Here is a 130,253-nt window from a genome sequence, read left to right as displayed (position 1 = left end):
CTCAGGTCCAAGCTCTGCCTTGCCCGACCCTTGGGTCCGCGCGCCTGCTCGACCCAGGTCCACGCTCCGCCTCGCCCGACCTCGGATCCAAGCTTTGCCTCGCCCGACCCTTGGGTCCGTGCTCCGCCTCGCCCGACCTGAGAGGGCTGGTTTCACCTCGCCCAAACTCTGAGGGCCCGACCCTTGGCTCCGTGCTCCAGATCGCCAGACCCTTGGGTCCGCGCTCCGCCTCGCTCGACCCATGGGTTTGGGCTCCACCTCGCCCGAGCCTTAGGATTACGCTCTGCCTCGCCTGACCCTAAGGCCAGAGGCTCCGTCTCCCCCGATGAAGACCCATAACGTCGCCAACCACTCTAGGTCCAAGCGTATGGGTCTAGATCAAAGCTCTGACGCTAGGGAAGTGACCGACATGCCCTGATATAACTCGTGGTCGTGACGGGCTATACCTGGGGACTCATATCAGGAACAGCGTCGGGCATATCGGTATTGTTCTGCCTAACCCTCGTATGAACACTGACAGACGCATCAGTTCACCATGATGTCCACGCAAGACGGAGTGGAGCGCCATGATCGGGAGACGACGCCTACACATGGCACCAGTGACGGACAGGGCCATGACGTGGAGTTGTCCCTGTTGACGTCTACAGGGTTGGTGGGACCCACATGAAGGAAAAGAAGGACCCATCGATCCTGGAGGACTTCTTCTCCTTCTCATTCCCCTCTTTTCCCTTCGTTGTAACCCCTACTTTCCCTTGGCTTATAAAAGGGAAAGCAGGGCGTCCCATTAAGGGGACCGATCCCGCATCGAACCAAGCATCGAACTTGACTCGACTCGAACCGATTAGAACACTCAAGCACACAGCAGTGAAGCGACCGAGTTCTCGGTGCCCGTTTGCTCCTCTCACCAGAGACTTGGAACTTATCCCTCTCTCAACCGTTTGTAACCCCTACTATGAACTTTTAGTGCCAGTAACACGAGCAACAGCAATAAACTAGACGTAGGGATATTTTGCTCGAACCAGTATAAACCTCATGTCCTCTTAGCACACCATCCGAGCCAAAAGCGCAATATTAGAAATTTACTTGTTGGTGGCAACTCGAAACACCAACAGTTGGTGCACCCGGTAGGGTCCTTTGCGCGTCTCGACATCCACACCAGGCCTCGGATGGCTAGTCATGACCTCAGCTGGGTCCCAGGCGCACACGTACGCCTCGAGGATCTGGACTTCATCGTCACGACGGAGGAAGAGCTGGTGCGGGCTCCCGCCAACCGTCCAACCTCTCCACTCCACCAGCCTCGGCGCGATCGTCGAGGCGCTAGAGGAGCTGCAGCTACACGCGTCGAAGGCCCATGCCTTCGGGAGCGACCAACCCCCTAGGCTTCGACTATGGGAGGTTAGAGCGCTAGCTCAGCGTCTTCCTAGGAGCCCAACCATCCTAGGAGGACCTACGCCGCCTCATCTTTTCTTTTGCCAACGTCATGATGTAGCTCGCTGGAGGAGAGCCGCTCTCTTTGGAATATCTCATCCGGGGCGCCCCGGCAGCGTTCCCGTGCAGGCCGCGCACCGTGGTTCTGGTGCATGAGCATCTTAGCCCCCACCATGATGCACGCGACACCCTTGATGCCCGTAGGCGTAACGCGCCCTCAGAACAACCCGACGAGGACATGTCGGTTCACTAGGCGTAGTAAGGCGGCAGGCCTTGCACCACAGTTTTGGTGCATGAGCGTCTTGGCCTCCACTGCGACGCACGCGATGCCCGTAGGTGTACCTGCGGTGATGTGAGGGAGGGGGCTAGCCGTGTCTACCACCCACATCGTGGTGAACGCTACAACATCTGCGAGGACCGATACCCGAGCCCTAACTTACTAGGACCTTAGGCCTTTGGCCGACGCACCCTCATGGGCAAGGCGAAGTGGGACGAGGACATCGGCGAAGGCGCCTCCAACCGTCCCAACAAGAAAAAGAACAAACGGTGGTGCGAGGGCTTCCTCGTAGCCCCGGCCGACCGTAAGGGAGGCCAGAAGCCCATTGAGGGTACCCTGAACCACTTCGCGAGGTTGCTCGAAGAGCCATGCCCGAACCATGCTTTACCCGTCGAGCACCTATACAAGGACTGCGACCCTCTTAAAGTGGTTCTTGTCCAGGGGCTTCAACAAGGGAGAGCATATGAAGGAGACTGGCTAGATGAAGCGCGCAATGTTGCCCTCCTCCGCTCGGCCAAGTACCAGCAAGCGTTACACCGGTACCACAGCCATTGAGTGTGGGGTCAGGCCTTCAACGTCGGGGACCTGCTGCTCCGCTTCATCTAGAGCAACAAGAACCGCCACCAGTTCTCTCCACCATGGGAGAGACCACACGTTGTTGCGGGGGGTACTCTGACCAGACGCCTACAAGCTCAAGGCCATCAACGGCAAAGTTTTCATCAATGCCTAGAACATCGAGCAGCTATGTCACTTTTACCCTTAATATACGCATACTTTCTCTTATCAGTTTCGCTATCAAACTCCCTGATCTTTGGGTGACGTCCGACCCTAGCAACGGCAAAGGGTCGGGCCTCACTCAGGGGCTAATAAGAGCGTATCTATCCGATAGATAGTCTCTACGCCCGACCCTTTCTCACGTTAAGACCTAGAAGCAAAGTTTGTGGAAACAAATGCTGAGTAAAACTAGTCGAACTGCGAGAAACCTACGCCTTGGCCGCTATGGCATCTTTGCTCACCAGCGTGATCAGAGTTTTTTTCCATACCCTGGGCTTTTTGGCCTTAGCCACGGAAAGGGTCGGTACGTGTTTAAGAGTATGTCCGCCTAGCAAACACTGAGTATAACTGGTCGAATTGTGAGAGACCTACGCCTCAGCGGCTACGGCGTCTTTGCTCACCAACATAATCAGAATTTGCTCACCCGTCCCCAAGCTTTATGACCTTAACGACGGAAAGGGTCGGAATGCACTAACCTTTTATACAAAAAAGGGGAGAAGGGCTAAAAAGCTATTTTGCTATAACGAAATTTAAGAGCTTGTCCATTTATTATAAGTTCTTCGCCTAGCTTATTTGTCTAACTAAATTCTTGCGCGGGATGTTCTCATCCTCTATCTTCGTAGGTAAGTCTTGTCTCGGCGGGTAACATAAGTCGATCGGACAGCTTGGCCACTGCCGAGAAACCGGTAGGGAGCAGCAAGATGCCCCACGCGGGTTATGTCGATCTCGTCATGAACGACGGACCCGAATCCCGCTCGATCATATCCGGTAAGAGCTCCCCAAACCCATCACTCTTACCATCAAGGTAAATCCTATGCCCAGGTCGATCGAACGTCTCAAAGCCACTGCCAAAAGATGGACCACCCTTACTTTACGCGCATTAATTTCGCTACCGAGCCTCCGACCCCAGCAATGGTAGGGGGTCAAGCATCGCTCAGGGGCTGGCAAGAGTGTCTATTCGGTAGACATTCTCGATGCCTAACCCCTCCTCACGTTAAAGAACTGGACATAATGTGTGCAGAGACAAACACTGAGTAAAGCTGGTCGGACTACGATACACCTATGCCCTGACAGCTACTGCGTCTTTGCTCACCAGCCTGATCAGAGTGTTTGTCCCCGCACCCTGAGCTTTAGCCCCCACCTTCTTGGGAAGGGTTTGGAGGGGCCCACCTACGGAATCTCCATCGAGGAGAGACCGGCTGGTCACCCAGGTCAGTCGGATGGCTCGAACCGCTGTCGAGTGACGGGTATAGAAAAGTGGGATGCCCCATGTAGGTTATGCCAGCTCTATCACAAACGTTGGACCCGGACCCCACACGGACATATCCGATAAGAGCTCCCCGAACCCGTCACTTAAGCCATCGAGGTAACTTTTCTGATTCCCACTTTACTTTTCAAGTACATGAGCATTTATTCATCCATTCTCATGCATGTGTTCATACATTCATCTCATACATCCAGGCATTGCATATGTATTCATACATTCATTCATACATTCGTCTCATACCTCCAAGCACTGCATATGCATTCATACGTTCATTCATATATTCATTCATACATTCATTCATACATGCATCTCTTGCATCCAAGCATTGCATATGCAATTATTGCATCACAATGCTTCGCGTCGCATCACAAAGCGATAGTCATCTCATTCGACATGAGCGGCAACCGACAAAGGTTCGAAGGTTGACCCACGAAGGGCTCAAGGCCGCCTCACGTCAAACAAAGCCAAGGGAGAAAAACTTAGATGAGCCCTAGTGACCTTGCCCGACCCCGCTCAGAAGCGGACAGGGACATCTCGACCTTTCTCATTCGATCCTAACCTCGAGCCATGCCCACAGAATCTCCATCGAGGAGAGGCCAATGGGCCACCTGAGCCCATCGAACGGCTCGGGCATCTGCCGAGAGGTGGGTTAAGGAGTAGTGGAATGCCACATGAGTGCTATGCTGACCCTGTCAGTGGATGATGGACCCAGATTCCACTCGAACATGCCCGTTAGCGAGCTCACTAAGCGCGACACATGAGCCATCGAGGCAAGTGTCGTTAGCTCAACCCCTCCGGTTGCAGAAACTGAGGATGGGGTGACACATGAAACATGGCTAGCCCCTACCGAACCCCATGGGACTCGGGGGCTTGGGCCACCCAACCCTAAATCAGGAGATCGAGGTTCGAAGGCCGGCCCACGAAGGGCCCGAGGCCGCCTCATGTCGAACAGAGCCAGGGGAGAAAACATAGATGAGCCCCAGTGGCCTTCTTCTAACCCGCTTAGAAGCAGACATGGTCATCTCGACCTTCTCGTTCGATCCTAACCACGAGCCAAGCCCACAAAATCTCCATCAAGGAGAAGTCAGCAGGCCACCTAAGTCGCTCTCCGGAGCGACACGGGCATCTACCGGGAGGCGGATTAAGGAGTAGTGGAACGCCACATGAGGGCTGATGAGGACATCGCCACGCTGGACACACCGGCAAGCCGGATCGCCAACGTCGAGATCTCCACAAATCAAACTTATCGGCTACCTCTCGAAAGATCGGGCCTGTACTCATCAAGGGCTATGCCAACCCTATCACAAATGATGGACCTGGATTCCACTCGAACATGCCTATTAGCGAGCTCACCGAGCGCGCCACTCAAGCCATCGAGGCAAGTGATGTTAGCTTAACCCCTTCGGTTGCGAAAACCATGGAGGAGGCGATGACCACAAAGACGAGCTGACCCTCGACCGGAGCCCTGCTACGTGCGGGGGCTCGAGGAAAGTTGCACTCGTAAGGAGATGAAACGTACGGTCGTAGAACAGTGGCTCAAAACCTAGGGAGGGAGTACGTGCAAAAACAAGAGACATTTTCTCCTACTAATTTCGCTATCCTCTCCTCGATTTTTAGTGACACCCGACCCTAGCAACGGCAAGGGGCTAGATCTCACTCAGGGGCTGATAAGGGTATAAATACACCCTTTCTGAAATAGTCGCTGTGCCTGACCTCTTCCTCACATTAAACCAAGTGGCTAGGTCTGCGGAAATGAACGACTGAGCAAGGTTGGTCGGACTGCAAGAAACCTATGCCCCAGCGGCTATGGCACTCTTGCTTACCAGCGTGATCAGAGTTTCCCTCCAACACCTCGGGCCCTATGGTCTTAACAAATGGAAGGGTCGGAACACATGAACCCCTTTTCACACAATAAAAAAGGGGAAAACAAATTTGACCAAACAAAACAATATGATAAGTTTGTTCAGATAGTACAGAGGGGTCGGAGTTTGTCCGCTTGTTACATGAATGATTGCCTGACCTATTAGGCTAACTAACCCCTCCGAGGAAGAACTATGCTCGCTATTCTGTCCACCAGGTCCTGCGAAAGGGGAGCCACCGCCATCTTCATCTCCTCCAGCTCGTGGGATTCATAGCCAGGCGCGAAGCCGTGGCTCATCGCCTCTTGGTCGATGTTGTCCCTATAATGAGAACGAGCAATCGTGAAGGATTGATTAACCCCAGCGAGAAGTGCATTCCTCTCAAGCTGGCGCACTCGAGCTATGATCTCAACAGCACGGGCCATGAGCGAGCTGGTCCCCTCCGACCGCACCACCTCAAGGTTGTCGGAGACCACTTCAAGGGTGGTGCTTAGGATACCGAGCTCATCGCTCTCTGCCAGAAGATTCCTCCTCGCCTTAGCGAGGTCCATGGCTAGCCCGACAGAGATACTCTCAGCTTCCAGCCTCTAGGTCATCGCACTTCTGAGCTTGGCCTAGAGGGAGCTGACCTTCTGCTACGCATTGTTGCGCTCTTGGCAGGCCTGGTCACGCTCTTAGAGGTCCTGATCACGCGCCTCACAAGCAGCGCCATGCTCTGAGCGGAGCCTCTCTGCGGTTTGGAGCAGCTCATCCCGCTCTTTGAGCAGCTGGGCGACCGCCATGACATCCAGACTCGCCCTCTTCTCTAGGGCCACGAGCTTCTCCTCGACCCCCAGCTTCAGCTCCCTTTCCTTCTGAACCTCGGTCAGTAGGTCGAGGATCCGCTAGCGGGTCTTGGCATCCTTTTGGAGCAGCTCATCCCGCTCCTTCCTGACCTTGGTGACCTCCTTGTCGCCCCTCCATGATCTCACCAACAGGGCCTCGAACGCCCTCTCGGCCTCGTCAGCATGCCGACGAGCCTTGGCCACCTACGATCGAAGATTGTCTACCTTCTCAGTGAGGGGAGTCAGCTCAGCCACCCTCTGTTGGGCGGCAACATGCTAAGCGGACACCTCCCTACGCAGCCACTCCTCCTCGATGAGGTGGTCCTAGGTTTCCTTTTACTCTTGAAGGAACCAAGACTTCCCCAGGCTACGAGCGATAAGGGACTGAAAGGAGACGATGATTAGAATACAAAAATATATAGAGAAAGAAAAGGGTGAGAAGCAGGGTCAAGCGAATACCCGACCGGAGGGAACAACAATGTTGCACAAGGCACCTCGGGCATGGTCTAGGGCTTTGAGCACGGACGCGACTCACACATCGAGGCCCTCCTGCTCCATGTTCTCTATGGCGGCGTCGAGAGTGAAGAGCGGCGATGTTGGATCCTCCGGACTCACCCACCGGAGCAGGGGCTCGCCCTACATAGGTGAGTCGCTACCCACCGATGTCAGGGCTAGAGATGGCTCCCCGCCAGCTCTGATCACCATCGACCCTTCTTGTCGTGACATCCCCACTAGGACACTCCCTTCGGTGATGGAAGGGGTCAGCGGTATGAACACTGACTCCTCTCCCAGCACCACGACCTTCGGGGACCCCTCGGCCACATCCCCCTCCGTTCGGCCCACGCCAGATGTTGTCACCTAGGCGGCCGATGGTGTGGGTCATGTCGGTTCCTCAGGCGCCGCCATGATAGTGCCTGGCTATGACCTTCCTGTCACAGCCGCTGCCACCTCCGCCTACGTCAGTGGGCTCTAGGCCGGCTGCGCCGCGCCTGCCATGGTCGATGACACGTGCGCGGTCGGCAGCTGAAAGGTCCTAATGGCTAGAGAGGGGGTGAGTAGCCTAATAAAAATTTCTACAACAACACTTAACCAAATGGTTAGACAATTATGAGGCGAAGCGAGTGTTGCACTAGCCTACTTAAAATGCAAGCCACCTACCACAATTCTAGTTTAGATAGTGTCTATTCACACAATAGCAAAGACACTATCCTATGTTAGTGTGCTCTCAAAGACTAACTAAAAAGCCACACCAACCAAGCAAGCAAGCTCTCACAACTAGCTACACTAAAGAGCTTGTCAACTAGTTTGCGGTAAAGTAAAGAGAGTGGTTAGGATAGTTATACCGCCGTGTAGATGAAGAACCAATCAATCACAAAGATGAATAACAATGAAGACCAATCACCTCGGAATCAATGATGAAGACAATGATTTTTTACCGAGGTTCACTTGCTTGCCGGCAAGCTAGTCCTCGTTGTGGCGATTCACTCACTTGGAGGTTCACGCGCTAATTGGCTTCACACGCCAAACCCTCAATAGGGTGCCGCACAACCAACACAAGATGAGGATCACACAAGCCACGAGCAATCCACTAGAGTACCTTTTGGCGCTCCACCGGGGAAAGGTCAAGAACCCCTCACAATCACCACGATCGGAGCCGGAGACAATCACCACCTCCGCTCGACGATCCTCGCTGCTCCAAGCCGTCTAGGTGGCGGCAACCACCAAGAGTAACAAGCGAAATCCGCAGCGAAACACGATCACTAAGTGCCTCTAGATGCAATCACTCAAGCAATGCACTTGGATCACTCCTAATCTCACTATGATGATGAATCAATGATGTAGATGAGTGGGAGGGCTTTGGCTTAGCTCACAAGGTTGCTATGTCAATGAAAATGGCCAAAAATCTATCCCTTGAGCCAGCCATGGGGCTATAAATAGAGTCCCCATCAAATAGAGCCGTTATACCCCTTCACTGGGCAAAACGCGCTCTGACCGGACGCTCCGGTTAAACTGACCGGACGCTGGCCCTCAGCGTCCGGTCGCCCGATGGACGCCACGTGTCATCGCCTTCAAACGCTGTTCGTCAGATCCCAACGGTTATGACGCTGATCGGACGCTCCGGTCAAAACTGACCGGACGCTGAAGCCCCAGCGTCCGATCGTTTCCAGTAAGCTCCCCGAGGCATGTTTTTCCAACCGGACGCGTCCGGTCCACCTTGACCGGACACAACCAGCGTCCGATGCTCAACCCTAGCCTACTGTGCCGTCTAACAGCTCGACCGGACGCAGCCTTTCAGCGTCCGGTCGCTGAGTGACCCAGCGTCCGGTCAGAAGACCGACGCCAGCATCATTTCGACCAACTCCATTTCAACTCTAACTTCTTCACCCTTGCTCAAATGTGCCAATCACCAAGAATTTTGCATCCGGCGCAATAGAAAATAGACATTTCATTTTCCCGAAAGCGCCGAATCCCGCCTTGTGCACATGTGTTAGCATATTTTCACAAATATTATCAAGGGTGTTAGCACTCCACTAGATTCTAAATGCATATGCAATAAGTTAGAGCATCTAGTGGCACTTTGATGACCGTATTCCGATACGAGTTTCACCCCTCTTAATAGTACGGCTATCAAACCTAAATGTGATCACACTCTCTAAGTGTCTTGATCACCAAAACAAAATAGCTCCTATGGTTTATACCTTTGCCTTGAGCTTTTTGTTTTTCTCTTTCTTCATTTCAAGTTTAAGCCCTTGATCATCGCCATGCCATCATCATTGTCATGCTATGATCTTCATTAGCTTCTCTACTTGAAGTGTGCTACCTATGTCATGATCACTTGATAAACTAGGTTAGCACTTAGGGTTTCATCAATTCACCAAAACCAAACTAGGGCTTTCAAGCCCCGTCTGTCCTATCGTCGGTAGCGGTATTGCCGCCATCGCCGCCTACTCTGTGACCCTCGAAGGCATCCCTTGAGCTCCCATGTCCGCCCATCCCACCGAACGCACGGGTGCCACTGTGGGTAGCGCCTGACCGGTTGGTGATACAGTCACGCTGGCGCCGCTCCCACCCAAAATGGGCGCAACGACAGCCGATGGCTACTGCCTCGCTTGAAGGGTGAGGCTCTTCTTTGGCACCAGCGCCAAAGAGTTATGCTACCTCCAGACACTGCAAGAGATGAAAAGCATAAGTCACGACGAAATCCGACCAAAATAGGAAAAACAGAGGAGCTGATGACTCAACTCAGCGCCGTAGGGCGGCAGATATGTTTGGGGGGGGTGAACCCCCCAACCTCGGCTCTGCCTCATCGAGGTGAGGCCATTTTGAGCTCACCCCTGCTCCTAGGCAAAGGGGCTCGCTCCCCTTAGATTTTTGGGTGCGATGGCAGAGCCACCCGCCTCTGCTGGCACCTCGGGCATAGCGGTAGAGCCGTTCGCCCCTATTGGCTCCTAGGGTAGGCCAACGGTACGGTTTGTTTCCATCAGCTCCTCGGACGTGCCCTCCCCTCTGTGGAACGGGAAGGATCCCGACTCCTGCAAGGATGAACCAATACCTGTCAGCACATCCTCATTCTCCAGGTGTTGTCTCCATCATCATCATCACCATCGCTGTCAGTGTCCTCCCTTTGCTCCTGCGCCTGTAGCTTTCACTGCTTCTTCTTCCTCTTGTCCTCCTTCGCCTTCCTCAACCACTCGCCCTAGGTGCGATTCGCTGCCCTCATGGACGAATTCCTCAGCAATGGCACTAGGTGATCCATGAAGATGAGGGTCCTCGACTGGTCCCATCCCTCTCAAAGTTAGTATCAAGTGGTTAGGAATTTTTTTCTTGAACAACGCACGAGAGCTGCGTGTCATTTTATTAAGAGAGAAAAGATAGTACAAAAGTCCGGTTAAGGACTAAAACCCCAGCCAAGAACACACGCCCAGACTTCTACAAAAAGAGGCCTATATACGCGCCACAGACACAAACAAGAGGTCAGGACACAAACAAGAGGTCAGGAAATCGATTGAAGAAAAGATAGGAGAAGGGGAAACTTATGAAGACGATGTGACCTGGTTCTAGCCGCATCGGAGGATGTCTCGGCACCGAGAAGATGAAATCAAGGGGGGCACCCGCATCGTCCCGTGAGGGCTCCATGGCCTCCTTGATGCATTGCGTGATCTTGGAGTTTGGGAGCACCCCCTTGGTGAGTGTCGTTCCGTCGAACGATGTCTCGGGCGCCATCGTGTACAGCAGGAGCGCGCGTGTCATCAACGGCGCCACCCTCCTTGCATGGTAGGCCCCGATAATGCCTGACCCCTTTAGGCCGCTCTCCTTCAAGATGAGGATGGTGGCGATGTGGTCTCGGATCTTCTTCTTGTACTCCTTCGGAACTCCCCACTTCCTCCAGGACTTCGGGGCCTCTTCGATCAGGCGCCCGGTGAACTCCAACAGAGGGGCAATAGCATCATTCTTGAGGTAGAACCACTGTGAGTGCCACCCCTTGTAGGACATCGAGAGATGCATCGGCGGGTACTCACCAACCTGGTTGTTGTAGGGTTGGATGCCAACACACCCCATCGGCATGTGCAGCTCCTGCCTGCCGCTCTTCTCCCTCTTTTTCTAGAGGGTGATGGCAAAGAAGCACCTCCATAGATCGAAGTGGGGGCTGGTCCTTAGGAATCCCTCACATAGGGCGACGAACGCCGCCATGGGCATTATCTCATTGGGGTTGAGGTGCTGCAGCTCGATCTTGTAGTAATGCAGCAGCCCCCGGAGAAATCTGTGGGTAGGGGTAGCGAACCCACCCTCATGGAAGTGGGTGAACGACACTATGTAGCCATCGGGCGGCGATGGCAGGTCCTCCTCACCGGGCAGCAGCCACTCCTCGGCTGAGGTCCACGTGTTGAGAAGACCATGACGGACAAGGCCCTCCATACGCTAGAAGGTGATCTCAGAATGGCACCCCGGATCCATTGAAGGAAGGGACGGTTGGATGCAAGCTCGACGACAGCAGGGATGCAGAGATGGGGAACCCTAGGCGATTGGCGGTGGCGGTTGTGGCTACGGAGGCAAGGATGCAAGATATGGAACCTGGGGGGGTGAACCCTTTGGTTTTATAGGGGTGACAGGTGTGAGGAAACCAACCGCCCGCTTGGATCTCCACGCCTGCCACGATCAGCCACAACGTCTCATCGTGGGAAGGGTGCACGCAATCTTTGTCCATTCCCTCAGAAAACTCGCCGGACATTTTGCCTCTCTAGACGGGCCACGACTCGTCACAAGTAAGAGGAATGTGGATCAAAAAACATCTCTACGGCCTGCCTAGGCCTAGGAGTTCGAAGGTTGGCCTATGGACGGGTTCAACAACCGCTCTTGGCACCCTTAGAGTAAGGGATGGAAGGGGATGGGCCCACAAGCAGCCAGCACCTAGGCGTATGAACGCTATGGGCATCCCAACCCATGATCGAGTCTCGGTCGAGTATGATCCATGGTTTTTCCGTGGGGAAAGGCAGAGAGCCCTCAGGACCGATCGAACGGACCCGAGAACTACATGGATTGACTGTTGAGAATCTAAAGTCAGTCACCAAGCTGACCCTAGCCGGATCCCCATGAACGGGATGCCAGGACCCCACTCGAACTAGCCAGCTAACAAAACACCAAAGTCTCATGGCCATACCCACGAAGGGTCCAACCTCGACGAGAGGGAATCGGCGACCCTGGGACATGCCGTGGGCAACAAAAGAATGCTAGGGCCCTCAGAGTCCTCCCGTAAGAAAAAACCTCTGAAGGAGTTTTCTACTCCTCCACAGGCTCGAGGGCTACTGTCGGGGACCAATACCAGGGTACCCAAAGGGGAGGAGCTAATAACCATCAACGCTAATTCATCTGAGTAGTCAAGGGCGTGACTACAACTCTTGCCAACCCCTAGGTATGCAAGCTTCGCCTCGCCCGACCTCTGAGGGTCGGTTCCGCCTTGCCCGACCTCCGAGGGCTGGCTTCGCCTCGCCCGACCTCTGAGGGCAGGGCTCCACCATGCCCAACCCTTGGGTCCATGCTCCACCTTGCTCGACCCTCGGGTCCAAGCTCTGGTTTTCCCGACCCTTGGGTCTGCACTCCACCTCGCCCAAGCTCTGAGGGTCGGTTCCGCCATGCTCAACCTCCGAGGGCTGGCTTTGCCTCGCTCAACCTATGAGGGCAGGGCTCTGCCTCACCCGACCCTTGGGTCCACACTCCGCCTCGCCCGACCCTCGGGTCCACGCTCCGCCTCGCCCGACCCTCGGGTCCACGCTCCGCCTCGCCTGACCCTTGGGTCTGCGCTCTGCCTCGCCCGACCCTTGGGTTCGTGCTCTGCATCGCCCGACCCTTAGGTCCTTGCTCCGTCTCGCCCAACCTCCGAGGGCTATTTCGCCTCACCCGGCCTCTGAGGGCAGGGCTCCACCTTGCTCGACCCTTGGGTGCACGCTCTAGATCGCCCGACCCTTGGGTCCATGCTCCGCCTTGCCCGACCATGGGTTTGGGCTCCGCCTCGCCCGAGCCTTGGGATTGCGCTCCATCTCACCCGATGAAGACCCATACAGCCGCAAACCACTCTAGGTCCAAGCGTATGGGTCTGGGTCAAAACTTTGATGCCAGGGAAGTGACCGGCACGCCCCGATATAACCCGTGGCTGTGACGGGCCATACCTGGGGACTCACATTAGGAACAACGTCAGGCGTACCGGTATTGTTCTGCCTAACCCTCGTATGAACACTGACAGACGCGTCAATTCACCACGATGTTCGCCAGGACAGAGTGGAGCGCCACCACTAGGAGACGACGCCAGCACATGGCGCCAGTGACAGACAGGGCCACGACGTGGAGCTGTTCCTGTTGATGTCTATAGGGTCGGCGGGATCCACGTGAAGGAAAAGAAGGACCCGTCGATCCTGGAGGACTTCTTCTCCTTCTCATTCCCCTCTTTTCCCTTCGCTGTAACCTCTGCTTTCCCTTGACCTATAAAAGGAAAAGTAGGGCGTCCCATTAAGGGGAACAATCCCGCATCGAACTCGACCCGACTCGAACCGATTAGAACACTCAAGCACACAACAGTGAAGTGACCGAGCCCTCGGCACCCATTTGCTCCTCTCACCAGAGACTTGGGACATATCCCTCTCTCAACCGTTTGTAACCCCTACTATGAACTTTAAGCGCTAGTAACACGAGCAGCAGCAATGAACTGGACGTAGAGACATTCTGCTTGAACTAGTATAAACCTCATGTCCTCTTAGCACACCATCCGAGCCAGACGTGTAATATTAGAAATTTACTTGTTGGTGGTAACTCGAAACACCGATAATATGAATTGAGATGTTTGGAACGTAGGAATTGAGAACTATAGAATCAAATAAATTATAGAAATAATAAAACAAGCTTTAGTACTTAGGCCCTGTTTGGTTCCTACAGTCGCTCCAAAATTCATGTCACATCGAATGTTTAGACACATGCATGGAGTATTTAATATAGACTAATTATGAAACTAATTGCACAACTTGCGACTAATTTACGAGACAAATCTTTTCAGTCTAATTAGCCCATGATTTGACAACGTGGTGGTACAGTAAACATGTGCTAATAACAGATTAATTAGGCTTAAAAAATTGTCTCATAAATTAGCCTCCATCTATGTAATTGGTTTTATAATTAATCTATATTTAATGCTCCTTATTAGTATCTAAACATTCGATGTGACATGAATTTTAGGAGCGACTAAAGAACCAAACACCCCCTTATTCGGTGCAAGCTACAGAGCAGCAGAGATTGGACAGTGCGTGCACAAGGTAGCCAATGTCTAAACAACATGGTTGTCTCGTACTTCGTGAAGGAAGAGAAAACCTGAGCTCAGACTCGATTTTAAATGAGAAGACTGCAACAGTGTTCCATAGGAAAGGAACTGAGAATCCTTTGATCCAAACGCTATGCTCGAAAAACTTTCCCCCATTTTTGTTTCCTCTACTTTTCCTATGAAAATACTCCATTCCAAACAGGTCCTAAGCTTTTCTTTGTTCTGAAATCCTGTAGGATTTGAAGTGTTAGGACATTTTATTCTTATTTTTTCATATTCATGTGTTTTATAAACCTTTTGTTCTAATTTAAAGAGAGGCTTAATATTATTTTCTCAATCTCTTATTATATCACCATTTTATAAAAAGAGAATCCTCAGTCTAGTGAGGATGCTCTAATTATCCTTGCCAAGGTATTCGGTGGAGCTATACTAGTGTTATCACTATTGGTATAGTATAGCAACTACCAAAGAGTTGACGCGTTCAGTTGTGGCAATGCATGCTTTGCTTTTTTGTTTTGGTTTCACCAACGTCGAGGCAGATGCTCTGCGCTACTCCTAATCATCCCAAGATCTATTTTTTTTCTAATCTAATCTAAAGCGTCCGCAAGGAACACGTGGCTGCTTGGTATTGGTAGCACTACGTACTAGTGCTTCTGTATCATGCATGCATATGCACTGCGATCCGTGGCGGCGCGCCGGCGGCACATGCATGCCGACTCTGCTTACCACGCACGTCTCGTCACATGCCGTTTTGGGTCTTGAGCATGGTCGTCGCCTGCTCATATGCTTGATGACGAGAGTCACAGCCTCACAGGCACACAGCTTCCATGATTTCCTCCGAGCCGTCGTCGGCATCGCAACACAACACACCACACTGTCACTGATTTTATTAGTTTGCGCTGCGGTTCGCGATTCGTGTACTGTAAAGCTTTGCACACAGGTTCGCCGATTCTCCGGTCAAGAAAATGTTCAGTCCGTGACGTCTGACGACAACGAGGCATGACACGAAGAGTAGCCCATGCTACCCTGCACCTCTCCGGTCTACGGCGACGACTCCGGCACGCCACTGATATGCATGTTTATATAATACAAAACAGTTAAGTATCAATAACATTCGGCGTAATTTGGCGTAGAATATATATTTTGATTATAAACATTGCTCTTCTTTTATGAGTATAAGTTTAAATTTTTTTTTTCTGGAGCGCTGGTGGTAACACGCAAAGCCATGCCGTACTGCAAGGTTAGCATCCATCGCCTTGCAAGCTACTCCTAACTGTAAGGGTTTGTACAGCAAAAACAAATTCTGTACATGATTGCCTGGATATTTTTTTATATACTAGATATGTTCCCGTGCGTTGCACAGGAGCCATGATTTTTAATCCCCGTCTATTGCGAAGGATTTGATCATTTTTAGAGAATAATAAAAAAACTATTAAACGATTTTTCATTGGGAATCTAAAGTATTTCCAAATGTATTTATGCCTTTTTATCGTATTCGACATAATTCACGTCTTTGCCAATTCTTTTGTTTCAGATCAAGTACGGCCCTGACATCGAGGCTCTTCCGGTCCGCACACGTGGATTTTTATTCCTAACTTTGGATTTGATAATTTTCAGGCTTTTTAGACTGACTTTGGAGCAGATTGTCAATGGGTTGTACGTGCCCTCTGGCTTTCAAGATTTATATTTCACACGCAATGACAATGTTACACTCTCTAGTCGAAAGGAACTTGACAAAATTTGATTTACAATTTTTGGATTTGATATTGATTTTATATAGATTTTATAAGTTTCACTCAATTTGTGCATTGTTTTGAAAGTTCGACATAATTCACGCGTTTGCCAATTCTTTTGTTTCAGATCGAGTATGGCCCTGACATCGAGCCTCTTCCAGTCCACGCAAGCGGATTTTTATTCCTGACTTTGGATTTGATAATTTTCAGGCTATTCAGACTGACTTTGGAGCAGATTGTCAATGGGTTGTACATGCCCTTAGGTTTTTCACGATGTATATTTCACACGTAATAACAAGACTACACTCCCTATTCGAAAGGAACTTGACAAAATTTGACTTACAATTTTTGGATTTGTTTTTGATTCTGTATATATTTTATAAGTTTTAGTCAATTTGTGCATTGTTTGGAAAGAGACGAGAAGCTAACAAAACACTTTGTATTGGGAACCCTGAAGTCTATGTAAATCTTGAGATCAACTTTTACAATTTATTTCCTGTTTATATTTCTTTGCTTTTTTTATGTGAAAACCTCCACTTTTTACTACTCTTGCTATCGGGTCCTTGATGAATCAGATCTCTAACTCACGTACTCTCGCTCGGAACGGCCGTATCGTGGGCGAGGTTATGAGCGGGGCCGCAGACGATTACCTCCGCTATGTTTTAGGTGTAGAAGATATGTGTATACCATACAACAACAAAAAAGTGAGTGGCCGTGTATCAATCTGTCATCCCGACGACGGACGGAGCCGTGAGAATCAAACAAGCATGCTTCAAACCTACTCCTGTCGAGAGACGAGAGGGGATATAATGGAGAGGAGTAACAATAATTATGTTACTTATAGTAATGGATACCTTGCTTGCTTAATCATAGCCGACACTAATAACTTCGATTGCTATTAGCTGGTGCTAAGTAGAAACAGGTCACCACACGTCCACACTTGATGCACTCGCTTGGGTCCACGTCATATTATGGATGGCAAGAGCCAAGAGCAGACTAGTCATGCCATGCTCAGGTTCGAAACAAATTATATTTCTCAAAGTTAACTCGTATACTTTGTAGTATTCAGAATCATGGCAGCTTCAGATTTTACGAAATTATTGTAGAACTTATCCTGACTATTTTTTCTTTCAATTATTAAAGCACTTTTGTCATGGAAGCTGTACAGGAACAGGACCGAGGAAGAGCCAAATTGAAAGAGGGAGGATAGGATGAGGGAGCAAAAAGAGCCAAGTGGGCCAACGGTAGAGGTAGTCCGACAATGGCGTGGCCCATGGGCGCCCCCAATCCGCCCCCGTGCGACCGCACGCAACATAATCGTATAAAAGCTGATTCGCTGGGAAACTTTTAGGTTATATAAATATGCTTATTTTATACTAGCAAATATGCACGTGTGATACGCACGTGTTTCTAAAAACTATTTCAAATGCAATGCAAATGTTAATTGAATTGTCGATATACAATAAAGGTAGATGACAAGTGATTGATCGATTTGTTTGGGTTGTGTAGAACAATGTTCAAATCATTTGTTCGCTAGGATGTCTTAGCTGCATATATCGATACACTTTGACTTGTCACCTTTATAAACGTCACGTGTTATCCCTATCTTACCCTATTTCCATACTTCTATTGTAACGACACAAATTCACTACAACCACCCAGACCCTCAATCTTGGACAATCGGCAGAGTCCTTGCACGAATCGGACGAGCATGAAGTTAATAGTAGTCAACGCACTCACTAGGAAGCACGTTATCATAACCTAAGTTGTCATTGGTCAGGTTGCTAACCCTTGGAACAATGGAAGTAACCCTAATCGTCAAATCTTGAGTGCTTAGATCAAGTCCATGAGTTCAGAGACGTGATACCGGATCATCCGCCAGTTCAGAGGCCATCAACTCATCAAGGTCAAGCCATCCTTATCTCATGATCATGGTTAGCTTATGAGCTCTCATCTCTTTAGCTGAAGATTTCTCTCAAACCCTATTCTCAATCTCTCATGCATGTATGAATCATGGAGTGTGGTGACCTCTCATTCACCACTAAGGCAAGATGTGCTCAAGCCCTTATCAAGGAGTCTAGCATCTCAGGGATCCCTATCTTGGAGTAAGCTTTCTTACTCAATCTCATGTATTGGTCACAAGTGGATCATGGGAAGAGATTTAGCAAGCCACTAGATGCACTAGTTAGCCAAGAACTCAACTAACCTCACCCTAGCATATCCCTAAGATCATCCTAGATGTCTAGCACACATGCATGGATGTTAACCAACCCTAGGACATAGAGCATAGGTTCTGTCGCCTAGTTGGCAGAGTGTCCGCCGATGCGACAGAGTGTTCGATAAACCTCCCCAGAGGCACCTAGACTACTATGAGCGTGAACAATGGAAGGTTCGACTATCGATCGGAGTATCCGCTGAATTATAAAGACTCACAGCTAGAGAACCCGAGAGCACTTAGTTCCTACCGGATCGTCCGTCACACACTTCGGGGCATCCGAGTAATTATATACATGGAGTAACCTAGTAACCCGAGAGTGATGTCGACGAAATCTCACTACTGTAATGCCTAGCTTTGTCGTGTGTCCACGGCACACGGCGAAGCCCAAAAACAATCGGCAAAGCCTTTGCCAAGTGTTACACTCGGCAAACGGCACTCGGCGTTCACAGTGCCGGCAAAGGTTTCTTTGTCGAGTGTTTTCTATCGTGCACTCGGCAAAGACTTTGCCGAGCGCTAAAACCGACACTCGGCAATTTTTTTTGAAAAATATAAAAAAGCCGCCCATCCCGCACGCGGCTCGGCCGTGCCACCACCCGCCCGTGGCTCGCCACTGCCACCACGCCGCCCGCTGCCACTAGGACGCCACCACGCCACCACCAGCACGCCGCTGCCACCACCACGCCCGCCGCTGCCACCACGTCCGCCACCACCACGCCGCCACCACCACGCCGCTGCCACTACCACGCCCGCCGCCACCACCACGCTCGCCACCACGCCCGCCACCACCACACCGCCACCACCACCACGTCCACCCTCTCCCACCGGATCTGGCCTCCGGCCATCGGGATCCGCCCTCTCTCGCTAGGATCTAGCCTCCGGCGCGCGCGCGAGAGAGAGAGCTGCACCACAGTCGGAGAGCTGCACCATCTCACCATGTGGCAGTTTTGACTATCTAATACTGGTCCATTCCTTGCTTGGCTATGGGCTTATCCATTTTGCTGCCATGTGCTCTACGGAGTATAGGTATTGTGCCGGCGTGCCCAACCCCTTCAGGCCTTCAGCAGTCTCTGGTTATGGATTTGTGGCCCATCGGGGACCGCCACGCCTGTGCCTTCCCTACTCCTCGACGGCTCCGCTCGAAGAGGTCAGCTAACATATTCCCTACCACATGGATCAACGCCACCGGCGTCATCCCTCGGCGTCGCGCACCGTTCTCTACGTAGGAGCTACTACTCAGTGCTCGCCGTCGTGTCTCCCTCCTCTTTCACTGTCGCATCGTCCTCTTCGGCCTTCACCCTACCCTACCCAACCTTCTTGGTCTGGCCCCAAATCTGCTACCGCACGCCACCACCAAGGGGTCCCCCCCTCCTCAGACCTGTGATGCTGTGGTTGAGTTCAGGCCGCGTTGTCCACGCCTGGGTGGTTCCGTCGCTCTTGGTGTAGCAGATAGTGGCGTCCTACAGATTTCCCAAATGGATAGTGGCGTCCTACAGGTTTCCCCATCGTCGACTTCTCTCAGTCTATATACTTGCTACTCTATCAGAAATTTGTATGCCTGATTTGGGTGCCTACTATGATCTATGGTCATTTCTTAGTTTTTATTCGTATCCAGGATATCTGCAAGTTTGTTGATGTGGTAGAACCGCCTAATCTAATGCCTCCCAGGAGTGCTTGTCTTCCATTAGACGCTAAGCACTCGAAGGAGAACACTAAATTACTCGGTTCCGTCGGGCACACCGCAAGGGAGAACAAAAAAATCCATATTTTTTCATCAGGATCACAAATGAGAGAATAAAGCTTACAACATTCTTAACCATTTCTTACATCACTTTTAATACAAACATCAAAGTATAACATTTATTGTTATAGCAACGAAATGTAATCATATTATCAGAGTTATGAATAATTTAATTAAACAACGGAATATAAACATGTGATCAGGATTACAGCGGAAATAAACATCTATCCATGTCATGCTGAAGCATTGATAAATAAACCAGGATAACAGGTTGTAAAACTTTCATTTATAAAAATATTTAGTGAGAGTTATAAGTAAACACTACGATCGCAGCGTAAAGGAAATCCTCTCTGAGCCCACCAAGAGGAATCTACACACAACGGTCAACTCTAGCCTCCACCTGTCACCTGCAACAGGGAGAATAAAATCCTAAGTACTCAATTGTACTCAGCAAGACTTACCCGATAGAAGGAAGAAAAGACTCCAAGGATATGCAAGGCTATCTGGCTTGTGGGTTTATTGCATCTGCAGGAAGCATTACTAAGCGTGCGTCCTTATATTCGATTTTTATTAACAGACGCATTGGTTAATTAACTAACCATTCTACGTAAGCACATGTGCTACTTTCAAGCAGGTGGTAAGCAATCAAAGTTTATTTTTTCATCTTTCATCTTTCAGTTCTTACTACGGTGCTAGACCCAAAAACAAGTCGTACCGGATTGCCCGGTGATTCACGAATCAATGCCCCCAGCTGGGTACCCAAAAACACACGCCCTGCTTGTACTCAAGGCACAAGCAGAACCAACCCGCCACCCTCCTATCCTGGGGTCCTAGGTCCCCATCCAAACTTAGACTCCAAGCCCCCGCCCCTGAGTCTCGGACTCAGTACGGTGCAATGACCTCCTCCACCAAAAAGAAACCCTGACAGTCGGTCCGGAAAGAGCCAGAACCCATGACAAGAGAGCAACGAGTCTTTCAAGCGCCTATACATAAGTATGTGCTCAGGATAATAAATCTGTGACTTGCCTCGAGACTTATGCAACGGTCGGTCCTTAACCGACACAGACAGGGAAAGCAGTGTAACCAAGCCATGCCCCGCGTCCACAGCGACACAACCTCTTACACCCACCAATACCCAAACCATATCTCTGCCCGGTCACCATTTTCCTTTTCACCATTTATATTGTCCAAGTGATAATAATACAGTAATATATTTCCTATATCTCGCGAGTGACAGGCAATCACTCGACTTGTACCAGAGTCCTGTAGCATAGCATTCTACATGATCTTGTCATGTTAGTAAGACTCATAGGATAAAGATATATATATGCAAGCGGGTTTCATTCAACTCCTTAAAACTTAATGCACAAATATAATTTAAACTGCAGAAAAGTAGGGGTTATGCACCGGGGCTTGCCTCGGTAAAATATAACCAAAAGTTAGTATTTGCATCTTCAGATCATCCACCATCATTTGAATAGGAAGCTCATTGCATCATCTCCTGGAGAGAATATCATTATGCCATCTGCTGATTCACACTCATCCTTCACTTGATCCGTTGATCCATTATCGTACCTATATGATATGCATTGATGCAGATACATAGATGTAAATAATCGACGATAGCCAAAATGCTTAGAAATCCGATCACGCCTCACAAGCTAACGAGATAGTTCTAACGCGCTAGTCTACGTATCCATGTTGCCGAATCAGGCGTTACTTCCCAACCAACGTTTTAGTTATAGAAACCCAAGTTGTTTCTTTATCCCGTTCTATCAATTTAATCTTTATTCGAAATAGGACATCATTATCTATCTAGCAAACTAATTATCCTAGAGCTACAACAATTACAATGAGTACCTAATATTGCTAGGAACCTACTGTAGAAATTTCAGATTCAATACCATTACCAATTTACCATAGAAATTCCTACAAGTTCTCCTTTTAACAATATTAAGCATTTTAAAATAATTAGAGCAACCCTAAAAACATACCGAGTCTATGTGAACAAAATACACTACTAGGTAGATCATGATTTTAGGAACTCAATAAAACTGGTTTCATAATTTTTGGACTCCTAAATGATTTTATATTTAAATAACAAAACCAGCTCAGAATCTATTTTAGAAACCTTCACTAATTCGTTGGAAAAACTAAAAGAACACCGCGGCCTAAAAGGCCCATGGCGAGCCGTGGCTCCAGCACGACCCAAGACCGACAAGCGCGGCCTAGGCGCGAGCGCGGACGCGAGTGGCAGCAGGCCGGCCCAGCCAGAGCGCGACCCGCGACGGCGGAACGACGCGGACGGATCAGACGCGGGCGCACCTGGAGCAGTCAAGCCGCCCCGTGGTGTAGGCACGACGGCAGCAGGCCGGCCCAGGAGGGAAGACCTAGGGCGCAGGCACGTTTTGCAGAAAACCACTTATCCGTTTTGCTAATCGTCAAACCCTATTTGCACTATTCATTACTCTCACTGTCTTATCACAAAACCCCTTATACTCGTTTATATTTACAAACACTGGTCCACGAGGTACTCCAGAGCAGAGCAACGGTAGGGGGCGGTCCGCGTGGCGGCCAAACCGGTCGTGGCGAACTGACAGTCGGTGGATGCTTCCACGCGCACGAGTGCGCGACGGCACCGAGTGGTGACCACGGAACTAGGGCGACGGCGTCGGGTAAATGGGCAAGGTCGCACACGCCCGTCCGCGTGAAGACCGATGGCGACGGCCGTTCATCAGGGCGACGAGCTCGTTCCGGCGCAAGGATAAAGTACTAGAACCAAAACGCCATGCGATGAGCAATGGGGGCTTACCATAGTCCTAGTCGAGGAAAGTGGTCAAGCCCGGAAAGGCTGGAGCTGCGCTGGCCACGTGCGCAGCAGTGGTGGTGCTGGTGCACCGTGACGACAGCGTGGGGAGGTGCGGTTGGGAGACGCAGCGCGAGGTCTGGGCGCACCAGCACGCAACAACCGACGACGGGCAGGCCCTCTTCGGCACGGCAGGAGCCGTGGAGACGGGACCTCGCGACAGCAGCAGCACGGGCCGGGCTGACGACGGCAGAGGCGCGGTGGGGCCGGGGGTAGCGAATGAGCAGCGCGTGCGCTAGGGCGCCTCGGCGGCAGCGGGCCGAGAGGATTACGCGCGCAGCGCTTCCTCGCGAGGCGACCGCGACGGCGCTCCAGGACTTGGTGGTGCGGCGAGGAAAACGAGGCCAGAGATTGGAGGCTCGGGCGTTGCGAGTACGAGACTTCGGCTTTGCAAGGTGATGGGGCGCTGGTGCACGTGGTCGAGGTGCCGCTGTGAGAGAGCAAGCGAGCGGAACTGGGGATGCCTCCCTTCGGCAGCAGAGAAGAAAAAGAAAGAAAGAGTACACGACTGCAGCAACAGCTTGACCTCGGCACAGAGACAGACAACAACGGAGACAAGCAAGGCAGCCAAGACAAGCAAGGTAGGCAGCGGAGGCAAGACAGACAACAACGTTGATGGTGAACGCACGTCGGGAGGAGAGGAAATGAGGTAGGTCCAAGCGTACCAAACAGAGAGAGAGGGGGGAATGCAAGCAACGCAGGACACGGCAGCAGTAGCCCCGACACGGCAGCAGTAGCCCCGCACATGTTCCACGCGCTACAGCATGGCAATAGCGCCTCTGTGCGTGGCCTGTGCGTGAAACAGTAGCGGCACGGCTCTTTCTCAATAACGTGTGCCTGGGTACGTACGTGTGGGAACACGCTTTAAAATATAATTTCTGATTTTTACCGTTGACGCGAAAAGCTAGTTTTTAATTTTTTTTAATTCAAGAAAATTATTTCGTAATTTTTCTTAGGCCTAAATTACGGTGCTAAACAAGCTCGTAACACCAGAGATGTTACAGTTGAGGACCAAGGAGCCTGTCCTCCCAATCGAATGTACATGTGATTTCTTCAACTCTGATCTTCAAATATTTTTATCCTTCCTGTTACATTCATTTTTACTATAGTTTACAGAACTTTCAAGATATCACATAATGCCTACCGGTGCATCTACAAAATTATTGAGGCCATGCATTGTCCACACTCTTTTTTCCTATCAAAGTGTTTTAGAGAGTCAAAGTTTGTAATAGACAATATTTGAGTTTCTCTTGAGTATATATACACGACACTTAGTATATTGCCTCTACTGTGAAATAACTAGCCCAACCCTATTGCCAAAATATGATACATTAGGTTTTCTCAATGTTCAGATGAAACGGTTCATCTTTGCGGTTGTCGGTGTCTTATCTCTATAACTAAAATATTCATAGCTATTCCGTCAACAGTTGCGACACCAAAACCGCTCGCTCTATTCCGTGCACCCGTGTAAAAATTACGGAACGATCGTCTATACCCGGCTACCTTCGCTTCACCCGACGCGTGACTCCCCCGCCAATTCCTCACCGAACGGAAGGAAGGGGAAAAAATGGATCAGTTGCCTGACTCGCTCGTGTGTACGGAAGGAAACAAATCGATCATCTACGTGACTCGCTCGTGTATGGAAGGAAACAATCGCTGGGTCAGTGACCGCATAGAAGGAAAGGGGGCAATATCTCATCTCCACGTAAACCGAATCGTCGACCGATGCCAGGCCATCATCGATGCTCCCCTGCCGCCCTTCTCTCGCCGTCATCATCGACAACGCCGGACACCACGACGCCACCCCGCATTCCCCTGCGCGGACTGCTGCGAGGGCTGCGACGCCGCCGACGCGGCTCGCGTGCCGATCAAGGGCTTCTCAGGCTGCCCCTCGGGCCTCGGCGGCCGAGCTCGCCGCGTCATGTGGGCTCGACCTCCGCCGCGCGGCCATGGGCGAGGCGAAGGACTACGACGATGACAACGACGACCCCTTCCTCTCGGTGCTCGACTACTCCGTGCTGGGGATGGTCGACCCGGACCTGCGCGACCTCTGTGTGGACTCATCCCCTTGCCTCCTTAGGCCTCGCCGGGTTCCTTTGCCCCCTCCTTCCTTGTCCTTGGACCAATGGTTGGTGGCCACGGTAACAGCGGTAACCACGGGAGGTAATGGCTCTGCTTGCTCGGCGGCACAATCTGCACGCGTGGTGGCTTGATTCGCGGCCGCTTCGATCTGGCCGCATGGGTGCAGACCTCACAACCGAGCTATTGATGACGGGCGGCATCAGCAGGGGCCGAGGCGCCGAGCTATCCATGAAGTCAGTGACTGCGGTGAAGAGCGTGAGGCCCTGCACGTGTTCCTTAAAATGCTCCTGTGCTTTTCCTAAATCTGACGATGGGTTCTTGATGTAGTGGCTCACCTCCACGAAGAGAGTAGTTCCAAGGACGCCAATGTGCTGCCCGCCTGCCCGACCATCACGATGCGGAGGTGGATCTCTATGTCATCGGTGCGCGGACGGTAGCTCCGTCAACGGCAACCTCGTCACCGTTCAACTCCGTCTCTCCAAATACAGATGTGAGGAGGCTTACATGTCAAAGAAACCTCTGTTTAGTTCAGATTTGACCCTTCTTTTAATTCTATCATTCGAAATACATTCTGCCTTCTTTTTTACTTTTTTGTTCCTGCATATATAAAGCATTCTCGCTTATTTTTGTGATCCATGTGTGTGTCTGTGTGTCTGTGTGCGCAATACACCTGCTTGTCTTCTCTGGTTGGACAATAGGTGTTGTGCCCATGGTAAAAGCTTATGTTCTGAGTCTGCACTGTTTTGTACAATTACTAGATGAGACCTTTGAAAATGTGTTTTTTTCCTATCCATCTTGTGCTGCTTAGGTTCCTTTTTTTTATTAAAAAACGAATCTAGGTCCAACTTGATGGAATGGGTTCATTAGTATAAACAAGCTGATCAATTTTTGACTGATTTCGGATGATTCAATAGTGTTATGTGAGAGAGAATAAGCTGAAACAAGCTGAAACAAGCGGAGAGTGGAGCAGCCGAACGAGCTGTAAGAATTATCTGGGGCATATATTCTTTGTAGGGGGATGGGCAAAAGTGAGGATTTTCTGCATGTCCCTGACATTGCAGGTCAAGCCAAGCAAGTAGGTGCATGCATGTTTATTCTCAAAGCTCAATATTTTGCACTTTACACATTGCTTGCGCATTTAATTGCTTGAGTGGGAAATAGAGTAGGTACTGGATTAAGATGGACCTGCAAGCTATTCTTAAGGCCATATTTTCCTTTTACAATCCCATTTCTCAAACTGCAACACAATTGTTTAGAGGATCTTTAGGATAAACACATGGGTAACCATGGAATTGTCTTGCAGGTAATTCCCTATTTCGATATCTCTGATTTCGTTTTTTTCCATTATCTTGTGTTCTTCCATAGTTTTACCTCTCCCTGCATGCAACCTTTTCTCATCAAGGATGAATGTGTTGAGGTGCTAAACTTTACTTAAATGCAAACATTACAGGTTGCTCAAAGTTTGGATCCAGGTGAAATTAGCACAGCATTGGGTAGTAGGGATAGGTATTCCAAAAAGAATCCAGTTTATACATTGTCACTATAGTCATCTGGCATGTTAGTTTGGATAACATAAGACGAGAACCACCCAATATTTGGCAACATCAAATGGGTGATGTAAGCCATCAACAAACATGTGTCATGTGCTTTGTTGCTATTATTTGCTCTGCTCTTAATACAGAGCTGGGGTGTTGTTGTGCTGGTGGTTTTTTCACAAAGATGCCAAATTCCAAGACTTATCCAACCTCTTGAACTGAAAATTGTGCTATAGGACACTGCTTGCTATGCCTGTTCCAGGCTTACAGTGTGCCAATTGAACTGGAAATTATGGTAGTTGGGGCCTTTGGTTCTTTTTAGCTTCATATATACTAAATTGAGGTGCTAAATTAGCACTCATCTGCAGTAGTCATATAGTTTCTTATACTTAGACTTTTACCATGGGTGGTTTAAAAAAAACTGTATATGATCACTTCATCATGATTTATTTAGTATTTATGCAGCTTATATATAGATATGGTCTCTCTTGAATTTTTTCTTGGTTCAAGGTGCATTTGTCCTCCCATTACTTATGATGATATCTAATTTATAAAAGGGTACTATATGCTTATTTCAAATAGATTTACATTTATTTTTGTGCTGGGAGCTGTAATTGTTTTTTTCTCACATGACTAGCCATGGTCTCACTTTGCATCTTTGGAGATTGGAGCATTAATGCAATAATAATGGTGTGCCCAGCACATGTTTGTTGAATTTATGGTTTAGCCAAAATTTTCTAATTTGTTGCTAGCATGAAAAACACTATTAGAAATTTTGTTGGTGTTTTTTCATTCAGTTGGCAGAATATGTTTCCTTTAGTGTGTTGCTAGAATTCTTGGGAATGTTAGTTCCTTGTTCAACGTGTAGCCTAATAAATCTGGTAATAGAATCAAGTTGTAATCTTTGGATAGAAAATTGATTAACATTGGTGAATGATCTAATTAACCTCTCCTTTTCTTTAGTTAATGTGCTGCTGGAAATACTTAAGTTCCTTCGAATAAAGATGCTGTGATTTTTTGCCATTTGGCTTTTATGTACATGTATGACCATTGTTTTTTATACATTCATGTATGACATTTTTCTTCAAACCTTTGCAATGACCAAACCACCGTGAATGCCATAGGCTAATCCCAGATTTGTCTTGTTTAGTTTCCTAATCCATCCAAATGACAACAACAACTTCATCGATTACCTCGAACCTTACAATTTTTTGCAAAAAAAAAAACATTTTTGGCGTTCACAAATGTCTTGTTGTTGATTTGGAGGATTGCCATTGGAAGGAGTGATGTGGAGAAGGGAGGATGCGTCATTAAAATATATTTGTAGTCTGGGCACCTTTTTCCACTGAATCTTGCTGCTATCAAACTTCCTTGTTGATGTTGATGCAGCTGCATGCACTTGTCTACTAGGTTGGGTTCCCTTGTGCTGTTTATGGTAAAAATGGCTCTTGTTTCGGTAAGTTCCCTTCTCTTCTTGGCCTTCACACATTAAATGTGCATATATACTTTCTGTGTGTGGCATTATGCGAACTTACTAGATTTCAAAACAACAACAAGAAGTATACCTTCTTGCCTGTGATGCTCAGCAGGTTTGCGCATTCTAAAGTTTGAACTGTGCACTTTCCTGCAGAGACAATTTTGTCTCAACAACTAGGTGCATCATCATCTTTTTGGTGGATCCAGTATAGTTCAGCCGATGTATGTGCCATCCTGTGATGTTCAATCAAGCAGAAACTTATGCACAGGCCGCAGGTCGCATAGCTTCCACAATAGGCAATGGATCTAGTTGTTCTCTTGAAATGATCTTTGCACTTATAATATGTCTGTAATGTGAAATTTGAACTCGCAAATGGATGTTTGACTTTCATATGATCCTGTGCGGTTAGACATGAAGCGGGCTGAATGAAATGTACTGCATAGGTTGGGGTGTTTTGTAGTTCATAGGACAATGAAGGCGTAGATCTTAGGCCTACGGGATTAGTGCAGCTAATTTCTTTGTTCTTTTCTCACATACATTTGCAATTTGACTTTAATCTATCTTTCTGAGTATTTATGTAATATCGAATTTTAAATCTATATACTAGGAAGGTCTAGCCTATGGCTGTAACTGGTAGACTTCCTAGGGCGCTCGTCAGAGTGCGTTGTTTGTATGGTTAAACTATTCTTAATTACAATGATGCGCAAATCCTTTACGTATTTGAGAAAAAAAATCTATCTTTCTGAGTATGTTTTTTGCGCCGTGTAGGTGGCCTCATCGGGTTATCTATGTTTTATGCATTGTGTTTCCCAGATCTATGATTGTTGCTCCGCAGAACTTGTTTGAATATTCATACTTGCTTTTTAGGACTTCATCTGTTAGTTCATCTACAATCATATTTTCTCATTGGCGGAAGGTGGGCGGGAAGAGGATTTGGCGCAGCGATTGGAGGGTTTCGCATCTGTTTGGCAGTTGAGTTGTTACCACGAAGTTGGCAAGGATGATGGCGTGGAAGGCGCCCACGGAGTTGGCGAGGAGGCCGACGTGGGAGGTGGTGGCCAGCAAACCTGCGTTGCCGAGGTGACCTGCGTGGAGGCTTCTGACCGACAGCCGGTGGGCGTGTGGCACTTGTACCTCGATGAGACAGCTAGATTTACTGGAAGCTGCAGTGTGCACGCGTGGATCTTGGCGGGCAGGGTCGGCGAGCGCCTGAGGCAGCTCCTCTGGCGTCGGTTTGGTGGTTTTGCAGCGGCCTACGGCAGGTAGCCCTGCTTTGCAGTGGCTATTCCGGTGTGGGACAATGTCTTGAGAGATGGTGCAAGCGGAGCTGATTGCGGAGGGGCTACGCGGCTTGCAGCGGATTACAGTGGCTACCCCTGCTTAGCAGTTGGCTACTCGGTGTGGGACATCGTCGGCAACGACGACGCAAGCAGTGACGAGGGTGATTTCGTCTTGACGGCTTTGTCTTTCGGGGGATGGCGGTGCAGTGTAGTGACTAGTTCGCGGTGGTTGGGTGGCGGTGAAGCGTGTGTCTTTGTTGAGTTGTGGCTCGGGTCGATGTCCCAATCCGACTGGCCAGAGTTGTTTTTTCTTCTTTGAGTTGGTGTTCTCGGTGCGTGTTGATATTCCAATCCAACCGACTGAAGTTGTTTGTATTTATTTTTGCCCAAGTCTGGGCTTCATCCGCTTTTTAATATAATCTGCCTGATTCGTTTCCAAAAAAATATTTTCTCATTGTCATGGTACACCACATGTGCAAAGTTAAATTATCATGATCGCAATTTTGGCTTGACTATCGGTCATCTTATGATTTTTTTTGTTGTTCCCGTTGCATCGCACGGGCAATTACCTAGTTAGTTATTAATGGTACAACATGGTCTGCTAAATTTGTTTCTTGGTTCTGTCTTGCAATAGGGTTTGTGCATGTTCGTATTTCTTTTCCTACATAGATTCTTTTCGAACATGTTTCCTAACCCCCTAACCCCTGAAAGTATACACTCAGTTTATCACTTACTCCATTTCTTCGTTTCCTTTTTTCTGTATCAATGGCTACAACAGCAGGGGTCTGTTACCTATTCCAAAGTTGTTGACAAGGTACCTAGGCGCAGTCTCCTGGAAATCAAGGCCAAGAGGTACCTCTATCAGCATGTGAAATTGACTGATGATTTCACCTTTGTCCTACTTTCAAAGGATGCCATCATCAATTTTCCTATGTGCCTACCAGTATTACCAGGTTGCCGGTCTCACTGTCCAATCCACTTTGCCTGCCTACCTATATACTCAGCTAAATCATGGACAATGAAGGTCGTACAACCTTTCGTGCTTCCAGCACATGAAAAGGTAATTATTCTCCCTCTACCCAACTTGTTCTTAATCTTTGTCTCTTACCCAAGATAAATCAGGAACAACATATTAGCTACCTACTTCGCTATACCGTGATTTATTTGCCTGCATTATGTCATATCAATATCAACATGGTTATAGGAGAAGACTACTTTTTCAGATCCTTCGGTTTTCAGTGGCCTTTTCTTAGGTTTGCTTATCATGGCTCATGAGTCATGACTGTAATTGACTATAATATTATGTAGTACTTAGAAGATATTTGTTTTCAGTTTGTATCTTCTGCATTTGAAGGGCGGGCCTGGTGCAAGCGGTAGAGTCTTACCGCCTGTGATCGGAAGGTCCCGGGTTCGAGTCGTGGTCTCCTTGCATTGCACAGGCGAGGGTAAGGCTTGCCACTGACACCCTTCCCCAGACCCCGCACAGAGCGGGAGCTCTCTACACTAGGTACGTCCTTATTGTTTATGTCAATGTGCATTTGTCCAAAGGGCCTACAAATCATTCTTGCAAAGTGTTAGAAAAATGATTCTTGAAGGGGAGAAGGTCCCCCAATTTGAATTCCATATGTCCTCCTGATCAGTCAATGAGAAATGTTCTCTAATGGATTCCACAGTTTGCAACTGGTTAAAGGCTTATGTTGACAGGGGCAGATTGAAAAGATCATGGATTGATTGCTGATGGTAGACTGTATGCACTGAAATCCACCTGTTCTTTGCAAAGGAATATAGTTCAGGATAATCAAGTTTGAGAGGCTGCTGTATCCAGTTGTCTTGCCAAAAGAGGCAGGTCTGACTATTCTGCACATTCACCTTAGATAGATATTCGAAGGTATCAAGTAGATTTAAGATATCTTTCCACTAAAAGGACCCTTTTTCTTGTGTTTCTTGGTAATTTACCATTTGGATACTGTTTTTCCCACACCATTGTCACCCAAGGTATGTCCCTTCTGTTTAGAAATTTGTCTAGATTCTTCATCAGCAGTGCTTCATTTTGCTTTTGAAGATCCAAAACCTCTAAACCTCCCTCTTCTTTTGGTTTGCAGACTAATTCCCAAGCTGCTTTAGAAGGTTTTTTAGAATTTAAGTCCGATCCTCTCCAGAGACAATGTTTACTAAATTTGTCAATCTGTTTGAGCACACCTTTGGGTAAGACAAGGGCACAGAGATGGAAGGTGGGAAGGGCAGTGAGAACTGCATTTGTCAATTCAAGTTTCCCAGCCTGAGATAAGAAGGAAGAAGCACAAGCAAGTCTCCTCTCACATTTATTTACCATTGGAATGAAGTCTTCAACTTTTGGTTTGGTGAGACCTAGGGGTAACCCAAGGCAAGTAAAAGGAAAGGATCCTTTGGAACAGCCAAATGATTAAACTTGATTTCAGAGATGTTGATGGGGAGCATCAGAGATTTATTGTAGTTGACCTTTAGCCCTGTGGAGTCAGATTTGATTGCCATTTTTGCATCACCTAAATAAGACAGATAGAAATGTAGCCATTCAAACAAACACAGCTTGCACTACACCAAACAGATTGAGCAACCTAATATTCGAATACTGTACATAAAAATGATGCACCTTGAAATCCTGGCTCAGCCTCGTGCGATACCAATCAGCCCTAATAATCCTATACTCCCTCCGTACTAAAAAATAAAGTCGTTTTGAACGAGGCTTGAGTTAAACATTGGGAATATAAATCATGAATAACTTTTAAGTTGTTGAGTTTGGAAATGTGAAAGCCATATAAATAGATTTGTCTTGAAAAATACTTTCATAAAAATATACATATATCACTTTTTGATAAATATTTTTATAAAAACAAAGAGTTAAAGTAATACTTTGAAGACCGTGTCGCTATCAAAAATGATTTTTTTTGTATGGAGGGAGTATTGACTACCAGTGGAGATTCCAATACCATCCCCTTCCCCTCCTCCCCCACCTGCTGTCTCCAAGCTGTCCTAAAAACTCCTCAGGGCAACAACTCCAGCCAACATCTTATCCCATCCCTCATCTCATTTTGAGGGTTTAAAATGCAAAAAAAACTTCTCCAACCGGTCTCCTATCTGAACCCCGACGGATGAGGATCCCTTGTTCCTCTCTCCTCGTCCCCCACATTTGAGCGACTCTCATCCCGAGCCTCATCCACCGAGCGGGCCAACGACCGTCTTCCCGCGCCGCCGTGGAGATCTCCGAGCTGGTACGTCCCTGTTCCCCTCTTCTCGTTATTGTGGCATCCATGGCTGCTTTTCTCGGCTTCTAGATGGATGGGAGACGGGGATACGAAATATACCTCGTAGATTTGGGCGGCGTGTCCGCCACCGCTTGCCGGTCGCCTGTGCTGGGCCGCCTTGGGCTGCTGCTGCGCCCCTGATTCACGTCGCCCTCCGCTGGCCAACAAGGTCGCGCACCTGCTGTTGTGCGCTGCTCGTGGCCCTGTTGTGCCGCTGCTGCCGTGCACTGCTGTGCGGCCCTGTTGTGCCCTGCCGTGCGTTGGTGCTGTGGGTTGTAGAGTGAAGACGGAGAGAGAGGGAGCGCTGCACAGTGAAGACAGAGAGAGCGCGAGTGCTGTGAGCGAAAGATGTAGAGTGGTGGCATTATTTAATCAATTTTGGCTTGTGCTTGATTCTTTTTTTTAATGAAAAAGGTCGTGGTTAATTTGTTAATATAGTCAATTCCTATATCAGGAAGAACAAATGGAGAGTTGGGTTGATTTGCTCTCAGGCAATGGGGACAACAATGATCTGTGTTTTGATGACTTTCAAGTTGAAACACATGTTGAATAAGTTGCTGAACATTGTACTCCCCCTGAAACCAAGTAAGAAAAGGACTGGAAATTTCATTCCACAGGAAGACACTATGTTGATGAAAGCATGGCTAGAAATTAGCTTGATCCAGTTCAAGGCACTGATCAAACTCGTAGTACCTATTGGAAGCGAATTCATGATTATTATCATGAGCACAAGACTTTTGAGTCCGAGCGTAATATCAGTTCTCTCTCTCACCATTGGGGTATCATCCATAAAAGTGTTAATAGATTTTATGGATGGTATACTCAAGTTCAGAACAGAAGAGAAAGCGGGCTGACAGAGCAAGATAAGGTAAGTTATTTAATTATGTTAATTGATTGGAAATGTATATCTTTTGTGCATGGTAGCCAACACATGTTTTTTGTACAGATAGAACGGGCAAAGGAATTGTACCAGGAAAAAGATCCGGAGGGGAAACCATTTATTTTCATGCACTGCTGGAATAAGCTACAGCATGAGCAGAAGTGGGCTGATCTAGGTTGTGATACCTCTCAAAGCTCTTAGAAAAAACACAAGACTTCCTCAACCATAAGTCTAGGGTTATGTACACCTCAAACTCATGAAAGTAAGTATGTTGATGAAGAGGACAAACCAAGTCATACATCACCAAGGAAAGAAAGGCTAGATGGTAAGAAGAAGGAGAAAGCACGCAGAGGTAAAAATCCTAACTGTCAAGGAGAAGGCCTTTACATGGAGGCAATGAAAAAATTATGGACAAAGAGAGAAAAGGCCGAACAGATGAGGGAGATTAAGAAGAAAAAAACGTAATGATGAGAGGCTTGCGGTAGAGACTAGAAGGCTTGAAATCAAGCAACAAGTAGCGTATAGGAAGCTGGATTTAATGCAACGAGAAATAGAGTTGAAATAGAGAGAAGATGATGAGAAAATTATGAACATGAACTCCATAACTAAGCATAAAAATAGCTGCAGTAATCTTTTGCAAAGATGATAACCCGAGACGTCCAACTCTATCTCTTTTCTGCTCAAAGTAATTATCATGTTGCTCTATAGCTTGCACTATGCGAAGGTATAGCGTACGAGACATCCTAAACCCGAGGGACAAATCCAAACTAAGCAAACATGGACATAGGAATGTGGATAAAGAAGGTACACAATAATTAACAGGCTATTAGCAAACCTGCGCCGGAAGAAAGGTGGCCCGTAGGTTGGATTTTCGGAGAAATAGTCATCGTACAACCTCCAATGCCCACTTTCTCTGTCCCGATGAATGTACTGACGCCCAGGTACAAAACCACCCCATCGTGGAGCATGGAGAGCGTGATATTGAGTGTGTGCTTGGTGTAACGTAGTAAGGGTTTCCTCAAGAGCATCATCATCATCATCGGATGAAGAAGATGAATTTAGTCGAGAGAGACGACTCATTTTCAGTGGACAAGAAGCAGCGCAATGTCAGAATTGGTTCCAGAAAGGGAACGGCCATACATATATATAGATGGAAAAATATAACCGTTGCACATAGAGCGACCGTTTGATTTATAGCCATTGGAAGAGCGACCTTTTAATTTATAGCCATCAGAAGAGCGACCATTTGATTTATAGCCGTTGGAAGAGTGTCCTTCAAATATATAGCCGTTCTAAGACTGACAAATAAAAAAATATAGTTCTAAATTATTTGAAAAATAATTCCTTCAATATTTAGCCGTACAAAATTGTCATTAAGAAATATCCATTCCAATAATATTAACGCGGTTTAGATATAAAATGCTGGACTTGATAGTTACAAGTTAGGTGTTCGACAGAGGGAACTTGGTAAGCGTGGTGATTAGTGCTCCATAGATCAGCACTCTCTGAAAAGGGTAAAGTATACTTTAGGACCTCCAACTATCGTAGAAGTATGGATTTCAACCTCCAACTTCAAAACCGGATAACATTGGCCCTCCAACTCTCGAAAAAGTTCACTTTAGGACCCTGGCCGGTTTTCTAGGCGGTTTTGTATGGCACTGTAGCAGTGCTGACGTCAGCGATGACGTCAGCACTTCTTTTTAATTTGCAAAATTGATATCTTTTTATTCGGAGCTCCAAATATAGCAAATAATATATCAATTTTGATCGTCTCGACGAGCTCTTTGCAATGGTGTACTCCATTTTGTTGTTTGAGATAATTTTATTTCATGAAAAAATAAATATTTCTACAAAACAAGTTATGCAATTAAGTTGACGTATGCAAGTATTTTATATACTTTGTATATTTGTATATGTACAACACCAACGTAGTCAGTATATAAAACAGGGAGTTGGACGGTCAATCAGACCTGCCACGATCGTTTAGATATTTTTGAATTAACCTTCCCTAGCTGCGGTTAACTAATTGTCAACATATGACACGATCAAACGATATGTTTACTGCTCCTAGTGTAGTTTTTTTCTGTTTTTGTGGTGAAATTAAGTAGCTAGTGGTAGTAGTAGTAGTATTATATTTATCTTGTACCCAAATCCGATACAGTATACGATTCGTGTACACCTGTCCTTTTTCCTTTCCTACGGCTACTATTGCAGCACACATGAACTAGATGACCATTCGGCCGACCTGTACGTATCTGTTTCCTGGCTGGCATGGCATGAGTATGACCGCATGAAGTGGCAGTGGATAGCTAGATTGAATTGAGGGAGCAGGTAGCAGCAATAGTGAGTGGCTTACTCGTGGTCTAGAATCTTGTGCGGCATCGGTAAGTTGAGCGCGTGCCCCCGCGGGAAGGTCGTCCGGGCGAGGATCTCCGTGGCGTCGGCGTTGCGGTGCGCCTCGTCGCCCTCGCGCCCGCCCGACGCGAGGTGGCAGCACACGAAGCAGAATCTTGTGCGGCATCGGTAACTTGTTTTGTAGAAATATTTATTTTTTCATGAAATAAAATTATCTCAAACAACAAAACAGAGTACACCATTGCAAAGAGCTCGTCGAGACGATCAAAATTGATATATTATTTGCTATATTTGGAGCTCCGAATAAAAAGATATCAATTTTGCAAATTAAAAAGAAGTGCTGACGTCAGCACTGCTACAGTGCCATGCAAAACCGCCTGGAAAACCGGCCAGGTCCTAAAGTGAACTTTTTCAAGAGTTGGAGGACCAATGTTATCCGGTTTTGAAGTTGGAGGTTGAAATCCATACTTCTACGATAGTTGGCAAAGTACGGTAGGGAGCTCCCAGCACGACCGCCTCGTCTCCGCCGTCCGGCGTCTCGGACGGCCGCGGCCCCAGCACCTGCAGGGTCTAGGCTCACTGGAGGCGGATCTCGCGTGTGCCCCGGCTCCGGCGGCGGTTGGGCTTGGGATCCCGTCGCCGGCGCGGATCTCGCCCGGGATCGGCTGGCAGCTGCGGAGCTCGATTGGGCCGTGCTCGCGCCGATCTCGCTGGACCAGGCGGCGGCCCTTCACCAGCGCAGATCTCGCGCACGAGTGGTGGCTGCGGAGCTTGCTCGGGCTATGCTCGCTGAACCGGGCGGCCACGGCCTCCACGCCGAGGAGTCCGTCTGATGATGCGAGGCGGAGGACTACCCCGTGATGGTTTTGGTGTTGGCCGTCGAGGTCGACGTCTCAAGCCTGCGCCATCAATAAGACGGGCGCTGCTGCCATCCGAGGTGCCAATTGAGAAGGAAGATGAAGAAGATGTCGGACGGCGAGCTGCACAGGGCCGTGAGGAACTCTCCGAGATGGTGGCCACGATTGTTGCTGCTGCTCAAGGTCCAAAGCCGGTCCATGCAGTTCAAGACCGGGATTCAATTGATCAGCTCGGGCCGATCCAAACTAAGTTTTGGAATTGCTCCGATGATCAAGTTATTTCCGAGGACGACGAAGATCTTTCCACGACGGAGTTTATTCATCGAGCAAAGGAAGTCGGGTTCACGGTCGACGATTTACTGCGAGCGGATAAAGCACTAGCTTCAGGTATGGATCCCTATTCAGCAGACATCAAATTGACGCATACAATTTTAACAACAATGGTGAATCGTAAAGTCTCTGGGGCCATTGCCGTCACCCCATATCTCTCCTCCCAGAACTTTGGGGGATTGTTTGGCCAAGGCTTCATACCAGAATTTGCCTAGATCATCTTTGGCTAAGTTGATCGAAGGTGCAAAAATTGTTAATTCGTTGTTGCCGGAGGGGGGAAAACCGGCCAGTGTGTTGAAAAATTCAAAAGTTTTTGAAAGCATGGACAAGGAGACAGCCATGGAGTTCCCTCCGTTATTTCCTGAGTCAACTACGACTCCTCTCGTGTGTGGCAAAGGAGATATTTCGGGGGGCTCAAACACGTCAAAATTAGAAAGTTCAAAAAAGTTTGGAAACCCGGATTCACAGGGAACCAATCCTACTTTCTGTTCGCCCCCTGGGGCAGCGCCGTCGTCGCTTACACGCACGGTAGGGGAGGTGGAACGGAGTCATAAGGCTATCCCTGGATATCCGGATCGAATCCAAATCGGCCCAGGAAAATTCTTTCGGTCAACTAAGGGTTTGTGCGCCCTGTTTTCCCGTACTGGAACCGGGCGCTGTCCTCGTGTATCCCCGTACCAGCCGCCATCTCATGAAACAATACTTCGGCGCTCCTTTGCTGAAGTTGTTCGTGTGGGCAAGCCAATGGCGGCGCAAGGGGGAGGCAATGGAGGAGGGTTTGACGGGCGCGGTGGGGGCAGAGGTGGCGAGGGATACAATCTGGGCTTCAACCCGAGTTTTCATCCGGGATTTGGTGGACGTGGCCGTGGCTTCGGTGGTCACCAGCGAGGTCGTGCTCGTGGTTATGGATATGGAGGTGGCCGTGGCGGACGTGGAGGTTATGCCCCGTACGGGGGCTACAATGACTACGGCTATGGGTACCATGCCCCTGGACGTGGACATCGCCCTTATGGAGGAAGGTATGCTGGCCGTGGGCGTGGTGGGGGTTTTGGCGGGCAGCGTTTCCACCCAGAGACCGCGCCTGCAAATCATCCCGTCATAGCCAGCCAACACGCAGCACCGGCCATGGGGCAGGTCGGCCAGCCAGCCCAGCAGGCGCTCATCGGGGGCGCTCTTCCACAGCAAGGAGGTGTGGCGGCTTACCATGGCCACCAGCAGCCGCCATTCCATGCCGGACCAGATGCTGGTCACCAAGAGGGTGGCACAGTCGGCTCATCCTCTGCTGCACACCCGTCTCCTCTGGTGGAGGCCGGTACAGTGCATGGAGGGGGCGCTCCAGCAGCAAGTCAGCAAGCCACCGCGATGGTGCTGGATTCAGCGCCAATGAAGGCTCCAGAGCAACTCAAGGAGGCTGTCCCATCGGCTTCAGAGCCGAAAGGTAATATGTTAGAAATCCCAGAGTCGTCTGAGAAAGGGGCACAAAAAAATAAAGGCAAGCCATATTGCTATCGCTGTCGCACTAAAGGTCATACAATTCATGAGTGCACTGTTGTCCTTTGCTGTGAGATTTGTTATGGAGATCATACGACTAAATTGTGCCCGAATAGTAAAAAAACAAATACAAGTGCTATTCCTTGTGGTTATGCTGTGGAAGGCCTAGGATTCTATTTTATTCCGGTGGTTGAAAATGCAAAAGTAAATGTTCAGGAAAAGAAAGCTGTGGTACGTGTTTTGGAAGGTTCTTTTACTGTTGATCAATTGACAGTGGAACTAGAAAAGCTACTACCTGACAAGAAACATAAATGGGAAATTGAGACAAAAGGCACTGATGCTTTTATTATTAATTTTCCCTCGCCTGACCTATTGGAAACAGTGGTTAACTGGGGTCCTATGGATGCTAAGGCAGTTGAAGGAAAGATTCGCTTTGAAAAAGGAACTGACAATGAGGTTTATAAACGTGAAATTGAGAAAGTATGGGTGAAGTTCAGAGGACTACCTCAAGAGTTCAAAAAGTTTCCCATTATATGGGCGGTTGGAACTATCTTGGGTGTCCCTCAGGCTGTTGACACTATCTTTACTAAGAACACTGGCAGGGCAAGGATGAAAGTAGCAGTGCTAGACCCAAATCTTATCCCAGATTTTGTGGATGTGGTGATTGGGGACTATGTTTACGAGCTACAGTTTGCAGTTGAAGACAACACCCTCAATGGTGAGCCACAGCTCATCGACATGGACTCTACCAAAGAGGGTGACCCTAAGGAGGAGAATCCCAAGGAAGGAGATCCAAAAGAGGAAAATCTCAAAGGGGGAAACTCTAAGGAAAAAATGGATGCGGATGGAAAAATAGGAGATGCTGAGGCATCCGGCAATGGCAATGGTGACCTGCCACCTATGGTTGGCCAACACAGCGGCCCCAGTGGGGCGGCACAGCTGGAGGAAATAGGGGAGTCTACCATCACCCAGAGTAAGCATGTGAAGCCAAGTAAGAATCCAAGAGCTTTACTTTCTCAGTCTGGAGGGGATGCTTGGAAAGCTACTATGTTGCCACCTCAAATCGACTCTGGGAATCTGAATAATAAATTCAATAGTGGGACAGCTTCACCGGTGAGATCCAGCAAGAGGAATGCCTCAACTATGGATCAGGATTCCATAGAGAAGGCAGCTAAGCTTAAAGCGAAGACGAACCTGGAGTCTGAGCTTGATAAAGGTAAAATGCAGCAACCTCCTTCTTTTATTTCACGAGATGATTCCTCTTTAGTTAACTCAACAAGTTCTTTAGGGGTTGTTTTAGGTAGCAACGACCATGATATTTTTAATTCCCTTAAATGTTTAAAAGACATAGAGCACAATAGATTGTTGGAGAATGCTAAGCTAAGGGAGGAAAACTTTGTTTTAGTAGAAGATGCTTCAACTGTTTGTTCTAATGAAGATATCGTAGATCTTGAAGCGTTGAATCTTATTTGTTCGGAAATTGCAGAAGGGCTCGGTGATGGGGGTTGTGATCCTTTGATCTTACAAACCCCTGTATCACAAAAAATGAGAGGGCCACATCGTCAGAAGAAAAATCATAAAAAAAGGTAGTTCAAGATGAAAGGAATTTTCTGGAATTGTAATGGGTTTGCGGATGGTAAAAAATACAGATTTCTGTCAGACTTAACAAAGGAGAAAAGTCTAGATTTCATTGCCTTATCGAAAACTGGTAGAGCTAGTTTTCCACAAAACACTCTAAATACCATTTGTGCTGGTAGAGATTTTATCTGGCACTGTATGGCTCCACGTGGTAGATCCGGTGGCATGATCCTAGGCGTCGATTTGTTGTCCTTTGACATTGGGCAAATTGAGGAAGGGGATTTCTTTATTCGTTTTAAATTACGACACAAAGAAGATGATTTTAAGTTTAATCTAATATCAGTCTATGGCCCGGCACAAGCGGATCAAAAATCGAATTTCTTGTCTGAGATGGTACGGGTATGTTCAAAGGAAACCTTACCTATTATTATAGGTGGTGACTTTAATATTATTCGTAGACCAGATGAGAAAAACAATGATAACTACAGTGATAGATGGCCATTTATGTTCAATGCAGTAATTGATACCCTGAATCTTAGAGAAATAGATCTGACAGAAAGGAAGTTCACCTGGGCAAACAATTTGCCAAACTAAACTTTTGAAAAGTTAGACAGGGTTCTAGTATGCACAGATTTTGAGTCAAAATACACTCACACCATGGTCCATACCCTCACTAGAGAAATCTCTGATCATACACCTATGTTATTCTCTACTAATAATTCGTCCATAACTTATCAGGCTCAATTCAAATTTGAATTAGGCTGGTTGTTAAGAGAGGGGTTCTGTGACATGGTTTCAGAGGTTTGGCAGAATACTCTAGCTATAGGATCACCTATTGAGAGATGGCAAATGAAAATTAGAAGGCTTCGTCAGCATCTTAGAGGATGGGCAAAGCATGTGAGTGGTTGTATAAGAAAGAAAAAGCAATACTTTTAAACAAATTGGACGAACTAGATAAAAAGGCAGAACATACCTTGCTAAATGACTCTGAACGAGATCTAAAACATGTCTTAAATGAACGGCTCGCTGAGTTACTTAGAGAAGAGGAACTCAAGTGGTACCAAAGGGCTAAAGTGAAACACCTTTTAGAAGGAGACGCCAACACAAAATATTATCACTTGTTAGCCAATGGTAGGCATAGAAAAACTCGTATTTTCCAGCTTGAGGATGGTAATAGTATTATAACTGGTGATGCTCAGCTTAAAGAGCATATTACCAGTTATTACAGAAACCTGTTCGGTCCATCTGAAGATTCTCTAATTTCACTAGATGAATCTCAGACGGAGGACATACCTCAAGTTTCGGATCTGGAAAATGAGTTCTTGACTGAGCCCTTCACTCATGAGGAAGTCAGAGCGGCAATTTTCCAAATGGAACATAATAAAGCGCCTGGGCCGGATGGTTTTCCTTCGGAGTTTTATCAAGTTTTCTGGGGCTTAATTAAAGATGATTTGATGGCTCTGTTTTCTGATTTTTATCAGGGAACCTTACCTCTCAATCGTCTTAATTTTGGTAACATAATCTTGCTGCCCAAAAAGAAGGATGCAAGAGTTATTCAACAATACAGGCCTATCTTTTTGTTGAATGTCTCTTTCAAAATCTTCACAAAAGTGGCGACAAATAGATTATCTATGATTGCCCACAAATTAATAAGACCGACTCAGACGGCTTTTTTACCAGGAAGAAATATTATGGAGGGCGCAGTTATATTACATGAAACGCTTCACGAACTTCACACGAAAAAATGAAACGGTGTGATTTTTAAAATAGATTTCGAAAAAGCTTATGATAAAGTAAAATGGAGTTTTCTACAGCAAACATTAATGATGAAGGGATTTTCACAAAAGTGGTGTGAATGGGTGCAGAGTTTGACACAAGGAGGCAATGTAAATATTAAGGTTAATGACCAACTCGGATCTTACTTCCAGACAAAAAAAGGTTTAAGGCAAGGTGACCCCATGTCACCCATACTATTTAACATAGTGGTTGATATGTTGGCCATACTAATTGCCCGAGCAAAGGAAGCAGGGCAGATAGAAGGGGTTATTCCCCATCTAATTCAGGATGGCTTATCCATTCTTCAGTATGCGGATGACACGGTGATCTTCATGAGCCATGATGTTGAAAAAGCAGTTAATATGAAACTACTGCTAAGTACTTTTGAGCAACTATCTGGCCTAAAGATTAATTTCCACAAAAACGAAGTCTTTTGTTTTGGACAAGCTAAAGATCATGAAGAGTTTTATTCGCAGCTGTTTGGATGTGCCAGTGGTAAATACCCATTTCGCTACCTAGGTTTACCTATGCATTTTAGGAAACTATATAATAAAGACTGGAAGTGTATAGAAGAGAGAATCGAGAAAAGACTTAGTGGGTGGAAAGGGAAACTACTTACAGTCGGTGGTCGTTTGGTACTCATAAACTCGGTGCTATCCAGTTTACCGATGTTTATGATGTCATTTTTCGAACTACCGAAAGGGGTGGTGGAAAAAATTGATTGTTTTAGGTCTCGCTTTTACTGGCAAAATGACCAGCACAAAAGGAAATACAGGTTAGTCAAGTGGAAAGTTATGTGTCAGCCTAAGGACCAGGGAGGTCTAGGGATACAAAATTTAGAGATTCAAAATAAATGTTTGCTCAGTAAGTGGTTGTTTAAGTTATTAAATGAGGATGGACTGTGGCAAGAATTATTAAGAAATAAGTACATTAAAAATAAGACTCTTGGAAGCTGTGAAAAGAAACCAACGGACTCGCATTTCTGGAAAAGCCTTATGAATATTAAAGATAACTTCATGGAGTTAGGACATTTTAATGTCAAAGATGGGACACAAACCAGATTTTGGGTTGATACTTGGCTGGGCAACAAACCTCTCAAAGATAGATTTCCTGCGTTGTTTAATATTGTAAGAAGAAAACAAGACACTATAGCTACAGTCTTGAGTTCCCCGGTACTAAATATATCATTTCGGAGACATTTGGTGGGTGCGAACTTAACAAATTGACATCGAATTATAGCTTCTTTACAACAGATTAACTTACTACAGGAAAGAGATGTGTTTGTATGGAATTTAAATGCCTCTGGGGCTTTTACAGTCAAGTCTATGTATGCTGCATTAATTAACAATGGGGTGAGAGTGTCGCAAGATATTTGGCAAACGAAGCTGCCAATGAAAATAAAAGTTTTCATGTGGTATCTAAAAAGAAGAGTGATTCTAACCAAAGATAACTTGGCTAGGAGAAATTGGAATGGAGACAAAAGTTGTTGTTTCTGCCATTTTTCAGAGACAATTCACCATCTCTTTTTTGATTGCTTTTATGCCAAATTTTTGTGGCGCTCTATACATATACTTTTTGGGATATCACCTCCCACAAATATAGATGATTTGTTCTATCATTGGTCTAAATTGGAAAACAAAAAGTACAATACATTGTTATTAACAGCAGCTTCCGCACTTCTTTGGGCAATCTGGATAACAAGGAATGATGTGGTTTTTGACAAATGCAAACCAAAATCTCTTTTGCAGGTACTATTCCGAGGAACGCACTGGCTTCGTCATTGGGTAAACTTACAGCGGCATGAAGATCTTAAAGATCAAATGATCTCTGTGGCACAACACCTAGAGACGTCGGCTTTACATTTCTTTGGATTCAATGGTTGGCTTTCACAAAGGCACGTTGGTTTTGTTTAATCAAAAACTTTTTACCTATTCCGTTAGTCGTGTGTGTGGTTATAAGTTTTACTTCAGCCGAACTTTGTGCCCAGGTTGGAGTCTGTAATAATTGGTCTGATTCTATCATTGATAGATGAAGCCGGATATTTTATCCTTTATCTAAAAAAATAAAATATAGGTGAGAGAAAATAAAGAGCCCGAAATAAAAGTTCGGTTGAAAAGAGGGAGAAACGAGGGTTGGAATCTGGACGAGAGATCCTTATTTGTGGGAGCAGGGGGTTAAATTTTGAGGGGTTGGTTGAAGTTGTTCTCACCACGTCACCGCGAGAGAGGAAGAGAAGGCGGAGGAGCGGGGCATCGCAACACTCACCAAGGTAACGTACACACGCTTCCTTCCAGCTCGCTCTCCCTCTCTCGCCAGTCGCCACTGCTCCCAGCTGTTGCAGCCTCCGAACATCCAAAGCTCCTGCACTGCACCCCTGTCAGCTCCAGCCAAAAATCGTTGGCGTCGGCTGTCCGGTGCCTGCTCCTCCTGCTGCCCCCGCTCCTCGCACCTCCATCCACCTTCCGCGGCCTCCCACGCGACATGGTTGCATTGCGGGCTGCCGCGGAGCTCAGCTGTCTCCCCACGACGCCTTCGTCTCGCCCGCCTCTGCCTGCGCACAACCGAAAGAGCTAAACTCTAGTCTCTAGCCGCCCGCCTTCCTTCCCTTTGCTTCCGCGCGAAGATTTGGGCGTTTCTTCTTCCGATAAACTTGTATGTGGTTTGACACCCGTCGTCTCCAGATAGGTGGTTTGGTTCGTGACTTGTTTGCTCCTCTCCAGGTGCCAGGGTGACTGTTTCGAGGAGGAGCGTGGAGTGGCGCCATGGGGAAGAAGGGCAAGTGGTTCGGCGCCGTCAAGAAGGTCTTCAGCCCTGAATCCAAGGAAAAGAAGGAGGAGGTGATGCTCCACGGTTCCCCGGCCCCTTGGATTTCTCTTGTGTTTTGCGGGTTTCGTTTTGGAATTTTTGGGGGAGCATTTTCACTCGGATCTGATCGGGTTCGTGTTTCCCTCCGCCCAATTCCGAAGAATTCAGTAGTTTCAGTCCAAGTGTTTGTTCATTCATGGTAAAACCGGCATCTTGTTCGCCCTTTTCTAGACTTCTCAGCCGCCGTCCTCGTTTCGATTGGGCTTTCGTGTTTTACATATGGAAAAGAAAATATTGAATTTTTGGTTTGTCATTCTGTAGTTCCAACAGCATTGTTGTCAAGACGGCATTTCCTCCCCTTGCAGATCTGCGATCAAGGCGCCGCCTTTTTTTTCTTGCATTTGTTTTATCACTAAACTTCGACCTGAATTCTGATAATCACAAACCAAAACTTTGCACTTGAAATTAACAGAGACTAAGGAGGAAATCAGCAGCTAGCAACCCAACACCGCTAGATCTGACCCATCTACCTCCTTGGAAGTCAATGTTTCGGTGCCACCCCCTCCAGCTCCTCCTCCTCCAGTTGTTCACCAGGCCGAGGAGGTCAGGATCCCTGAAGCCGAGCAGGAGCAGAGCAAGCATGTCACCGTGGAGGAGGCCCCTGCTGCCCCAGCACAGGCGTCGGTGCTGCCACCTGGTGTGCCAACCGAAGAGCTCGCTGCAATCAAGATCCAGACCGCCTTCCGAGGTTACCTGGTAATGTGAAATCTCTTCCGAATTCACCTGTTCAGGTGCCATTTGGACCTGGTTTGGTTTTTTCCTGAGATATTTAGATAAGAACAATTGTGACAGTTGGAAATTGGTTTATATAGATACATGGTCGCATTACATAGCACATGGAAGTGTTTGTTTCTGGTAGCTGCTGATTAGGTCTTTGATGTTTTGGGGTTAGGAAGAGGTTTGTTTTTTTTCCTGATTTCGTTTCCGCATCGACATGACTGAGCATGCAAGCAAATGTCTGTTGGTGTTGGTGGCTACCCTGCATATTTTCTCTTTTCGTGTTCTAGCTTTTAGGTGTCGCAGCTCGCCAACCTTTGCAAGTGTTAGTTGGCCAGTTGCTGTTACTGTAATTTGGAGTGGTACCTCTTAGCATATTGTAGCTATTTACATGTCATGTTTTCATCTAACTACTTTGTGGGCTAAATGGGAATTTATGGCTAAAGAAGTAGATTTTATTGCTTTAGTTGAGCCTGGAGGAGCTGTTAATCTCTAGTTTAATTCCTCTCCTTCAGTTAGCTGTTTATTTTTTAGGTTTGTCTATTGTTTATGTCAATGAAGGGCAGGCCTGGTGCAAGCGGTAGAGTCTTACCGCCTGTGACCGGAAGGTCTCGGGTTCAAGTCATGGTCTCCTCGGCTCCTCGCATTGCACAGGCGAGGGTAAGGCTTGCCACTGACACCTTTCCCCAGACCCGCACAGAGCGGGAGTTCTCTGCACTGGGTACGCCCTTATTGTTTATGTCCATGTGCATTTGTCCAAAGGGCCTACAAATCATTCTTGCAAAGTGTTAGAAAAATGATTCTTGAACAACTGGCAGTTGGTGGCAGCCACCTTTCATCACTCATTTTGATGTTCTTTTCAATTATTTTTTGATACTGATAGTCTGTCTGTCTTGCTATTGAACTATCCTTGAGATAGCAGTTAGTGAACGCTAACTTCTGTTCCCTGGGAGAAGGGCGGGCCTGGTGCAAGCGGTAGAGTCTTACCGCCTGTGACCGGAAGGTCCCGGGTTCGAGTCGCGGTCTCCTCGCATTGCACAGGCGAGGGTAAGGCTTGCCACTAACACCCTTCCCCAGACCCCGCACAGAGCGGGAGCTCTCTGCACTGGGTACGCCCTTTTTTTTGTATCTTCTGCATTGCCTCATTTGGAGATGAATTATTACTGCAAGGTGCAAACATATAATAGCTGCACTTTTTGCTTTTTTGTTTCCAGATTTGCAGGCCTGCATTGATGGTTCCATTTCTGTTTATAGAAAAAACGATGTCACTAGGTGGTATGTCTGCTGACACATTCTGTTGAGGTGGATTAGCTGATTCTGGAGAGTCTGCACTCCAGTTTCATCTCCGAGAGTATCTTACAATTTACACAATGCTTTTGTGCTTCCTTTGCACTTATCCTTATTAGTCTGCATACCTGGGCTATAGCATTCGTAAATTATATCTTTGCATTTATGCTTTCATTAGATGCTTTATGTGTTTTGCGCCCTGGTTCAAATATAGGTCAGTGAATAAAACCTATCACTGATGTTCTGATGATTATTTATTTAAAAGGTAAATCCTCTTTGGTAGTAGACATGTGCAGCCCACGTCTCATGTATTGGTTTTCATGTCCACTGAACCTTCCTTCAAACGAGGATGTTATTTGTCTGTTTAAACTATAATGTTTAAACTATATAGTATCATGCCTTTCTCTAAAGTTAATATGTACGTTCATATTAGGCCAGCCACCAGCATACTCATCTAGGCTTATTGTTGTTTACCTCTTATGCTGTGTATCATGTGTTGCGGCTCTAAAAGTACAAAAATGGATAGCCTACGAAGAGATTACAAACGACAAGCTATAATCAATTTATCAGTTGGGTGTCTCTCTCTACGGTTCATGTTACATTCATATTTTCTGGAGTTTTGCCTACAGCCCTCATTTAGTGCATGAATTCTTTCAATCTGTTACCTTAACTGTACCTGATGCTGTTAATATATGGTGCCATGGTGTTGTAGCAATTTAGTTTTCCTCAACCTCTATGTAGATTTTCGGTTTCAGCCTGGGTTGCTCCTACAATATATTTTAGAGGACAAACAAAGTTCAGAGGTTCTGAGGACTCTTTTTTTTTTTTCATTTTCTTTGTGATCTGATTTGCTTGCTTAGATTTTTTTCCCACAAGGGATACATGTATGTAATCAAGATATTGTTTGTGTTAGTTGTGATGCTGATGAAAGAACCTTTTTTATTGGGTTTGATATAGCCTATAATGCGTTTGTTTAGATTAATTTATGCTTGATTAGTGATTACCACAGTGACTTGCACGAATAGAAAAACTAAGGATGCATGGAGTGAATAGCAGCAAAACCTGTACGGGCGCAGCGAAGCGCGCCTATCGTCCTAGTAGCATGCGATGCGCATGGATGCATGGCATGATGGAGCTGTCCCCTAGTGTGAACTTGCTTTCGATGGGGCGATTTTTTTCTTTTAAAAAAAAGAGCCTTTCGGCGCGGCGCCATTAACCAATGGTCCACCTACCAGTGGTCCACCTCGATCCGTGCCTCGTGGGAGACCGCGTCTGGTGTGGTGCGGAGGTGGGGTGGTGGCCATTGGCCGCTGGCGTTTGCGGTTCGTGGCCTGGTAGGTGACACGTCAAATTGACATGGTCCTACTCCCGACATGACATTTATAGTTTACCAATTCTTCTCTTTTTTTCCACGTTTTCCTAAACGGTTTTAAACGGCCGTCTAAACGCGTTTAGACGGTAAACGACAGGGTGCCGTGAAGTTTAGGGCCTGGGCGGACAGTTAAACGGCTTTCCCGTTTAGACGGTCAAAAACGGGAATAAACGTTGAAGACGGGCTAAACGGGACGGCAGGGAAACGGGAATGGACGCCTGGAACGGGAATAAACGGGCGTTTAGGTGATGGCCGCGGCCCAAATCGATGCGCGGGAGCAGCAGGCGGGAGGCGGGAAGGGAACCGGGCGGGAGGCGGGAAGAGGGAACGGGGCGGGAGCAGCAGGCGGGAAGAGTTGGCGCCTTGGCGAGCTCCTCGACAAGTTTTGGGCCGGGTACAAGTACCGGAGGCTAGGGTTGAGAGGAAATTTCCCCGTTCTGCTCAGCTCGTACGCACGCCGCCGCCAGCTCTCGCGCACGCGCGTCCCAGCGCGCCGGCGACGAGGCCGACCTGCAGCTGCGCTCGCGTCGCGGCTCCCTCCTCTGCACGCGCGTCGACCAACGCGCCGGCGACGAGGCCAACTTCCAGCTGCGTGGGCGTCGCGGCTCTGTCCTGCGCGCGTTGCGGCCCCGTCCTGCGCGCGTCGCGCCTCCGTCCTGCGCGCGTGACGCCGCCTCCGAGCAGCAGCTCCTCCAGCCGTGACGCCTCCTCAGAGCAGCAACAGCTCCAGCCTTGACGCCGCCTCCGAGCAGCAGCAGCTCCAGCCTTGACGCCTCCTCCGACCGAACTGCCTCCCAATCCCAGGTACTGCTCTGTCCGTTCTTCCATTTACTTCTTGTTCCTGATTAGCTCGATTAAGTACTTCAATCTTGCTCTCAATCTTGCTCTGTTATGCTTATGCTCTGATTCAATCTTGCTCTGATTCCCTGTTATGCATCAATCTTGCTCTGTTATGCTCTGTTATGCTCTGTTATGCATCAATCTTGCTCTGTTATGATTCAATCTTGCTCTGATTCCATTTACTTCGAATTAGCACCATGAATTGCATCAATCTTGCTCTGTTATGCTCTGATTGAAAGGTCGATGACATGCCATTTGCAGGATGTCATCTGCCGGATCGACTCGTGCATCTGTGGACCAGCCAGAGCCAGCTCGTGCCCCTGCTACAGTAACAAAACTGTTTAATCCGTTTAGACGCCGTCTAAACGGCGTCTACACAGTCTAAACGCTAAACGGAGGGTCACCGCCCGTTTACCGTTTACCGTCTAGGAAAACGTGGCTTTTTTTTGAAAGAAAAAGAAAAATGGCTCGGTGGACGATAAATGCGTGATGGACTCGGTGGACGATAATGCGCACGCAGCTGGCCGGCATCGGTCAGTCGGATGAGATGCGTGCACATTAAACCACGCCTGTCCTCCGGGATGCCCTCATATATTCTCTATCCTTCACCTCCCCTTCGCAACACAAAAAAGTCTTATGTTCAAGGTCTCGCCGAATTCCCAAGGACTCCTCTTGTTCATGTCCTATCGGATTCCCAAGGACTCCTCTTGTCCACGGAGTCCTCTTGTTCATGGTTGTCTCCTCGCGCCTCATCCTGTTCCCTCCTCGATCTGCCCCTGTTGGTGGTGTTCCATAGCGGACATAATCTCGTCGAGATGGTGTGAAGAGGACACGGAGTGCTCGTCCATGGCTTTTTGCAAGGGAGGAGAAGAAGCGTTGACCATGCTGGTTTCTTTGTGAAACATCTAGATCAGTGGTAAGATTCAGATACTTTGCTCTTCTACCTCGTATTTTGGGCGTTTACGGTTTGTAGGCATTGATGCAAAGTAATTTTGTTTCGAGTTGTTAAAAAAACATATGTAATACCTTAGATTTGGTTTTTACAAAGGTACATGACGTTCTTTCTCATGCTATATAAACCTATCATGGTTTTGTTAGAGCGCTAGTACTCCACGATACATCTCTCTCTCTCTCTCTTCTTTCCCTTCAAACAAATAAGTTCTTGCTTTCTTCAACAATTATACACCTCAATCCACGTGTTTGAGGTGGGTTTGGGTGGAATTTAGTTCTTAAGTTCCACTTCAATCCACCGCAACACACGCGGATTGATGCGAATCCGATTACATCCAAACAAAAAGAGTCTCTCCCTCCATTGAAACTGGTCATTTGGGTTCATGGAGGAAGTGTATTTTGTGTTTCTTGATTAATAATTTTAATTCACGAATTTGATCCAAACAAAAAAAGTCTCCCTCCATTGAAACTGGTCATTTGCGTTTCTGAAGAAAGTGCTTAGACCTATGTATTTTTGTGTTTCTTCATTAACAATTCCCGTGTTATGGTTGAAAAGATTTAACATTCTACACCGGATTATGCAGGGAGCCACGGGTCCATGGCCCGGGAAGCCGGGCGGATCTATTGCCAGCCAGCCCAGACCCAACGGCAGTCCGTCCCCGACCCCGACCCCGACATTGCTGCTAGAACCCTAGCCCCTCCCGACCGAGTCTCCCGCAGCGAGCAGCTGGGGAAGCGAGTGTCGCCGCACGCGGGCCGACGGCGAAGGGCCTCCGTGGACGCCGGCGCCCACAACGGCGAGTTCTTCCTCCTCCAGTGAGTCTTGCCTTCCCCATTCTCTGTTTCCTCACTTCCTCTCGCATCTTCCCCCATTCTCGATCTAATCCCTAAACCCTAAACTTCCAATTTTCCTTTGGTAGTAGCCGAGGGTCAAAACTGGGAGATAGATCCTGGGAGACCAGTTACGCAGTTATGTCTAAGTCTAGATTTTTTACTTGTGTCCCAGCCATGCCGCCGAAAAAGAATAAGCTGTCACAGAAGAAGACGCCACAGAAGCCGACGAAGGTGTACAAGGTACACGAGGTGCAATTCGCGGGGAAACCAGCATTGATTGTCTGCCCCAGCAAGGCCGGCGACGCGTTACCATGCCCACTTTTGGGTCTCTGCAGCCTACTCCTGAGGAATGCTGGTTCTAGTATTGCTGTTCTAGATACTGTTAAAAGGAGTGACGGAACAAGATCTGTGACCCCCCAAGAAGCTGCAAGCTTTTGTTTTTGACCTCCTTGCTCGTACACTAAATGGAAGTGTGAAGGCTGGCACTATGGCTGTTGAGGATCGAGATCAACGTCTGAAGGGTTACCAGGCTCATTTAGATGATTTGCACAGCCAAGCTGGAGTGTTCCCGATGCACAGCAGGTTCGTTTCGCTTCTACTGATCAGATCTTCTTTATTAATTCTCATTTGCTAAATGTCTTTAATGCTTTTCAATCTTAATCCATCATAGGACCAGCGAATTCACCATCACCACTGGAACAAGAATGTCGGAGTCCTTGTTCCATCCATTGGGTGTTACCCAGCGACATGCACTTATTCCTGATCGTGAGGTGTGTGGCCATATATACCTTTTCAAGCTTTCTCAAGTTACTAAAGTTTTCATGTCCTTATTTCAAACATTGGATGTGTAGTTGCAGCTTTGACTAATTTCCTCTAAATTCATTTTCAGGACACTCGTCTATGCAGTGTAACCAAAGATGTGTCTTCTTTTGAGTTGATTCTGGAATTCCAAGCATATGAGGATGGCTGTGAATCTGGGGTGCACTATGATGAATCGAAGCATGATAAGATGCGTGTGGTCAAAGAATTTCTCATTGAGGGTCCAGAGTTCATTAAATATGTGTATGTCTTAGAAAACTTCCATATACTGTAATTGTATATGCCTAAGTACTTTTTGTTCTGTAACTGTTGGTGTTTTAGAAGGTTGGGTCTCTTGCGCGAGGAAGCCACTGAAAATGAATTGTTCCTCTTCCATCTACACGAGGATTTCCATGTTGTCTACATGGTGAGCCATCTCTCCTAACCGTAGCCATTATTTTGGATTCGAATTAGCTTGTTCGATCCTGGTCATGCTAGATTGACCGTTAGTGTTTTGATGTGTAATGTTCAAGTTTAAATTGCTGGGTACACATGTCCATGACCTGTCGCCTTATCTTTTGCCATCACTAATTCCTTGGGAGATATTGTTAGCTTCAATATAAAAAGGGCGTACTCAATGCAGAGAGCTCCCGCTCTGTGCGGGGTCTAGGGAAGGGTGTCAGTGGCATGACCTTTGGCGCTTTAGGCACCTGTCTGTCTGTTCTCTGATTTTGTCCTGGTTTGTGGCTGTGCTGTGCTTGGTTGTCTTTTTTTTCCCATACTGTCTGCAGCTGCCAAAGTATGTTGAGTCTTGCTTCGGCATTATTTTGCACATGCTTACCACACCATTTGGTCTCTGCCAAAGTATGCGAGTCTGCATGCTGGCCTTGTTTTGCTGTGTTCTGAAAAGGGTGTCCTTTATTTTTTTTCATTGGCACGCACCTGGCTTGTTTTTTTCCACCAGATGCATGATATGTATGACCGTATGTACTTGTATTTATTCAGTGTTTAACTGCAAGTGATTGACCTGGCTAGGTAATTTTTTGCAAACAGTAAACTTGAGATTTTCACCAAGTGATTATTATGAACCTGCCAAAGTAAACATGAGTGCTGTAATTTAAACATCTCAAGTGACTAAGGGTATTGTTTTTCTTTTGTCTTACAGAAAGATGGAGAATTCTATTTCTTGGCTACTGAGGAAGATATGCGGTCTAAATATCCTGATATCATGTGGATAGGCTTAGATGAGAACTTCAATATTGGAAATGTTAGTGTTCCCTCTTCTCTAATTTGCTCCTTTTTAGCTTTTCATATCTTTGTTGTGCCGAAACAAAAAGAAAGCTGACAAGCTCCTGCAGTCCAGTAAATGAAAACTGGTCTTCAATCTCGAATCAATTTCTTGAAGAATTGGAAGAAGAAAAGAGAAGATCCGAGAGGAAAATTGAAACAATTGTGAGTCAAAAGGAGGCACCAGCAACTTGCCTTCCAACAAAAGAGGACACCTATGGCAAGGTCAAAACAGTACAGGAATCATGTGACAATGCCAAAGGTGCTGAAATGAAGCAATCAGAAATAGTAGTTGCTGAAATGAAGCAATCAGTACAGGAATCATGTGACAATGCCAAAGGTGCTGAAACGAAGCAATCAGAAATAGTAGTTGCCCGTCGATTTCTACGCTTTGTGCACAGGTTATAATCTGAAGTCTCACTTTTAATGATGTTTCTCATGTACATAATGTAACTTCATGTGTTATACTTGTTATTATGTCATGCAAGCGTATATGTTTTTGTACTGAATTTGTTATTTTATGTTTACTCTCATGTCATGCTAATCGATAAATCTGTGCAACTGGTAGAGTCTTACCTCCTGTGACCGGAAGGTCCCGGGTTCGAGTCGTAGTCTCCTCGCATTGCACAGGTGAGGGTAAAGCTTGCCATTAACACCCTTCCCTACCCCGCACAGAGTGGGAGCTCTCTGCATTGGGTACGCCCTTTTTAATTAGAGTTCCTTAAACATCTATTAATGTATTATAGGCGCATTGTGACATTCAAGGAATTCGTATCATCCTGTAGTATGTACAAGATTTATCATTATAAATTGTAGAAATTCAGTTCAACTTCTTATTCTGGTAGACTATTGGAAAAAGGCTTTCTGGTTTCATATTTAAAGTCCACAGATCTGGTTATTCTTGGAATAGAGACTTTAAGGAGGACATGTTTGTAGAGCTAACTTGGTTGATGGTGTTTTCGTTGGTGGAATCAACTTTTTTATTATATTACCACCGTTCAAAGGCTTCAACAAAGATTACGGAAAGGCAGATCTTCGAACATTTGTGAGGATCTTGTTTCCCCTCTATCTCCCGAATAAAAATTTCCAGCAACTTCCTTATTATTTTGTGAGTTTTGAAGGTGATATCGGAGAAATGCCAGACTTTGATGATCCACCCGAGAAACTGAAAAAATTCTATATGTACATGAGTGATCATTTTTTTGCAAAGGCCCCACTAGGGAGATCTACCCTCGTGAGTAGTGTATATGGTTTATGTGACTTCGAGATTTTCCATGCTGATCAAAGTAAGCCGAAGCCGGTATGGTCTCCTTGACGTCGAAGTGTCAGCGGCGAATAATTGTATTAGTCGGTGGATTATTCAGTTGTCTGACCCACTCAACAAAATTTATCTCGGGAGTCGAGTTGAAACCTATTTCATTGAATCTAACAGGGGGACCTGGACCTGCTGGGATCCAATTGAGTTGGGGAGGCATTCAAAACAGCATATGATGGATAATACACATGTATAGTTTCATTCACAGCATTGTTAAAATATGTCGACAGATAAGTTCCCCAAGAAAATATTACTAATTGATGTGCTTATTATATGTTTGAAGAAAAATGGAGTTCAGCAAATACAATATCCTATAATTATTGATTTAATAGTCGAGCAGGATTTGAGGGGTATCCTAATTAATGCTATTAAATTGATGATTCAAAAGACAAATTTCAAGGGTCCATTTGAATCAACATGAGAGCAGTTCTCTGGATCAGAGTGAGTAATGGCTTTTTTAAATTCAATGAATCCATGTCTAATTTTTTTTTTAAAAATCGCATGTCTAATATTGATGTATAATCTCTGCTGTTCTCTCTCTTGATTTGATAATTGATAAAAGTTTTAATTGCAATCTACTTGATCTTGGTATACAAAAGGTTTAGGGTTGTCCATCTTCAAATTCCATCTTCAATATTATGAAGTGTGATGGCTTTTATGTAACTTTTTGACTAACAAGGATTTTATTTATTTCTAGACCCAAAGATGATAGGGTCAGAATTCTATTTCTTTCTGTAGACATAGATGTGCATGTGGCAGTAAAGCCAGAAGCAGCCGCCATGCCGGTTGCAGAAACAGAAGCAGCTCCTATATAGGTGGCAGGAAGATTTATTGAGAGTGATTATTTTATAAAATTGACTGAGGAGGGCCTGAGAATTCTTGAAGGAGAAAAGTAGGTTTTTGATGAAGTCATTGACTTTGTCTATTCTAAGTTCTCATCACAATTCATATCCATGCAAGATTTCTTATTTTTCAGCCGAGTATTGCCCATCTTATGACAAATTTGCCAGCAGATTCTAATCCTTTACGTACAATAGATCCAGGCAACAATAATATACTGTTGTTTCCAGTGAACAATAGTGAGGAGGATGAGCGGGGAGACGGGAGCACCCATTGGAGTTTGATCGTGTTTCGTGTTGACAGGAGTCACAATCAATGTCGGTTTGTCCACCATGATTGTGACTCCTGTCAACACGAAGCACGGCCAAACTCCAATGGGTGCCTCCGTCTCCCCGCTCATGCTCCTCACTATTGTTCAGTGGAAACAACAGTAGATTGTTGTTATCTGGATCTAATGTACGTAAAGGATTAAAATCTGCTGGCAAGTTTGTCCTAAGATGGGCAATACTCGGCTGAGCAAATAAGAAATCTTGCATGGACATGAATTGTGATGAGAACTCAGAATAGACAAAGTCAATGACTTCATCAAAAACCCACTTTGCTCCTTCAAGACTTCTCAGGCCCTTCTCAGTCAACTTTATACCATAATCACTCTCAATAAATCTTGCTGCCACCTGTATGGGTGCTGCTTCTATTTCTGCAACTGTTTTTGCAACCGGCATGGCGGCTGCTTCTGGTTCTACTACCACATGCACATCTGTGTCTTCAGAAAGAAATGTAATTCTGACGCCATCATCTTTGGGTTTAGAAATAAATTAAATCCTTGTTAGTCAAAAAGTTATATAAAAGTCATCACACTGCATAGTATTGAAGATGGAATTTGAAGATAGACAAATCTAAACCTTTTGTATACCAAGATCAAATAAATTTCAATTAAAACTTTTATCAATTATTAAATTAAGAGAGAGAACAACAAAAATTATATCAATATTAGACATGCGATTTTCAAAATAAAAATATTAGACATGGATTCAGTGAATTTAAAAAAGACATTACTCACTCCGATTCAGAGAACTGCTCCCATGTTGATTCAAACGGACCCTTGAAATTTGTCTTCTGAATCATCAATTTAATAGCATCAGTTAGGATACCCCTTAGATCCTGCTCGACTATTAAATCAATAATTATAAGATATTTTATTTGCTGAACTTTATTTTTCTTTAAACATATAATAAGCACATCAATTAGTAATATTTTCTTGGGGAACTTATCTGTCGATATATTTTAACAATGCTGTGAATGAAAATATACCTGTGTATTATCCATCATATGCTGTTTTGAATGCCTCCCCAACTCAATTGCATCCCAGAAGGTCCACCTGTTAGATTCAGTGAAATGGGTTTTAACTCGACTCTCGAGATAAATTTTGTTGAGTGGGTCAGACAACTAAGTAATTCACTGACTAATGCAATTCTTCGCTGCTGGCACTTCGACGTCAAGGAGACCGTACCGAGGCTTCGGCTTACTTTGATCAGCATGGAAAATCTCGGAATCACACAAACCATATACACTGCTCACGAGGGTAGATCTCGCTAGTGGGGCCTTTGCAAAAAAAAAATGATCACTCATGTACATATGGAATTTTTTCAGTTTCTCGGGTGGATCATCAAAGTCTAGCATTTCTCCGATATCACCTTTAAAACTCACAAAATAATAAAGAAGTTTTTGGAAATCTTTATTCAAAAGATAGAGGAGAAACAAGATCCTCGCAAAGGTTCGAAGATCTGTCTTTCCATGATCTTTGTTGAAGCCTTTGAACGGTGGTAATGTGATAAAAAAGTTGATTCCACCAACGGAAACACCATCAACCAACTCTATCTCTACAAACGTGTCCTCCTCCTTAAAGTCTATATTCCAAGAATAACCAGATTTGTGGACTTTAAATATGAAAACCAGAAAGCCTTTTGCCAATAGTCTACCAGCATAAGAAGTTGAACTGAATTTCTGCAATTTATAGTGATAAATCTTGTACATACTACAGGATGATGCGAATTTCTTAAATGTCACAATGCGCCTATAATACATTAATAGGTGTTTAAGGAACTCTAATTAAAAAGGGCGTACCCAGTGCAGAGAGCTCCCGCTCTGTGCCACATGGCTCGCGTGAATAAAACGGAGAGCAGCCAGGCCATCCGCGTGGATTCACCGTATCCCATCTCGCCATGTGGCAGTTTTGACTGTCCAATACCGGTCCATTTCTTGCTTGGCTACGGGCTTATCAGGTTTGCTGCCCTGTGCTCTACGGAGTATAGGTACTGTGCCGGCGTGCCCAACCCCTTCAGGCCTTCAGCAGTCTCTGGTTATGGATTTCTAGCCCATCGGGGGCTGCCACGCTTGCGCCTTCCCTACTCCTCGATGGCTCCGCTCGAAGAGGTCAGCTAACATATTCCCTACCACATGGATCAACGCCGCCGGCATCATCCCTCGGCGCCGCGCACCACTCTCTGCGCAGGAGCTGCTACTCAGTGCTCGCCGCCGTGTCTCCCTCTTTCACTGTCGCATCCTCCTCTTCGGCCTTCACCCTACCCTACCCAACCTTCTTGGCCTGGCCCCAAATCTGCTGCCGCACGCCACCACCAAGCGCCCCCCTCCTCAGATCTGTGATGCTGTGGTTGAGTTCAGGCCGCGTTGTCCATGCCTGGGTGGTTCCGTCGCTCTTGGTGTAGCAGATAGTGGCGTCCTACAGATTTCCCAAATGGATGACGAGGATGGACAAGGGTGGATTGCCGGTGCGCCTTGGCCCTTCCATGGCCGGCCTTCCCTGGTTGCATCGTCTTCCTTTCCTTCCAAGGTAAGCGTTTGTGCCTTTCTCGGTTCTTCAGCTTTCACCACCGTCGACTTCTCTCAGTCTATATACTTGCTACTCTATCAGAAATTTGTATGCCTGATTTGGGTGCCTACTATGATCTATGGTCATTTCCTGGTTTTTATTCGTATCCAGGATACCTGCAAGTTTGTTGAGGACCAAGGAGCCTGTCAAGTCCTCCCAATCGAACGTACATGTGATTTCTTCTACTCTAATCTTCAAATATTTTTATCCTTCCTGTTACATTCATTTTTACTATAGTTTACAGAACTTTCAAGATATCACATAAAGCCTACCGGTGCATCTGCAAAATTATTGAGGCCATGTATTGTCCACACTCTTTTTTCCTAGCAAAGTGTTTTAGAGAGTCAAAGTTTGTAATAGACAATATTGAGTTTCTCTTGAGTATATATACACGACACTTAGTATATTGCCTCTACTGTGAAATAACTAGCCCAACCCTATTGCCAAAATGTGATACATTAGGTTTTCTCAATGTTCAGATGAAACAGTTCATCTTTGCTGTTGTCGGCGTCTTATTAGTTATTAATGGTACAACATGGTCTGCTAAATTTGTTTCTTGGTTCTGTCTTGCAATAGGGTTTGTGCATGTTCATATTTCTTTTCCTACATGGATTCTTTTCGAACATGTTTCCCAACCCCCTAACCCCTGAAAATATACACTCAGTTTATCACTTACTCCATTTCTTCGTTTCCTTTTTTGACTTCTGTATCAATGGCTACAACAGCAGGGGTCTGTTACCTATTCCAAAGTTGTTGACAAGGTTTCTAGGCGCAGTCTCCTGGAAATCATGGCCAAGAGGTACCTACCAGCATGTGAAATTGACTGATGATTTTACCTTTGTCCTACTTTCAAAGGATGCCATTATCAATTTTCATATGTGCCTACCAGTATTACCAGGTTGCCGGTCTCACTGTCCAATCCACTTTGCCTGCCTACCTATATACTCAGCTAAATCATGGACAATGAAGGTTGTACAACCTTTCGTGCTTCCAGCACATGAAAAGGTAATTATTCTCCCTCTACCCAACTTGTTCTTAATCTTTGTCTCTTACCCAAGATAAATCAGGAACAACATATTAGCTACCTACGTCGCTATACCGTGATTTATTTGCCTGCATTATGTCATATCAATATCAACATGGTTATAGGAGAAGACTACTTTTTCAGATTCTTCAGTTTTCAGTGGCCTTTTCTTAGGTTTGCTTATCATGGCTCATGAGTCATGACTGTAATTGACTATAATATTATGTAGTACTTAGAAGATATTTGTTTTCAGTTTGTATCTTCTGCATTGCCTCATTTGGAGATGAATTATTACTGCAAGGTGCAAACATATAATAGCTGCACTTTTTGCTTTTTTGTTTCCAGATTTGCAGGCCTGCATTGATGGTTCCATTTCTGTTTATAGAAAAAACGATGTCACTAGGTGGTATGTCTGCTGACACATTCTGTTGAGGTGGATTAGCTGATTCTGGAGAGTCTGCACTCCAGTTTCATCTCCGAGAGTATCTTACAATTTACACAATGCTTTTGTGCTTCCTTTGCACTTATCCTTATTAGTCTGCATACCTGGGCTATAGCATTCGTAAATTATATCTTTGCATTTATGCTTTCATTAGATGCTTTATGTGTTTTGCGCCCTGGTTCAAATATAGGTCAGTGAATAAAACCTATCACTGATGTTCTGATGATTATTTATTTAAAAGGTAAATCCTCTTTGGTAGTAGACATGTGCAGCCCACGTCTCATGTATTGGTTTTCATGTCCACTGAACCTTCCTTCAAACGAGGATGTTATTTGTCTGTTTAAACTATAATGTTTAAACTATATAGTATCATGCCTTTCTCTAAAGTTAATATGTACGTTCATATTAGGCCAGCCACCAGCATACTCATCTAGGCTTATTGTTGTTTACCTCTTGTGCTGTGTATCATGTGTTGCGGCTCTAAAAGTACAAGAATGGATAGCCTACGAAGAGATTACAAACGACAAGCTGTAATCAATTTATCAGTTGGGTGTCTCTCTCTACGGTTCATGTTGCATTCATATTTTCTGGAGTTTTGCCTACAGCCAGGTAAAAGAAGAGGTTTGACTACTGACCCCGGTAATTAATTGGCTACTTGTATCATATATTATTTTCAAACTAAATGTCTACCCTTGTGATCTTTAATACTCATGATTATTAGTTTTTTTATCCACTAGTCAGTAGCTAGCCGTCACTTTCCTGACATGTGCTTATCAAATGCTTTTGCAATCTGCTTGCTGTTGTATTTAGTGCATTTGATTTGGCTTCTCGGTCATATATATATATGGTTTTGTGTATGCTTGCACTGCATGCATGCGTTGAGTAACTTTTCCTGGAACTATCAATGCCTGGAATCGAACTATCATCTTATTATTTGTACTGCTCTGTTAGTAATATTACCAATGGTTGAACTATTAGATGTTAGAAATATAATAGTGTACATACACTATCATTTATTTTATACTTTCAGTTAGTAATGTTTTAAATTGTTGAACAACTAGATATTCGAAGTAGTGGACAGATGGATATGGACATGTGTGTATCAGCGGATAAGGTGGCCATCCATTATGTGTGTCCTAATTTTTTCCCTTGTACCCACTGATTTCAGTTGTCAATGAGGAAGTGAACATATATCAAGATAGGAACAAATGTGAGTGCAATTCTAACAAACTAAATTATTTTGGCTGTATGCTGCTGACTACAGAAGGGGTCAAGCCCGAAGGGGATTATGTTGTCCTTATCAAAACCTACTGGAGCTGAGATTATGTTTCCCAGTTGAATTGAATTATTTGTGTGTGTATGTACAGTGGTAAGGACACCGTGTTAAATACTTCATTCATTCCAAATTATAAGACATTTTTGTCTTTTCTATATACATAGTTTTGTTATGCACTGTGTCTAGATATATACAAAAAGTATTGTATCTAGAAAAGCCAAAATGTCTTATAGTTTGGAATTGAGGGAGTATGGCACAATGGAACTACAAATATTTTTTTTCCGAAAGGATTCCTTTACATCTCCATCAAACTAGGGTACTTCACCAAGTATTTATGCTGTTTCGATGTATTGCTATAATAACAGTTTCTGAGGACTGACGAAGAATCCAACTATCAAGCCGGTGCTGTGGAGTGAGCTGCGGTGGTCATCTGCAATCAGGGGTGGATCTTAGTGAGGCTGGATGCTCTGGACCCCTCCTAGTTGGACATCTATCAGAGGATGCTTCTGCCACTGCTTGCAATGGACGATTTAATAATCTTTTGTTATGTTTTGTAATGGTCTCATTATGTCACTGTGAAATGTAATTTGATCTTGTTACATTACACTGACCGGCAACATTGTTGGCCATTCTCATCAAGGAGGGAGCATTTTTTTTTTGTTTTGTTTTCTTGGACTGCATCATCATCATCATATCGCAATTAGCTGCTACGCATACAACTATCGAGCATCTTGAACTGTATAACTAGTTGGTTTTATCCGAAATTGCTGAAACTCAGCAACGCAGCCTTTCTGTATCTTATAAAACTAAGAGAATTTTACCTCAATGCCACTGTAATTTATGAGTTGCTTCATTGCCATTGAAATTTCATTTTCCTTGAATGCCACTCTTAAATTTGCAATCCCTCCATTGCCATTCTGGTTTATCTGTCAACTGACATCCGGGGCCGCGACTCCTCCGTTATCCATTCAGAGGGCCTTTATTATATAACAAGATAAATGTTATAAAAAACAGATAGGACACCGGGACGATACGAGAGACACCGGCGGCGGCGGCACGCAAGGGAGCGATGGTATGCGCGCGCCTGGCCGATTCAGCTACGCAGTCACCTATGCGTGTGCCAGGGCAAACATTAATCTGCGTAGATGAATTGAGAGATGTGTTGGGTGCTTGACATCTAAAATCAATAATCTATAGTTTGGTGCTTGACGGATGGCGAAGCTAGCATACAAGGTGGAACCATCGGAACCGCGAGGAGGCAGGCAGTTTGTGGCCGCCGGCGCAAGCGCGCGGTGCCTGGGTGCCCCCGTGCCACGACCGTCGCCGCGTCGCACCTGGCCTCGGCCTCGGCCTCTTGGAGGAACTACTAATACCTAACCCTCTCCCCGATCCCCAATCCCCCACTCTCCCTCTCCCTCTCCCCGCTTCCGGCGCCGCCTCTCCTTAATCCGCCGCGTTTGTAGCTCCTCCGACGGGACTACGGGAGGATGAGGATCGAGAACCTCATTCGAACCTTATCCATGTCCTCCACCGGTGGATCTGCTGCCTTGGAGGAGATGAACTCGTCGTCGTGGTCCCGGCGTCCGCGTCCTGGGTCACGACGTCCCTCCATGTCCTACTCAACGTCGACGCCGTCGTTGGCATCCACCGGAACCGCACCACTGCCACAACCTTCAACAGCAACGGGGTGCTCATCGAGGTATCCTTTCTGCTGAAACGCCCACCGCAGCCCTCCATTTTGTACGTGGCCTCCGACGATCTGAATCCGTTCGTGGGCCCGGTCATCCTCTGCTCGGTGGACGGCCTCCTCCTTCTCCACGTCAATGTGGGGCGCACAGACGACCACATCCATCTCAAGCACTCCCACGACTACTACGTCTACCGCGCTGCCTCCGCCTACCCGACGCTTGATCTGCTGGAGAGCCCCCCACCCCCGTCTTCCACAGGGATGACGTCGGCCTCCTCCCTCATCCGGACGGCCGTTACACCGTCGCGTCGCTGATGGATATAGGCCGCGATGACGTGTACGAGCTCCAGCTGTACCACTCCGACACCGAAATCTGGACCAGCCGCCGGGTGTCTGTGGAGCCGCCACAGTGGGATCCGTTACCCAAGAGGATTCCCAAGTACTGCGGCGCGCTCCTACGCCATTATACATCCGCCGTGGTCACCATCGGAGGCGAGGGTGGCACCATGGCCTGGGTCGATCCCTGGCGAAGCATCTTGCTCTGCGACGTGCTCTGCCCCGACCTGTCCCTCCGCGGAGTGCCCATCCCGCTGCCGTTGACGCAGATGAGCCTCAACGACGGGTTGGGTGTGAAGCTAGACTTCGCAGGGCACAGCCGTGGCATCTCCTTCAACAGAGACAAGGGGTGCCTCACGCTTGTGCATCTGGAACAGAATGAGTCCCCTCCTCCTATTCATGCTGCTACCAGGGGTCTTGGTGGGCAGGATGTACAGGTTCTTGATTGGGAGGTCACCATGTGGAGCAACAGCAAGATGAGCGACTCCCTGGAGGATTGGCACAAGGAACGCAGTGTCCAAGCTTCCAACATCACCATTGACGACCCGGCAGCGGTTTCACGGATGCTGGAGGACTTTGGGTTGCTGCATAGACCATCACCACGACGAGAACACAGCGATGATGAGGCCGCCGCCGCCACCGCCGCAGCACAAGCACAACAACAGTTAGAATTGCACAACCTCAGCATGTGTCAGCCCACTCTTTGTCCCAATGGTAAAGACGACGTCGTTTACTTGGTGGCCAGGGAGAAGTATCTGCACCCCAAAGCATGGTGTCTTGCTGTTGACATGAAGAATCAAGGTACACTGAAACATGTGGCAAACATTGGCAATCAAGATCATCCCTTTTGTCATCGCATCTACTGTCTTAGTAGAATCTCCAAGTATACCAATACCAAGGCCCAGTTTAGATCCGAAAAATTTGGCAAAACGAGCACTGTAGCGTTTTCGTTGTTATTTGGCAAAATTAGTGTCCAATCATAATCTAATTAGGCTTAAAAGATTCGTCTCGTGGATTTCGTCTAAACTGTGTAATTAGTTTTATTTTTTATTTATATTTAATGCTTCATGTATGCGTTTTCGTATTCGATGTGACGGGGAATCTTGAAAAATTTGGCGTTTTGGGAGGGAACTAAACAGGGCCCAAGATGAGGTTAATAAAAAGTTCGGCTACTGACCCAGGTAACTAATTGGCTTCTTGTATCATATATTATCTGCAAATTAAATTGATGCCTACTCTTGTGATCTTTTTATATACTCATGATTCTTAGCTTTTTTTATCCACTAGCTAGCCATCAATGTCCTGACATGTGCTTGCCAAATGCTTTTGCAATCTGCTTGTTCTTCTATTTATTAGTGCATTTGATTTGGTTTCTCGTGTTTTGTGCATGCTTGCACTTGTTGACACCAATTTTGGCATACCCAAAATGTGTGAAAACATTTATACCATATTAAATAAAATGGTATAGATGATCAAGTTTCATATGAATATGATATATGCAAATAAGGAATAATATAACGTCGCTAAAGAGGAAAAGAAGATGGAGCAAAAAAGAAAAAAGAGACACACATGTACATATATGCATGAGCGTGTTCACGCCTTGACAAATAAATAAAAGCACGGCAATCACATGTCCCATAAATACACCCGGCTATAAATACACACACGCATATACATACACATGGGTTAATCAAAACATGGCCATGCAAGTACGTGTGTGGTACATACACAACAAGCGTATAGCACGTACGTGCACGCCGGCCAGGAAGTAAGCTATTTCCTGTTCTCCTTAATCACTTCAGTTAAAGAATAAACAAATGGTCCAAATGCCAGTTGCCAGGCAAGGAAGAAACTGTTGTGCGCGCTTTGGCATATTCAAACATAGTCAAAGGATGGCCACGTCTCCAAATCACTGCCGCGAGACCGAGTCATGCAACCTCCACGGACCGCGCGCTCTGTTGATTTAAAAAAATGGCGCCGCACCGGCACCGCTTGATCAAGGGACTAGCAAATTGGAAATCAAACTCAAGAGCGCCAAGTAGTTCTGGCAACCACTCCCGCTGCTTTAGACCTAGACGTGACTTCAAAGCAGAGAGACCGCCTTGCCGCTTGCTCTATAAATAGCAGGCTACTGCAAGAGTTCAGACGCCCCTGCTCTCTGATCCAAAGTGCCGTCAGGCTGCCTTCACCAATCCACAACGCATACCATCGCCAGGCTGCTGCGCTGCTCATCTCGCACCACCAGGCTGCCAGTTCGCCGCTCTACCGTGCGGAAGGCACTAGAAGCTCGCCGCAAGAAACGACGTCGGGTCCGAGGTCCTGAAGAAGGTGAGAGGCCACATGGCGCTTCTCTGATCCTACCCCCTCCCATCCTGCTTCTCATCTCCGGCTGCTTCATCCACAAGCATCACCGACAACTCCATCGCCAAGCCTCGTCCTCTATTCTGGTATAAACAGGGCCAGTGAGGACGGTGCTCCGTATATGGGTATCATGCCTTAGTAATGGTATAAAGGCCAAATGGCCACGCTATGTGCATGGGCTTCGTGCCCCGGTAAAGGTGTAAAAGGCCAGCAAATATGGCTCGGTGAAATTTGGGTCGAACGCGCTGTGGCTCCACCCCGGTTATGTTACTGGCGTAGATTTGGTTGGACGCGTTGTGGCTCCAATCCGGTTAAAGGTTCATGATAAATTGGTTTGGACACATGTTGGCTCCATCCAATCAAGGCTCATGATACGAAATTGGTGGACGCACTTTGGCTCCACCTGGTTTATGGTAAAATTGGTGTGGACGCGAATTGGCTCCATATCTAAAGAAATCTACATGTGGTTTGGCGGTGGTTATGTCGTCCGATCTGCATTCATACGGTTCATAGAAGAAAACAAACTTTGCATGCTATAATCACCAAGGTTTTGCATGCCGAAAGATAAAATCTTAATTAAAACTAATAGACAAAATAGCGGTGTTGTCTTGCATCTTGCACTTGTGCATCACGTCATGTCTCCTGGTTGGGCGTATGTGCTCAGTACTAATCAAGTTGCATGCTCAAAGTTTAAAACCCTTAATTAAATCAATGAACCGAGTAAAAGATGTTGCATATGTGCAAGCCATAGGCTAGGTAATTAGCATCCCTCTCGCCGAAATGCAAACTAGCCTGCCTGCTCTGTCTTGCATGAACGACGGCATATACCACATAGATGAAGTCAATTTAGTGTTGCATCAAAATCAACATGGCACACTTACATATACCTAGTCCTGGCCTAATCAAAGCTATGATGCAAATAAGAAAACCTGCACACTATGTTGTGGTCATGTTATGGAATCAAATATGTCTAATCATGCATTAGATAAAATTACGCCATTTTAAAGTACAGCTAGACCATACAAATAAACTTAACTAAATCCATTTCATCATATCAAGTTCTATACCATGATCGCCCATGCTAATTAACTTGCTGCGGCGCCATGGTTAGAATAACCAAAATGCCATGAACATCGATATAGACTTAGCTAAGTCAAATAAGCTTTGTCATATTTATCATAATTTCCAAGCGCATCATTCATGCCGAGCATAGGTCTTCCAAGTGCCATGCATAATGGGTAAATTAAATATTGCATCTTAGCTAGATTGCATCCATGAATGTTCATGCCTAGCTAAGTTGTTAAAAAGGGCAAACCAAATTAAATTGGATCATAGAGCACCGTACATGCAAATCCCTGGCCAAACGCCGTACTATGAGTATGCATGCTAACCTTGATAAAATAAATTAACTACACGTGCCTCGACCGAGTCGATGATGCAACATATCTTTCTAGGCCATGGCAAAATAAATACTTTGGCTTAGCCCAAATAAAATATTGCACCATATGCTGAGTACATCCATGAATGGGCATCTAAAAAACATGCTAAATCATGATCTTAAATGATCCAAAAGACTGTCAAATTTAGTCTTCAAAGTAAATTACGTGCATACATACATGATATTATGCACCAAAGAAATGTCCCAACATACCAACAAATCATTTCCTCCTGGTCGTATATGCGTATGTGGCATGATCAAGATGCCCCATGCCGGGTTAGCTAAATTTAGCGTCATATCATGATCTGAACAAATAATAATATATTCACAAATGCCTTGCATAGATTAATTACATGCATATCATGGATCGCTAGAAAGCTAAACAAGCTAGCGACCAATCGTATAAGGAGTATACGTTAGCTCCTCAACAAATGAAAATGTCATGTTTAAATAAAATAACATGCATCAAGTTCAAGCCTATGCCAAGCATGCATATTCATCCATCCACGGCTACAAGACCGAAGACTTTGTCTTCTTTTGTAGTTTGTAATAGGAAGCCGTATGATGTAATCTTATTTTTTATGTACTCATGTTGAAACTCTTAATCAGGGGTGTTCTCTTCGGAGATGTAATTAACATAATTTTATGCAAATATAAGAATTATGGAAGTATGGACTTGCAATACATGTTCCTTTTTTTGTCCCAATTAAATTTAACCAAAACCAAATTTGTCGCTGCTGACGTGGAGGCGGGTCATAGCTGCTCATTTCCCCGCCATCAGATTCTAGCACGCCCAGTGGGACCTACTTCTCCCCGCATCTTTGAGTTCCGACATGGTTGCATCATACGGCTTTGACCTAAATTGTCAAATGAAATTATATGCGCATTCATATTTGCATTCAAGAAAACTCATATATGGTTTTCTTATATGAAGGTATGGCCGGACGTGTTCAAGACTTTATCACGATCCGCATTGGTTTCCTCTGGGTTGATGTTCCCATGGGTCCCGTTCAAGCTTCCAACAGTGCTGGTTCACTCCACACTACAGCTGCATCGCCGGCTGTAGTTGCTCATGACCAAGAGGTCAATTCCAAGCCTGAGGAAGGGTTCACCCCTGTCATGTCCAAAGCCGCAAAGCGGCGGGCAAGAAGAGTTGCTGCCAAAGCAAGGATGATGGCCTCCAATGAGCGCGCTACCAATGTGCGCAAGGCCACATCCTCCAATGTGGTTGCTCCTGGCTCATCCAAGCCCAAGAGCACCAAGTCCTCTAGTTCCAAGATGGCGCCAAAGTTCTGCCCCGACACGCTTGGGGAGTAGCCTATCTGTGCCAAAAGGGCGTCGCCAACTAAGTCGACGCCACCAATGATGTCTTCTTCATCGACTCCAAAGACAAGGGGGGAAATGCCACCTTCAATTACTCATGATAAGTTGGGGGCTGGTTCCTCCAAACCTGCCCCAAGCATACTAGGGGCACCTCCGACAAAGAATGCATCGACAACAGCTTTCCCACCTCCAAATAGGGGGATAGTGCTGCGGGATCAACCTCAACGCCCGCAGCCCTGCAACAAAGAAAGGGCTGTAGCGGTGGGAGAAATGGATCACCCGCGTCCTTTCAACAAAGGAAAGGCCGTGGCCACGGAATATAGTATGTCGTCCACTGAAAGTGATTCATCTACAAAAAGCCAACTTCGGGCTGAAGCTCCCGAGTTTATCCCCACGTTGGTCTATAATCCCAGCAAAGATCTACCTAAGCGTGAGCTTCAATGGCAAGGGATTCACCTCTCCCTCAATGATATAAAGAGGGGACATGTTGATCCAGCACCGTCATGGCCTTTTGTACAAGATTCTGTGTCTCCAAAGCGACACCGCCGATGGCAACGCAAAATCCTTCAAGTATGGGCCAACTTCAGCAATGCAATTGACTCTATGACTAATGCACAACGTGCTTATGTTTGTGATTCAATTTTGGCTCAATAAAGCAGGGAATATCGCAGGATCCAAAATGCTACGAGGCAAGCTTTTTAGGCTTCCATCGAAAGGGCCATATGCTAGGACCTAAGGAGCTTGTTGCCTGGAGCATCCACATCCTCAGATAATATTGAGGGTGAAATCATGCGACGCGCCGAAACTTTGGCCAATCTACTCGAGCATCAAGTGTTCATAAAAAGGAATTCGAGGCGAGGGAGATATGCAAAGCAGGCTGCTAATGTACGTGCAAGACGTGCCAGCTTAAAGCAAAGAGAGATGGCAATACTAACTGACTCCACGTCTAGTTGGGTATGAGGGGATGCGTCATCAAGCCATGCTGGTGGCATCCAAGGAGAAATAAAAGCAGCTACTCCAAAAGTGGAAGATACAACAACACTAGCTTATCGACCTCCTCATAAAAGAGCCTCGAGTAACCATTTTGAGGTATTCTCTTCAATGCCGGTGAGTGTTGAGGAAGCAGCCTGCAACACGAGTGATACTTCCTCCGCTTCTACACACTTCAAAAGAAAGAAGCCTCGTAAACAAATTACGGTGGGTCATCGTCCAGTGACTTGAAGCTTAACAAACTCTGGTAATTCAAGAAATAATACGATCTATGTAGGGTCTTATAACCCCCTATTTGATGATCATTCTAACTTTGAAAATGAATTATTGGATACTGCAGGCTCGGCTGATCCAAACCCACTAAATGGTGAAGATCCACAAGCTTCAACTGAGGATGGCTCACCATCTCCGCATAGTGAGAGTGAGCCAGGCGATGCTGAACAAGTGCTTGCCACAAATGAGGGTCAATCTGTTGAAGAGCAGATGAACCGAATGATGGCTGCATTGCAACAGAAAGAAGAGGAGTTGGCTGCGCTCCGTGAGTAGGTGGCCAACACCAGAAATCATACAAGTGATGTGAATGCTTCGACTAGTCATAATGGTCCCCATCCCCATACCCAACCTGAAATTACACTTGAATCCATACAGAGGATGATTTCCGAAGGTGTAAAAGCTCAATATATGCAAACACATTACTCCATGCGTCCGGGGTATGTGAAACCATATCCACCGGAGGTGGACATGGTACCATTTTCGAACAACTATCGCCAACCGCAATTTAGTAAATTTAATGGGACCAGATCACCACATGAACATGTGGCCCATTTCCTTGCTGCGTGTCAAGATACAGCCCACAATGGAGCTCTTCTCCTCCGTCAATTTGTACAAACATTATCGGGTTTAGCTTTCACATGGTATAGCAAGGTGGGAATAACTGAGCTGACTCAAACCTTACAAAGGCCAAATGAGAAAGCTGCGGATTTCATCAACATGTGGAGGAATTTAAGCCTCCACTGCCCATAGCCAATCACCGAACCAGAAGCAGTTCATATGTGTATGAATAACTTGAGCCCGGACATGGCCATTCACTTGCAGGGTGTAAGGCCAATAACTTTCGAAGAGTTGTCCTCAAAGGCCACAGACATAGAGAATTATATGCATCACATGTCTCATCCGCCGAGGACATTCAACAAGGTGCCATTGGACAAAAACAACCCGTGAGATAAGCCCACATCTTCTAAGCCAAAGCAAATGCAGGCCATGGAGGCAACGGTGGGTCCTCAAAAGTTCCAAACTGGGGGCACCGCCATAAGATTACCAAGCAAAGGGGGTGCACTAGCTCCTAGAAGGCCAACTCTAAGTGAGCGTCAAAATCAGAAGTACTCTTTCCCCGATGAAGAAGTGGGGGATCTCTTCATGGGCCTACAGGAGTTGAAACTCATCGAGCTCCCCAAACCGAAATGGCCGGAAGAAGCTTCTAAATTCGATGAGCCAAATTTCTGTCACTTTCATCGCATCTTTGGTCATACGCTCAAGGATTGTTTTGTGGTAAAAAACATTATACAAAAGCTCATAGATGAAGGCACCATAGATGCCAATCTACTCAAAAGCATGACAAATGGAAAGCAAATGGCTACGTCAAATGTCGCCACTTTTCAAAGTGATTCGGTGAGTTGTGCAACTCCAAAAATGTGGCCAACTTATGATCGATATATGATATCAAAACCTGAGCATGTTAATATGTCTTTCTTAGGGCATCCACAACAGCAAGCTAAGCGTCAACATGGAGGCAAGGCTTTCCTTCGGTGGATCCACACCCCAAGATGTGAACCATCAGGTTCCCAAAGATTAGGAGAGCGTTGACAGCAACTCTCAATACGATTTGCTCTCCAACAAATGATGGAAAAGGGCGAAGGCCCATGCTTCTACCAAAATATAAAGAAGCGCGAGGACAACCCCCTCGAAGAATATGCTGCTTTCCCCATCGGAGTTTTTGAGGATGACGAGGAGTCTCTTCACTTACCTGAAGAAGAGGCACCCGAAGTTGAGGAAGTTCAGCTTAGATCGGGCCATCAACTAGCTAGGCCATCTCCTCAACAAAGAAATCCCCTAAATGTAACTCTGAATGATGCGACTGACCATACTCCTAATGTGTCGGTCAAGTATGATGTAATCTCGCACTTGAAAAAATTACCGGCTATGCTTTTTGTGTATGATGCTTTGTGTCTCTTCTGATTTGCGAAATGCATTTATTACTACACTTTCCTTCCCTGAAGATTATAGGTTTGAGGTTTCACAAGTAGAAGTAAAATTATCCCAAACTCAAAGTATTACGTTCAATGATGAGGATCTATTGTTAGGAAATAAAAAGCATAACAGACCCCTTCTTATGTTCGGCGAGATCGATGATCTCCCCATTAATCGCATAATGATTGATGGTGGTTCAGCCATAAACTTGTTACCCTTGCGCACTCTTAAAAAGATTGGGTATTCTAAAGGAGACCTATGTCATTCAAATGTTGTCATTCATGGCTTTAACCAAGCTGGTCAAGAAGCATTGGGCACCATATCTCTGGTTCTAAAGTTTGAGGATCTTATGACATATGTATACTTCCATGTGATTGATGCGGCCACCTCATATAATGTTCTTATCGGTCGCCCATGGCTGCATGAAAATGGAGTTGTTCCATCTACTCTCATCAATGCATCAAGTATAAAGATCCTTCAGGGAGCGTAGTAAGGATTTTTGCTGATAAAAAGCCATTCACTATAGCAGAATCCTTCTATGCTAATGCAAAGTGTTATTTTGAGCCTATTGATAAAGTCTCCAAACCAAAATCATCATTGCCATTAGAACAAAATATCCCAAAGATAGAAGATGTCAAGTCTTCATCAAGCCAAAAGATATACCAATACATACCAAGCAATCATAGGAAGGAAGGCGATCCGATATTTCGCATCATAAGTAAACCCTCTCAAAATAGAGGTATTTCATTTCCAACTCCTTTACCTCCTTTGGTGCAATATAAAATAAAACAAGCCCAAATTGAAAGGGATAATAAGAGTAAATTGGCTACGCAGGTCACTTTGTTAAATAAAGATGATAAAACATTACCCATCTCTTTATATGACAACAAAGTTCTTTATATTATGCAACAGATGGGCTATGATATTTCTACCGGTCCTTCTTTATGCGATGGCCAGGGGCAGCTCGCACCATTTGAAAAGTTGATGTCCCAGGCTCAGCTTGAAGCCCTACACCAAGATCAAGCATTAAAAGAAGAGAAATATGGGTTAGGCTATGAAGTTAATATGACCTCTGCCAAACCTCTTGATGCTACGGAAGCATCTCCACAAATGGAAGATGGAAATCAACCAACTGTTGATGAGTTGGAAGAAATTAATATCGGTGCGGACGACGATCCCTGGCCAATCTTCATTAGTAAACATCTATCTAAAGAAAGTAAGGAAGAATACCATAAATTTCTTTCTGCAAATAGAGATGTCTTTGCTTGGTCTTATGAAGAAATGCCAGGTCTAGACCCAACAGTTGCTATGCATAAATTGGCCGTTCGAAAAGATGTTCCTCCGGTGAAGCAAGGACAAAGAAGATATCATCCAGAACTTCTCCCACAAATAGAAGCTGAAGTTGATAAACTCATAGCTGCTGGGTTTATCCGAGAAGTGAAATACCCCAAATGGGTGTCTAGTATCGTGCCCACGAAAAAGAAAAATGGGCAGATCCGTGTATGTGTGGATTTTAGAGATTTAAATAAAGCCTGTCCAAAAGATGAATTTCTAATTCCAATCTCTGAAATCCTTATTGATGCCACTATGGGATATGAAATATTCTCCTTCATGGATGGTTTCTCTGGTTACAACCAAATAAAATGTCGCCGAAAGATGAGGAGTTAACAACATTCCGTACACCCAATGGCATATATTGTTATAAAGTGATGCCCTTCGAATTAAAAAATACAGGCGCCATGTATCAACGTGCAATGACCATTGTCCTTGATGGGTTGTTGTACGAAATCGTTGAGTGCTATATAGATGATATTGTTGTAAAATCTAAGCGCGAGAAAGATCACTTAAAACACTTGGAAATGGTGTTTGACCGCCTTAGAAAACATAAATTAAAGATGAATCCTATGAAGTGCGCCTTCGGAGTATCTTCAGGAAAATTCCTTGGTTTCATAGTCACCAAGCGTGGCATTGAAATTGACCCTACTAAAATAAAGAGCCTCCTCCCTCATCCGGACGGCCGTTACACCGTCGCGTCGCTGATGGATATAGGCCGCGATGACGTGTACGAGCTCCAGCTGTACCACTCCGACACCGAAATCTGGACCAGCCGCCGGGTGTCTGTGGAGCCGCCACAGTGGGATCCGTTACCCAAGAGGATTCCCAAGTACTGCGGCGCGCTCCTACGCCATTATACATCCGCCGTGGTCACCATCGGAGGCGAGGGTGGCACCATGGCCTGGGTCGATCCCTGGCGAAGCATCTTGCTCTGCGACGTGCTCTGCCCCGACCTGTCCCTCCGCGGAGTGCCCATCCCGCTGCCGTTGACGCAGATGAGCCTCAACGACGGGTTGGGTGTGAAGCTAGACTTCGCAGGGCACAGCCGTGGCATCTCCTTCAACAGAGACAAGGGGTGCCTCACGCTTGTGCATCTGGAACAGAATGAGTCCCCTCCTCCTATTCATGCTGCTACCAGGGGTCTTGGTGGGCAGGATGTACAGGTTCTTGATTGGGAGGTCACCATGTGGAGCAACAGCAAGATGAGCGACTCCCTGGAGGATTGGCACAAGGAACGCAGTGTCCAAGCTTCCAACATCACCATTGACGACCCGGCAGCGGTTTCACGGATGCTGGAGGACTTTGGGTTGCTGCATAGACCATCACCACGACGAGAACACAGCGATGATGAGGCCGCCGCCGCCACCGCCGCAGCACAAGCACAACAACAGTTAGAATTGCACAACCTCAGCATGTGTCAGCCCACTCTTTGTCCCAATGGTAAAGACGACGTCGTTTACTTGGTGGCCAGGGAGAAGTATCTGCACCCCAAAGCATGGTGTCTTGCTGTTGACATGAAGAATCAAGGTACACTGAAACATGTGGCAAACATTGGCAATCAAGATCATCCCTTTTGTCATCGCATCTACTGTCTTAGTAGAATCTCCAAGTATACCAATACCAAGGCCCAGTTTAGATCCGAAAAATTTGGCAAAACGAGCACTGTAGCGTTTTCGTTGTTATTTGGCAAAATTAGTGTCCAATCATAATCTAATTAGGCTTAAAAGATTCGTCTCGTGGATTTCGTCTAAACTGTGTAATTAGTTTTATTTTTTATTTATATTTAATGCTTCATGTATGCGTTTTCGTATTCGATGTGACGGGGAATCTTGAAAAATTTGGCGTTTTGGGAGGGAACTAAACAGGGCCCAAGATGAGGTTAATAAAAAGTTCGGCTACTGACCCAGGTAACTAATTGGCTTCTTGTATCATATATTATCTGCAAATTAAATTGATGCCTACTCTTGTGATCTTTTTATATACTCATGATTCTTAGCTTTTTTTATCCACTAGCTAGCCATCAATGTCCTGACATGTGCTTGCCAAATGCTTTTGCAATCTGCTTGTTCTTCTATTTATTAGTGCATTTGATTTGGTTTCTCGTGTTTTGTGCATGCTTGCACTTGTTGACACCAATTTTGGCATACCCAAAATGTGTGAAAACATTTATACCATATTAAATAAAATGGTATAGATGATCAAGTTTCATATGAATATGATATATGCAAATAAGGAATAATATAACGTCGCTAAAGAGGAAAAGAAGATGGAGCAAAAAAGAAAAAAGAGACACACATGTACATATATGCATGAGCGTGTTCACGCCTTGACAAATAAATAAAAGCACGGCAATCACATGTCCCATAAATACACCCGGCTATAAATACACACACGCATATACATACACATGGGTTAATCAAAACATGGCCATGCAAGTACGTGTGTGGTACATACACAACAAGCGTATAGCACGTACGTGCACGCCGGCCAGGAAGTAAGCTATTTCCTGTTCTCCTTAATCACTTCAGTTAAAGAATAAACAAATGGTCCAAATGCCAGTTGCCAGGCAAGGAAGAAACTGTTGTGCGCGCTTTGGCATATTCAAACATAGTCAAAGGATGGCCACGTCTCCAAATCACTGCCGCGAGACCGAGTCATGCAACCTCCACGGACCGCGCGCTCTGTTGATTTAAAAAAATGGCGCCGCACCGGCACCGCTTGATCAAGGGACTAGCAAATTGGAAATCAAACTCAAGAGCGCCAAGTAGTTCTGGCAACCACTCCCGCTGCTTTAGACCTAGACGTGACTTCAAAGCAGAGAGACCGCCTTGCCGCTTGCTCTATAAATAGCAGGCTACTGCAAGAGTTCAGACGCCCCTGCTCTCTGATCCAAAGTGCCGTCAGGCTGCCTTCACCAATCCACAACGCATACCATCGCCAGGCTGCTGCGCTGCTCATCTCGCACCACCAGGCTGCCAGTTCGCCGCTCTACCGTGCGGAAGGCACTAGAAGCTCGCCGCAAGAAACGACGTCGGGTCCGAGGTCCTGAAGAAGGTGAGAGGCCACATGGCGCTTCTCTGATCCTACCCCCTCCCATCCTGCTTCTCATCTCCGGCTGCTTCATCCACAAGCATCACCGACAACTCCATCGCCAAGCCTCGTCCTCTATTCTGGTATAAACAGGGCCAGTGAGGACGGTGCTCCGTATATGGGTATCATGCCTTAGTAATGGTATAAAGGCCAAATGGCCACGCTATGTGCATGGGCTTCGTGCCCCGGTAAAGGTGTAAAAGGCCAGCAAATATGGCTCGGTGAAATTTGGGTCGAACGCGCTGTGGCTCCACCCCGGTTATGTTACTGGCGTAGATTTGGTTGGACGCGTTGTGGCTCCAATCCGGTTAAAGGTTCATGATAAATTGGTTTGGACACATGTTGGCTCCATCCAATCAAGGCTCATGATACGAAATTGGTGGACGCACTTTGGCTCCACCTGGTTTATGGTAAAATTGGTGTGGACGCGAATTGGCTCCATATCTAAAGAAATCTACATGTGGTTTGGCGGTGGTTATGTCGTCCGATCTGCATTCATACGGTTCATAGAAGAAAACAAACTTTGCATGCTATAATCACCAAGGTTTTGCATGCCGAAAGATAAAATCTTAATTAAAACTAATAGACAAAATAGCGGTGTTGTCTTGCATCTTGCACTTGTGCATCACGTCATGTCTCCTGGTTGGGCGTATGTGCTCAGTACTAATCAAGTTGCATGCTCAAAGTTTAAAACCCTTAATTAAATCAATGAACCGAGTAAAAGATGTTGCATATGTGCAAGCCATAGGCTAGGTAATTAGCATCCCTCTCGCCGAAATGCAAACTAGCCTGCCTGCTCTGTCTTGCATGAACGACGGCATATACCACATAGATGAAGTCAATTTAGTGTTGCATCAAAATCAACATGGCACACTTACATATACCTAGTCCTGGCCTAATCAAAGCTATGATGCAAATAAGAAAACCTGCACACTATGTTGTGGTCATGTTATGGAATCAAATATGTCTAATCATGCATTAGATAAAATTACGCCATTTTAAAGTACAGCTAGACCATACAAATAAACTTAACTAAATCCATTTCATCATATCAAGTTCTATACCATGATCGCCCATGCTAATTAACTTGCTGCGGCGCCATGGTTAGAATAACCAAAATGCCATGAACATCGATATAGACTTAGCTAAGTCAAATAAGCTTTGTCATATTTATCATAATTTCCAAGCGCATCATTCATGCCGAGCATAGGTCTTCCAAGTGCCATGCATAATGGGTAAATTAAATATTGCATCTTAGCTAGATTGCATCCATGAATGTTCATGCCTAGCTAAGTTGTTAAAAAGGGCAAACCAAATTAAATTGGATCATAGAGCACCGTACATGCAAATCCCTGGCCAAACGCCGTACTATGAGTATGCATGCTAACCTTGATAAAATAAATTAACTACACGTGCCTCGACCGAGTCGATGATGCAACATATCTTTCTAGGCCATGGCAAAATAAATACTTTGGCTTAGCCCAAATAAAATATTGCACCATATGCTGAGTACATCCATGAATGGGCATCTAAAAAACATGCTAAATCATGATCTTAAATGATCCAAAAGACTGTCAAATTTAGTCTTCAAAGTAAATTACGTGCATACATACATGATATTATGCACCAAAGAAATGTCCCAACATACCAACAAATCATTTCCTCCTGGTCGTATATGCGTATGTGGCATGATCAAGATGCCCCATGCCGGGTTAGCTAAATTTAGCGTCATATCATGATCTGAACAAATAATAATATATTCACAAATGCCTTGCATAGATTAATTACATGCATATCATGGATCGCTAGAAAGCTAAACAAGCTAGCGACCAATCGTATAAGGAGTATACGTTAGCTCCTCAACAAATGAAAATGTCATGTTTAAATAAAATAACATGCATCAAGTTCAAGCCTATGCCAAGCATGCATATTCATCCATCCACGGCTACAAGACCGAAGACTTTGTCTTCTTTTGTAGTTTGTAATAGGAAGCCGTATGATGTAATCTTATTTTTTATGTACTCATGTTGAAACTCTTAATCAGGGGTGTTCTCTTCGGAGATGTAATTAACATAATTTTATGCAAATATAAGAATTATGGAAGTATGGACTTGCAATACATGTTCCTTTTTTTGTCCCAATTAAATTTAACCAAAACCAAATTTGTCGCTGCTGACGTGGAGGCGGGTCATAGCTGCTCATTTCCCCGCCATCAGATTCTAGCACGCCCAGTGGGACCTACTTCTCCCCGCATCTTTGAGTTCCGACATGGTTGCATCATACGGCTTTGACCTAAATTGTCAAATGAAATTATATGCGCATTCATATTTGCATTCAAGAAAACTCATATATGGTTTTCTTATATGAAGGTATGGCCGGACGTGTTCAAGACTTTATCACGATCCGCATTGGTTTCCTCTGGGTTGATGTTCCCATGGGTCCCGTTCAAGCTTCCAACAGTGCTGGTTCACTCCACACTACAGCTGCATCGCCGGCTGTAGTTGCTCATGACCAAGAGGTCAATTCCAAGCCTGAGGAAGGGTTCACCCCTGTCATGTCCAAAGCCGCAAAGCGGCGGGCAAGAAGAGTTGCTGCCAAAGCAAGGATGATGGCCTCCAATGAGCGCGCTACCAATGTGCGCAAGGCCACATCCTCCAATGTGGTTGCTCCTGGCTCATCCAAGCCCAAGAGCACCAAGTCCTCTAGTTCCAAGATGGCGCCAAAGTTCTGCCCCGACACGCTTGGGGAGTAGCCTATCTGTGCCAAAAGGGCGTCGCCAACTAAGTCGACGCCACCAATGATGTCTTCTTCATCGACTCCAAAGACAAGGGGGGAAATGCCACCTTCAATTACTCATGATAAGTTGGGGGCTGGTTCCTCCAAACCTGCCCCAAGCATACTAGGGGCACCTCCGACAAAGAATGCATCGACAACAGCTTTCCCACCTCCAAATAGGGGGATAGTGCTGCGGGATCAACCTCAACGCCCGCAGCCCTGCAACAAAGAAAGGGCTGTAGCGGTGGGAGAAATGGATCACCCGCGTCCTTTCAACAAAGGAAAGGCCGTGGCCACGGAATATAGTATGTCGTCCACTGAAAGTGATTCATCTACAAAAAGCCAACTTCGGGCTGAAGCTCCCGAGTTTATCCCCACGTTGGTCTATAATCCCAGCAAAGATCTACCTAAGCGTGAGCTTCAATGGCAAGGGATTCACCTCTCCCTCAATGATATAAAGAGGGGACATGTTGATCCAGCACCGTCATGGCCTTTTGTACAAGATTCTGTGTCTCCAAAGCGACACCGCCGATGGCAACGCAAAATCCTTCAAGTATGGGCCAACTTCAGCAATGCAATTGACTCTATGACTAATGCACAACGTGCTTATGTTTGTGATTCAATTTTGGCTCAATAAAGCAGGGAATATCGCAGGATCCAAAATGCTACGAGGCAAGCTTTTTAGGCTTCCATCGAAAGGGCCATATGCTAGGACCTAAGGAGCTTGTTGCCTGGAGCATCCACATCCTCAGATAATATTGAGGGTGAAATCATGCGACGCGCCGAAACTTTGGCCAATCTACTCGAGCATCAAGTGTTCATAAAAAGGAATTCGAGGCGAGGGAGATATGCAAAGCAGGCTGCTAATGTACGTGCAAGACGTGCCAGCTTAAAGCAAAGAGAGATGGCAATACTAACTGACTCCACGTCTAGTTGGGTATGAGGGGATGCGTCATCAAGCCATGCTGGTGGCATCCAAGGAGAAATAAAAGCAGCTACTCCAAAAGTGGAAGATACAACAACACTAGCTTATCGACCTCCTCATAAAAGAGCCTCGAGTAACCATTTTGAGGTATTCTCTTCAATGCCGGTGAGTGTTGAGGAAGCAGCCTGCAACACGAGTGATACTTCCTCCGCTTCTACACACTTCAAAAGAAAGAAGCCTCGTAAACAAATTACGGTGGGTCATCGTCCAGTGACTTGAAGCTTAACAAACTCTGGTAATTCAAGAAATAATACGATCTATGTAGGGTCTTATAACCCCCTATTTGATGATCATTCTAACTTTGAAAATGAATTATTGGATACTGCAGGCTCGGCTGATCCAAACCCACTAAATGGTGAAGATCCACAAGCTTCAACTGAGGATGGCTCACCATCTCCGCATAGTGAGAGTGAGCCAGGCGATGCTGAACAAGTGCTTGCCACAAATGAGGGTCAATCTGTTGAAGAGCAGATGAACCGAATGATGGCTGCATTGCAACAGAAAGAAGAGGAGTTGGCTGCGCTCCGTGAGTAGGTGGCCAACACCAGAAATCATACAAGTGATGTGAATGCTTCGACTAGTCATAATGGTCCCCATCCCCATACCCAACCTGAAATTACACTTGAATCCATACAGAGGATGATTTCCGAAGGTGTAAAAGCTCAATATATGCAAACACATTACTCCATGCGTCCGGGGTATGTGAAACCATATCCACCGGAGGTGGACATGGTACCATTTTCGAACAACTATCGCCAACCGCAATTTAGTAAATTTAATGGGACCAGATCACCACATGAACATGTGGCCCATTTCCTTGCTGCGTGTCAAGATACAGCCCACAATGGAGCTCTTCTCCTCCGTCAATTTGTACAAACATTATCGGGTTTAGCTTTCACATGGTATAGCAAGGTGGGAATAACTGAGCTGACTCAAACCTTACAAAGGCCAAATGAGAAAGCTGCGGATTTCATCAACATGTGGAGGAATTTAAGCCTCCACTGCCCATAGCCAATCACCGAACCAGAAGCAGTTCATATGTGTATGAATAACTTGAGCCCGGACATGGCCATTCACTTGCAGGGTGTAAGGCCAATAACTTTCGAAGAGTTGTCCTCAAAGGCCACAGACATAGAGAATTATATGCATCACATGTCTCATCCGCCGAGGACATTCAACAAGGTGCCATTGGACAAAAACAACCCGTGAGATAAGCCCACATCTTCTAAGCCAAAGCAAATGCAGGCCATGGAGGCAACGGTGGGTCCTCAAAAGTTCCAAACTGGGGGCACCGCCATAAGATTACCAAGCAAAGGGGGTGCACTAGCTCCTAGAAGGCCAACTCTAAGTGAGCGTCAAAATCAGAAGTACTCTTTCCCCGATGAAGAAGTGGGGGATCTCTTCATGGGCCTACAGGAGTTGAAACTCATCGAGCTCCCCAAACCGAAATGGCCGGAAGAAGCTTCTAAATTCGATGAGCCAAATTTCTGTCACTTTCATCGCATCTTTGGTCATACGCTCAAGGATTGTTTTGTGGTAAAAAACATTATACAAAAGCTCATAGATGAAGGCACCATAGATGCCAATCTACTCAAAAGCATGACAAATGGAAAGCAAATGGCTACGTCAAATGTCGCCACTTTTCAAAGTGATTCGGTGAGTTGTGCAACTCCAAAAATGTGGCCAACTTATGATCGATATATGATATCAAAACCTGAGCATGTTAATATGTCTTTCTTAGGGCATCCACAACAGCAAGCTAAGCGTCAACATGGAGGCAAGGCTTTCCTTCGGTGGATCCACACCCCAAGATGTGAACCATCAGGTTCCCAAAGATTAGGAGAGCGTTGACAGCAACTCTCAATACGATTTGCTCTCCAACAAATGATGGAAAAGGGCGAAGGCCCATGCTTCTACCAAAATATAAAGAAGCGCGAGGACAACCCCCTCGAAGAATATGCTGCTTTCCCCATCGGAGTTTTTGAGGATGACGAGGAGTCTCTTCACTTACCTGAAGAAGAGGCACCCGAAGTTGAGGAAGTTCAGCTTAGATCGGGCCATCAACTAGCTAGGCCATCTCCTCAACAAAGAAATCCCCTAAATGTAACTCTGAATGATGCGACTGACCATACTCCTAATGTGTCGGTCAAGTATGATGTAATCTCGCACTTGAAAAAATTACCGGCTATGCTTTTTGTGTATGATGCTTTGTGTCTCTTCTGATTTGCGAAATGCATTTATTACTACACTTTCCTTCCCTGAAGATTATAGGTTTGAGGTTTCACAAGTAGAAGTAAAATTATCCCAAACTCAAAGTATTACGTTCAATGATGAGGATCTATTGTTAGGAAATAAAAAGCATAACAGACCCCTTCTTATGTTCGGCGAGATCGATGATCTCCCCATTAATCGCATAATGATTGATGGTGGTTCAGCCATAAACTTGTTACCCTTGCGCACTCTTAAAAAGATTGGGTATTCTAAAGGAGACCTATGTCATTCAAATGTTGTCATTCATGGCTTTAACCAAGCTGGTCAAGAAGCATTGGGCACCATATCTCTGGTTCTAAAGTTTGAGGATCTTATGACATATGTATACTTCCATGTGATTGATGCGGCCACCTCATATAATGTTCTTATCGGTCGCCCATGGCTGCATGAAAATGGAGTTGTTCCATCTACTCTCATCAATGCATCAAGTATAAAGATCCTTCAGGGAGCGTAGTAAGGATTTTTGCTGATAAAAAGCCATTCACTATAGCAGAATCCTTCTATGCTAATGCAAAGTGTTATTTTGAGCCTATTGATAAAGTCTCCAAACCAAAATCATCATTGCCATTAGAACAAAATATCCCAAAGATAGAAGATGTCAAGTCTTCATCAAGCCAAAAGATATACCAATACATACCAAGCAATCATAGGAAGGAAGGCGATCCGATATTTCGCATCATAAGTAAACCCTCTCAAAATAGAGGTATTTCATTTCCAACTCCTTTACCTCCTTTGGTGCAATATAAAATAAAACAAGCCCAAATTGAAAGGGATAATAAGAGTAAATTGGCTACGCAGGTCACTTTGTTAAATAAAGATGATAAAACATTACCCATCTCTTTATATGACAACAAAGTTCTTTATATTATGCAACAGATGGGCTATGATATTTCTACCGGTCCTTCTTTATGCGATGGCCAGGGGCAGCTCGCACCATTTGAAAAGTTGATGTCCCAGGCTCAGCTTGAAGCCCTACACCAAGATCAAGCATTAAAAGAAGAGAAATATGGGTTAGGCTATGAAGTTAATATGACCTCTGCCAAACCTCTTGATGCTACGGAAGCATCTCCACAAATGGAAGATGGAAATCAACCAACTGTTGATGAGTTGGAAGAAATTAATATCGGTGCGGACGACGATCCCTGGCCAATCTTCATTAGTAAACATCTATCTAAAGAAAGTAAGGAAGAATACCATAAATTTCTTTCTGCAAATAGAGATGTCTTTGCTTGGTCTTATGAAGAAATGCCAGGTCTAGACCCAACAGTTGCTATGCATAAATTGGCCGTTCGAAAAGATGTTCCTCCGGTGAAGCAAGGACAAAGAAGATATCATCCAGAACTTCTCCCACAAATAGAAGCTGAAGTTGATAAACTCATAGCTGCTGGGTTTATCCGAGAAGTGAAATACCCCAAATGGGTGTCTAGTATCGTGCCCACGAAAAAGAAAAATGGGCAGATCCGTGTATGTGTGGATTTTAGAGATTTAAATAAAGCCTGTCCAAAAGATGAATTTCTAATTCCAATCTCTGAAATCCTTATTGATGCCACTATGGGATATGAAATATTCTCCTTCATGGATGGTTTCTCTGGTTACAACCAAATAAAATGTCGCCGAAAGATGAGGAGTTAACAACATTCCGTACACCCAATGGCATATATTGTTATAAAGTGATGCCCTTCGAATTAAAAAATACAGGCGCCATGTATCAACGTGCAATGACCATTGTCCTTGATGGGTTGTTGTACGAAATCGTTGAGTGCTATATAGATGATATTGTTGTAAAATCTAAGCGCGAGAAAGATCACTTAAAACACTTGGAAATGGTGTTTGACCGCCTTAGAAAACATAAATTAAAGATGAATCCTATGAAGTGCGCCTTCGGAGTATCTTCAGGAAAATTCCTTGGTTTCATAGTCACCAAGCGTGGCATTGAAATTGACCCTACTAAAATAAAGACAATTGTCGATATGCCTCGACCAACAAACTTGCATGAATTAAAGAGCCTCCAAGGCCATTTAGCGTACATTAGAAGGTTCATCTCAAACCTGTCTGGGAGGTGCAAACCTTTTTCCCGGCTCATGAAGAAAGGAGTCCCATTTCAATGGGATCAAGCATGTCAAAATGCATTCGAGGACATAAAAAATATTTAACAAATCCTTCTGTCTTAGGCGCGCCAATTAAAGGACGACCATTAATCCTCTATACGGCAGCCATGCCGACTTCATTAGGCGCTCTTTTGGCACAAACTAATGATGTAGGGAAAGAAGTCTCCCTGTATTATTTAAGCTGCACCCTACAGGGGACAGAGTGCAATTACACGGATATAGAAAAAATATGCCTGACACTTGTATTTGCAGCACAAAAGCTTCGCCATTACATGCTAGAACATACAGTACATCTTGTTTCGAGAGCTGATCCACTCCAACATATTTTAAATAAAATGACATTATCTAGTAGATTAGCTAAGTGGGCGATGTTCCTTTCACAATTTGATATCGTGTTCGTGCCTCAAAAAGCCATTAAAGGTCAAGCTTTGGCTAATTTTCTAGCCGCACATCCCATACCTGATGACTTTCCCATTGATGATGATCTGCCAGATGAGGTAGTTTTCACCACTACGGTGTCCAATCCTACATGGCAAATGTATTTTGATGGTGCTTGCTGGAAATTAGGAGCAGGCGTAGGGGTCGTGTTTGTCACACCGAACGAAGCAATACTTCCATATTCCTTCACATTAACTTCAGCGGTTTCAAATAATGCTGCTGAATATGATGCTCTAATTATCAGGCTTGAAATGGCTCACAATATGGGTTTAAACACACTCTTTGCATATGGAGACTCCCAATTAATAATTAACCAATTGTTGGGAATATATACGGTAAAAAAGCAAGGGCTTTTGCCATATTTTTGGAAGGCAAAAGAACTAATGGCTATGTATGCTAATTTGAAAATTTAGCATGTTGTAAGAAGTCAAAATGAGAAAGCAGATGCATTGGCAAGCTTAGCTGCTAGCATGTCACTAAATCCGTATCAAACTGTGAATGTTCACGTAGAGGAACAAAGAGTCCTCCCCATACTTACTGAGGAAGAGGACATACCATCTACTTCAGCCATGACTATAGATAGGTACGAAATTGAGATGGGTGATTGGAGAACACCTTTTCTCGATTATATCCTTCATGGATATTTGCCCCTAGATTCTAGTGAAAGGTCTAGAATTCGAAAGAGATCACTGAATTATACATGTATAAACGACACGCTCTATCAGCGTTCATGCGATGGCATTTTACTTCGCTGCCTTGCAGGCAATGAGGTAATCAAAGCTTTAAATGAAGTTCACTCCGGAGTATGTGGCGCACACATGTGGCGCACACCAATCTGGACCCAAGCTACACTACCAACTAAGACATTTAGGTTATTATTGGCCTACAATGTTTGATGATTCTATGAAATTTGCAAAGAAATGCCATGAATGCCAAATACATGCTAATTTCATACATCAGCCCCATGAACCATTACATCCGACTAATATGTCTTGGCCCTTTGAAATGTGGGGAATGGATGTAGTTGGGCCAATGAATCCCCCCATCTTCTAAGGGACACAAATTCATTCTCGCCACAACTGATTACTTCTCTAAGTGGGAAGAAGCTGTAGCACTAAAAGAAGTCAAAGCAGAAAATGTTGAAAACTTTATAAGAACGAATCTTATATATCGATTTGGGGTTCCAGCCCGAATGATATCTGATAATGGCACATCTTTTAAAAATAGACAAATAGAGAAGATGTGTGCTAAATTCAAAATTAAGCATCACTTCTCCACAGGTTATAATCCAGCCGCTAATGGTCAAGCAGAAGCATTCAATAAAGTGCTATGCAAGTTGCTTAAAAATATGGTCTCACAAAATAAGAGACACTGGCATGAAAAGTCACTCGAATCCTTGTGGGCATATAGGACCATGACTCGGACGCCAACGAAAATGACTCCTTACTCACTTGTGTATGGAGGAGAGGCGGTCCTGCCACTGGAGGTGCAAATTGCCTCCTTAAGAGTTGCTATCCAAGAACTCAATGAAGATGAATCGGCGAAATTACGCCTAAGGGAACTAGACAACCTCGAAGAAAAACATCTTCGTGCATTGCAAAACTTGGAGGCATACCAGGCTAGAATGTCTCGAGCTTTTAACAAGCGCGTAAGGAGGAGGTCGTTCAAAGAAGGGGATTTGGTTCTAGCGGTCATTCGGCCTATGAATATTACTCATCAAATGCAAAGCAAATTCGAGCCTACATGGGAAGGTCCTTATATTGTGAAGGATGTCTACTCTAGTGGCGCTTATAGAATCATATCTCCGGATGGCGAGTATTGCCCACCGCCGGTAAATGGAAAATTTCTAAAGCGTTACTACGCATAGGGAAATATGCATATTACGCTCCATTGCTACAAGAGTCTAAACTGTTAGCACAAAAAATGCTCCTTCATGAGCCTAAACTGTAAAAGAAAACAAATGCTCCATCGCTTCATGAGCTTAAATTGTAGCGTAAAAAAAACCCAATACTCCATCGCTTCATGAGCTTAAACTGTAGCATCAAGAATAAAAAAAACACAAGGCTCCATTCCTTCACGAGTTTAAACTGAAACAAAAAAATGAAGCTCCACTGCTACATGAGCCTAAACTGTTAGCACACAAAAAAAAGAAACAAAAACATGCTCCTTCATGAGCTTAAACTGTAAGCAAAAAAAAAGAAGAAATGTTCCATAGCTTCATGAGCATGAACTGCAGCCAAAAAGAAAATATATAAAAAAAGATGCTCCATTGCGACATGAGCCTAAACTATTGGCATGAAAATAAACAAATGCCCCCAATGCATTTTCAATGCATCATGAGTTTAAACTGAATGCAACAAAAAAATATCCAAAGTTCTTAAATTTAAACTGCGACCACGGAACGAACATTTAAAATGTTATGTCCTGCAAGAGTCTGATATAAAGATCAATATAACGTGAGACTACACGTCATTGCTTGATAAATTACATTTATATGCGCAAATCTCCGTGTGAATCAAGAGCCCCAAAATATGTTTCCAAAAAGAAAAGAAAAAAGCGAGATCATAAATAAATAAAATCTCAAGTTTCGAGCTCCGGATCCGTCAACATATATGAAGTAGTTTTCGCATCTGGACCTCGAGGGGGCATCTGTTGACACCAATTTTGGCATACCCAAAATGTGTGAAAACATTTATACCATATTAAATAAAATGGTATAGATGATCAAGTTTCATATGAATATGATATAGGCAAATAAGGAATAATATAACATCGCTAAAGAGGAAAAGAAGATGGAGCAAAAAGAAAAAGGAGACACACATGTACATATATGCATGAGCGTGTTCACGCCTTGACAAATAAACAAAAGCACGGCAATCACATGTCCCATAAATACACCCGGTCGTAAATACATACACGCATATACATACACATGGGTTAATCAAAACATGGCCATGCAAGTACGTGTGTGGTACATACACAGCAAGCGTATAGCACATACGTGCACGCCGGCTAGGAAGTAAGCTATTTCCTGTTCTCCTTAATCACTTCAGTTAAAGAATAAACAAAATGGTCCAAATGCTAGTTGCCAGGCAAGGAAGAAACTGTTGTGCGCGCTTGGCATATTCAAACATAGTCAAAGGATGGCCACGTCTCCAAATCACTGCCGTGAGACCGAGTCATGCAACCTCCACGGACCGCGCGCTCTGTTGATTTAAAAAAATGGCGGCGCACCGGCACCGCTTGATCAAGGGACTAGCAAATTGGAAATCAAACTCAAGAGCGCCCAATAGTCCTGGCAACCACTCCCGCCGCTTTAGACCTAGACGTGACTTCAAAGCAGAGAAACTGCCTTGCCGCTTGCTCTATAAATAGCAGGCTACTGCAAGAGTTCAGACGCCCCCGCTCTCTAATCCAAAGTGCCGTCAGGCTGCCTTCACCAATCCATAACGCAAACCACCGCCAGGCTGCTGCGCTTCTCATCTCGCACCACCAGGCTGCCGGTTCGCCACTCTACCGTGTGGAAGGCACTAGAAGCTCGCCATAAGAAGCGACGTCGGGTCCGAGGTCCTGAAGAAGGTGAGAGGCCGCATGGCGCTTCTCTGATCCTACCCCCTCCCATCCTGCTTCTCATCTCTGGCTGCTTCATCCACAAGCGTCACCAGCAACTCCATCTCCAAGCCTCGTCCTCTATTCTGGTATAAACAGGGTCAGTGAGGACGGTGCTCCATATATGGGCATCATGCCTTAGTAAAGGTATAAATGCCAAATGGCCGCACTATGTGCATGGGCTTCATGCCCCGATAAAGGTGTACAAGGCCAGCAAATATGGCTCGGTGAAATTTGGGTCGGACGCGCTGTGGCTCCACCCCGGTTATGTTACTGGCGTAGATTTGGTTGGACGCGTTGTGGCTCCAATCCGGTTAAAGGTTCATGATAAATTGGTTTGGACGCGTGTTGGCTCCATCCAATCAAGGCTCATGATACGAAATTGGTGGACGCACTTTGGCTCCACCTGGTTTATGGTAAAATTGGTGTGGACGTGAATTGGCTCCATATCTAAAGAAATCTACATGTGGTTTGGCGGTGGTTATGCCGGCCGATCTGCATTCATACGGTTCATAGAAGAAAACAAACTTTGCATGCTATAATCACCAAGGTTTTGCATGCCAAAAGATAAAATCTTAATTAAAACTGATAGACAAAATAGCAGTGTTGTCTTGCATCCTGCACTTGTGCATCACGTCATGTCTCCTGGTTGGGCGTATGTGCTCAGTACTAATCAAGTTGCATGCTCAAAGTTTAAAACCCTTAATTAAATCAATGAACCGAGTAAAAGATGTTGCATATGTGCAAGCCATAGGCTAGGTAATTAGCATCCCTCTAGCCGAAATGCAAACTAGCCTGCCTGCTCTGTCTTGCATGAACAGCGGCATGATCAAACCGCCTATACCACATAGATGAAGTCAATTTAGTGTTGCATCAAAATCAACACGGCGCACTTACATATACCTGGTCCTGGCCTAATCAAAGCTAGGATGCAAATAAGAAAACCTGCACACTATGTTGTGGTCATGTTATGGAATCAAATATGTCTAATCATGCATTAGATAAAATTACGCCATTTTAAAGTATGGCTAGACCATATAAATAAACTTAACTAAATCCATTTCATCATATCAAGTTCTATACCATGATCGCCCATGCTAATTAACTTGCTGCGGCGCCATGGTTAGAATAACCAAAATGCCATGAACATCGATATAGACTTAGCTAAGTCAAATAAGCTTTGTCATATTTATCATAATTTCCAAGCGCATCATCCATGCCGAGCATAGGTCTTCCAAGTGCCATGCATAATGGGTAAATTAAATATTGCATCTTAGCTAGATTGCATCCATGAATGTTCATGCCTAGCTAAGTTGTTAAAAAGGGCAAACCAAATTAAATTGGATCATAGAGCACCGTACATGCAAATCCCTGGCCAAACGCCGTACTATGAGTATGCATGCTAACCTTGATAAAATAAATTAACTACACGTGCCTCGACCGAGTCCATGATGCAACATATCTTTCTAGGCCATGGCAAAATAAATACTTTGCCTTAGCCCAAATAAAATATTGCACCATATGCTGAGTACATCCATGAACGGGCATCTAAAAAACATGCTAAATCATGATCTTAAATGATCCAAAAGACTATGTCAAATTTAGTCTTCAAAGTAAATTACGTGCATACATACATGATATTATGCACCAAAGGAATGTCCCGACATACCAACAAATCATTTCCTCCTGGTCGTATGTGCGTATGTGGCATGATCAAGATGCCCCATGCTGAGTTAGCTAAATTTAGTGCCATATCATGATCTGAACAAATAATAATATATTCACAAATGCTTTGCATAGATTAATTACATGCATATCATGGGTAGCTAGAAAGCTAAACAAGCTAGCGACCAATCGTATAAGGAGTATACGCTAGCTCCTCAACAAATGAAAATGTCATGTTTAAATAAAATAACATGCATCAAGTTCAAGCCTATGTCAAGCATGCATATTCATCCATCCACGGCTACAAGACCTACAAGACCGAAGACTTTGTCTTCTTTTGTAGTTTGTAATAGGAAGCCATATGATGTAATTTTATTTTTTTATGTACTCATGTTGGAACTCTTAATCAGGGGTGTTCTCTTTGGAGATGTAATTAACATAATTTTTATGCAAATATAAGAATTATGGAAGTATGGACTTGCAATACCTGTTACTTTTTCTTTTGTCCCAATTAAATTTAACCAAAACCAAATTTGTCTTTGCTGATGCTGAGGCGGGTCATAACCGCCCATTTCCGGCCATCAGCACTGCATGCATGCATTGAGTAAATTTTCCTGGAACTGCCTATGCCTGGAATCGGACATACTATCATTTTATTATCTGCACTGCTCTATTAGTAATATCACAAATGCTTGAACTATTAGATGTTAGAAATATAGGAGTGGATGTACACTAATAATTTATTTTACACTTTCAGTTAGTAATGTTGCAAATTGTTGAACAACTAGATATTCGTAGTGGACAGATGGGCATGGGCATGTGTGTATCAGCGGAAAAGGCGGGCCCCAGCCATAGGTCCATATGTGTGTGTCCAAATAGTTGTTTCCCTTGTAGCCACTAATTTCAGTTGTCAATGATGAGGAAGTGAACATATAGCAAGATAAGAACAAATGTGAGGGTGCTATTCTAACAAACTATTAGGAGGGCTGCTGTGTCTTAATTGAATTGATGTTCCCAAGCAAGTAGAAATTATTTTGGTTATATACTGCTGACTCCAGAAGGGGTCAAGCCCATAAGGGATTATGCTTTCCTTACTAAAACCTGCAGTACGTGAGATTATGTTTCCCAGTTGAATTTAATTATTTATGTGTGTATGTACAGTGGTAAGGGCACCATGTTAAAAACTTCATCCTTTCCAAATTATAAGACATTTTGTCTTTTCTAGGTACATGGTTTTTTATGCACTTAGAAATACATTATGTCCAGATACGTAGTGAAAGTAATGTATCTAGAAAAACCAAAATGTGTTATAGTTTGGAAATGAGGGAGTATGGCACAATGGAAATGCAACTATTTTTTTTCCGAACGGATTCCTTAGGTCCCAATCAAATAGGGTACTTCACCAAGTATTTATGCTGTTTTGTTGTATTGCTATAACAGTTTCTGTGGACGAAGAAGAATCCAACTATCAAGCTGGTGCTGTGGAGTGATGCCTGTTGTGCTGCAATCAGAGGTGGATCTTAGTGAGGCCGATGCTCTGCCAGTCTTGCCATGGACGATTTAATAATCTTTTGTGATGTTTTATAGTGATTCCATCATGTCACTGTGAAATGTATTTTGAGTTTCAAGGCTAGAGGACCTATGCTTGTGGATTTGAAGTTGTTTTCTATATGTCGAACCAACTTGTATGGTAATGAAGTCAACATTAATGAATCGGTTAAGCTTTGGAACATCATTTTGGTTGCTACACCAATACATCTTTATGCTGTTATTTGGACAACGTATGACAGACGTATATAGTTTGTCTAGTTCCATCATAGTCCATTTTAAGTCATGTCACATGTTGCCCGTAAATCGTCCTTGAGAAAACTGCTTTTGGCACTACAAGCAAGTGCATCTACAAGTCTCACGCACTGTGACTTAATACAAGTCATGCCCAGCAATTAGCCTAATTCAGCCTGTTCACTTGGTCGTATTTGGCTTATAAGCCATAGCTTATCAGCCAACGAATAGTATTTTTCTCTCACACCAAACCAGCCAACAGTAGTTCCAGCCATAGCTTATAACACTACTGCAGAAACGCTTTTTAGGGGCGGCTCGTAACCCTTTGTAGGGGCAGTTTGGCCAGCCGCCCCTACCCAACCATCTCTATAAATCATGTATTTATAGTGGCGGTTCCCAGGCCGCCCCTACAAATAGATTTGTAGGGGCGGCTGTAGTACCAACCGCCCCTATAAATCGATTTGTAGGGGTGGTTGTAGTACCGGCCGCCTCTATAATACCTGTTTGTAGGGGCGGTTCAATCTAAAACCGTCCCTACAGTACGTTTTCCCGCAAAAAAAAATTCAAATTTACAATTCAAATTCGACCAGAACACTGTTTGTTTCCGCGTATTCCATCCAGCGTTCGCGTTGCCGAACGCCCCGCGACCAGCGTTCCGAACCCCTTAGACTACAAGCACAAGAGTATTATATAAACTACAATTACAAATCCAAATCACAAGAATATATACAATCCATCATTAAATATACAAATTTCATAAACGTTGTTATCAACGTCGTAGAGCTACCCTTTCAGTCTCACGAAGGTGTTGGTACTGAGGATTTCTACCTAAGTCAGACTCTCGGTCATGGTAGGCGCCTTTGACGTGTACAATTTGGTCCAATATGAAGTTGCAAAGGTCGTCGACGAGCTCTAAGAGTTGGGCATCCTTGTATGGGTCTCTTTTCATTCCTTTCTCTTCTTTTCACTACAAGAGAATAAGTTTTGGTTTAGTATTTCATATTATGTACGAAGTTTTTATACTACGGGTGAAGAGGTTCAAACTTACCCTTAAGGGGTGTCTCCTGTAGGCACCGGTGTTACTCGTCATAAAACATATATAGTATCCACAATGTACACTCCCAGGCTTCTGCTTGGGGCACTGAAAGGATCAAGATGCCCAAGAGGGGGGGGGGGAATTGGGCTAATTCTAAATTTTCTTGCAATAATCAAATCCTACGGTTAGCCCAATTAACCCCTTATGCCTAGAAAAGTGTTTCTATCAATCTAACGCACAACGGACTTGCAACCTATGTTCCAAACTTACTCTAGCATGGCAATTCTATGAATGTAAGAACAAGCATTGAATTGCTCAAAGTAAATGCTCAAAGTAAATAGAGAGAGAGGAACGCGGCGATGTTTTGCCGAGGTATCGGAGAGTCACCACTCCCCACTTGTCCTCGTTGGAGCACCCGCGCAAGGGTGTAGCTCCCCCTTGATCCGCGCAAGGATCAAGTGCTCTCTATGGGTTGATTCTTCGACACTCCGTCGCGGCGAATCACCCAAAGCCTCTCATAACTTGAGTTGGGTCACCCACAAGCTCCGTCGGGTGATCACCAAGCTCCCAATCACCACCAAGCCATCTAGGTGATGGCGATCACCAAGAGTAACAAGCATGAACTCTCACTTGACCACGCGAAGCCTAATGAGAATGGTGGATGCACACTTTGCTGCTCTTGATTCACTAATGAGGCTACTCTCTTGGATTCTCAAATCTCAATCACCTCACTAGGACCTTGCTCTTCTTGGCACTCACAAACGTGTTTCTCAGCTGTTGGAATGAGCAAAAGTGACTCCACACACGAGTGGAGCTTCTATTTATAAGGCAGCCTGAAAAACGAACCGCTATGAGCTTCTGCAGGGTGACCGGACGCTCTGGTCATGTTGACCGAACGCTCCGGTCAGTTCAACCCGCAAGCCAGTGATAAAGTGTTGACCGGACGCTGGCAGGGTCCGATCACCACTGACCGGACGCGTTCGATCGCATTAAACCCTCACTGGATGCTTACTGTACTCGACCGAACGCTGAACCCCCAGGGTCCGGTCAGTACTGACCGGACGCGTCTGGTCGCAGATTCCCTTCTCTGGAACCTTACTGGAGTCGACCGGACACTGGACCCCAGCGTCCGGTCACATGACCACTCCAGCGTCCGGTCGCACCGAACGCAATCTGCTTGATCAAATGAACTGACCGGTCTCTGCGGCCAGCGTCCGGTCGCACCGGAGCCAGCGTCCGGTCAGCATTTGACCCTCCATTCACTTCCAACTCTCGATCATATGTGAATGAAGTTTGCTCCAAAGGATCTTAGGCATTCGTAGGAGCTACCTAGTGCTAGTTTTAACAAGTGTGCACCACACCTAACTCACTAGACTCACTAGGTCAAGCTACCCGTCCATACCCCCCTTAATAGTATGGCCAAAGGAAAAACAAAGTCCTAAACTACTCTAAGTGTCTCTCCAACTCCAATCGACACTTAGAACTAGTCATCCTTAACCTTGTCGTCCATCCTTTGAAAACCAAAACGATTTCCATCGTAGGGACATGACCACCTCGATTGCCCAATCGATCTCCATTACCATGACCTAACTTAATTGCCTCTGCAAAACACACATTAGTCATAGTAATCTTGTATTGTCATTAATCACCAAAATCCAACTAGGGGCCTAGATGCTTTCAATCTCCCCCTTTTTGGTGATTGATGACAATACCACCTCGAGTATGTGAAAGAGTGAGGTTTTTGACAGGCTTGGTTCATATAAGCTTTTGTCAATAAGAACAAAAGAGTTAGGCAAGCTTATATGACCCAAGCCAACACGATGTACTCAAAGGATATGAATTAAGCAAGAGTACAAGTAATAAAGCTCATTTGCATCGGAGTATAAACACGGAAGCAAAGGCAAATGAGCATAACACAAGTGATATGACATATAAATAATGTAAAGTAGAGAGCACACATGTCATATATCACAATCACGTAGATATCACTATCACATAGATATAATAGTAAACATGGATACATAATGTATCACACACATAAAAACTCCAAATGTAATAGATAATAAGCTAATAATAGATAACTAGCTCCCCCTAAATGTTGCTCCCCCTGAGTCTACATACTCGAACCCTCTCCCCCTTTGGCGTCAAACACCAAAACCTAAGGGTCGGTTGGCGGGGCTACAGCGGACGAGCCAGGCGCTGAAGTGCATGGAGCAAGATGAAATTGGGCGCCATCATCATCTGACCCTGAGCTCTGTACTGACTGACCCTCTATGGCTGGAAGCATCTCTGAAGCGGTCTGGGTCTGAGCTGGGGCAGGTGCTGCCTGTGATGCTGCTAGGACGTCTGTCATAGGATCTGAAGATGCGATAGAAGACGGGAGCCTCTGAGTAGTCACGATGACAGGAGCTGCTGTAGAAGGACCGGCGGCATGCATATATGGCAGTGTAGGCATGCCTGTAAACTCGCTGAAAGATGCTCCAAGACTCTTGGAGACTGACGTGTTAGGCACAAATAGCGAGGAAGACTGATCCGGTGAGAAGCCTGTATGATATGGTGTGAACTGCGGGGCTACCACTGGCGAGGACAACCACTAGGACACCTGAACTGTGGGTGAAGCAAACGGAGCTAGAGGCTGTCCCTGACTCTAAAGCCCACTGGGCTGTACTGCTGGAGTCATCGTAGTGGTGGTAGGCTGAGCAAGCTAGGGCGAAAGCTGTGGCTATGGGGCCCTAAGTGCTGTTACTACATGCTGCATAAATCCCATAAGCTGCTGCTGCATGAGTAACTGCTGCTGATGCATCTGCTGCTGCTACTGAAGGAGCTGCTGCCGCCGCTGGAACTCGTCCTGACGAGCCTGAAACTGTGCAAAGTTGGCAGCGGTCTCTTGTGCCTATCGTGCCTGATCCTGCTGCATCTGCTCAAGAATAGCAATCAAAGCGGGGTCTATCTGCGGTGCAGGTGGAGCTGAGCTAGAACTACCGGCCTCTGCATCGTGTCTACGTGGAGGCATATGAGGAATCGGCAGATAGTCATCATTCGAACTGTCACTAGACTCTATCACCTCCTGCTGTGCCTCAAGCTCCTCCTCCTCAGTAGCGGCTATGCCTCTGATAATCTCGTCCTGCTGAGCTGCTGACTCTAGAACATCTGGACGACGGCTAGGCTGAGTGGGTGCCTATGGTGTGCTGTGCCTGATCCTCTATGCCATGTTATAAGCTAGAAACTCTGTGGTGGCACCTATGTAGTCGGCAACCATCTCTAGGGTCCTAACTTGCATAGACTTAAGCATCAGGAATATGATCCAATGTGTATACGGAAGCTGCCTGCGACCCTTGAAGCCCTCAGCTATAGTATCCTCCATCTCTGATACAAGGAGGTCCCAAATGTCGAACACAGTCTGCTGCATCAGGGCGTTGAGGAGCCAGAGCTGTAGGCGAGTCAGACCCTCTCTGTATCCCAACCTGGGAAGTAGTGTCCTCCTGATGATAGCCTCTAGCACACGAGCTGTAGGAGTAAGGTCACTAGGGTTCCTTCTCGACCCCTCACCAAAGGGCTCCTTGAAGCAATGGCGCACAAGATTTGTAGGGGGCACCATACCTCCATGAGGATGCCTGGGGGGCTCCTGCTGTCCATAACATACCTCATGCAATCTAACAGGCTGCTCCTGTAGCCTCAGTATCTCCCTGGCCCTAAAACTCATCACCCTATAGTCTTTGCCTCTGAATGCAAAGTGTATGAAGTTATGATGTGGGTCAACGTAGAGCGAAGCATAAAACCGCCGAACCCAAGATGGTACATACACTCCTGTTCGGCCAATCAGATCTGTCAGCCCTGGTAAATATGATAAGTAGGGGCGGATATGCTCTCCGACTGCTGCCACAATAGCCTCAATACTGCAGACTCTCTGAGATCTGAACACTGCCCCACTGTTGAGATAAGCATTGTAGAAATCCTCCTATAGTGGCGTGTAGAAACCCTCTGCTGCTCTCTCATCCCTCCTCGAAGGAAACCACACCTCAAACTCTACAAACCTCAGCTGCTGAACCTACTTGGCCGTGGCGGCCCTCAAGTCAAGATGTACCACTAGAGGCGGACTAATGGGGACGGGGATCCCGATCTTCTGTCAGGTGATGGTAACTATCGTTGTGGCGGAGAATGACACACCGATCCGGCTTTAGATCGAAAGATCGAACCCTACAATCTTAGCACCACAGCTCCTCTGGTTATCAACCAAGTCACAGACCAGGTTGACCTTGCCAAGAAGGCTAATCCCTACCTGTGCAACGAAGAACACAAGCAAGAACGAGAAAGAAAGCAACCGAATTGCAGATGAATGATTAATCTCACGAGTTGGGGTCTCACAAACTGAAGAACGGCGAAACTGTTTCTTGACAGAATAATCTAAGCAAAACCCAAACCCTAATGGAGGGGCGGCGGCTGTTTATGTAGACTCTAGGGTCATGCAAGACCCCTGGATGTGCCCCTAATGGGCCCAAACTCGATACATGGTCCAACGGACCAAAAGACGGTGTCGCAGCACCTTGGTAGATTCTGGATGCTGACTTGTTTCGACGATTCCTGTTGATTCCGAACAGATTTTGACGTGAAACCACTTGTATTGGCTTCCTTATCAAATTATCTTTCCATCCATATGTGGATCATCGAAAACGGAGTTCGGATGCGTCCTGGGCGACCAGTTTAAGGCAGACTGGTCCTGAAGGCCGAGGCAGACTCGAATTCGTGTTGGACTGGGCCTCCGGCTTGTGTTGGACGTCCTTGCTGGTCATCATCACCTCCTCCACGTCCTCTTAGTCCCTCTTGACCCTCTCCAATGTTCCTAAGCAAGATAACATCATTAGGTAGTAGTCTATTCTCAAAAGTATGAAAAGGATCGCTTAAGAACGAGCTCACCTGTAAATTGAGTTGACGCATTCGAGCTCGGGTCATTGGACCTTGCATGACGGTTGGAGGATCAGCTGGTACATCCAAAGGAGTGATGTCCTCATCACGGACCCTATGGTCTAGGCGGTGGGCGTGAACCCCTGCGCGGTGTAGCTGGCCTCGGTGGAACTATAACACTGGTACGACTAGAGCGGCGTAGCTGAGGTGCCTGCTCGGTCTCCTCGGCTTGCTGGCCCTCCTGAGTCTCTTGAGCTGGCTGAGGCTCTGCTGGTGGGGGCTCCTGCTGTGGCTCCTACTAGGACTCCCCCTGAGGCTGAGGCTCCTCAATAGCCAGACGACATCCTGCCATCATGACAGTCCCAAGTGGACCACCATGACGACGCTCAGCCTCCTCAACTGCTGCCCTCTGTGCTAGTGTAAGCTGCTGATCTACAATGACCACACCACTGCGAGCACCTCCTCTCTTGGCACGCTCTACGGCCTCAGCAACTGCTGCTGCTCTCGCTGTCTCTGCGTCGGGGTACTTGCGCTTCTTAGATGTAATCTGCTTCGTCGCCTTGCCTTTAGGTCCTACAGGCTGGCGAGGCGGGGGCCTCTGATCGTCATCTCCTGGACCACCACCAACGTTCTTGGTGTGAGCCATCTGATCTAACATGAGAAAAACTGCCGCTGACAAGATCAACTATCCACTGACACTTTCGAGGCTTGGCCTCGATCCGTACTCATGAGCTTGGCTCCGAGTTAACTGACAACTGCACCTATCACCTCAATGACACCGACTCGCTGACGAACTAACGATCCGAAGAAAAAGAAGAGACATCACGTGGGGAACCTTCGGAATCGGCTAGGGTTAGGGTTCGCGATGAATCGATGAATTGACAGCCCTGGATGCAATTGAAGTCAATGCTGTGACGAATTGCAAAGACGCGGCAAGATGGAAATTTGGATTGCTAGGGCATGGCCTTACCGACGCTGTGAGAGCTTTGCAGTGGCAAGGGAGCATGGCAGGTGCGCGAGAAGTGGACGGCGGTGGAGCTCTACGCTGTGGCTCGGTGGCGCTCGGTGCTCGGGAGCAGACGGTGGCGCGCGTGGGCGGCTAGAGACGGCGTGGACGCATGGGCGTGGCGGTGTGCTGGCGGCGCGTGGAGCTGAACGGCGGCAAGGGCACGGGATGCGCATGGGAGGCTTGCGGACGCGGCGAGCGGTGGAGCTCATCAGCGATTAAGGCTTGGCAGTGACGGAATAGATCAACCTAGGTACGGCTCATGATTAAATAGGTCCTCCGACGCGACAAGGAAGGAAACCAAAAAAGAGTCCTAAAGCCACACGAGATCTACTGATCGGACGCTCCGGTGGTAGCGACTAGATGCTACCACCTAGCGTCCGGTCGATTCCAGAGAGATCCAAATCCTCTGGAATCACGACCGGACGCGTCCGATGGTCCATGAACGGACATAGGCAAGGTCTGGTCAGTTGCCTTGAATGCCATGTAGATCGACCGGACGCTGGATCCCTTCCTGACCGGACGCACAAACGTAGCATCCGGTCACTCCTTCAGCTTCTGTTCACCTCCTGTGAACTGACCGGACGCTGGACTGCAGAGTCCGGTGCAGCATCCGATCACTCTTTTCCAGCAAATCTTCAATGTTCCTCCACGCTGCCTGTTCCCAATCAAGTCCCAACATGAATAAGATCCAAATAAACACCAATTGGGACTGATGTGAGTGACCTCTCTCAAACCCTCATATTTTTCAAAATATTTTGCCTTAGGCTATAATTCTTTTTAAGAAAATAGGCAATAAGAGGGCAAATGGAACCAAACGACAAAACAACATCCATGCATATGCAGTACTTTGTAAGTAAATCTAGTTGCTTGTCAAGTTTGATCCAAGGTTAAGCTTCTTCACACGCTTTTCGGCGGTTATCTTAACTATGTTAGACAAGCCCTATATGCATTACCAAAAATTAAACATGTTGTATATTACAATGAACTCAAGGGACAACACAAGCTCAATTTTTAGTGAAGTTACTAAAATCAAGTACATTGAGCTCATTCCGCAATCTACAAAATGTAGCCTCATCTAGCGGTTTAGTGAAGATATTCGCTAATTGATCTTCGGTTCTTACACCTTCTAGTGATGTATCATTTTTAGCAACATGATCTCTTAGAAAGTGATGGCGGATATCTATGTGCTTGGTGCGAGAGTGTTGAACCGGATTATTTGCAAGTTTTACCGCACTTTCATTGTCGCACAAAAGAGGTACCTTTTCTAGAACTACACCATAGTCTAGCAAAGTTTGTTTCATGTATAATATTTGCGCACAACAAGCACCCGTGGCAATGTATTCCGCTTCGGCGGTGGACAAAGCCACACTATTTTGTTTCCTAGAGGACCAAGACACAAGTGATCTACCAAGCAAATGGCACCCTCTGGATGTGCTTTTTCTATCAACTTTACAACCGGCATAATCCGAATCGGAATAGCCAACTAATTCAAATCTAGCTCCTTTGGGATACCAAAGGGCAATGCTTGGTGTGTGCTTAAGATACCTAAGGATTCTTTTTACGGCAATTAAATGAGTTTCCTTAGGACTAGCTTGAAATCTAGCACACATACACACACTAAACATGATGTCGGGCCTAGATGCGGTTAAATATAACAAGCTACCAATCATGGAATGGTAGAGAGTTTGATCAATCGGGTTACCTCCCTCATCTAGGTCGAGATGTCCATTGGTAGGCATTGGTGTCTTGATTGGCTTACATTCATCCATCTTGAATCTCTTGAGAAGATCTTTTGTGTATTTCTCTTGAGAGATGAAGATGCCTTCTTTCATTTGCTTGACTTGAAAACCAAGAAAGAATGTAAGCTCACCAATCATTGACATCTCGAACTCCTTCGACACCGATTTACCAAATTCTTTGCATGAGTCTTCATTTGATGATCCAAAGATGATATCATCAATATATACTTGACAAATGAAGATATGCCCATCAAGCTTCTTGGTGAATAGTGTGGTGTCGACCTTCCCAATGGTGAAGCCCTTCTCAATGAGGAAGTCCCGAAGGCGCTCATACCAAGCTCTTGGGGCTTGCTTAAGCCCATATAGTGCCTTGGACAACCTATAAACATGATTAGGATATCTAGGGTCTTCAAACCCGGGAGGTTGATCAACATAGACTAGTTCATTAATAAAGCCATTTAAAAATGCACTTTTCACATCCATTTGATATAGTTTCATTTCATGATGTGATGCATATGAAAGTAGGATACGGATGGCTTCTAATCTTGCAACCGGTGCAAAGGTCTCTCCAAAATCCAAATCTTCAACTTGAGAGAACCCCTTTGCAACTAGTCTTGCCTTATTCCTCACAACAACACCTTGATCATCTTGCTTGTTGCGGAACACCCACTTTGTTCCAATGACTCTTGCACCTTTTGGTCGCTCTTCAAGAGTCCAAACTTCATTGCGAGTGAAGTTGTTCAACTCTTCATGCATGGCATTTATCCAATCCAGATCTTTAAGAGCTTCTTCTACCTTGGTAGGCTCATAGCAAGAGACAAAAGAGTGATGAGCAATAAATGAAGTAAGTTTTTGAGATCGAGTCATTACACCCTTTGATGGACTCCCTATGATGAGATCTTGTGGATGATCTTGTAGGAGAGGTGTATTTCTTCTATTGACCACTTGAGGAGGAGGTTGTGGAGCATCAACATCTTGTGCTTGTACCACCATTTGCTCATGGGAGATATGAGTATCTTCATTTTCTACTCTCCCATCTTTTTCACCATCTTGTGGCACACTTGATGAAGAAGGTTGATCAATGACTTGTATATCATCTTCATCATCTTTTGGCTTGATGTCTCCCACTAGAATATTCTTCATAGCCTCCATCAATGGTTCATCACCTACATCATCAAGATTCTCATGTGCTCCTTGGGAGCCGTTAGATTCATCAAATTCCACATCATATGTTTCTTCAACCAAGCCGGTGGCATGATTAAATACTCTATATGCTTTAGACTTTGATGAGTAACCAACAAGAAAACCAATATCACAATGTCTTTGGAACTTCCCTAGGTGTTGCCACTTCTTGTAGATGTAGCATTTGCAACCAAACACCCTAAAGAAGGAGACGTCTGGCTTTTTCCCATTGAGCAACTCATAATGAGTCTTGCCAAGGAACTTTTGAAGGAATAGGCGGTTTGATGCATAGCATGCAGTGTTGATTGCTTCCACCCATAGAGCTTCAGGGGTGTTATACTCATCTAGCATTGTCCTTGCAAGAGTGATCAAAGTCCGGTTCTTCCTCTCAACTACACCATTTTGTTGAGGAGTATAAGTTGTGGAGACTTCATGCTTGATCCCAACTTCATCACAATAAGCTTCTATGTTTGTGTTGTCAAATTCTTTTCCATTGTCACTTCTTATCTTCTTGAGCTTCACTTCGAATTCATTTTGAGCTCTCTTGGCAAACTTCTTGAAGCAAGATGCAACTTCGGATTTGTCATGAAGGAAGAATACCCATGTATATCTTGAATAGTCATCAACGATCACAAGACAATAAAGATTTCCTCCCAAACTCTTGTATGTTGTTGGTCCAAATAAATCCATGTGAAGGAGTTCTAGCACTATTGTGGTTGACATGAAAGCTTTGGTTGGATGAGTATTTGTAACTTGCTTGCCGGCTTGACATGCACTACAAAGCTTGTCCTTTTCAAACTTCACATCCTTCAACCCTCTCACCAAATCATTCTTCATAAGCTTCTTGAGTGAGCTCATCCCAACATGAGCAAGTCTTCTATGCCATAGCCACCCAAGTGTTGTTTTGGTGAATAGGCAAGTCTTCAAATTTGCATCTTCGGAGGTGAAGTCCACTAGATATAAGTTGTTGTATCTAAATCCATTGAATATCACTTGATTATCATCTACCTTGGATACAACAACCTCCTTCTTGGTGAACAAGCATTGGAAGCCAAGATCACATATTTGTCCAACGGATAGCAAGTTGAAGCTCAATGAAGCAACATATAGCACATTGGAGATGGAATGATCATTTGATATTGCCACTTTGCCCAATCCTTTAACCTTGCCCTTTGAGTTATCTCCAAATGTTATTTTCTCTTGTCCATCTACCTCTTTATCTAGTGAGGTGAACATACAAGGATCACCGGTCATATGTTGAGTGCAACCACTATCAATAACCCAATGACTTCTATCGGTCTTGTAGTTCACCTACACACAAGAGATTCAAGCTTTAGGAACCCAAACTTGTTGAGGGCCCTTCACCTTCTCAACAAGTGACTTAGCCACCCAAATCTTCTTAGGTCTTTTCTTCCTTGAGCTTTTTGTTCTCTTCTTTGAGATTTTCATTCTCAAGGATCAAACCTTCATCATGATCAAGAGTTTCTAGCACAATGGTGTTTTGGCTTTTCGTCTCTTCAAGATCTTTCTTGAGTTTCTCATTATCACTCTTGAGCTTGATATACTCATCATAGTCATTACACTCAACCACTTGCTTGCCTTTGCCACTAGATCCTTGCCCAATGCTCTCATTAATCAAATCATCACATGATGTAGCTATATCAATCTTAACAACATGGTTAGTAGCATCATGTGGCTCATTTGGTAAAAATTCTTGAGCAATAACAAGAGTATCATGATTGATCTTAAGAGTTGTATATTCATCTTTTAGCTTGTTGTGGCTAATGATGAGCTCATTGTGCACCCACTCAAGTTTATCATGTTTATCTTTAAGCTCTTTCTTAGAAGATTTGAGCTCCTTGAGTTTGGATGATATAGTATCATTTGTTTCTTTAAGCTCAACATTAGTCTTTTCCAATGTATCACATTTTGCTAAGAGTGAATCATTTTTAGCATCAAGCTTTTCATTTTTAGCTCTACTCTTTCTAATGATCTTTGTATATTTTCTTAGTATTTTGACAAGATCATCATATGAAGGTGAATCATCATCATTGCTATCGCTATCACCATCACTAGCTTGCTCATCATCACTACTATCATCATTATTAGTTACCTTGCGTTCACCCTTGGCCATAAGGCATAGGTGTGTAGAGGATGATGGTGATGGTGGCGGTGAAGAAGGAAGATCAATAGCAATGGTGGCCACCTTCTCATTGTTACTATCATCATCGGATGATCCACTAGATGAATCAATGTCCGTGAGCCAATCACCGACGATGTAGGCCTTTCCACTCTTCTTCTTGTAGAAGTCCCTCTTTTTGCCATCTCTCTTCTTGTATGGCTTGTTCTTTTTCTTCTCATCTTCATCTTTATTGCTTGAGTCATCTTTCTTGCCCTTGTTCTTGTTCTTGAACTTGTCTTTCTTGGGCTTTGTGCATTAATGAGCTAGATGGCCAAGTTCTCCACAATTGTAGCAATCCATCTCAGAGATTGGCTTTCTTCTTGAGCTTGTGAAGAACTTCTTCTTCTTGCCATCGAACTTGATGCCACTCTTGTTGAGCTTCTTTAGCATCTTGGCGGTCTTCTTCACCATAAGAGCAAGACTTTCATCATCATCTTCTTCATCACTTGAGCTCTCATACTCAAGTCTTGCTTTGCCCTTATCTTAGCTAGCTTTGAATGCTAAGTCCTTCTCTTTCTTCTTTGTAGAGGATGAGCCATCTTGTGGCGTGATGTGCATGTACATCTCATGAGCATTGATCTTTCCCAAGATTTGTGTCGGTGTAGCGGCGGAAAGATCACCTTGATGTAGCACGGTCACAATATGCCCATATTTGTCAATGGGGAGGACACTCAAGATCTTTCTCACAACGTCGGATGGTGACATTTGAGTAAGTCCAAGCCCATTGACTTCCTCTACAAGAACATTTAAATGTGAATACATCTCATTAGCACTTTCTTTGGGAAGCATCTCAAATGAATTTAGCTTTTTAATTACAAGATGATAGCGTTCCTCACGCTCACTCTTGGTTCCCTCATGGAGCGCACAAACGTCCGACTATAGTGCATGGGCGTCTTTGTGGTTCCTTACGCGGTTGAACACATCTTTGCAAAGGCCTCTAAAGATGGTGTTTTGAGCCTTTGCATTCCATTTTTCATAATTAACCTCATCGCCTTGTAAGTTAGTAGCATCCCGAGGTTTTGGGAAGCCTTGTGAGGCGGCTCTAAGAATGCCAATGTCTCCATGCGGATTTTCCAACATGGAAAGTTATCTCCCTCAAAGATAGGAGAAGGTCCATCCCCGTGAGACATCTTGCTCTTAGCGATTAAGCTTAAAAATGTGAGCATGAGGCTCTGATACCAATTGAAAGGATCAAGATGCCCAAGAGGGGGGGGGGGTGAATTGGGCTAATTCTAAATTTTCTTGCAATAATCAAATCCTACGGTTAGCCCAATTAACCCCTTGTGCCTAGAAAAGTGTTTCTATTAATCTAACGCACAACGGACTTGCAACCTATGTTCCAAACTTACTCTAGCATGGCAATTCTATGAATGTAAGAACAAGCATTGAATTGCTCAAAGTAAATGCTCAAAGTAAATAGAGAGAGAGGAACACGGCGATGTTTTGCCGAGGTATCGGAGAGTCGCCACTCCCCACTAGTCCTCGTTGGAGCACCCACGCAAGGGTGTAGCTCCCCCTTGATCCACACAAGGATCAAGTGCTCTCTACGGATTGATTCTTTGACACTCCGTCGCGGCGAATCACCCAAAGCCTCTCACAACTTGAGTTGGGTCACCCACAAGCTCCGCCGGGTGATCACCAAGCTCCCAATCACCACCAAGCCCCATGTGAAAGCATGTCTGCCAGTCACAACTTCAGGACTTACATGCACCATGTGCAAATTAGATTCATCTCCATTGCTTCCAGGTGAAAGCATGTCTGCATGTCATAGAAGTCAAAGACAATTTTCCCAGCTGGGCTTCCAAATGTGCCGGTGGGGAATGTCACAGAACTGTCCAATTTATAAGAGCACAAGTACAATAGCAATCCCCGAAGCGATCAAACTGTCATACTTGAGCCCATATAAACCCGGTAGTCCAACGAAATCGCGAAGGATCTCAAACAACCAACATACAAACCAAGATCATAGAGATTCAACACAACCAGTCACATGTTACATCATAGTTCACAAATATGTCTCATACATCAGAGTTCAAATAATTATTACAAACCAAGTTTGAAAGTAGCGGAAGCAAAGTAGTTTAACATCAACATCACACGTAGTTTAATACAAAGCCAGTGTCATAGTCATCTCCAACCAAAAGCACAAAGGTGAGATGAAATACAGAATGACCATTGTCCATGGTCCTAGTCCTCATCCACAGCAGGAGCAAGACAGTTCTTGCAGTAGCCATGATACATAACATTATCTGCAATAATGGGAATAAAACCCTGAGTACGAGAAGGTACTCAGCTAGACTTACTCGTCCAACTAATATACTAAGACACCGAGGAGTATGCAAGGCTTTATAAGTAGAGCTGGTAAACATTATTTGCAGAAAAAGCATAATTTATCCAACATCTCTTTAATTGTGAATCACCAGTTATTTATCATATCTCATACTGCGATGAAAGGAACTCAAGTCAAGTTCTCACTATCCGAGAGAGATGGCGATTCGAATCGATTCCTACCCAGCTGGGGAATTATTCCTAACACACACCCAAGCATACCTCGCGAAGGTAGCCTAAGGTCACCTTTGGTACAACTCAGGAACCAAATTCACGGGTACGACCAGCGCCGCACAATCAGAGAACCATTCTGCCAAGGGTGATCGAGACTCTAACCCGCCCTTGGGCTTATGCCAATGGCTCTCTGCACATCCTTACTACCATCTAGAGTGCGCACTTTTACTGCTCATGGTCCTGGCCTAAATCGAACTACTCGGCTTTGCGGTCGGAACGACTTATCCGGCCAACTATGTGAGAGGCTGCGTTCAACATGACAAGATGACCTCCAACGTCCGGTCCTTAAACGACACAGATGGAATCACTACAATACCACATATAAGACTCCGCCCGGTCTCCATTTACTCCACATTACTAGGTTATGTTCCACGATAGCACAATATAGCCAACCGTGATTAAGTTATCACCTATAGCTCGCAGGTGACAGGAAATCACCCGACTTCTACCGGTCTAAGCATAGCTAAGCATGATAAACATTCCTGGACTTAAAAGGATTCATGGTAGATATTTTTGGTCAAGGAAGGTAATATGCAACAATGGTTTCCAAACAACTCCTGTCACGTAATGCAGCAATACGAATAACTTTAAGTGACATTAATAAAATAGGGAGGCTTATAATGCTCTGGGGCTTGCCTTTCACAAACATCAAAGGCTAGTGATCGGGGCACTTGGGAAGGTGATTGGCTTCAGGCTCTCCTTCTCTGGGAACCTCCAGGTGCTGAACTTCCTGATTCTCCTCCTGTGGCTCGGCGTCGAGCTCCACAAGCGTGATCCCTTCGGTTGCACCTATTGCATGCATATGCATAAGTAAGTACCATGAATGTATAAGATGGATCATGAAGGATATGATAAGGAATGTACATGCTGCGACAATGATGTTAAGTAGCAAAATGATAACAATGCTAACTCTTTATTTGCCTAGTAGGTGCATATCTCTTCTCTAGTTATTTACAAATTTCACACAAAGCAATATCTAAGTTACACATGACAGTTACAAGTTTATATCATAACTGAAGTTATACTTATCCAAATGCTGTGATATTAGACTTTTTGGCAAGCTTATACAATTGTCTACAACTCTTATTTAATCACCAAAAGCTGAATCACAATATATCCTAGACAAAATAGGCAATCTATGCAGTGCTGTCCAGAAATTCCAGAGAACAAGCAATTCGGAAAACTAACTTTAAACAGATAGAACTCCTAAACCCTTTGGCCTATTGAATTGAAATTTTAACACAAGATATATGAAGAAGTTACCTACAACCTTGTTATTAACCATTTCTACAGAAAACATCATTTTGACAATGCAACGTAACAAGCAACAGAATCTGTCCGAAAACATGTTAAATCAAATTATAAAGCGACAATATTTCTACTACATGTAAGCATTCAAAATTTGACACCACCAAGTACACCAACAGTTCAGGGGCATCAAATACACTCAAGAAAACATAATGGTAAAGCCCAAACTATTTATTTAATTGCATTTATTAATTTATTTAGATAATTAGGTTAAATAATAAACCTATACCAAATGTGCATAATAAATTCTCAGAAAATTACAGTGACCTCCAAGTGCTACCACAAGACTACTATAAAAGTTTCATGCCATTTTACCAAGTAAAATATTCTTTACAAAAATGACAAGCTAGTAAGGTCGATTTTAGTGAAAATAATAAACCCTATAGAAAAGTGTCAAACAACAGATTATAAATTTTTCCTAGCTAGAGCATGTCAACACAAGACCAACAAACTTGGAATCACAATTTTATCACTTTTCTAGCTCAAGATATCTATTTTACAAGTTTACTAACATTCAAAAAGCATTTATTTAAATACATTTTAATCACCAAGAAAAATACAATAAACTGTATATTTCATATTTTTATAAAAAACTATACTTCATTAGGAACACAACAAAATTTAACTCACCAAAATTGGACCTAAATAACTCCACTTATGATTTTCCAAAGTTGCATTCAATCTGGAAATAAATGAGCTATCTTTATGAACTGAGTCACTGTAGTGACCGAAAACAGAGCACCGAAAACAGAGCAACGACTCGAACTCGACGCGGGAACGGCGGGGCTCGCCGACGGCGGCTTCTCCGGCAACGGCGTCGGTACAAAAAGCATCCCCACTACCTCCCGCACACATTGATGCAACCAATTAGACCAATTTGACCAATGGCCGGGGCTATCGACGATGGTGGCAGCCATGGCAGTGCGACGGACTTCGGTTGACGGTGATATGCCGGAGCCGGCCATGGAAACGCAAGCTAGGGCTACGCCGTGCATCTACACGCGACTACGAAGCTAGCGCACCCACTATTTCGATGAATGGAGGACGGAGATGATGCGGCCACGACGACGGAGCTCGGCGGCGGACACCGGCGAGGTCCGTGCGCGGCGCTGCGGCCTTACCAAGCGCAGCGAGGGAGCAAGGCGGTTGCGGTGGTGCGGTAGGGGTACGGTGAAGCGGCTACAGGGTGATTTCACGATGTGGGTGAGCTTGGTGCCGTCAATGGCGCCGCCGGCGCTGCGGTGCTGCTACTATGCTTGCTGTGGGCGAGCGCGGAGGCGAAGGATAAGGCAGAAAACGAATTGCGAGCGCGGGGAGTGAACGAGCGAGTGCGGGGCGTGTAATGCCGTGCTGCAGCTCGACGTGGCCCGAGCGATCAGGACGCCGGCGACGGGTGGTGCCACGCGATAGTCGAGCTCTGTCGCGGTCAGCCACTGAAGGCCGAGCCGTTTTGGCCATCAGAGCACTGAGACCGAGCCTGACAGCGCAATTAGACGACGCTCGTTCTCCTAAACCGTGAAGAAAAATCGAAAACAAGCTAAATCTAAGTTGTAGCCCTATAAACCACCTTCAACTTCTATTAAAGAATCAATCTCAAATTCGCAGCCAAAATGGAGTAAAATCATCTCCAAGTCAAGCCGATTACACTGGAAACCGGTTAAAGACTTAGAAAATTCTAAGTGTTGCAAAACAGTGATTTGTTGATTTTTGTGAGCACCAAATGACTAAGCTATGCACTGATTTAGCTCAAGACCCAAACATAAAAGTTGTTTCCCTACTCCAATACTACAACTTTGCTTAAAGGTTCACTGCCATGCAAAGACTCTATCACATAGTTCAAACTAGGTCAAACATGGCACTTTAAAATAATGTCATACACCATATCCATGACTTAGAGACTAAACTAGACTTAGTCATGAATACCAAAGTGATTCCTTATGCTATTTTAAACATGTTTAAAGCATTCACAAGGTCACACACACATTTCATACACTCATTGCATGTAAACCCTAACTTAAGTATGGTAATTAAGTAATATCATATGCAGTATGAGCCAACAAAGATGGAATACATGATATGCCTATGATCATGAATGCTCAATGATGATTGTGATCATGCAAATGTCAAGGTTAAGTGCATGCTTAACACCGAGGGTGTTACAGCCCTTCCCCCTTAAAGAAATCTCGTCCCGAGATTGCACGACCTACCATTCCTCATAGAAACTTGGATAAACCTCTCGAAGATAATCCTCACGTTCCCACGTAGCGTCTTGCTCACTATGATTATTCCAAACCACCTTGTAGAACTTGGTGACTTTGCTACAGGTCGCTCTTTCCATTTCTTCAAGCACTTTAATAGGTCTCTCTTCATAAGTCAAATCCGACTGAATCTTGATTCTAGTAGGTTCAATAGCTTCTTCAGGCACACGAAGACATTTCTTGAGTTGGGAGACATGAAAAACACTGAATATAGCTTTCATTTCCAGAGGTAACTGGAGTTGATAGGCTACTGGTCCTTTTTGTGCAATGATCTTGTATGGTCCAATATACCTAGGAGCAAGTTTTTGCTTAACTCCAAACCTTTGTACTCTCCTCATTGGGGATACCTTTAGATACACATAATCTCCGACTTGGAATATAATAGGACTTCTCCTCTTATCTGCATAACTCTTTTGTCTTGATTAAGCGGCTTCTATATGTTGTTGAATGATTTGTACTCGTTCTTCAGCTTCTTTGACAAAGTCAATTCCATAATACCTTCTTTCACCAGGCTCAATCCAATTTAGAGGGGTCCTACACTTGCGACCATATAAAGCTTCAAATGGAACCATCTTGATACTCTCTTGATAACTATTATTGTAGGAGAATTCAACCAAAGGTAACCAATCCTCCCATTAACCCTTGGAAGAAATCACACATGCTCTCAACATATCTTCCAAGATTTGATTTACACGCTCAGTTTGACCTGCGGTCTGAGGGTGATAAGCATAGCTACGAATCAATGTGGTACCTAAGTACTTGTGCAGATGTTCCCAAAAATGATTAACAAATTGGGGTCCTCGATCTGATACAATACTCTTAGGTACACCATGCAATCTGACAATTTGTTCAATGTATAGCTTTGCATATTGATGAGGTCAATACTGGACATTGATAGGAATAAAATGTGCAGACTTGGTAAGGCGGTCAACAATTACCCATATAGAATCATGACCCTTTTGGATGTTTAGAAGACCAACAATGAAATCCATACTAATGTCATCCCATTTCCAACTTGGAATTGATAGTGGTTGAAGTAACCCTGCTGGTTTCATATGAATGGCCTTAACTCGGCAACAGTTATCACATCTTGCCACATATGCCGCAATTTCTTTCTTCATTTTAGTCCACCAAAACCTAGTTTTCAAATCTTGGTACATCTTGCTGCTACCCGGGTGAATGGATAGCTTGGAAGAATGAGCTTCCTCTAGGATTTGGTTCCTCAACTCCCTATCTTTCGGCACTACAAGCCGATCTTTAAACCATAGAACACCATTCTCATCCAATCGGAAATGCTTGCTTTCTTCTTCTTTCATTTTTCTCTTGATATGGAATATACCAACATCAGTCTTTTGTAGCTCAATGATCCTTGACTCTAGAGAACAACTAATTGTGATATTGTGTAGGATGGTCGGATGCAATAAGTTGAAACCATCTTCCAACAAAGAATTACTATGATACTTTCGACTTAAGGCATCGGCAACTACATTGGCTTTCCCCGGATGATAATGCACTTCTAGGTTGTAGTCCTTAATCAATTCTAGCCATCTTCACTGCCTCATGTTCAACTCAGGTTGAGTGAAAATGTACTTAAGGCTCTTGTGATCAGTGTAGATATGACAAACATTACCAAGCAGATAATGTCTCCAAATCTTCAAAGCATAGACAACTGCTGCAAGCTCTAAATCATGTGTTGGATAGTTGACCTCATGCTTTCTCAACTGGCGCAAGGCATAAGCAATGACTCAGCCTTCCTGCATCAAAACACACCCTAAACCAGTTCCTGAGGCATCACAAAATACATCAAACGACTTCTCAATGCTAGGCTGTGCCAATACAGGAGCAGTAGTTAACAAAGTCCGCAAAGTGTGAAAAGCTGCTTCACACTCTGGTGTCCATACAAATTTCTCTTCCTTCTGAAGTAACCTCGTCATAGGCTTAGATATCTTAGAGAAATCTAGGATAAACCGACGGTAATATCCAGCTAGACCAAGAAAACTTCGGACTTCATGAACTGAGGTTGGGGCTTTCCAATCCATCACTTCTTGCACTTTGGATGGGTCTACAGAGATTCCATTTTCTGATAAGACATGACCTAGGAAAGGTACCTTCTTCAACCAAAACTCACATTTACTAAACTTTGCATACAACTTATGCTCTCTTAGTCTCGACAATACCACTCTCAAGTGCTCTTCATGCTCTTCTGCCGTCTCAGAATAAATCAAGATATCATCGATGAACACAACCACGAACTAGTCAAGTTCAGGCATGAACACCGAGTTCATCAAATACATGAAGTAGGCAGGAGCATTGGTCAATCCAAAGGACATGACTAAATACTCATACAGGCCATACCTAGTGGAAAAAGCCGTCTTAGGTACGTCTTCTAGCCTAATATTGATTTGGTGATAACCTGACCTCAAATCAATCTTAGAGAACACTTTTGCTTTTGACAATTGATCAAACAAGATATCAATGCGAGGCAAAAGATACTTGTTCTTGATAGTAAGAGCATTGAGTGGTCAATAGTCCACACACATCCGTAAAGACTTGTCCTTCTTTTTCACGAATATGGCGGGACAACCCCAAGGTGACGAACTGGGGCGAATGAGACCCTTCTCTAAAAGTTCATGCAATTGAATCTTCAATTCTGCTAACTCATTGGAAGGCATTCTATATGGTCTTCGGGAAATAGGTGCGGTACCAGGCAACAATTCTATCTTGAACTCTATTTCTCTGTCCGGTGGTAACCCTAGCAATTCCTCAGGAAAGACATCCGGAAATTCACATACTACCGGAATATCAGGAAGGGCCATAGACTGGATAGTATTGGCCACATTATGGAGATTAAACTCCCTAGGAAGGGGTATTAGAAAAGCCTCATTATTCTTGGGATCTCTCAACATAACAGTTCTAGTCGAGGTATCAATAAGGACACCATGGTTCTTCATCCAATTCATCCCCAAGATCACATCAATACCCAATCCCGGTAATATTACTAAGTTGGCAGTATACTCCCTTTCACTTATTTGGATGCATACATCTCTAACTATTTGGTTGGTAGAAATGTTACTCCCAGCAGCACTTATGCAATAACCACCCTTTTCTACTACAACTATTTTCTGATCATACTTGGATGCAAATATTGGACTCATGAAAGAATGCAAAGCTCCAGAATCAAATAAAACAACGGCAGGATGATGATTCATAAGAAACATACCAGCCGTGACCACTTCACCAGAGGGAATCTCTTCCATGGTGGTATAATGCACATGTCCCTGACGTCCACTAGAATTGCCCTACTTCTGGTTGTTGTTCTTCCTGGGATATGGACAATTTCTTGCCCAATGGCCAGTCTTGTTGCAATTCCAGCATGGAATACCATTAGGTGGAACATTGGAGCTGCTTTGTCCAGTGCTACCTTAGGTAGAGCAATAGAATAAGCCTTGCGATACACCTGCTAGTTCTAACTAGGTTGTGCCTTCTTCTGTGGTGGTCTATACTTTGGAGCGGGAGGGCGGAACTGGGGTCTCACATTGGTAGGAGCTTTGGACTGAGATACTCCTGCTTCAAAAGCTCGCTTGTGATTCTTGGAGGTTGTATAGATGTTGTTCTGGTTCTCTTGGGTTAGTGCATCACTAACAAACTCATTGAAGGTAGCACATTTGTTGTTAGCGAGCGTCTTCATCAGCTTTGGGCTAAGGCCTCGCTTGAAACTAGCAATCTTTTTGGCATCTGTATCAACAAACTCTATGGCATACCTTGACAGATTGTTAAAGGCATGCAGATACTCAGTCAAACTCTTAGTTCCCTATGTCAGCCTCATAAACTCCGTATGCTTCATGCTCATCAAACCTGGGGGAATATAATGTCCCCTAAATGCAGCCTTGAATTGATTCCATGTGATTTGTGCATCTTCAGGCAAGGTGGATCGATGGTGACTCCACCATATGCTCGCCGGTCCATGCAACTGGTGCGATGCATACTCGGTCTTCAAGTGCTCGGTGAGCCTCAAAAGACAGAACTTCTGTTCAATAGTATTCAGCCACTCATCTGACTGCAGTGGTTCTTCTGCTTCCTTGAAGATAGGAGGCTTGGTGTCGAGGAAGTCCTTAAAAGTACTAAACTAGTTAGGTTCAGGTCCCTGATGCTGATCTCTTCCACGTCCTTGTCCAGCATTCTGCGCGAGACCGCACAGCACTTCACCCATAGCACATTGAGTCTCCATTAGCTAAGCCATCATCTCAGCTGGGGTAGGATGTGGTGGTGGGGGAAGATCCTCATGGCCATTGCCACGGCCATCGCTACCACTCGCATTATCACCAAAAGTTCCCCTACGAGTGCGCGTCATCTGCGAAATTGCAACAACAAGTGATTATTGGATGATATCAAGAGATTGCAGAAGAATTGTATAATCATGCCATACTGATTACTGGAGAGAATAGTAAATTCATACAATAACATAGAGGCACAATAATTCAATTCCACATCATAACGTCACCAAATGATCGCTTATTGTGCTCACAACGCGTTCCAAACATGCCAAAATTTTCATTTCAAACTCAACTGGAATCCATTAAACAATGCAACTGCTACAATTAGTACATGCATAGTTCCAATACATCACAAGGGTACATCATGCGATTGAGACCTATGTTATGAGTTCGTTACATAATGATCGAGAATAAAGAGCTAAGACATCAAGCTCGCAACTACTACAACTAAGCTACTCCTGGGAGTGGTTGCTGTCGATGTCGAACACACCATCACCGTGGTCGTCCTCCCAAAGCTCCACCTCTTCCTCTTCGGGCTCTTCTTCCTCGGCATCCATATCTATGCCATCATCTTCGGTAATCAACACATTAGGCTCTTCTACCATTGCTGGGGTAGGAGGAATAATTGGGTTGATTATGCCATTGAGGCGATGAACATCAATCTGAAGCTCCTCGATCTGGCGAACGAGCTCTTGCTCCCTTTGCTCAAACTCTATGGCCTGCCTAGCAGCCTGGAATACTGTCCTGATCCTTGCGGCCTCTCTGTTTTCAGCAAGACAAATAACCTCATCTCTCTCAGCACGGACGCCATGTAATTCATCCTGCGCCACATCTCTTTCTCTCACTACATGGCCAAACTACCTCTGGTGAGCTTCTAAGGCTATCGCAAAGCCATCTCTCTCATGTTGAGCTGCCCGGAGTGCCCTTCGGTGCCTACGCACACGTGCTCTCATCCTGCGCTGTGCGGCCTGTGCTCTTTGGAGCTCTAGCATACAGTTGACATAGCTGTCTTGGCGTGAATAAAACAACCTCATGACTGCATACATAGCACTCATTGCAGCACTGCTACTTCTAGCTCTTTCATCCCTGTCTCTGACTAAAGCATTTCCACCTGGCTGGGTCCAAGTGGGCTGTGATCGATCAACACGGGGAAAAGATCCAGCTGGCCCATTCACTAGTCCATCCCCAAATTCCTTACAAATCTCACTTAGAACCTCAAATGCTGCCACCTGGGCACCTTCCCATGGGGTCTGTCCATCTGACTCAACACACCACCCCTGCCACTGAGGATTGTCCTCACGGGCTGCGACAGTGACTCGCACGTCATACCACTCTTGTCCTTCGGTCACCACTTCGCTCCAAACATAGCGAGGCGGTTCCACGTACCCGAAAGAGTTCAGCACCCACCACAGTAAGGTGGGGGTCCCAAATAGTGTCAGAAAGGTGTCACTAGCAATAGGGGCTCCTGGGGCTGCCATCTATAACAAAGGTTACACTTAAGTGAGGCACGTGCTGTAGAAATGGTTTACTTAACGATAAGATCATTTAAGGGGGAACCATGCAGGAACATGAATGAACAATGCACCATGATGTATGCTCGTTCCGTACGTCCTCACAAACTTAGAAAAAAAATAATCCCTAATGACATACGCGGTGGCATACATACGTTCTCTCAATATATTCGTAACTAGACGAGCTACACGTTTCGTTGTTAGTGTACCTACAGAAAATGCATTTTAGCCCAACCCAACAGATATAAGTACAGAAAGGTAAATGCAGGATCTAAATTGCAACTAAATACTTCCATATATGTATACCCATACATATACCTTAGCATCAAAGCTACCCGATGACAATTTATACCCACAATTAAATACGCACCATACCCACATGCAAGCATGCATATACAGTAGTATCAAAACTAGCTCTCCCCGACTGCACGCTCACGTCATGCGGTCATGCCACTCATCAACTTACCTTCTTACCTTGGCTTAGAGGCATTTGATCCATACATTACCATTCAAGTGAATGACATCCATACAATAGCATGCCGTATGTACGACGAAAGTAAAACCCCCCCATGTTAGTACTTAAATAACCACCTAAAAGTCCTTAACTGGGCATAAAGGAGATGACCACTGGCACACTTTAGATTTTTATAACATAAAACCTTTGTTTTTAAATACACATATGACAAGTTTTAATGTTGAATCCTTGCTCTGATACCAGCTGTCACAGAACCGTTCAATTTATAAGAGCATAAGTACAATAGTAATCACCGAAGCGATCAAACCGTCATACTTGAGCCCATATAAACCCGATAGTCCAACAAAATCATGAAGGATCTCAAACAACCAACATACAAACCAAGATCATAGAGATTCAACACAACCAGTCACATATTACATCACAGTTCACAAATATGTCTCATACATCAGAGTTCAAATAATTATTACAAACCACGTTTGAAAGTAGCGGAAGCAAAGTAGTTTAACATCAACATCACACGTAGTTTAATACAAAGCCAGTGTCATAGTCATCTCCAACCAAAAGCACAAAGGTGAGATGAAATACAGAATGACCATTGCCCATGGTCCTAGTCCTCATCCACAGCAGGAGCAAGACAGTTCTTGCAGTAGCCATGATACATAACGTTATCTGCAACAATGGGAATAAAACCCTGAGTACGAGAAGGTACTCAGCTAGACTTACCCGTCCAACTAATATACTAAGACACCGAGGAGTATGCAAGGCTTTATAAGTAGAGCTGGTAAACATTATTTGCAGAAAAAGCATAATTTATCCAACATCTCTTTAATTGTGAATCATCAGTTATTAATCCTATCTCATAGTAGATTAGCAACTATCCTATGCCAAACATGTTGGTACCATTAAGTCATCACAATAATAACCATATCCAGTTGAGTTCTTGTATAATTTCATAACCATCATTTTCATCATTTCCATAATTTACTACGATGAAAGGAACTCAAGTCAAGTTCTCACTATCCGGGAGAGACGGCGATTCAAATCGATTCCTACCCAGCTGGGGAATTATTCCTAACACACACCCAAGCATACCTCGCGAAGGTAGCCTAAGGTCACCTTTGGTACAACTCAGGAACCAAATTCGCGGGTATAACCAGCGCCGCACAATCAAAGAACCACTCTGCCAAGGGTGATCGGGACTCTAACCCGCCCTTGGGCTTACGCCAATGGCTCTCCGCACATCCTTACTACTATCCAGAGTGTGCACTTTTACTGCTCGTGGTCCTAGCCTGAATCGAACTACTCGGCTTCGCGGTCAGAACGACTTATCCGGCCAACTATGTGAGAGGCTGCGTTCAACATGACAAGATGACCTCCAATGTCCAGTCCTTAAACGACACAGACGGAATCACTACAATACCACATATAAGACTCCGCCCGGTCTCCATTTACTCCACATTACAAGGTTATGTTCCATGATAGCACAATATAGCCAAACGTGATTAAGTTAACACCTATAGCTCGTAGGTGACAGGAAATCACCCGACTTCTACCAGTCTAAGCATAGCTAAGCATGATAAACGTTCCTGGACTTAAATAGGATTCATGGTAGATATTTCCGGTCAAGGAAGGTAATATGCAACAATGGTTTCCAAACAACTCCTGTCACGTAATGCAGCAATACAAATAACTTTAAGTGACATTAATAAAATAGGGAGGCTTATAATGCTCCGGGGCTTGCCTTTCACAAACGTCGAAGGCTAGTGATCGGGGCACTCGGGAAGGTGATCGGCTTTAGGTTCTCCTTCTCCGGGAACCTCCAAGTGCTGAACTTCCTGATTCTCCTCCTGCGGCTCGGCGTCGAGCTCCACAAGCGTGATCCCTTCGGTTGCACCTATTGCATGCATATGCATAAGTAAGTACCATGAATGCAAAAGATGGATCACGGAGGATGTGATAAGGAATGTACATGCTGCGACAATGATGTTAAGTAGCAAAATGATAACAATGCTAACTCCTTATTTGCCTAGTAGGTGCATATCTCTTCTCTAGTTATTTACAAATTTCACACAAAGCAATATCTAAGTTACACATGACAGTTACAAGTTTATATCATAACTGAAGTTATACTTATCCAAATACTGTGATCTTAGACTTTCTGGAAATCTTATAAAATTGTCTACAACTCTTATTTAATCACCAAAAGCTGAATCACAATCTATCCTAGACAAAATAGGCAATCTATGCAGTGCTGTCCAGAAATTTCAGAGAACAAGCAATTCGGAAAACTAACTTTAAACAGATAGAACTCCTAAACCCTTTGGCCTATTGACCTGAAATTTTAACACAAGATATATGAAGAAGTTGCCTACAACCTTGTTATTAACCATTTCTACAGAAAACATCATTTTGACTATGCAACATAACAAGCAACAGAATCTGTCCGAAAACCCGTTAAATCGAATTATAAAGCGACAATATTTCTACTACATGTAAGCATTCAAAATTTGACACCACCAAGTACACCAACAGTTCAGGGGCATCAAATACACTCAAGAAAATATAATGGCAAAGCCCAAACTATTTATTTAATTACATTTATTAATTTATTTAGATAATTAGGTTAAATAATAAACCTATACCAAATGTGCATAATAAATTCTCAGAAAATTACAATGACCTCCAAGTGCTACCACAACACTACTGTAAAAGTTTCATGCCATTTTACTAAGTAAAATATTCTTTACAAAAATGACAAGCTAGTAAGGTCGATTTTAGTGAAAATAATAAACCCTATAGAAAAGTGTCAAACAACAGATTATAATTTTTTCCAAGCTAGAGCATGTCAACACAAGACCAACAAATTTGGAATCACAATTTTATCACTTTTCTAGCTCAAGATATCTATTTTACAAGTTTACTAACATTCAAAAAGCATTTATTTAAATACATTTTAATCACCAAGAAAAATACAATAAACTGTATATTTCATATTTTTATAAAAAACTACACTTCATTAGGAACACAACAAAATTTGACTCACCAAAATTGGACCTAAATAACTCCACTTATGATTTTCCAAATTTGCATTCAATCTGGAAATAAATGAGCTAGCTTTATGAACTGAGTCACTGTAGCGACCGAAAACAGAGCACCGAAAATAGAGCAACGGCGCGAACTCGACGCGGGAACGGCGGAGCTCGCCGACGGCGGCTTCTCCGGCGACGGCGTCGGTACAAAAGCATCCCCACTACCTCCCGCACACATTGATGCAACCAATTAGACCAATTTGACCAATGGCCGGGGCTATCGATGATGGTGGTGGCCATGGCGGTGCGGCGGACATCGGTTGACGGCGATATGCCGGAGCCGGCCATGGAAGCGCAAGCTAGGGCTACGCCGTGCATCTACACGTGACTACGAAGCTAGCGCACCCACTATTTCGACGAATGGAGGACGGAGACGATGCGGCCACGACGACGGAGCTCGGCGGCGGACACCGGCGAGGTCCGTACGCGGCGTTGCGGCCTTACCAAGCGCGGCGAGGAAGCAAGGCGGTTGCGGTGGTGCGGTAGGGGTACGGTGAAGCGGCTACAGGGTGATTTCACGACGCGGGCGAGCTTGGTGCCGTCAATGGCGCCGGCGGCGCTGCGGTGCTGCTGCTGTGCTTGCTGCGAGCGAGCACGGAGGCGAAGGAGAAGGCAGAAAACGAAATGCGAGCGTGGGGAGTGAACGAGCGAGTGCGGGGCGTGTAATGCCGTGCTGCAGCTCGACGTGGCCCGAGCAATCAGGATGCCAGCGACGAGTGGTGCCACATGATGGCCGAGCTCTATCGTGGTTGGCCACTGAAGGCCGAGCCGTTTCGGCCATCAGAGCACCGAGACCGAGCCTGACAGCGCAATTAGACGACGCTCGTTCTCCTAAACCGTGAAGAAAAATCGAAAACAAGCTAAATCAAAGTTGTTGCCCTATAAACCACCTTCAACTTTTATTAAAGAATCAATCTCAAATTCATAGCCAAAACAGAGTAAAATCATCTCTAAGTCGAGCCAATTACACTGGAAACCGGTTAAAGACTTAGAAAATTCTAAGTGTTGCAAAACAGTGATTTGTTGATTTTTGTGAGCACCAAATGACTAAGCTATGCACTGATTTAGCTCAAGACCCAAACATAAAAGTTGTTTCCCTACTCCAATACTACAACTTTGCTTAAAGGTTCACTGCCATGCAAAGACTCTATCACATAGTTCAAACTAGGTCAAACATGGCACTTTAAAATAATGTCATACACCATATCCATGACTTAGAGACTAAACTAGACTTAGTCATGAATACCAAAGTGATTCCTTATGCTATTTTAAACATGTTTAAAGCATTCACAAGGTCACACACACATTTCATACACTCGTTGCATGTAAACCCTAACTTAAGTATGGTAATTAAGTAATATCATATGCAGTATGAGCCAACAAAGATGGAATACATGATATGCCTATGATCATGAATGCTCAATGATGATTGTGATCATGCAAATGTCAAGGTTAAGTGCATGCTTAACACCGAGGGTGTTATAGGGAAGTATGCTTGTATGAGGTCTATGCTCGTTGGGAGAACACGCAAGTACCAATCATGGAACCTTCTCATTCCAAGTGGTAGGCGCTGGATGTTCCGGTTTGGTAGGAAGGGCTTGCCTCTTTCATATGTTTTTGGGCAATCCTTTGACCATTTGATCCCGTATGTGATCGACAGGGGTTGTGGCTGCAGTGGAACCTTGGCTACTAGGAACTTTCGGAGGGATGCCAACTAATGCCAGTTCTTCTGGCGGCATCACTAATATATGTGGCTCCATAGACAGTCCTTGCTCCTCCAGTGCCTTCGCAATTAGAGCCTTCACTTGGAGCTAAAGATTAGTCTCCTGGTCTCTGCTATGTTTCTTGTACATATGCCTATCCTCTTCAAATCCTTGCTTCCAGGTCATCCTTTTCCCTAGCCCCCTGGTGCGGCCTATGTGCTCCTTATTTCCTAAGCCAAGGCTAAGCTCGTCCCTCTCTCTAGAAGGATTAAATGAGCCCTTCTCCTTGTTTTTAGCATATTTCAGTATCCTTGATACTGCCTCTTGGGTCTCTGGCTTATCAAACTGAAGATTACCGCCGGATGATTCTGTACTCCTCGTATATATCCAATTCCTTGAGCGTACCTTTAAATTTGTCACATCGATATTCCCAGCAGTTGTGGCCTCTTCGTCCATCTTCCTAAACTGCTCTTCCTTAGCATAGTAGCCACTGGGGCCTAGATGATGGTGGTGTTTGTTCCTCTTTGCCAACTCGGTGTTACGGGCACCGAGCTCTAATGCCTCCGGTGAAGTCTTTTGAGCCACGAGCTCCTCCCATTGACTAGGAGTTATTTTGCCAAACTCATTGAAGGGAGTTAACCCCTTTTGGATATACTTCATGTTGAGCTCTGACCTCCAATGTCAGAATGACTCTCCCATCATCCTGAAAGCATTTTTTACCAGTTCGTGCTTACCCTCTGAAAATCTAAAATTGAGCTTCAGTTGCCTATCCCATAGTGCATTCTTTTTGTTCTCTGATACCTCTTTCCAGTTAGGGATTGTTGGGTTCAATTTATCTCTTACTAGGGCCCCGGTCGCATTACAGAATCATCCTCTTAATTCCTTCGGCTCAAGGATCTCCCCTGTTGGCCTAACATCCGTTATCACATAGCATGCCTTATCTGGATATAGATTTCCTTTTCTATCCCCTCGTTTCCTCTTAAGCTTGGTAGTCGTGGTTGTGTCTTGAGGTTGTGGAGCAGAGGCACCGTGATCCATCTCTATGGCTGTTGCCTCTACTCTCCTTTCCTCTACTCTGTCTTGTCCAGCGAGATGTCGCAGATGTCGATGTCGTCTTTTTCGAGTTTCAGGAGGGACCTGTATATACGACGGGTCAAAGTGTTAGCAAAGGTAACACAGTCAAAGCTTTAGCAAAATTTACAAGCTAAGGTTTTTTCCCTACCTCCACGTTCGGGTCAAAATCCTTGTCCAAATCTTCCTCCATTGGCATCCTTCTGGCTTCACATGGGAAAGGATCCTCAGGACTTATATATCCCTCTTCTGAGTCCTCCTCATCATCATCATCAACTTCTTCACCTTCAGCAGCCTCTCCTGTTCTTCCTTCTGCTCCCCCTTCCTCCTCGTCACACTGCTCCTAAGTAAGCATCACTTCTAGATCCTTTTCTACCTTGTTATCGAACTGTTCCTGAGTAAGCTGGTCCTCTAGTGCTTGCTCCTCATAGGTTGGCTATTCATCATGCTTGGGGCATCGGGCTGCACTGTTTGGTGTCCGTGACATTATTTCGCGCTTTGTTCTAATAGATGCAAGAAAGTGTGCTTTAGGTACGCGAGAAGGTATAAGAAATTAAAAAGGTCTATAAACCAAAGTAGTCCTATGAAACAACAATATATCAAAAAAAATGAGAAGTAGCAATAGTAGAGGCCTCAGAAACATGTCAATCATCATCTGATCTTGAACTTGGAGCATCAAGGCATCATAACAGAGAAGAGAGGAGAAGGTAATGTAGGGGCAGCTGCTAATGATGTCAAGTTTCTCACAAGTTCTTGATCATCAGCTCATATTCCATATAATGTATGGACTTAGACAATTTACTCATCGGCAACACAAAGGAGAGAAGAGGAGAGGGGAGATTTGGCAAAAAAAAGCAACAGCTGCTTAACAAACATAGAGAGGAAAAGGTGTAAAAAAAGCAGCTACTGCTTCCCAAACATAGAGGATAAGAGTTGACTGCTGCCACATGGTTGGAAGACCCCTGCAGATCAAAATCTGGTAACTTAGATGTGGTAAATAATGAATTAAAGTAGAGGAGGAGTAATAGTAGAGGAGTAGAGAAGAGGAGTAGAGAAGTGTAGCAGCCAGCTAGTAGGAGTAGGAGTAGCTAGCAGTAGCAAGTAGAGTAGTAGTAGTTCAGTAGAGTAGAGTAGTAGTAGTAGTTCAGTAGAGTAGTAGTAGTAGTTCAGTAAAGTAGGCAAGTGAATACACATGCATGCAAACTGCTACAATGAGATGCAGTAGTAGTAGTAGTTTAGTAGAGTAGTAGTAGTAGTTCAGTACAGTAGTTCAGTAGAGTAGTAGTAGCCAACAGCTAGCAGTATCAACACACATGCATGCAAACTGCTACAACCAATATAGCTTAGTCAAGTGAAATCAACTAATAAATAAATAAAACTACTTGCAACCTAAAAAGATGACCAAAATTCGTGCAAATGACAAAGTTCATAACCTAAGCTAACTACATGTGCTTGCTGCCACCACCGAACAAAGGAGGTCAAACAAATCTAACTTGATACACTTTTCATAGAAAAACAAACAAAAAGATATGAAAAAATGCAATAGCCATAAAATTCAAAGGATAATAAGTTAAATGTATGCAGATAATAAACTCTGTTTGAAAGTTTAAATAAACAAGTTAATGAAATATGCTTCATGAAATCTAACTTCTAGACCCCCAAGCCAGTGAATAAACATCAAGGGAAATGTATTTTATTTCAAAATACATCATTATCCGACCTTTCAAGAATAAATTAGCTCAGTGTGACATATATCATGTGCACGAATCAAAACATATCAAATAGCATATAAAGAGTACAATTATGAAATTTGTATAATGATGCATTTCCAAGTTCCCATTTTTGTACAGCAATAATTCTTAACATTTCAACTAGCACATCAGCACCATCAAAGTTAATAAAAACACAGGATCCCAATTTCCAGTAAATATTCCATCAGAGTATCACATCAGCATGTGAAGTATCATTGGATTATCACAAAACTATGTTGGTACAGTTGGAATTTGGATGATCCCTTTGCAATAATCAAAAAGTTTTGTGCTTTGTTCTTGAAAGGATCAAGATGCCCAAGAGGGGGGGTGAATTGGGCTAATTCTAAAGTTCTTTGCAATAATTAAGTCCTATGGTTAGCCCAATTAACCCCTTGTGCCTAAAAAGTGTTTCTAATTGTTCTACCACACAAAAGACTTGCAACCTAAGTTCCAATCCTACTCTAGCATGGCAATTCTAAGAATGTAAAGACATGAATTGAATTGCGCAAAGTAAATACTCAAAGTAAATGCTCAAAGTAAATAGAGAGGAAAGAACGCGGCGATGTTTTGCTAAGGTATCAGAGAGTCGCCACCCTTCACTAGTCCTCGTGGGAGCACCCGCGCAAGGGTGTAGCTCCCCCTTGATCTGCACAAGGATCAAGTGCTCTCTACGGGTTGATTCTTCGACACTCCGTCGCGGTGAATCACCCACAACCGCTCACAACTTTAGTTGGGTCACCCATAAGCTCCACCGAGTGATCACTAAACTCCCAATCACCACCAAGCCATCTAGGTGATGGCGATCACCAAGAGTAACAAGCATGAACTTTCACTTGACCACGACAAGCCTAATGAGAAGGTGGATGCACACTTTGCTACTCTTGATCTTCACTAATAAGGGCTCTCTTTGGATTCTCAAATCTCAATCACCTCACTAGGACCTTGCTCTTCTTGGCACTCTCTAAGGTGTTTCTCAGCTGTTGGAATGAGCAAAAGTACCCCCACACACGAGTGGAGGTGGTATTTATAACATGGGCTGAAAAACGAACCGTTATGTGCCTCTGCGGGGTGACCGAACGCTCCGGTCATGTTGACCGGACGCTCCGGTCAATATACCCCAAACTCCAGTGTTTACAGTGTGACTGGACGCTGGCCAGCGTCTGGTCAGCACTGACCAGATGCGTCTGGTCGTGATTTTCCCTCTCTGGAACCTTACTGGAGTCGATCGGACGCTGCCTCTTAGCGTCCGGTCACTTGACCTCTCAGCGTCTGGTCAAACCAGATGCAATCACCTTGGTCAAATGAATTGACCTGACCCTGAGCCAGCGTTCGGTCACACCAGAGCCAGCATCCGATCAGTATTTGACCCTCCATTCACTTCCAACTCTCGATCATATGTGAATGAAGTTTGCTCCATTGGATCATAGGGCTGTTTTGGAGCTACCTAGTGCTAGTTTTAACAAGTGTGCACCACACCTAACTCACTAGACTCACCTAGGTCAAGCTACCCGTTCATACCCCCCTTCATAGTATGGCCAAAGGAAAAACAAAGTCTTAAACTACTCTAAGTGTCTCTCCAACTCCAATTGACACTTAGAACTAGTCCATCCTTAACCTTGTCGTTCATCCTTTGAAAGCCGAAACGATTTCCATCATAGGGGCATGACAACCATGATTGCCTAATCGATTTCCATTACCGTGACCTAACTCAATTGTTTCTGCAAAACACACGTTAGTCACAGTAATCACGTATTGTCATTAATCACCGAAACCCAATTAGGGGCCTAGATGCTATCAATCTCCCCCTTTTTGGTGATTGATGACAATACCACCTCGAGTATGTGAAAGAGGTGAGGTTTTTTACATGCTTGGATCATATAAGCTCTTGTCAATAAGAACAAAAGGGTTAGGCGAGCTTATATGAACCAAGCCAATAAGATGTACTCAAAAGATATGAATTAAGCATGAGTACAAGTAATAAAGCTCATTTGCATCGGAGTAAAACGTGGAAGCAAAGGTAAATGAGCATTGCACAAGTGATATGACATATAAATAATTCAAAGTAGAGAGCACACATGTCATATATCACAATCACGTAGATATCACTATCACATATATATAGTTCAATGCATGAAAGTAAACACACGATGAATGCATAATAGTGTATCACAAATAAAAACTCCAAATGTAATATATAAGCTAATATAATAACTAAGCTCCCCCTAAATAGTCGCTCCCCCTAAAACTATCATACTCGAACCCTCTCCCCCTTTGGCGTCAAACACCAAAACCTAAGGGTCGGTCGGTGGGGCTACAGCGGACGAGCTAGGCGCTGAGGTACGAGGAGCAAGCTGGAACTGGTCACCATCATCGTCTGATCCTGAACTCTGAGCTATCTGACCCTCTGTAGCTAGAAGTGATGCTATAGCAGTCTAGGTCGGATTAGGAACTGGAGCTGCTGTAGACTGAGCTGGTATGACGATAGTAGGCTCTGATGATGCCACTGAGGAAGGGAGCGTCTCTGTAGTCTCAGTAACAGGTACAACTATAGAAGGACCTAGGACATGTAGATATGGAGGAGTGGGCATCCCTGTCAACTCACTGAATGAAGCACCAAGGCTCCTGGACACGGTGGTCTCTAGTACAAGCAGCGAAGACGTCCCAGCCGGTGTGAAGCCTGTCTAAAAAGGTGTGAACCGCGGGGCTAGTGCTGGCGAAGCAAAGTACTGGGACACCTGCTCTGTAGGAGAAGTAAATGGCACTGGTGGCTGTCCCTGACTCTGAAGCCCACTAGGCTGTAACACTGGAGTCATCGAAGTAGTGGCTGCCTGACTAAGCTAGGGTGAAGGCTATGGCGGTGGAGCCCCAATGGCTGTCACTACATGCTGCATAAATCCAAGGAGCTGCTGCTGCATGAGTATCTGCTGCTGAGCATGGCCTGCTACTGCTGCTATAGAGCCTGAGTCTGCTGCTGGATAGCTAGCTGCTGCTGCTAGATCGCCTGTTGCTGCTGCTGGAACTCATCCTGCCGAGTCTGGAACTATGCAAACGTAGCAGCTGTCTCCTGAGCCTGTCGTGCCTAGTCCTACCTCATCCACTCAAGTATAGCAAGGAGAGCGGGGTCTATCTACGGGGCAGGTGGCGCTGAGTTGGAACTGCTGGCCTCATGATCATGTCGCTGTGGAGGCATCCGAGGGACGGGCTGGTAGTCATCATCAGACCTATCACTAGGGTCGCTCATGACTACACCCTCCTGCTGAGCAAGCTCTTCCTCCTCAGTAGCTGCTATGCCCCTGATAATATCATCCTACAGGACTACAGACTCTGGCACCTCAGGACATCGACGTGGCTAACTGGGTGCTATAGGTGTACTGTGCCTGATCATCTGTGTCATGTTATAGGCAGGAAACTCTGTGGTGGCACCACTGTACTCAGCAAGCATCTCTGATGGCCTCACTATGACTGCCCTGTGGATAAGCCATGTGATCCAGTGAGCATAAGGTAGCTGCCTGTGTCCTCTGAAGCCCTCAGCAATAGTGTCCTCCATCTCTGACAGAATAAGATCCCAGATATCAAAGACTGTCTGCTGCATCAGAGAGTTGATCAGCCACAACTATATACGTGTCAAGCCCTCTCTATATCCCATCCTAGGAAGTAGTGTCCTCCTCATAATAGCCTCAAGTATGCGAGCAGTGGGATTTAGGTCACTGGGGTTCCTACGTGATCCTTCGCCGAAAGGCTCGGTGAAGCAGTGGCGAACCAAGTCAGTAGGGGGCACATTACCACCATGAGGGTGTCTAGGGGTGCTGTCTATCCATAGTACTCCTCGTGAAGTCTAACTGGCTGCTCCTAAAGTCTTAGTATCTCCCTGACTCTCTAGCTTGTCAGGGTGTAGCCTTTTCCTCCGAATGCGAAGTGAATATATCTATGATGTGGCTCAATCCAGAGGGAAGCAGAGAACTGCCGAACCCAAGATGGAACATATAGTCTGGTCCAATCAATCAAACCTGATAGCCCCGGCAGATATGTAAGGTAGGGGCGAATGTGCTCTCCAGCTGTTTCTACTATAGAGTCAATGTGGCACACCCTCTGAGATCTGAAAACTGCCCCACTGTTGAGATAGGCATTGTAGAAATCCTCTTGTAGTGGAGTGTAGAAGCCCTCTGAAGCTCTCTCATCCCTCCTCGGTGGAAACCATATCTCAAAATCAACAAATCTCAGCTACTGAACCTGCTTGGCCGTGGCAGCCCTCAAGTCAAGATGGGTCACTAGAGGCGGACCCTATGGTTTGGGTGGTAGACGAGAGCCCCTCCACTGTGTGTCAGCCCTCGGCATGACTGGGGCACGAGTACGACCAGAGCGGCGAAGCTATGGCTGAGGTGCCTGCTCTGTCTCCTCTGCCTGCTCTCCCTCCTGAGCCTGCTCTGTCGGCTCTGCTGGCGGGGGCTGCTGTTGTGGCTCCCCCTGAGGCTGAGGCTCCTCAATAGCAAGACGTCGTCCTACCATCATGATAGTCCTAGGTGGACCACCATGAAGACGCTCAATACGCTCAAGTCTACCCTGCGCTTCTGGTGACAGATGATCTACAATAACAACTCCACTACAAGTACCTCCTCTCTCGGCACGCTCTGTGGCCTCAGCGATTGCAGCTGCTCTGGCTGTCTCTGCATCAGGGTACTTGCGCTTCTTTGATGCAACCTCTTCGTCGCCTTGCCTTTAGGATCTGCAGGCAAGTGAGGTGAACGCCTCGGATCCTCATCTCCTGGACCACCGCCGACATTCTTTGTGCGAGCCATCTGATGAATCCAAAGAGAATCAACTGCCGCTGACAGGAAACAACTGCCTCTGACACTTTTGAGGCTTGGCCTCGTTCCATACTCGCGAGCTTGGCCCCGAGTTAACTGACAACTGCCACACGATCTCAACGGCACTGACTCGTTGCATGATGGAATAGAAGGATATACAAATAAATACAATGTATCTAATAGATGCAAAACCGTAAGAAGCAAGCAATTTAGATACGAAATTGAGACGCGGGGCTTGCTACCTGACAAACCGGCGATCCGATGAAAAGATAAGCGACACGCGGGGAACCACTGAATCAAGGGTGAGGATTGCGGTGAACAGTGAATCGACGGCCCGGCGCTGTGCAGAAGCAGGGGCTGGATCAATGTAGAGCTAGGGCACGGCTTAGATGCTGGCGATGGAGTAGGGCTCGACTGCTATGGAGGCACTGGTAATGATGCAGTTGATGCAGCCAGAGCTAGGGCGGCTGAGCGGCGGCTCTGGAGCACACGGTGGCGCTGTAGACTGCGGGTGGCGATGGAGCGGGGGCAGCGGCGGTGGTGTGTGGGCAAGCAGTGGCGTGCGGATGAGCGGCGGTGGCTCGCGGGCGTGCAGTGGCGTGCGTATGAGAGGTTGTGGCGCGCGAGCGTGACGACGGCTATGGCTTGCGCGGCGGCTGCTAGGGCACGGGACGGCAACGGCGATGGGGGCAGTAGGGATAGGTCAATGTCGTGCTGAGATTAAATAGGGTGGCCCCCCGAATCAGAAAAGGAAACGAAGAAAGAGTTCTGAAATCACACGCATTCTACTGACCAGACGCTCCGATGGTAGCGACCGGACGCTACCACCCAGCGTCCGGTCGATTCCAGAGAGGTCCAAATCCTCTGGAATAGCGACCGGACGCATTCGGTGGACACCAACCGGACGCAGCCAGAGTCCGGTCACCTAGCCTTGACGTCTTCATCATCGACTGGACACTGAAGCACCTTCTGACCGGACGCTAGAAAACACTGTTTCAGCGTCCGGTCACTCCTTCGGCAGCAGGTTCACCTCCTGTGAACTGACCGGACGTTGGACCTCAGAGTCTGGTGCAGCGTCCGATCACTCCTTCTTTAGCAATTCTTCAAAGTCCTTCGCGCTGCCTGTTCCCAATCAAGTCCCAACTCCAATAAGATCCAAATAAACACCAATTGGGACTAATGTGAGTGACCACTCTCAAACCCTCAAGTTTTTCAAAATATTTTGCCTTAGGCTATAATTCTTTTTAAGAAATAAGGCAATAAGAGGGCAATTTAAGATAAACGACAAAACAACATTCATGCATATGTAATACTTGAATGTAAATCTAGTTGCTTGTCAAGTTTGATCCAAGGTTAAGCTTCTTCACACGCTTTTCGGCGGTTATCTTAACTATGTTAGACAAACCATATATGCATTATAAAGCATATAAATATGTTGTATAATACAATGCAATGCAAGGGACAACACAAGCCCAATTTTTAGTGAAGTTGCTAAAATCAAGCACATTGAGTTCATTCCGTAATCTACAAAATGTTGCCTCATCTAGCGGTTTAGTGAAGATATCCGCCAATTGATCCTCGGTTCTTACACCTTCTAGTGATATATCATTTTTAGCAACATGATCTCTAAGAAAGTGATGACGGATATCTATGTGCTTGGTGCGAGAGTGTTGAACCAGATTATTTGCAAGTTTTACCGCACTTTCATTGTCGCATAAAAGAGGTACTTTATCTAGAACTACACCATAATCTAGCAAAGTTTGTTTCATGTAAAGTATTTGTGCACAACAAGCACCCGCGGCAATGTATTCCGCTTTGGCGGTGGACAAAGCCACACTATTTTGTTTCTTGGAGGACCAAGACACAAGTGATCTACCAAGCAAATGGCACCCTCCGGATGTGCTTTTTCTATCAACTTTGCACCTGGCATAATCCGAATCGGAATAGCCAATTAATTCAAATCTAGCTCCTTTGGGATACCAAAGGCCAATGCTTGGTGTGTGCTTAAGATACCTAAGGATTCATTTTATGGCAATTAAATGAGTTTCCTTAGGATTAGCTTGAAACCTAGCACACATACACACACTAAACATGATGTCGGGCCTAGATGCGGTCAAATATAACAAGCTACCAATCATAGAGCGGTAGAGAGTTTGATCAACCGGGTTACCTCCCTCATCTAGGTCGAGATGTCCATTGGTTGGCATTGGAGTCTTGATTGGCTTACATTCATCCATCTTGAATCTCTTGAGAAGATCATTAGTGTATTTCTCTTGAGAGATGAAAATCCCTTCTTTCATTTGCTTGACCTGAAAGCCATGAAAGAATGTAAGCTCTCCAATCATTGACATCTCGAACTTCTTCGACATCAATTCACCAAATTCTTTGTATGAATCTTCATTTGATGATCCAAAGATGATATCATCAACATACACTTGACAAATGAAGATATGCCCATCAAGCCCATATAATGCCTTGGACAACCTATAAACATGATTAGGATAT

The 130,253-nt window shown here is 45.2% G+C and overlaps 4 protein-coding genes, 1 long non-coding RNA gene and 1 pseudogene across 29 annotated transcripts; all 6 read left to right on the top strand.

Moving 5' to 3' along the window:
- The first annotated feature begins 29,775 nt into the window (after window positions 1-29,775).
- Window positions 29,776-31,666, top strand: LOC136518674 (uncharacterized). Its single transcript, XR_010774593.1, has 3 exons — window positions 29,776-30,014; window positions 30,107-30,222; window positions 30,495-31,666. It is a non-coding gene; the product is annotated as an uncharacterized lncRNA (long non-coding RNA).
- A 6,324-nt stretch (window positions 31,667-37,990) lies between these two features.
- LOC136518199 (uncharacterized) lies at window positions 37,991-39,875 on the top strand. Its single transcript, XM_066511855.1, has 3 exons — window positions 37,991-39,572; window positions 39,702-39,778; window positions 39,843-39,875. Exons 1-3 carry the CDS (start codon window positions 37,991-37,993, stop codon window positions 39,873-39,875), a joined length of 1,692 nt encoding a protein of 563 aa, XP_066367952.1.
- A 4,115-nt stretch (window positions 39,876-43,990) lies between these two features.
- On the top strand, window positions 43,991-61,785 carry LOC136516382 (uncharacterized). 25 transcript variants are annotated; one of them, XR_010774034.1, is made up of 19 exons: window positions 43,991-44,362; window positions 44,431-44,547; window positions 44,988-45,271; window positions 46,507-48,755; window positions 49,053-49,707; window positions 50,327-50,558; window positions 50,749-51,158; window positions 51,247-51,346; window positions 51,466-51,638; window positions 51,717-51,801; window positions 52,540-52,641; window positions 52,733-53,062; window positions 57,129-57,667; window positions 57,818-57,878; window positions 58,432-58,505; window positions 58,596-58,711; window positions 59,076-59,781; window positions 60,437-60,541; window positions 60,814-61,785. XR_010774034.1 is itself a non-coding variant. In XM_066509767.1 (12 exons), exons 7-12 carry the CDS (start codon window positions 51,064-51,066, stop codon window positions 52,742-52,744), a joined length of 567 nt encoding a protein of 188 aa, XP_066365864.1. In that variant the 5' UTR covers window positions 43,991-44,362; window positions 44,431-44,547; window positions 44,988-45,271; window positions 46,507-48,755; window positions 49,053-49,707; window positions 50,327-50,558; window positions 50,749-51,063; the 3' UTR covers window positions 52,745-55,109. The 25 variants fall into 25 exon arrangements, 1 of the variants encoding a protein (XP_066365864.1); XR_010774035.1 differs by lacking the exon at window positions 60,437-60,541 and adding an exon at window positions 60,341-60,382 and having other exon boundaries at window positions 60,814-61,784; XR_010774033.1 differs by lacking the exon at window positions 60,437-60,541 and adding an exon at window positions 60,341-60,382 and having other exon boundaries at window positions 59,076-59,811; window positions 60,814-61,784.
- Window positions 44,473-45,280, top strand: LOC136515290 (protein IQ-DOMAIN 2-like). The gene is made up of 2 exons (XM_066508929.1): window positions 44,473-44,560; window positions 45,084-45,280. The coding sequence occupies exons 1-2, from the start codon at window positions 44,473-44,475 to the stop codon at window positions 45,278-45,280; spliced, it is 285 nt and encodes a 94-aa protein (XP_066365026.1).
- Window positions 57,585-63,656, top strand: LOC136515289 (uncharacterized; annotated as a pseudogene).
- An 8,913-nt stretch (window positions 63,657-72,569) lies between these two features.
- LOC136515288 (uncharacterized) lies at window positions 72,570-90,886 on the top strand. The gene is made up of 3 exons (XM_066508928.1): window positions 72,570-73,555; window positions 73,637-74,072; window positions 90,547-90,886. The coding sequence occupies exons 1-2, from the start codon at window positions 72,570-72,572 to the stop codon at window positions 73,872-73,874; spliced, it is 1,224 nt and encodes a 407-aa protein (XP_066365025.1). The 3' UTR covers window positions 73,875-74,072; window positions 90,547-90,886.
- The last annotated feature ends 39,367 nt before the right edge of the window (window positions 90,887-130,253 follow it).

This window comes from Miscanthus floridulus, chromosome 17 (assembly GCF_019320115.1).
Source record: "Miscanthus floridulus cultivar M001 chromosome 17, ASM1932011v1, whole genome shotgun sequence".
Lineage (NCBI taxonomy): Eukaryota > Viridiplantae > Streptophyta > Magnoliopsida > Poales > Poaceae > Miscanthus > Miscanthus floridulus.
This window is presented reverse-complemented; position numbering and strand designations above follow the sequence as displayed.

Excerpts from the sequence above, each read along its gene's own strand:
- LOC136518199 (XM_066511855.1), top strand. The coding sequence starts at position 37,991 with ATGGGGCAGGTCGGCCAGCCAGCCCAGCAGGCGCTCATCGGGGGCGCT. Across the intron at positions 39,573-39,701 it reads GGAGTCTGAGCTTGATAAAG|ACATAGAGCACAATAGATTG; the intron begins GTAAAATGCAGC and ends AATGTTTAAAAG. Across the intron at positions 39,779-39,842 it reads TAGTAGAAGATGCTTCAACT|AAGGGCTCGGTGATGGGGGT; the intron begins GTTTGTTCTAAT and ends CGGAAATTGCAG.
- LOC136515290 (XM_066508929.1), top strand. The coding sequence starts at position 44,473 with ATGGGGAAGAAGGGCAAGTGGTTCGGCGCCGTCAAGAAGGTCTTCAGC. Across the intron at positions 44,561-45,083 it reads GGAGGAGGTGATGCTCCACG|CTCCTCCTCCTCCAGTTGTT; the intron begins GTTCCCCGGCCC and ends CACCCCCTCCAG.
- LOC136516382 (XM_066509767.1), top strand. The coding sequence starts at position 51,064 with ATGGCTGTTGAGGATCGAGATCAACGTCTGAAGGGTTACCAGGCTCAT. Across the intron at positions 51,347-51,465 it reads CACTTATTCCTGATCGTGAG|GACACTCGTCTATGCAGTGT; the intron begins GTGTGTGGCCAT and ends ATTCATTTTCAG. Across the intron at positions 51,639-51,716 it reads CCAGAGTTCATTAAATATGT|AAGGTTGGGTCTCTTGCGCG; the intron begins GTATGTCTTAGA and ends TTGGTGTTTTAG.
- LOC136515288 (XM_066508928.1), top strand. The coding sequence starts at position 72,570 with ATGTATCAACGTGCAATGACCATTGTCCTTGATGGGTTGTTGTACGAA. Across the intron at positions 73,556-73,636 it reads GCAGCACAAGCACAACAACA|GGAGAAGTATCTGCACCCCA; the intron begins GTTAGAATTGCA and ends CTTGGTGGCCAG.